Here is a 142264-nt window from a genome sequence, read left to right as displayed (position 1 = left end):
TATTCTATTCTATTCTATTCTATTCTATTCTATTCTATTCTATTCTATTCTATTCTATTCTATTCTATTCTATTCTATTCTATTCTATTCCATTCCATTCCATTCTATCCCATCCCATCCCATCCTGATTCTATTCTATTGTATTCTATTCTATTCTATCCTATCCTTTGCCTTTCCGTTTCTATTCTATTATTCTATTCTATTCTATTCTATTCTATTCTATTCTATTCTATTCTATTCTATTCTATTCTATTCTATTCTATTCTATTCTATTCTATTCTATTCTATTCTATTCTATTCTATTCTATTCCATTCCATTCCATTCCATTCCATTCCATCCCATCCCATCCCATCCCATCCCATCCCATCCCATCCCATCCCATCCCATCCCATCCCACCCCACATTCTGTTCTATTTTCTACTTCTGCTGACTGCTGGCTGCCTGCAGTTTGGCAGTTCGATTCTCATTGGCTCAAGGTTGACTCAGCATTCTATTCTATTCTATTCTATTCTATTCTATTCTATTCTATTCTATTCTATTCTATTCTATTCTATTCTATTCTATTCTATTCTATTCTATTCTATTCCATTCCATTCCATTCCATTCCATTCCATTCCATCCCATCCTATTCTATCCCATCCCATCCCATCCCATCCCACATTCTGTTCTGTATTCTATTCTATTCTATTCTATTCTATTCTATTCTATTCTATTCTATTCTATTCTATTCTATTCTATTCTATTCTATTCTATTCTATTCTATTCTATTCTATTCTATTCTATTCTATTCTATTTCTATTCTATTCTATTCTATTCCATTCCATTCCATTCTATCCCATCCCATTCCATTCTATCCCATCCCATCCCATCCTGATTCTATTCTATTCTATTCTATTCTATCCTATCCTTTGCCTTTCCGTTTCTATTCTATTATTCTATTCTATTCTATTCTATTCTATTCTATTCTATTCTATTCTATTCTATTCTATTCTATTCTATTCTATTCTATTCTATTCTATTCTATTCTATTCTATTCTATTCTATTCTATTCCATTCCATTCCATCCCATCCCATCCCATCCCATCCCATCCCATCCCATCCCATCCCACCCCACATTCTGTTCTATTTTCTACTTCTGCTGACTGCTGGCTGCCTGCAGTTTGGCAGTTCGATTCTCATTGGCTCAAGGTTGACTCAGCATTCTATTCTATTCTATTCTATTCTATTCTATTCTATTCTATTCTATTCTATTCTATTCTATTCTATTCTATTCTATTCTATTCTATTCTATTCTATTCTATTCTATTCTATTCTATTCCATTCCATTCCATTCCATTCCATTCCATTCCATTCCATCCCATCCCATCCCATCCCATCCTATTCTATCCCATCCCATCCCACATTCTGTTCTGTCCTATATTCTATTCTATTCTATTCTATTCTATTCTATTCTATTCTATTCTATTCTATTCTATTCTATTCTATTCTATTCTATTCTATTCTATTCTATTCTATTCTATTCTATTCTATTCTAGCCCTGATGGCGCAATGGTTAGAGTGCAGTATTTCAGACTAATTTTGCCGATTGCCAGCAATTTGATCCTGGCTGGCTCAATGTTTACTCAGCCTTCCATCCTTCTGAGGTCAATAAAATGAGGATCCAGACTGTTGGGGGCAACATGCTGACTCTGTAAACCACTTAGAGAGGGCTGTAAAGCACCATTGAGCAGTATATAAGTCTAAGTACTATTGCTATTGCTATCCCTTTATCCCCCCACCACTACATTTTATGGAGGCTGCCATCAAAGTGAAGCAGGGCTGAAGCACTGTGATGGTAGATCTGGCAATACCGCTGGCCATTTTCATACTACTTCCTGTTTTTATAATACTGCTACAGGGGCTTCAGCTGGTTTAAATATCTATCATTGAGCTGGGTTTTTTTAACCTTAGGTCGTAAAATACGTTGAATGCTTCACGGGGCCCGACATCATGGCTGTGCACACCATGCTGATCAATAAACCTCCAGATACAGGTAAGACTCATTAATTAAATAAACACTTAAAAAGAGCTGACAGGCCTTCTTCTGCTTGCTTATATGAATTGCAGCTTTTTCTGCTTGGAGTCTGGAGGAAAAAAAATCTGTATTTTTCCTTTTTGACATGAATGGCCAGAAGAAGTGCTGATTCCAAAGTAGATAAATAATTCTCTCTCTCTCTCTCTCTCTCTCTTTTGCAAGAGAGAAATATGTATTTATTAAACTTAAATGCCGCCCATCTCACCAAGAAGAGTCTCGCAACCAAGCGAAAGCTGCACGATAAAACAACCTGAAAATAATAAATATTAACATTAAAATTGACTTTAAATACCCAAAGCTAGCAAGGAAGGGAGTAGGAAATATTTATAGATAGTCCTCGACTTACAATTACCATTGAAGTGTTAATACCATTTTACAATGCCCTGGTAAGACCACAGTTGGAATCCTGCGTCCAGTTTTGGTCACCATGATATAAAAAAGATGTTGAGACTCTAGAAAGGGTGCAGAGAAGAGCAACAAAGATGATTAGGGGACTGGAGGCTAAAACATAGGAAGAACCATTGCTGGAATTGGCTATGTCTTGTTTAACGAAGAGAAGGTCGAGGGGGGACAGGATAGCAGTCTTCCAATATCTCAGGGGCTGCCCCAAAGAAGAGGGAGTCAAGCTATTCTCCAAAGCGCCCGAAGGCAGGACAAGAAGCAATGGATGGAAACTAATCAAGGGGAGAAGCAATCTAGAACTAAGGAGAAACTTCCTGACAGAACAATTAACCAATGCAACAACCTGCCTCCAGAAGCGATGAATGCTCCAACACTGGAAATTTTTAAAAAGAGATTGGACAACCATTTGTCTGAAATGGTATAGGGTTTCCTGCCTCAGCAGGGGGTTGGATTAGATGACCTCCAAAGTTCCTTCCAAATCTGTTCTAATTCCAATTCCAATTCTAATTTCTGTTGCTAAGCAAGGCAGTTGCTAAGTGAGATTTGTCCCATTTTACGACCTTTCTTTCCACAGTTGTTAAGTGAGCCATGGCAGTTGTTAAGTTAGTGACACAGTTGTTAAGTGAATCTGGCTTCTCCATTGACTTTGCTTGTCAGAAGGTCACAAATGGGGATGACGTGACCCAGAGACACTACGACTGCCGTAAGTACATGTGAGTTGCTGAGTGCTGAAATATGGACCACATGACCGTGGGGGGATGCTGCCACGGATGTAAGTGTGAAAACCAGTCCTAAGTCCCTGTTTTCAGTGCCGTTGTCACTTTGACCCGTCACTAAATGAATGGTTGCAAGTCCAGGGCCACCTGGACTGGGCCTCAGTTGCCTTGTTAGCATATAGTGTTAATCCCTGAGACGTCCTTGGTGCAATCTGAGTTTGGTGATTTCCTTGCAGATGTTTTGTTACCCCAAAGAGGTAACATCATCAGTGCTCTAGATGTCTCACACTGATGATGTTCCCTAGTTGGGTAATGAAACGTCTGCAAGGAAACCACCAAGCTCAGAGAGCACCAAGGACTCCACAATCCTCCTTCTCCTCCTCCTCTTCCTCCCCTTTTTCTCCTTCCCGTCCTCCTCCTCCTCCTCCCCCCAAACCCCACTCCCTTCTGGCACTGATGATGTTCCCTAGTTGGGTAATGAAACGTCTGCAAGAAAACAACCCAGCTGAGAGAGCACCAAGGACCCCTCATGTCAACCCTGAGCTACCACTATTTTTTCTTTATTAGCGCTAAACCTTATTTCTGAAACAAAGGGACTTCTATTTTTTTCCAGGCAAGAAAACCTCTCGTCATCCTTTGCATCAGGATCTCTATTATTTCTCCTTCCGTCCTGCCGACCGAATTGTTTGTGCCTGGACCGCAATGGAAAGGGTGGATCAGAGAAACGGATGCTTGGTTGTGTTGCCAGGGTCTCACAAGGGCTGTCTGAAGGAGCACAAGTATCCGGATTGGGAGGTAACAGATGGAGAGGCATCCACATGTCCAAAGGACGATGTCAGGGTTCCGACTAATGAAACACTTCAAAGAATCTTCAGGCATTATTTATTCTAAAAAGTCTATAATAATGAGAACAAAGCATCCGGCACGCATGGATGGATGCCAAAATCTGAATTCCCCTCCCTTCAGCACCTAATATCAGGCACAGTTCCCTCCTCCAAATTTGCCGCCATAAATCACATTCTCCAATCAGTTTGTGAAGCAAAGCTTTACTTCCGTTCTGTTTTTTTATCTTATTAAAACAACCGGGTTAGTATCCTCCTCCCCCCAGCTTCATCTGATTCTAACAGCAAAACAATTTAAAGGAATAGGCTGCCTCTTATATTGTCAAAGCAAAAAACATCCAATGTTTGCAGCGTTGACAGACGGAGATGATTGGCACCAAAAAGTTGGGGTACAGGTAGTCCTCGACTTACGAGCAATCATTTAGTGATCCGCCCTGAAAAAGAGGGACTTAACAACCTAGATCTGATGCCCCGCCCCCTGCGGTCATGTGACTGCACTCCAGATGCTTGGCTGCATTTGCACTCGTTTGCCGTGTCCTGTGGTCACATGGCCAGCTTTTACAACGGTTTTGCCAGAAAGCAAATTCCAGGTTTCAGCAAAACTGCGTTCATCGTGAATGGTGGCTTCACAGTTACAACTGTGGTGTTTGCTTAATGACCCACTGCAAAAAAAAAAAGTGAATGACTCATCTTATGACCATAATGAGCAGGCTTCATTACAGTTGTAACTCAAGGACTAATACAGGGGAATCCTCGACAGTTGAGCCCCAAATTTTTGTGGTTAATTGAGACATTTGTTAAGTGAGTTTTTGCCCCATTTTACGACCTTTCTTGCCATAGTTGTTAAGTGAATCACTGCAGTTGTGAAGTGGGTAACCTGGTTGTTAAATGAATCTGGCTCCCCCGTTGAGGAGGGGATCACATGACCTCAAAACTGCAATCGTCATAAATAGGAATCAGTTGCCAAGTGTCTGAATTTTGATCATGTGACCACGGAGATGGCTGCAACGGTCATAAGTGTGAAAAACGGTCATAAGTCACTTTTTTCAGTGCCATTGTAACTTTGAACGGTCACTAAATGAACTGTTGTAAGTCAAGGACCACCTGTACAGTACTATATATTTCTCAACTTGGTAATTTTAAGGTGTCTGGACTTCAACTCCCAGAATTCATGCTATCTGGGAGAATCCTGGGACTTGAAGTTCTCTTATCTCGAAGTTGCCAAGGTTGAGAAACAGTGACCTATGTGGCCAAGAAGTTTTCTATCTTCATTCTCAAAAACGCAGTGTTCAGTTGTGTGAATTCAAACAAAATTCAGGGGAAGTGAGTTGGAAGTGTGGGCTGGGAGGGAGATACTTGAAGTATCCCGTTAGGGCGGAAACACAGCTTAGGAGATTACCTCAGAGAACAATTTTAGGGTGTTCCTTGAAGACAAGGAGAAGGTGGGCTAGTGTGAGACACCTGTGGGAGGACTAAGATTATTCAGGCTGTCTTGGTAGAAGACACATGAAGTCCTTATATATAGAAAAAAGAGAGGCAGAAACTGGAGGTGGAGTTAAAAAAGGGATCAACTTAGAATTCTTACGTAGCCATAGGTGGACCAAGTTCAGTTCCCCTTGAATCCCATTGACCTTCATCTAATTCTTAGCAGGTGCCCAGCATTAGTTGAGAAGATTCCTGTGCATAGGCTTTTAGCAATAAATCAATTTAATTGGACCTTCAGATATGGACCTGGTCTTTCAAGCTTAACATTAGTTGAGAAGATTCCTGTGCATAGGCTTTTAGCAATAAATCAATTTAATTGGACCTTCAGGTGTGGACCTGGTCTTTCAAGCTTAACATTATCCTCCTTATTTGGTGTTGGTGAGACCAAACTCGGGATACTATGTAAAGTTGGTAACAGGGACTTGAGAACATGTTATTATGAGCACAGCCTGAAGGCCTTAGCAAGTTCAGTCTGGACAAAGGAAGGCTGAGTCCAGACATGATATCTGGAGGTCTTCCTCTACAAGGATTTCAGAGGTACCCGGGGTGGAGATAGTCCTCAGGTTACACAACCGTGAAATAGATTTGGCCAGTTATGGATCAAAGATGTCGAGTGTCTTACCTTGTATCAGATCTAGATATAAACAAGTACAGGATCCTTACTCCACCTGGCCATTGTTGGAAAGAGACTCCTGGTCAATGGATAGACATCTAAAAGAACTCAGTTATTGGTTTTTGAATTTGGCCTCTGAGGGTTCCTTGGTGCTCTCTGAGCTGGATTGTTTTCTTGCAGACATTTCATTAACCAACGTAGGTAACTTCATCGGGGCTAGTGATGAAGCATCTGCAAGAAAACAACCAAGCTCATCAAGGAACCCACAGTCGTCTTCCTCCTCCTCTTCCTCCCCCTCCTCCCTCCTCTTCCTCCCTCTTCCTCCTCCCCCTTCTCTTCCTCCTCCTCCCTTCTAGCACTGATGATGTTACCTAATTTGGGTAATGCAACATCTGCAGGAAAACAACCAAGCTCAGAGAGCACCAAGGACCCCTTATTTCAACCCTGATCTACAAATATTCTCCTTAATTTGGCCTGTTTGTGTCTCTCAGGAGTTAGAAGGTAAATTCTAGGGGTTTTTTTTCGCAGGGTGGTGTAAACAAGATGTACCATGGGATACATGATTATGACAAGAGTCTTCGCAGAGTCTACCTCCCCATGGAGAAAGGAGACACGGTGTTTTTCCACCCCTTGTTGATTCACGGTTCTGGAAGAAATAGGACGGAAGGGTTTCGAAAGGTAATGCAGGTCATAGCCTGGGTGTCCTCTGAGGTCTTTCCTGCCTCGTTCAAATCAAGGACATTCTGTACGTTAGTGGCCAAAATGGTGGAAACCTTTTGGGGAAAGTGTACAGTAGAAATGCCACCTTTGGTTAAGTTTCCACCAATTTTCCTTCTAATTTCTTTATAACTGTAGCCTCGTTCGCTTAATAATACTATTTTACATCGCTTTCTGGGCAACCAGTCAATTCTTTGCACCATTACTTTAATTTTATTACGTTTTACAAGCTCACTGAATGAAAGAACATACAACCCCCCCCCCCCACCGACTTGATAGCGATCACATAACACACCGACAAATGTCCTCCTCTCAGCTTCAATAGGTGACATCGATAACCGAATCCTGCTGTGATCTGATTGGCTCATTGCCGAAACAAGATGACACCCGATTGGCTGTCTAAACGCTCATGCTCATTGGCTGCAATCAGATGAAGGAAAGCTACCTGATCTCAGCCTAAGCAAGTTGTGCTTCCTTTTTCTGGCTATTTGGCTATCACTTTTCATAGCATACAGATCACTGAACAAACTTGGTTGCATTACATTCTTGATTAAATTATCTTTCCATTGATATGCAATTTTATGGTACTACTCCAAAAAAAAAAAGTGGTGTCATTAGCCATCAAACCAGAAAAATACACTTTTCCCAAAAGGTTTCCACAATTTTGGCCACTGCTGTATGTTAACTGAAACATTTGGTCCTCTTTCTTAATGGTTTTGGTTAATAAGGCTTGGAACGTGGCCAATTAGGACTTTAAATAGTTTAAATAAAAATCGTATAACTTCTCTCTGTCTCTCTCCTTCCTTCTCCCTCTCCCTCCTCTCTACCCCGCTCCTTCCTCCCTCCCTCCCTCTCCTTCTCTCCCACCTCCCTCCCTCTTTCCCTTTTCCCCTCTCCTTCTCTTCCCCTCTTTCTCCCTCTCCCTCCCACTCCCCCTCTCCCCTTCCTCTCCCTCTTCTTCTCTCCCTCTTCCCCTCTCCTCCTCTTCCACTCCCTTTCTCCCTCACCCTCCCACTCCCTCTCTCTCTCCTCTCCCCCTCTCCTCCTCTCTCTCCCTCCGTCCCTCTCCCTCTCTCCCTGCTCTTTCTCCCCCTCCTTCCCTCCCTCTCCCCCTCTCCTTCCCTCCCTCCCTCTTCTTCTCTCCCACCTCCCTCCCTCGTTCCCTTTTCCCCTCTCCCTCCCTTCCTCTCCCTCTCTTCTCTCCCTCTCTCCCTCTCTTCCTCTTCCCCTCTCCTTCTCTTCCACTCTCTTTTTCCGTCTCACTCCCACTCCCTTTCTCCTCTCCCCCTCTCCTTCCCTCCCTCTCCCCCTCTCCCCTCTCCTTCCCTCCCTCCCTCTTTTTCTCTCCCACCTCCCTCCCTTTTCCTTTTCCCCTCTCCTTCTCTCCCCCTCCCTCCCTCTCCCTCTCCCTCCCTCCCTTCCTCTCCCTCTTTCTCTCTCTCCCTGCCACTCCCTCTCTCTCCTCCTCTCTCCCCGTCCCTCTCCCTCTCTCCCCTTCCCTCCCTCCCTTCCTCTCCCTCTCTTCTTCTCTCTCCCTCTCTCCCCCTCCATCCCTCTCCCTCTCTTCCCCTCTCCTTCCCTCCCTGCCTCCCTCTTCCTCTCTCCCACCTCCCTCCTTCCCTCTTCCCCTCTCCTTCTCTTCCCCTCTTTCTCCCTCTCCCTGCCACTCCCTATCTCTCTCCTCCTCTCTCCCCTTCCATCCCTCTCCCTCCCTCTCTTCTCTCTCCCTCTCTCTTCCCCTCTTTCTCTTCCCCTCTTTCTCTCTCTCCCTCCCACTCCCTCTCTCTCTCCTCTCCCCCTCTCCTCCTCTCCCCCTCCGCCCCTCTCCCTCTCCCCCTCCCTCCCTCCCTCCCTCTCCTCTCTTCGTCTCTCTCTCCCTCTGTCTCCCTCTCTCTTTTAATGCAGGCTATTTCTTGTCATTATGCTAGTAGTGATTGCTACTATATCGACATCAAAGGGACCATCCAGGAAAATATAGACAAGGAATATGAAGAGATTGCAAGGAAGAGGTACGGTATAGCTGGTTCATCGGTGACTCTGAAAGTAAGTACATTCCCTTTTTTTTTTAAGACCACGTTCAAAAGTGTTTGGCCCTGGGTTTTTCTCCTAAGCTAAGGCGTTCTGAATAAAAATTCAGAAGTATGTAAAGAATGCCGATTCAGTCGAAGCAGTTTATATCAGCATATCATTGGATGCTCAGATTGCCTGGTTTTTGGTACTTCTTCTCTGAGGCTGGTCCATAATAAGATTCACCTTGAGTAGCACCCTCAAAACAGCCAGTGCTGTGACTGGAATAAATCATGAACAGATGAAATATTTCCTATAACTATGCCCGAATTTGGAGGCTAGTAGTATAGTTAATCCTCAACTTATGACCACAGTCGGGGTCAGAATTTCCGTTGCTAAACAAGGTAATTGTTATGTGAGTTGCGCCCTATTTTATGACCTTTTTGGTCACCGTTGGTAAGCAAACCACCGCTATTGTTAAGCAATATAGGTATAGGGTTTCCTGCCTGAGCAGAGGGTTGGACTAGATGACCTCCAAGGTCCCTTCCAACTTTTATTATTGTTATTGTTATTACTATTACTACTACTACTACTACTATTATTATTATTATTATTATTATTATTATTATTATTATTATTATTATTATTATTATTATTATTATTATTATCCAGGTCGTAAGTGTGAAAAACAGTCGTAAGTCACTTTTTTTCAGTGCCGTTGTAACTTTGAACAGTCACTAAAGGAACTGTTGTAAGTCGAGGACTATCTGTATTAGGTTCGGAACTTGGAGAATCTTGTTTTTTTTAAATGAATGTTTTAAAATGTTTTAGGGTCCGCCAACTCAACCTGCTTACACCTCAATGTGTGAACCGGGAAGACGCTTCTCATTATTTCTGTTCTGTTTTTCAGTATACTTCTATGCTGCGCAGTCGACTTGTTAAAGGAAAGAGAAACAATCTTTAAATGCTGTTACAGATCCCTTCCCAAACCACCCAAGAAAACTGGGAGAATTCAGCATTTATTTCTTCTTACTTTTTGGAAAGGCTGTTCAGTTAGTAATAATCTCGATGCGCTTTTCAAGGCAGTTTGTGTTGGGAAATTGATTAAAGGCTGCAGTGCTAGGCACATAAATGTTAGTGCAATGAACACGGTGAAATTTGTTTTTGAGTAAAAAAAAACCAGAATACATGTTTTACTTACACAAACCCTTTATTGATTAGATTATAAGAATTTAAACCGTTGTCCTGGTCTTGTTTAATAATAATAAACTCTTAGCTGAGCTCAGATGGACTTTTAACTATATGTGCATAGAATTATATTCTCAATTTAATAACGGTAACTGTTGTATTTAAGTAATTTAAGTCAAACTATTTTTGCAGTATTTGGAAAAAGCTCATTTTTCAGTGATTTTAGATTTTTCTTTGTAGGAACATCTTCCTTATTTTAATAGCAAACATTTATTATAATAGATTTACACCAGAGTGCAGACTTTTAGATTAGTGACTTAGTTTTTCCAGTTTTCAAGAGTTGGAACGAGCTGTTTTATTTGAGAAGAATATTATGGACTGGAAAAGGTAAAAGAAGAGTCAAAACAATTGGAAAAACAGCTAGAAGGTGACATGAAAAATGGTTTGTATTCTTTGGGGTCTCTGTGTGTTGAGTCAGGATGGCGTTGTTCATAGGAAGTACAGAAGATGGCGCATTTGTGTTGTGGTGTTGAAGAGGTGTAGGCTTTTGCAGGCTTGGGGTCTCTGTGGTGAGTCAGGACGGCGTTGTTCGTAGAAGGTACAGGAGATGGCGCTGCATCGTTGCAAACATTATGCTTTAGCACATATTGGCTGGTGCGTTCCATCGGATCTTCCACTTCTATTGGGATGAAACAATCTACATCGGTGCCTTCCTTTGCTGCTTGTTCGAAGACCCTTAGGCTTGCTAGGGCAACTGCTTCTTCCCTTTCAACTTGCAGAACCTTTAGTTTGGATTCTGCCTCAGCTTCCTTTCTGGCAAAGGAAACTTGCACTTTCTTTGCCTCTACAAGTGCTCGGGCCTCTACTAGCTTGTCATGTATCGTTGAAGCCCTGGAGCGAGAGGATCTAGCAGAACGTACTGTCACTTTAGTTGATGTGGATCTATGAGATCTGGTCTCCTGCAGTTCAGCAATACGGATTTCTGCCTTATTCTTTGCATCTTGCACTAGGAGATCTCTTTGCTGGTTTAGTTCATCAATGTTGGTTAGTTCTGCTGAGGAATCATCTACATTAGAGTCATTCAAAAAACCTGTGTATTTTGCAGACAGCCACTGGTAACTTTCATATGCTGCAGATAGACGACCTATAGAGCCTCTTAATTCAACAGGATTATCCTTAAGGCTCAGTAAAACTGACATGCAGTATGCAGTTCTGTCCCATAGTTCTGACAGATTACTGGAAAATTCATCTCTAGTTGCCTCATAATTTTCTCTGAGTTTCTGGGTTGGTTTTATTCTACGCTTGGGTTTTACAGCAGGATCTTTGCACAAATCAGAGTTGTCTGGTCGAACCAGCTCTTCTGAATCAATGGGACACTCCGCCATGGCTAGGATAGATACAGAAAACTTCCTAGGTATTTTTAACTAATTCGGTGAACTTCGCTCTTTGACCATCAGGGGATGCCTTTTGCGTGGTTAGACTTCAGGGAAGTTCACCCTTTTGCCACTAGGGGGGACTCTACATGTGCCTGGGGATAAGCCTTATATTTGCTGTGCAGCCACTGGGGTGCTGCTTGTGTAAGTGGGTACTTCAACGAAGTTCACCCTTTGACCACTAGAAGCAAGCCTGTTATTTGCAGATCAGCCACTGGGGAGTGTGCTGTGCTGCATGAGCAAATACAAGCCTGTTATTGCCCCTAGCCTTCACTTGGACACAAGGTCAGCCAAATTGTTTCTTCTTAGGACCACAAGTTGTAAGCCAGTCTGGAACTCTTAAGGAACTGCCTGTCCATGTTAAGAGTGTCAACCATAGGCTGTAAACTGTGCCATTAACGAAGGTTAATTTGCTCCTTGTTCCTTTGTTTATTGCTAGCGGAACTGGTTAGGATTGCTTTGCTTTAGGCCTTCAGTTGCAGGTAACTTAACTGTAGGCTTGCTGAATAATCTCCCTTCTGGAGAGTCAAAACATATATTTTAGGATTGTTAGCTAAATCACTTGTTTTTTCCATATAAAGATGCTTTCATGGCTTGTCATAAGTGTGAATCAATACCTTCCTCTGTCTATACAGCTCCACATGCAGTTTAAATTGCAGACAGTATAAACGTTTCAGTTTGGCCACCAGGGGTCGCTGCCTGCCTTAACATAAATCCAAGCTTGCTGTTTACCTTTTGCATTCCAAGGATAGGGCCTCTTTCACTTAGCAGTAAACGAGGGACTTGGTTACCAAGGCAATTAATTGTTTTATGGCCCTTTTATGGCTGATCTCAGAAGTCTGTTAAACAAAGGGAGTTTAGCAAACTGACAAACTTTTTTCCTTTTCTGAGTAAAATTCAGCTCTAAACACAAATTGGGTTTGCAACACAGGATATCTCTGACCTTCCCAGGCCAATTTGGGGAAAAGGCAGTTTCCCTTTGGAGAAGACAGGGAAATTTTTGGTCCTGCATTTAATTTCAAAAAGGCTTGAAGATTACAAACAGTCTCTCTTGGCAATTAGGAACATTTGTAAACATTCAAAGCAGATCTCTCTGAGTGAGCAGAAACTCATTTGCATTTCAAAGCCTCTCCAAATCACTTTAAGACGCTATGCTTGCTTGCAGATAACATGCACATATATGGATTGCCTTTTAACTAAGCTTGCTTGCTGATAACATGCACATATATGGATTGCCTTTTAACTAAGCTTGCTTGCAGATAACATGCACATATATGGATTGCAGACAGAAGGAATTTAATTGTCTTTTGACTATTCTGGATCAAGCTGCTGTATTGTGATTGATCCCTTTGTTAAGACCCCTGTGCTGGTTTGTGTAAACAGATGTTATCACTGTTAACAGCTTTCTTCCAGATAGCAGAATTCATGAAATACCTTGATCATCCAGAAATACCTTTATTTGCATGCAGATGAGATTACAGCAGACAAGGCTTAGACAGATGATATAATTCAAGGTCAAAAGACAGTTATGACTCCCAGTGTTTGCACGCGTATCTGCCGGTAATGGAGGAGCACGTGTGTCTGCTGGTTATGGAGTAGGAGAGTCCCCAGGGAGAAAGAAGGAGGAAGTCCATCCCAGAAAGGGGAAGGGCGTAAGGCACATGGTCAAGAAGAGGAAATATGTCATAGGGAAGGAGGGGTTAGCTGACCCAGATAAGATAGCATATTTTCCCAAACAACCACATGGTGGCAGCATAGTTTGGTTTTATAAAAGCGAAAATTTATATTAAAATACCTGGATGGCTTTCAACAATGGAAGCATTTGCTTATCCAAATTTGATTAATTATGAGAAAGTTGTATAAAGATATAAAGATATTTTGGACAATGAAGGGAAATTGAAATATAGACAAAACTTAGAAGAGCAGGGTATTGATTTATCATGGTGGCATATTTGCAAATTCAAACGAGATATGAAAAAGATGTTCAGACAATGGGATTTTACAAAGAACAGACAGAATTTGACCAGATGTTGCTGAAAACAGATGAAAAACTGATTTAAAAAACTTTACAAATATTTGTTAAGCTTAAAGATGGAAGAGGAACAAGTGAAAGAAACAATGATAATATGGGCAAAGAACTTTGGATATAATATAGAATTAGAAAATTGGCAAAGCTTATGGGAAGGAAACTCTAAAATAACAAAAGCGGCAACCTATAAAGAAAACTTATACAAAATGTTTTATAGATGGCATTTAACACTGGTGAGATTAGCAAAAATGTTTAAAAATATGTCTATTAAGTGTTGGAAATGTAAACAAAAACCAGGTACTTTACTATCATATTGTCAATGCTGCTGACATCAGATGTTTTTTCATTGACAACAGATGAAGATGCAGCTATTTTCTTCTTTTTGCTTTTAAAGTTAGATGATGCTGGGGGGAGGATTGTGCAGGAGAGTAGCTAGACATAATAACACTGAACCTAGTGTGAGAACCAAGGTTATTGAAATAAGAGATTATAAAGAATTGGGCTGGAGAACTGGAATGGAAGCCCACACTTTAAACTAATTGGGGAATGTGATTTATGACTGTTAACTGGAGGAGGGAATTGTGCTTTGATACTATGTGCTCAGCAGAGGGGAATTCAGTTTTTGGCTTTGATTATGTTAGTGCCGATGCTATGCTACTCAAATAAAGATTCTTTAAGGTAATCTGAGGGAACACCTGCTGCTGGCATCAAGTTCCCTTCGTCCTGTGCGCTTCCACAGTGAGGGCCTTCTCAGGGTGCCGCCAGCAAAGGATTGCCGGCGGGCAACATCCAGGGGGAGGGCCTTCTCTGTGGGCGTGCGTGCCCTTTGGAACCATTTACCCGTAGAGCTCAGGAGTGCCCCTGATTTTCGTTCATTCCGCCGGGAACTGAAGACCTGGCTCTTTGAGCTTTCTGGCCAGGACTGAGAATTTTTAATTTTTAACTTATTGTAATTGGGTTTTTAATCAGAGTTATAGGGGTTTTAGGTTTTTAATCAAGGATAATTTAATCTATTTTAATTGTTATTAACTTTTTGTATTGTTTTAATTGCCTTGTGAAGCACCCTGGGTCCTATGGGAGAAGGGTGGTATATAAATTCAATAAATAATAATAATAATAATCAATGCCTCGAAGTTCTTTGAAGAGTTTCATCTGTCGGAACCATGACATATATCTGGTGGACATGCCCTAAAGCTAAACGATTTTGGTCAAAAATACATATATGGTTAGAGAAAATGATTAAAAAACATATAGATTTTAAGCCAGAGTTGTTTCTGTTAGGCATAGCAGTAGGAAACTATGAGAAAGAATGTATATACTTAATTTTACGTTTATTAACCTCAGCAAAAATAGTATTTGCTCAATATTGGAAAAATGAAAACCCACGGGGAAAATTTTATCAATGGCTAGAAAAATGAGTTAGACAGAAAGGAATTACCGTATATACTTGAGTATAAGCCGAATTTTTCAGCCCACTTTTTGGGCTGAAAAATTCCACTTCGGCTTATACTCCAGTCAACAAAAAAACCTTACCGAGGACTTGTGCGCGGCCGAGGCTTTGGTGCTTCCGGGATCGCGCGCACCTCTCCCAAGCCACCGCCGTCCGAGACCTGCCGAAGTTTGGGGAGGTTTGGGGAGGTGCGCGCGCACCTCCCCAAACCTCCCCAAACGTCGCCGGGTCTCCGTTCCTCCGCGCCCTGCCTGCCTGCTTCTTTCTGCTGTGGAAAGAAGCAGGCAGGCAGGGCGCGGAGGAACAGAGACCCGGCGACGTTTGGGGAGGTTTGGGGAGGCGCCCAAACCTCCCCAAACGTCGCCGGGTCTCCGTTCCTCCGCGCCCTGCCTGCCTGCTTCTTTCCGCTGCGGAAAGAAGCAGGCAGGCAGGGCGCAGAGGTCCGGAGACCTGCCGACGTTTGGGGAGGTTTGGGGAGGTGCGCGCGCACCTCCCCAAACCTCCCCAAACTTCGGCAGGTCTCCGGACGGCGGCGGCTTGGGAGAGGTGCGCGCGATCCTGGAAGCACCGAAGCAAGTCCTCGGTAAGCTCCGGGCGGTCACTTGCTTCGCGTCTCCTGAGGGAAGGGGGGGCGACTGGAGCGGGCCTGTTTCCTCGCCTGCTGGGCGCCGCGATTTGCCCGGGGAACGCACGGGCCCCGAATGGCAGCGTGGAGCGAGGAAGCTGACAGCCAGGGCTTCCCCGAGAGCCGCGGCCACACAGGGTATTCCTGTGTATTCAGGCTTGCAAAATGGCGGATCGAGCCTCTGCTGGCGGCAGAGGCTTGCAGAACGGCGGATCGGCTTATACTCGAGTCAACAACTTTTTCCAGTTTTTGGGGGTGAAATTGGGGGGTCTCGGCTTATACTCGAGTCGGCTTATACTCAAGTATATACGGTAAATATGTATTAGTAAGAAGAAAGAAAAGAAGAAGAGAATTATGGACTAATGATTTCTTTGTCAGTGGGCAAATGTATAAAATGAGCAGGGGATCAAATACTTTTTTCCCCCTCACTGTATCTCCATGCAATTTGGTTTTAGACATTTCAATGGCACCTTTTGGGTGCCAGCTTAAGATCTTTAGGCACAGCTGAGCTCAGGATTCAGCCTGAGTTCTTGACTTACCTTTGTTGCAACTAAAGAGAATTAGGAGAAGAAATTCATACAATTGACGGTCAAGGTGTTGTGAAGGTTGGAAGTATGAGGATTGATCGTAAGGTATTTTTTTCTGTTCTTTTGTAACTTAGACCGGTCACTAAATGAATACCCATACTCTGGGCTAATCGAGGTGTTTAGTCAGCACTGCTATCGGGGTCCACAAGGTGGAGTTCCAAATGTCTACACCAGGGTTAGGCAACCTTGGCTCTTTTATGACTCATGGACTTCAACTCCCAGAATTCCTGAGCCAGCATGGCTCAGCTTGGAAACCTCTCCCTTTCCCCTCAGCATGGCTGGCTCAGGAATTCTGGGAGTTGAAGTCCATGAGTCATAAAGCAGCCTAGGCCTAGGCCAGGGGTAGGAAACCTTGGCTCTTTTATGACTCATGGACTTCAACTCCCAGAATTCCTGAGCCAGCATGGCTCAGCTTGGAAACCTCTCCCTTTCCCCTCAGCATGGCTGGCTCAGGAATTCTGGGAGTTGAAGTCCACGAGTCATGAAAGAGCCAAGGTTGCTTACTCCCTGACTGTATAATAATAGATAATTCAGAAGAATTATTCACGAGATGTCTGTTCCTTTTTCTGGAAGAAAACGAGCCGTAGGCATCGCAGGAGGAGAGCCAGATTAGTTTATGTAGGCAAAAAAAATATATCAGGGCTCGGATAGCATTTTTTGCAGCGAATAAATGTTATTAGCCCACACTGCAATGGTTAACATGAATAAGATCTGGAAATGCAGACATATTGATATAAATACAAGAAGCAGGCTAATTAGGGCAACAATCTTCTTTATAATGATGTACAGGTGTGAGAGTTGGGCACTAAGAATGGCAGATAGAAGAAGAATTGATGCCTTTGCGTAAATTATTGAGTACACCATGGACATCCAGAGCAACTAACTTAGAAGTGTTACGGTATATCAAATAAAACCAGACACATCACTTGAAGCTAAAATCATAAGACTACATCTGATTTACTTTGGCCGTGTTGTGACGTTCAAATTCATTGGAGGTCCATGAGGCTAGGAAGGGTCAGTGGTACAAGAAGAAGGAGCAAGCAAAGAACACGCTGACTTGATAACATCAAAAGTGACACAAAGTGGAACATCCAACAATTGAAAGAAGTTGTAGCTTGACAGGATAGCATGGAGAGCACTTGCTTGTAAAGTCGCTAAGAATTGGACACGACTAAATAGCAGTATTCCAGTATTTGAGGGGCTGCCACAAAGAAGAGGGAGTCAAGCTATTCTCCAAAGTGCCAGAAGGCAAAACAAGAAGCAACGGATGGAAAATAATCAAAGGAGAGAAGCAACCTGGAATTCAGGAGAAATTTCCTGACAACCATTGAACTTAACGCATCATGTGTACAGATTAAAAACATCTCCGTATATTTGAAATTAAAATTCCTTAGCCAACCTGAGATGCGGATTTGGTACTCCACAGTTTTGTACAATTGGGCAGCTTCCAGCACAAATTTTTATCCTCCATCATAAATTGGGTTCTAAACAGCTTCACAGGGAGGAAACTGGTTTGATGATGGGCTTGACACCTAAGGAGTAAGTTAGAACTGGATTTGTGCTACCTTCTCGCAGGCATGGTGTGTATGACATGACACCTGCTAAAGTAAATATCTGGAGAGACGTTACAGGTGGTCCTTGACTTATAGCCATTCATTTAGTGACCATCTGAACTTAGAACGGCATTGAAAAAAAGTGACTTACACCCAGTTCTTGCACTTAACAACTGTTGCAGCATCCCCACAGTCACACGATCAAAATTTGAGTGCTTGGCAACCAGCGTGTTTTTATGATGGTTACACGGTCCTGGGGTCACATGATTGCCACTTATGACCTTTCCAGTGATCTTCTGGCAAGCAAATTTAATGGGGGAAGCTGGATTTGCTTAACGACCGTATGATTCACTTAACAACCACAGTGATTGGCTTAGCAGCTGGGGCAGTAATGGTCATAAAATGGGATGTGATTGATTTAACAACTGCTTCACAATGGAAATTCTGGTCCTGATAGTGCTCGTAACTCAAGAACTACTTGTATCAAATTCTGCCCCACACTTTACTCTTTGGGGCACAATATCCTTTCTTAACATGAATGTATAATGGATTAGATAATCCATTATAATCTATGATCAACTAGGTCAGACATCCCCAATCTGTGGACCGCGGGACAGGCTGGCACACATGCACACACACACCCACTTGTCTTAGCGCTGTAGCCACAGGGCACAAAATCAAGCCACTGCCATGCCTCGGGGCACAAAAATGGGATGCCGCTGCACCATGAGGTGCAAAAATGGGCCACCACTGTGCCTCGGGGTGTGAAAACGGGATGCTGCTGTGCCGCGCAAAAACGGGCCACCGCTACATTGCAGGGCATGGAAACAGGCTGCGCCGTGCAAGAATGGAGCAGGGCTAGTATCACGTGGGCATTAGTCCCGCCTTATTTGCATCATGCGCGTGCTCACATCCCTGTGCGCACGTGCTCGAACGTGCATGTGTAAAATGCTTCCCCCTCACTTTTCCTCCGGTCCACCAGCCGAGAAAGGTTGGTGACCTCTGAACTAGGTCAACCTTTGACAGAACGGGAATGCGATGTGAGATGGTCAGAATGAACATTACATGTTAGGCTTACCATATATTTGTAACCCCAATGCTGGATGGTCCCATGATCATCTAAGACAAGTACACATCATAAACAGAATAAATAATTGTAGTGGCACACTACTTTCAATAATAAGTCAATATTGACTTACCTAAAGAGAAACAGAATCACCATAGGTGGCAGCGGGAGTCATCTTCGACTTCCTGCTGGCTTCCCCATTGATCTTCCTCGGGGGAAGCTGGCAGGGAATGTTGGAAATTGTGGTCACGTGACCCTGCAGATACTGCAATAGACGCAGCTTGGCAAATAAAACAGGTCTGAACATTGTGGAAATTTCAGTTCCACAGGAGTAACGAGTCCTGGATTACTTACACATTCTTTAATTTAGCTGGAAGGGATCTTGGAGGTCTTCTAGTCCAACCCCCTGCTCAAGCAGGAGTCCCTACACCATTCCAGATAAATGGCTGACCAGTCTCTTCTTAAATGCCTCCGGTGATGAAGCCCCCACGACTTCTGAAGGCAAGCCATTCCATTGGTTGATGGCTCTCACAGTCAGGAAGTTTCTCCTTAATTCCAGGTTGCTTCTCTCCTTGATTGGTTGAAATTTGGAATCTTGGTTCAAAAATTGTTGCAACATAATGTACCATTTTTGGCTAAGTTGAAGTTACAAACAGATAAATGCAGTGAGAGTTTTAATAGTATATAAACTATTAAGAAACAAATCTTAAACAAGTTTGTTTGGGTTTGTTTTTTTTGGAGAACACAGGAACTTTATTCAGTCTGATCGCATAATGCTGAGCTTAAAGCACTGTAGAATTTCTTTTTCAGCAACATATCTCCACATTTGCTACAGGAAAGATTTAACAATATACTTTTAAAACCTGTTTGTGTCCCTGTAACTCTAGGGAGGTGAAGACAATACCTCATGGTACTTTTTATTATACCACAATACGGGGGCTAAAGTGATTCTCTTTTTATAAATTAACCCACAGAATCAGATCTCTCTTACCGGATTCTGCTGCTTGCCAGCAGAGATGTAGTTATTATTCCCAAGGTGGCTAGATTTTATGCTACAGCTTATAAGATTAGCTAAATCGTAAAAAAATGATTGCAATCTGTACTTTGGCTATATTGATTGATCTGGGTAAATGGTTTACATTTAGAGCATGAGAGTTGCATTTGTTTCGCATTTATTTGCAATGTTTAAATTATCTTTACTTCTTGGATGATGGATATTTAAGTAGTATATGCCCTTAAACTGGATTTAGTTATTCATTTTAAGACTATAGAATAAGAATAAGAAGAATAGAATAGAATAGAATAGAATAGAATAGAATAGAATAGAATAGAATAGAATAGAATAGAATAGAATAGAATAGAATAGGATATTGGAATGAATAGAATAGAATAGAATGGAATAGAATGGAATAGAATAGATATTGGAATGAATAGAATAGAATAGAATAGAATAGAATAGAATAGAATAGAATAGAATAGAATAGAATAGAATAGAATAGAATAGAATAGAATAGAATAGAATAGGACAGGACAGAATAGAATTTATTGGCCAAGTGTAACTGGATACACAAGGAATTTGACTCCGGTACAGAAATTTGCAGATGGGGATTGTAGCCAAGAAATTAAAAGATGCTTGCTCCTGGGGAGGGAAGCTATGGCAAATCTAGACAGCACACTAAAAAGCAGAGACATCACCCTGCCAACAAAAGTGCGTATAGTCAAGGCTATGGTCTTCCCAGTTGCAATGTACGACTGTGAAAGTTGGACCATAAGAAAGGCTGAGCGCCAGAGAATTGAGGCCTTTGAACTCTGGTGCTGGAGAAGACTCCTGCGAGTCCCTTGGACTGCAAGGCGATCAAACCGGTCAGTCCTAGAGGAGATCAACCCTGACTGCTCTTTAGAAGGCCAGATCCTGAAGCTGAAACTCAAATCCTTTGGCCACCTAATGAGAAGGAAGGACTCACTGGAGAAGAGCCTCATGCTGGGAAAGGTGGAGGGCAAGAGAAGAAGGGGACGACAGAGAACGAGGTGGCTGGATGGAGTCCCTGAAGCAGGAGGCGTGAGCTTAAATGGACTCCAGAAGATGGTAGAGGACAGGAAGGCCTGGAGGAACGTTGTCCATGGGGTTGCGATGGGCCGGACATGACTTCGCAGCTAACAACAACAACAAGAGAAATTCTCAGTGTACAAACAAGCAACAAGTGATAAATCATGTTGATGAAAAGACAAATCATCATAAAACCTAAGATGCAGCACTCTTCTAAAAGTCCCTTCTAACAACGCGTATTCTCCACTCTGGGAAACTTTGCACCTTGGAAACCCGAGTCAACTTCGTGGCCGCGCCTCCCTTTGCTCCGAATTCACTTCGCTTTGTTTGTTCCTTTCCAGCCGGGCGATCGCGCTGGGAAGGGCGCAGCGGCGGCGGGTCTTTGCCGAGCGCCCGGCCTCTAGGGCCGGCCCTGGCCGCCGACGCCCCCTCCCGGAGCGGCTGGGCTGGCCGCCTGCCTTCTCCGCCCCCTTCCCCACTGCATCCTACCCCCGACCAGCGGCCTTCAAAAGTCGAAGCGGCGGAGCTGAGCGGCAGAAGACGCGTCATGGAGAGCCTAGCGAAGCAACCCAGCGCGCCCCTCCGGCTGGGGATTTTGCGCCGGCACCTGGTTCCCCACGCCGGATTCGTATCCTTCGCTTGCCCACCTGGGCCTCTTGGTCGCCTTTCCGGGTACTTTGCACCTTCCGGACCTCGGGACTGGCAAACCCCACGATCTGGAGCTGGCAGCGTCGAGACGAAAGCTCAACCGGTTGGATGGGTTCAGGGGCAGGCAAGCTTGGCTCTTTTATGACTCGTGGACTTCAACTCCCAGAATTCCTGAGCCAGCACGGCTCAGCTTGGAAACCTCTCCCTTTCCCCTCAGCCTGGCTGGCTCAGGAATTCTGGGAGTTGAAGTCCACCAGTCATAAAGCGGCCTAGGCCAGAGGTAGGCAACCTTGGCTCTTTTATGACTCGTGGACTTCAACTCCCAGAACTCCAGAGCCAGCACGGCTCAGCTTGGAAACCTCTCCCTTTCCCCTCAGCCTGGCTGGCTCAGGAATTCTGGGAGTTGAAGTCCACCAGTCATAAAGCGGCCTAGGCCAGAGGTAGGCAACCTTGGCTCTTTTATGACTCGTGGACTTCAACTCCCAGAACTCCTGAGCCAGCTATGGCTCAGCTCGGAAACCTCTTCTTTTCCCCTCAGCATGGCTGGCTCAGGAATTCTGGGAGTTGAAGTCCACGAGTCATAAAAGAGCCAAGGTTGCCTACCCCTGTGACTTAGCTTGTTATTTTCTTGCAGACGTTTCATTACCCAAACTCGGGAACATCATCAAGTGTTAGAAGGTATTTGGGGAGGGGGCGGAGAGGAGGAGGAGGAGGAGGACAGTGGGGTCCTTGGTGCTCTCTGAGCTTGGTGTTTTTCTTGCAGACCTTTCAGTACCCAACTGGGTAACATCATCAGTGGTAGAAGGGAGAGGGATGTGTGGAGAAGAGGGGGAGGATGGTGGGGTCCTTTGTGCTTTCTGAGTTTGAGGGTTTTCTTGCAGACATTTCATGACCCAAACTAGTTAACGTCATCAGTGTTAGGAGAGGTATGTGTTCCTTTCTAGCACTGATGATGTTACCCAGTTTTGTAATGAAACGTCTGCAAGAAAACAACCAAGCTCAGAGAGCACCAAGCACCCCTCATTTCAACCCCTGAGCTACAAGTATTCTCCTTTATTGGAGGAAGATTTTCTGACCCCCTTCCTGGTGAGGGACCCCAAAGTCCATCGGTCTGGGCTTCTTTTGGGGTCAAACAGTGGAAGACGATTAGGCATCATCCCGGCACAGGGTTGATCTACTTAGATTGTTGCCCCTGGCGGCTGGCTGGGTCTCAGCCTGGAGAGGCATCAAGCCAACTTCTTCTGGGTTGGCCAAAGTGTGTGTGTGGGGGGGTCCCTATCTGGGCACCCCAATTCTGAAGTTTAGACTGAGGAGAGAGCAGCTTCCAGGGCAAGGAGGTGGGGACCAAGGCCTTCTATGCTATGGGTGAGAAACTTTTAAGAGTTGGGAGGAGGTCTGAAGTATGTTTAATTAAAACTAAGCTCCCAAACTAATTCAGGCTAATGTGTATTAAACGCCCTCGGTTGTTGACTTTCTTCCTTTGATCTTTCCATTTTATATTTTCTCATGTTAGGAAGGAAATATTCACTTGAGCAGCAAAAAAAAAAAAGGACCGTTTTCACCACCTTCTTTATCCATCAGCTTTTAAATTTCAAACTGGTCCCAGCTATAAGATAATTTGGGAAGGGGGAAACCATTTAAATGGGAAGATGCCATATTGTATTTAATTTCCTTCTCCTTTATGAGAGCAGCTTCTATGATTATAAATGCCTTGTGAATGTATTTCCCATGGGGTTTTCCACCAAAGCAGTCTCTTTTAAAATTTTCTTAAATTTGACGCCAAGACACCATTTCCTACTTCAGCCCAGAATGCTCCTGCGACATGCCTAACGCAGTTCAGGTAAGTAGAACTTTACTCGGATGAAAACACAGATTTAAAGGTTGCTTAACTTGGGGTGCTTCATGTATTTAAGGTAAAGGTAAAGGTTCCCCCGCACATGCGTGCTAGTCGTTTCCGACTCTAGGGGCCGGTGCTCATCTCCGTTTCATAGCCGAAGAGCCAGCGTTTGTCCGAGGACGTCTCCGTGGTCATGTGGCCGGCATGACTAGACGCCAAAGGCGCACGGAACGCTGTTACCTTCCCACCATAGTGGTCCCTATTTTTCTACTTGCATTTTTACGTGCTTTCGAACTGCTAGGTGGGCAGAAGCTGGGACGAGTAACAGGCGCTCACTCTGTTACGCGGCACTCGGGATTCGACCCGCCAAACTGCCGACCTTCTGATCGACAAGCTCAGCGTCCTAACCCACTGAGCCACCGCGTCCCTCGCTTCATGTATTTAGTGATATGTTTATGTGTACTTCAGTAGCTTTGATTTTGGTTTGTAAAGTTAATTATTTACCTTAAACGCATCTTTTTGTTTGGTAAGTACATTGGGGTTGATCCAGCTTCATTTTTTTTTTGAATACTGTATGTCTCATTGTCAGAGAATAAGGTGCCACTTAACGTCCCGGTAACATTTGCAGTAGTGGCCAAAATTGTGGAAACCTTTTGGGAAAAGTGTATTTTTGAGGTTTAATGGCTAATAACACCACTCTTTTTTTTTTGGAGTAGTACCATAAAATTATACATCAAGGGAAAGATAATTTAATCAAGAATGTAATGCAACAAAGTTTGTTCAATTATCTGTATTCTATGAAAAGGTAAAGGTTCCCCCGCACATGCGTGCTAGTCGTTTCCAACTCTAGGGGCCGGTGCTCATCTCCGTTTCAAAGCCGAAGAGCCAGCGCTTGTCCGAGGACGTCTCCGTGGTCATGTGGCCGGCATGACTAGACGCCAAAGGCGCACGGAACGCTGTTACCTTCCCACCGTAGTGGTCCCTATTTTTCTACTTGCATTTTTACGTGCTTTCGAACTGCTAGGTTGGCAGAAGCTGGGACGAGTAACAGGCGCTCACTCTGCTACGTGGCACTCGGGATTCGACCCACCAAACTGCCGATCCTCTGATCGACAAGCTCAGCGTCCTAACCCACTGAGTCACCGCATCCCTTATTCTATGAAAAGTTATACCCAAATAACCAGAAAAAGGAAACACAACTTGCTTAGGTTGATATCAGGTAGTTTTCCTTCATCCAATTGCAGCCAATGAGCATGTTTAGAGAGCCAGTCGGGTGTCATCTTGTTTTGGCAATGAGCCAATCAGATGACTAGGATTCAGTTATCGATGTCACGTATTGAAGCTGAGACATCTGTCAGTGTGTTGTATGATCGCTATCAAGTTGGTTGTTGTTTTTTTGTGTTCTTTCATTTAGTGAGCTTGTAAAACATAATAAATTAAAGTAATGGTGCAAAGAATTGACTGGTCGCCCAGAAAGTGATGTAAAATAGTATTATTAGGTGAACAAGGCTACAGTTATAAAGAAATTAGAAGAAAAATTGGTGGAAACTTAACCAAAGGTGGCCTTTCTACTGTACACTTATGACTGTTGCAGCATCCCCAGGGTCACATGATTTGCATTCGGATGCTTGACAACTGACTCACATTTATGATGGTGGCAGTGTCCCAGGATCACATGATCTCCTTTTGCGACCTTCTGACAAGCAAAGTCGGTGGGGAAGCTGGATTTACTTAACCAATTTAACCCCTGCAGTGATTCACTTAACAGCTGTGGCAAGAAAATGGGGCAAAACGTATTTAACAAATTTCTCACTTAGCAACATAAAATCTGGGCTCAATTTTGGTCATAAGTCAAGGACTACCTGTAGTGGCTCTCCCTCTATCACAGGGGTCTTCAAACGTGGCCCTTTTATGACTTGTAGACTTGTGACACACTGGCTGAGGAATTCTGGGAGTTGAAGTCCACAAGTCATAAAAGGGCCAAGTTTGAAGACCCCCGCTCTATCATTTCCTTTGTCCTCTTTAGGACCTCAGTTTTATGTTTCAGCATCTTGATCTAAAGATCTTGTTTTAGGATTTAATGTGTCTTAGTTTTCAAGACTTTTGGGGGGATTGTATTGTGTGGTTCTGTAAAGTATCCCAAGGCTGCAAGTTTTAATTCCCCATCAATTAAAAAAAATGTATTTCATGTTTCCACAGGTATACCTTGGATAATAGCATCCTAACTCTAGAGCAAAGACGTTTTTATGAGGACAATGGATATCTTCTCATCAAAAATCTGGTGGCTGATGAAGATATTGACCACTTCAGGTATCCTTAACCCACCTGGCTGAAATCATTCAACCCAGCACCTTGAATTGCTCTAAGACAGGGGATCTCCAAACTTGCAACTTGAAAACCTGTGCAACTCCCAGAATTCTTGGAGTTGTGGACTACCACTCCCAGAATTCCCTAGTTAGCATGGCTAGCTGAGGAATTCTGGGAGTTGAAGTCCACAAGTCTTAAAAGTTACCAAATATGCTCTAAGAGGTCAGTTGGAAACCATCAGTACTGGGAATTGTTCTTAATTAAATAAGTCACTGCAGTCTGAGTATCTGTAACTCCAGAGGGTAGTTGTTAACTGGCTCATCTGGAGTTTTGCAAAAAGGATGATTTGCTTTTTGTAATTCCTACAGGGAAGTTTTAATGGTATCACTGTGTGGTTTTTATTATTATTATAATTGTGGCATGAGAACTTTCAGTGGCAAGCCGAATAAATAAGTAAACAAGGAGATACTTTTTTTTATAATAGTGTTATTGATTTTTTACAATCCTTAGTGCTTGGTGTACAGCGTGTTGTCTTGGTTCATAAAATTTTTTGGGAAAAACATACAATCAATACTAGTTAATTAACAGTCAATAATAATTAATTTTCATATTTCCATAATTAGTATATCAATTAATAATATATTTTCTTGATCTTCTTTTCTCCCAATAGTATTCTCCTTCTTCAACATTAAACCAATATTTTTGATATTTGACATTTTCAATATATAAATGATTAAATATAAACATTTTCTTCCATATTTATACCAACAATAATAGTGTCCACATGCGACATTTTTTCTTATGTTATTTTTGTAACGATCATCTTATTGATTCAACATATATCTTATTTTCATAAATCTTGTTTAAGCTCAATTTCTCCTTAACGTTCAAACAATTCTTATCAGTCATAATTTTCTCAGTAATTAACATCTAAATATCCAAATTTTCCATTTAAGTACATCATCCCAATATTTTCATATTTCACATGTTATGAAAATGCTATACTACTTATCTAGTAGGGTGGGTCCCCTGGCAGGACGAAATCAGCTGCAGGGTGCGGAGCTTCGCAATCCCACGGCCATGCGCAACGGCGCATAAACTGGAAGGCTTCTGCAAGGAGATAAGTTTAGGTTGCAGGTTGTAATCTATAGAGAACCCTTGGCTTAGATCATGTGAATTTTCAAAACTGGATCTCGTAGAACATAGAATCAGAGGGCTGGGAAGGAACCTCAAAGGTCTTCTAGCCCAAGGCAGGAGACCTTACTGTATATATACCATCCTGCTCAAAAGGTTTTCCAATCTATTTTTGAAAATCTCCATTGATGGAGCAACCACAGCTCCAAGAGAGAAGCTGTTCTATTGACGGCTTGTTCTCACTGCCAGAAAATTTGTCCTTCTAGGCTGGATCTTGCTTTAGCAAGCTTCCACTCACTGCCACAAAGAAGAAGGACTCCATCTATTTTCCAAAGCACCTGAAGGCAGAAGCAACGTATGCAAACTAATCAAGGAGAGAACCCAACCTAGAACTAAGGAGAAACTTCCTGACAATTAGAACAATTAACCAGTGGAACAACCTGCCTCCAGAAGTTGTATGTGCCACATCCCTGGAGGTTTTTAAGAAGAGACTGGACAGCCATTTGTCTGAAATGGTATAGGGTCTCCTGCCTGAGCAGGGGGTTGGACTGGATGACCACCAAGGTCCCTTCCAGAATAACTCTGTTTTTCTGCTTCTTGTCCTGTCCTCAGCTGCTGTGGAGAATAAGTCAATCCCCCTTTTTCTGTGATAGCCCCTCAAATAGTGGAGGACAGTTATCAGGTCACCCCTAGCCCTTTTCTTTGATAGCTAAGGTAAAGGTAAAGGTTCCCCCGCACATGCGTGCTAATCGTTTCCGACTCTAGGGGCTGGTGCTCATCTCCGTTTCAAAGCCGAAGAGCCAGCATTTGTCCGAGGACATCTCCATGCTCATGTGGCCGGCATGACTAGACGCCAAAGGCGCACGGAACGCTGTTACCTTCCCACTGTAGTGGTCCCTATTTTCCTACTTGCATTTTTATGTGCTTTCGAACTGCTAGGTTGGCAGAAGCTGGGACGAGTAACAGGCGCTCACTCTGTTATGCGGCACTCGGGATTCAACCCGCCAAACTGCCGACCTTCTGATCGACAAGCTCAGTGTCCTAACCCACTGAGCCACCGCGTCCCTTTGATAGCTAGACCTACCTCAACCATTCATCGTGCAATTTAGCCCCCAGTACCTCTGGAATAATTCCTTTGTGGTTCCCAATTTAAAGTCTTATGCAGAATAAATGCAAAAGTAGATGCGTTTATAGGAGTTCTTGATGCCAATTAAAAATGCTTTCCATTTTCTTCTTTAACCCTGTCTTCAGAGAGGAATTTGTAAAGATATGCAGAAAGGAAGTGGAGGTACCCGGAATAACCATAATGAAAGATATCACAATGGCCAAGTCTGCTGCTGATGAGAATACAGTTTCGAAATTGCAGGATTTTATGTGGAACGAAGAACTCTTCAGATATTGTACCTTACCTCAGGTGAAAACAGGAATTTTCTGAAATCATAAGCGTTTGCATAAACATATTTCCTTTCCATAAGAAGGTCTGCGGAAAAAAAAGTCTTTTAAGTTATCGTTTTAACTACAATGAACTTTGCATAAGATCTACATTCTAAAACCCAGAATCAGGCTGCTGCAGTGTTTTTCACCCCCTCCACCAAAAAAATAATAATCTAAAAATGGGATTTTGGCATAAAAGACTGATTTCACCCAAGATTATCTGTATGTCCAAAATTATTGTTGTTGTTTTTTGCAAAACTAATGTCCTTCTTCCCTGACTTCACAAAAATAGATAATGAAGAGCTAACTTTGGTTGGCTTAAAATATATAATGTTTCAGCTGCTTTTTGAAACTCATCTATTTGTTAAATGCAGGGAGTCCTCAACTTATGACCACAATTTATGTTGTAAAGTGAGAAATTTGTTCAGTGAGTTTTGCCCCCTTTTAGTGCTTTCCTTGCCATGCTGGTTAAGTAGATCACTGCAGTTCTTCAGTTAGCAAAACGGTTGTGTTTTTTTTATTGAAAAGTTTTACAATTTTTAAATACAATGAACTCCCCCCTCCCACTCCCCTCTCCCCAACCCTCCCCTCCCCTCCCCCCTCCCCGACTTCCCAGAGCTGAATACAGGGTATAATAATACAAACATAAACTAAAATATGCTAACAACAAAAATAAAACATTAAGTTCTATCGGGCTTTAACTCTCCAGAATCATAATATTAATAAAGTAACAAATAACTAATCATACATCATAAAAATCCACTACTTATTCAAATGCTAAATGAAACTTTTTAGTCCCATATTTATTCTGAATATATTCAATCCATCTTCTCCATTCCACAATATATCTCTGTTGCGATTGGTCTTTCAAATATGCCGAAATCTTTGCCATTTCCGCCAAGTTGGAAACTTTCAAAGTCCACTCTTCTATAGTCGGCAATTCCTCCTTCAGTTAGCAAAACGGTTGTTGTGTTGTTAATCGGGCTTCCCCCATTGCCCTTGTTGGTCAGAAGGTCGCAAAAGGGGATTGCGTGACCCCAGGATACTGCATTATAAATATGAACCAGTTGTCAAGTATCCGAATGTAAATCATGTGACCTTGGGGATGCTGCAACGGTCGTAAGTGTGAAAAATGGTCAAGTCACTTTTTTTTCAGTGCCGTTGTAACTTTGAATGGTCCCTAAACAAACTGTTGTAAGTCAAGGCTTACCTGTATACCTGTCCCAGATTGAGCACTTAGGAAAGAAAAACCCTCAACTCCATTTGTAGCGCAAGATATACTTTTACTAAAGTCAAGTGTTTACAGCGTAAGCAAAGCCAGATCCGAGAATTCCCGCGTAAACCCAGATTTTTTTCCCCCTTCTCACAGGCCCTTCCCTCTTGGTCATCTTGTTAGTGTCCAGTGAGGTTCAAATTAGTTCTAAAGTTTGGCCCCTTTTTGATGGGCATTCTGTTCCCATGCCATTGTCCTTGGGCCATTCAACTGTTGTCTCTGGTTCCTGTCATCCCCCCCCCACCTCCCTATATCCCTGAGCCCTGGTGGTGCAGTGGTTAGAATGCAGTACTGCAGGCTACTTCTGCTGACTGCTGGCTGCCTGCAGTTTGGCAGTTCGATTCTCATTGGCTCAAGGTTGACTCAGCCTTCTATTCTATTCTATTCTATTCTATTCTATTCTATTCTATTCTATTCTATTCTATTCTATTCCATCCCATCCCATCCCATCCCATCCCATCCCATCCCATCCCATCCCATCCCATCCCATCCTGATTCTATTCTATTCTATTCTATTCTATTCTATTCTATTCTATTCTATTCTATTCTATTCTATTCTATTCTATTCTATTCTATTCTATTCTATTCTATTCTATTCTATTCTATTCTATTCTATTCTATTCTAGCCCTGATGGCGCAATGGTTAGAGTGCAGTATTGCAGACTAATTCTGCCGATTGCCAGCAATTTGATCCTGACTGGCTCAAGGTTGACTCAGCCTTCCATCCTTCTGAGGTCAATAAAATGAGGATCCAGATTGTTGGGGGCAACATGCTGACTCTGTAAACCACTTAGAGAGGGCTGTAAAGCACCATTGAGCAGTATATACTGTAAGTACTATTGCTATTGCTATCCCTTTATCCCCCCACCACCACATTTTATGGAGGCTGCCATCAAAGTGAAGCAGGGCTGAAGCACTGTGATGGTAGATCTGGCAATACCGCTGGCTATTTTCATACTACTACCTGTTTTTATAATACAGCTACAGGGGCTTCAGCCAGTTTAAATATCTATCATTGAGCTGGGTTTTTTTAACCTTAGGTCGTAAAATACGTTGAATGCTTCACGGGGCCCGACATCATGGCTATGCACACCATGCTGATCAATAAACCTCCAGATACAGGTAAGACTCATTAATTAAATAAACGCTTAAAAAGAGCTGACAGGCCTTCTTCTGTTTGCTTATATGAATTGCAGCTTTTTCTGCTTGGAGTCTGGAGGAAAAAAATCTGTATTTTTCCTTTTTGACGTGAATGGCCAGAAGAAGTGCTGATTCCAAAGTAGATAAATAATTCTCTCTCTCTCTCTCTCTTTTTTTTGCAAGAGAAAAATATGTATTTATTAAACTTAATCATTTTAACTGTTCTTAATTTTTGTAATTGTATTATTGTTATTTTAAAAACCTTGTGAACCGCCCTGAGTCCTACGGGAGAAGGGTGGTATATAAGTCTAATAAAGATAAAGATAGAACAACGTGAAAATAATAAATATTAACATTAAAATTGAGTTTAAATGCCCAAAGCTAGCAAGGAAGGGAGTAGGAAATATTTATAGATAGTCCTCGACTTACAATTACCATTGAAGTGTTAATACCATTTTACAATGCCCTGGTAAGACCACACTTGGAATCCTGCGTCCAGTTTTGGTCACCACGATATAAAAAAGATGTTGAGACTCTAGAAAGGGTGCAGAGAAGAGCAACAAAGATGATTAGGGGACTGGAGGCTAAAACATAGGAAGAACCATTGCTGGAATTGGCTATGTCTTGTTTAACAAAGAGAAGGTCGAGGGGGGACATGATAGCAGTCTTTCAATATCTCAGGGGTTGCCACAAAGAAAACAGGGTGAGCCTCCTCTCCAAAACACAACAAGGCAGGACAAGAAGCAATGGATGGAAACTAATCAAGGGGAGAAGCAATCTAGAACTAAGGAGAAACTTCCTGACAGAACAATTAACCAATGCAACAACCTGCCTCCAGAAGCGATGAATGCTCCAACACTGGAAATTTTTAAAAAGAGATTGGACAACCATTTGTCTGAAATGGTATAGGGTTTCCTGCCTGAGCAGGGGGTTGGACTAGAAGACCTCCAAAGTTCCTTCCAAATCTGTTCTAATTCCAATTCCAATTCTAATTTCTGTTGCTAAGCAAGGCAGTTGCTAAGTGAGATTTGTCCCATTTTACGACCTTTCTTTCCACAGTTGTTAAGTGAGCCATGGCAGTTGTTAAGTTAGTGACACAGTTGTTAAGTGAATCTGGCTTCTCCATTGACTTTGCTTGTCAGGTCACAAATGGGGATGACGTGACCCAGAGACATTACGACTGCCGTAAGTACATGTGAGTTGCTGAGTGCTGAAATATGGATCACATGACCGTGGGGGGATGCTGCCACGGATGTAAGTGTGAAAACCAGTCCTAAGTCCCTGTTTTCAGTGCCGTTGTCACTTTGACCCGTCACTAAATGAATGGTTGCAAGTCCAGGGCCACCTGGACTGGGCCTCAGTTGCCTTGTTAGCATATAGTCTTAATCCCTGAGACGTCCTTGGTGCAATCTGAGTTTGGTGATTTCCTTGCAGATGTTTCGTTACCCAAAAGAGGTAACATCATCAATGCTCTAGATGTCTCACACTGATGATGTTCCCTAGTTGGGTAATGAAACGTCTGCAAGGAAACCACCAAGCTCAGAGAGCACCAAGGACCCCATAGTCCTCCTCTTCCTCCTCCTCCTCCTCCTCACCTTTTCCTCTTTCCCCTCCTCCTCCTTCCCCCAAACCCCACTCCCTTCTGGCACTGTTCCCTAGTTGTGTAATGAAACGTCTGCAAGGAAACCACCAAGCTCAGAGAGCACCAAGGACTCCACAATCCTCCTTCTCCTCCTCCTCTTCCTCCCCTTTTTCTCCTTCCCGTCCTCCTCCTCCTCCTCCTCCCCACAAACCCCACTCCCTTCTGGCACTGATGATGTTCCCTAGTTGGGTAATGAAACGTCTGCAAGGAAACCACCAAGCTCAGAGAGCACCAAGGACTCCACAATCCTCCTTCTCCTCCTCCTCTTCCTCCCCTTTTTCTCCTTCCCGTCCTCCTCCTCCTCCTCCTTCCCCCAAACCCCACTCCCTTCTTGCATTGATGTTGTTGCCTAGTTATGTAATGAAACATCTGCAAGGAAACCACCAAGCTCAGAGAGCACCAAGGACTCCACAATCCTCCTTCTCCTCCTCCTCTTCCTCCCCTTTTTCTCCTTCCCGTCCTCCTCCTCCTCCTCCTCCCCACAAACCCCACTCCCTTCTGGCAGTGATGATGTTCCCTAGTTGGGTAATGAAACGTCTGCAAGAAAACAACCCAGCTGAGAGTGCACCAAGGACCCCTCATGTCAACCCTGAGCTACCAATATTTTTTCTTTATTAGCGCTAAACCTTATTTCTGAAACAAAGGGACTTCTATTTTTTTTTCCAGGCAAGAAAACCTCTCGTCATCCTTTGCATCAGGATCTCCATTATTTCACCTTCCGTCCTGCCGACCAAATCGTTTGTGCCTGGACCGCAATGGAAAGGGTGGATCAGAGAAATGGATGCTTGGTTGTGTTGCCGGGGTCTCACAAGGGCTGTCTGAAGGAGCACAAGTATCCGGATTGGGAGGTAACAGACGGAGAGGCATCCACGTGTCCAAAGGACGATGTCAGGGTTCCGACTAATGAAACACGTCAAAGAATCTTCAGGCATTATTTATTCTAAAAAGTCTATAATAATGAGAACAAAGCATCCGGCACGCATGGATGGATGCCAAAATCTGAATTCCCCTCCCTTCAGCACCTAATATCAGGCACAGTTCCCTCCTCCAAATTTGCCGCCATAAATCACATTCTCCAATCAGTTTGTGAAGCAAAGCTTTGCTTCCGTTCTGTATTTCTTATCTTATTAAAACAACCGGGTTAGTATCCTCCTCCCCCCAGCTTCATCTGATTCTAACAGCAAAACAATTTAAAGGAATAGGCTGCCTCTTATATTGTCAAAGCAAAAAACATCCAATGTTTGCAGCGTTGACAGACGGAGATGATTGGCACCAAAAGGTTGGGGTACAGGTAGTCCTCGACTTACGAGCAATCACTTAGTGATCCGCCCTGAAAAAGAGGGACTTAACAACCTAGATCTGATGCCCCGCCCCCTGCAGTCACGTGACTGCACTCCAGATTCTTGGCTGCATTTGCACTCCTTTGCCGTGTCCTGAGGTCACATGGCCAGCTTTTACGACGGTTTTGCCAGAAAGCAAATTCCAGGTTTCAGCAAAACTGCGTTCATCGTGAATGGTGGCTTCACAGTTACAACTGTGGTGTTTGCTTAATGACCCACTGTCTTACCTTGTATCAGATCTAGATATAAACAACGACAGGATCCTTACTCCACCTAGCCATTGTTGGAAAGAGACTCCTGGTCAATGGATGGACATCTAAAAGAACTCAGTTATTGGTTTTTGAATTTGGCCTCTGAGGGGTCCTTGGTGCTCTCTGAGCTGGATTGTTTTCTTGCAGACATTTCATTAACCAACGTAGGTAACTTCATCGGGGCTAGTGATGAAGCATCTGCAAGAAAACAAGCTCATCAAGGAACCCACAGTCGTCTTCCTCCTCCTCTTCCTCCCCCTCCTCCCTCCTCTTCCTCCCCCTCTTCCCCTCCTCCTCTTCCTCCCCCTCCTTCTCTTCCTCCTCCTCCCCCTCCTCCTCCCTCTCCTCTTCCTCCCCCTCTTCCCCTCCTCCTCCCTCCTCTTCCTCCCCCTCCTCCTCCCTCTTCCTCCTCCTCCTCCTCTTCCTCCTCCCCCCTTCTAGCACTGATGATGTTGCCTAATTTGGGTAATGCAACATCTGCAGGAAAAAAACCAAGCTCAGAGAGCACCAAGGACCCCTCATTTCAACCCTGATCTACAAATATTCTCCTTAATTTGGCCTGTTTGTGTCTCTCAGGAGTTAGAAGGTAAATTCTAGGGGTTTTTTGTTGTTTTTTTTGCAGGGTGGTGTAAACAAGATGTACCATGGGATACATGATTACGACAAGAGTCTTCGTAGAGTCCACCTCCCCATGGAGAAAGGAGACACGGTGTTTTTCCACCCCTTGTTGATTCACGGTTCTGGAAGAAATAGGACGGAAGGATTTCGAAAGGTAATGCAGGTCATAGCCTGGGTGTCCAGGTGCTCTGAGATCTTTCCTGCCTCGTTCAAATCAAGGACATTCTGTACGTTAGTGGCCAAAATGGTGGAAACCTTTTTTGGGAAAGTGTACAGTAGAAAGGCCTCCATTGGTTAAGTTTCCACCAATTTTCCTTCTAATTTCTTTATAACTGTAGCCTTGTTCACATAATAATACTATTTGACATCACTTTCTGGGCAACCAGTCAACTCTTTGCACCATTACTTTAATTTTATTACATTTTACAAGCTCACTGAATGAAAGAACACAAAAAAAAAACCAACCGATTTGATAGCGATCACATAACACACCGACAAATGTCCTCCTCTCAGCTTCAGTAGGTGACATCGATAACCGAATCCTGCTGTGATCTGATTGGCTCATTGCCGAAACAAGATGACACCCGATTGGCTGTCTAAACGCTCATGCTCGTTGGCTGCAATCAGATGAAGGAAAGCTACCTGATCTCAGCCTAAGCAAGTTGTGCTTCCTTTTTCTGGCTATTTGGCTATCACTTTTCATAGCATACAGATCACTGAACAAACTTGGTTGGATTACATTCTTGATTAAATTATCCCTCCATTGATATGCAATTTTATGGTACTACTCCAAAAAAAAAAAGTGGTGTCATTAGCCATCAAAGCACAAAAATACACTTTTCCCAAAAGGTTTCCACAATTTTGGCCACTGCTGTATGTTAACTGAAACATTTGGTCCTCTTTCTTAATGGTTTTGGTTAATAAGGCTTGGAACATGGCCAATTAGGACTTTAAATAGTTTAAATAAAAATCGTATAACTTCTCTCTGTCTCTCTCCTTCCTTCTCCCTCCCTCCGTCTCTCTCCCTCTGTCCCCCTCTCCTTCCCTCCCTCCCTCTTCTTCTCTCCCACCTCCCTCCCTCTTTCCCTTTTCCTCTCTCCTTCTCTTTCCCTCTCTTTCCCCCTCTCCCTCCCTCTCCCCCTCTCCCTCCTCCTCTCTCCTTCCCTTCCTCTCCCTCTCTTCTCTCTCTCTCCCCCTCCCCCTCTCCTTCTCTTCCACTCCCTTTCTCCCTCACCTTCCCACTCCCTCTCTCTCTCCTTCCCTCCCTCTCCCCCTCTCTTTCCCTCCCTCCCTCTTCTTCTCTCCCACCTCCCTCCCTCTTTCCCTTTTCCCCTCCTTCTCTTTCCCTCTCTTTCTCCCTCTCCCTCCCACTCCCCCTCTCTCTCCTCTCTCCCCCTCTCTCCCTCCCTTCCTCTCCCTCCCTTCCTCTCCCTCTCTTCTCTCTCTCTCCCCCTCTCTCTCCCTCTTCCCCTCTCCTTCTCTTCCACTCCCTTTCTCCCTCACCCTCCCACTTCCTCTCTCTCTCCTCTCCCCCTCTCTCCTCCTCTCTCCCCCTCCGTCCCTCTCCCTCTCTCCCCCTCTCTCCCTGCTCTTTCTCCCCCTCTCCTTCCCTCCCTCTCCCCCTCTCCTTCCCTCCCTCCCTCTTCTTCTCTCCCACCTCCCTCTCTCTTTCCCTTTTCCTCTCTCCTTCTCTTTCCCTCTCTTTCTCCCTCTCCCTCCCACTCCCCCTCTCTCTCCTCTCTCCCCCTCTCTCCCTCCCTTCCTCTCCCTCCCTTCCTCTCCCTCTCTTCTCTCTTTCTCCCCCTCTCTCTCCCCCTCTCCTTCTCTTCCACTCCCTTTCTCCCTCACCCTCCCACTCCCTCTCTCTCCTCTCCCCCTCTCTCTTCCTCTCTCCCCCTCTGTCCCTCTCCCTCTCTCCCCCTCTCTCCCTGCTCTTTCTCCCCCTCTCCTTCCCTCCCTCTCCCCCTCTCCTTCCCTCCCTCCCTCTTCTTCTCTCCCACCTCCCTCCCTCTTTCCCTTTTCCTCTCCTTCTCTTTCCCTCTCTTTCCCCCTCTCCCTCCCTCTCCCCCTCTCTCTCCTCCTCTCTCTCCCGCTCTCCCTCCCCCTCTCTCCTTCCTTTCCTCTCCCTCTCTTCTCTCTCTCTCCCCCTCTCTCTCCCTCTTCCCCTCTCCTTCTCTTCCACTCCCTTTCTCCCTCACCCTCCCACTCCCTCTCTCTCCTCCTCACTCCCCCTCCGTCCCTCTCCCTCTCTCCCCCCCCTCTCCCTGCTATTTCTCCCCCTCTCCTTCCCTCCCTCCCTCTTCTTCTCTCCCACCTCCCTCCCTCTCTTTCCTTCTTCCCCTCTCCTTCTCTTCCCCTCTCTTTCTCCCTCTACCTCCCACTCCCTCCCTCTCTCCTCCTCTGTCCCCCTCCGTCCCTCTTCCTCTCTCCCGCTCTCCCTCCCTTCCTCTCCCTCTCCTCTTCTCTCTCTCCCTCTTCTCCTCTCCTTCTCTTCCACTCCCTTTCTCCCTCTCCCTCCCACTCCCTCTCTCTCCTCCTCACTCCCCCTCCGTCCCTCTCCCTTTCTCCCCCTCTCCCTCCTCTTTCTCCCCCTCTTCTTCCCTCCCTCTCCCCCTCTCCTTCCCTCCCTCCCTCTTCTTCTCTCCCACCTCCCTTCCTCTCTTTTCCTCTTCCCCTCTCTTTCTCCCTCTCCCTCCCACTCCCCCTCTCTCTCCTCCTCTCTCCCCCTCTGTCGCTCTCCCTCTCTCCCCCTCCGTCCCTCCCTTCCTCTCCCTCTCTTCTTCTCTCTCTCCCTCTCCTCCCTCCCTCTCCCTCTGTCTCCCTCTCTCTTTTAATGCAGGCTATTTCTTGTCATTATGCTAGTAGTGATTGCTACTATATCGACATCAAAGGGACCATCCAGGAAAATATAGAGAAGGAAGTTGAAGAGATTGCAAGGAAGAGGTACGGTATAGCTGGTTCATCGGTGACTCTGAAAGTAAGTATTTATTTATTTTTTTAAGAGCATGTTCGAAAGTGTTTGGCCCCGGGCTTTTCTCCTAAGCTAAGGCGTTCTGAATAAAAATTCAGAAGTGTGTAAAGAATGCCGTTTTAGTCGAAGCAGTTTATATCAGCATATCATTGGATGCTCAGATTGCCTGGTTTTTGGTACTTCTTCTCTGAGGCTGGTCCATAATAAGATTCACCTTGAGTAGCACCCTCAAAACAGCCAGTGCTGTGACTGGAATAAATCATGAACAGATGAAATATTTCCTATAACTATGCCCGAATTTGGAGGCTAGTAGTATAGTTAATCCTCAACTTATGACCACAGTCGGGGTCAGAATTTCCGTTGCTAAACAAGGTAATTGTTATGTGAGTTGCGCCCTATTTTATGACCTTTTTGGTCACCGTTGGTAAGCAAACCACCGCTATTGTTAAGCAATATAGGTATAGAGTTTCCTGCCTGAGCAGGGGGTTGGACTAGATGATCTCCAAGGTCCCTTCCAACTATTATTATTATTATTATTATTATTATTATTATTATTATTATTATTATTATTATTATTATTTTATTATTATTATTATTTTATTATTTTATTATTATTTTATTATTATTATTATTATATTATTATTATTATTATTATTATTATTATTATTATTATTATTATTATTATTATTATTATTATTATTATTATTATCATCATCATCATCATTATCCAGGTCGTAAGTGTGAAAAACAGTCGTAAGTCACTTTTTTTCAGTGCCACTGTAACTTTGAACAGTCACTAAAGGAACTGTTGTAAGTCGAGGACTATCTGTATTAGGTTCGGAACTTGGAGAATCTTGTTTTTTTTAAATGAATGTTTTAAAATGTTTTAGGGTCCGCCAACTCAACCTGCTTACACCTCAATGTGTGAACCGGGAAGACGCTTCTCATTATTTCTGTTCTGTTTTTCAGGATACTTCTATGCTGCGCGGTCGACTTGTTAAAGGAAAGAGAAACAATCTTTAAATGCTGTTACAGATCCCTTCCCAAACCACCCAAGAAAACTGGGAGAATTCAGCATTTATTTCTTCTTCCTTTTTGGAAAGGCTGTTCAGTTAGTAATAATCTCGATGCGCTTTTCAAGGCAGTTTGTGTTGGGAAATTGATTAAAGGCTGCAGTGCTAGGCACATAAATGTTAGTGCAATGAACACGGTGAAATTTGTTTTTGAGTAAAAAAAACCCAGAATACATGTTTTACTTACACAAACCCTTTATTGATTAGATTCTAAGAATTTAAACTGTTGTCCTGGTCTTGTTTAATAATAATAAACTCTTAGCTGAGCTCAGATGGACTTTTAACTATATGTGCATAGAATTATATTCTCAATTTAATAACGGTAACTGTTGTATTTAAGTAATTTAAGTCAAACTATTTTTGCAGTATTTGGAAAAAGCTCATTTTTCAGTGATTTTAGATTTTTCTTTGTAGGAACATCTTCCTTATTTTAATAGCAAACATTTATTATAATAGATTTACACCAGAGTGCAGACTTTTAGATTAGTGACTTAGTTTTTCCAGTTTTCAAGAGTTGGAACGAGCTGTTTTATTTGAGAAGAATATTATGGACTGGAAAAGGTAAAAGAAGAGTCAAAACAATTGATTGGAAGCAGATTTCCAGTATCTGCATGGGAATTATTATTATTTTTTACATTAGAATTAAAACAGCTAGAAGGTGACATGAAAAATGGTTTGGTTTTATAAAAGCGAAAATTTGTATTAAAATACCTGGATGGCTTTCAACAATGGAAGCATTTGCTTATCCAAATTTGATTAATTATGGGAAAGTTGTGACCTATAAAGGTATTTTGGACAATGAAGGGAAATTGAAATATAGACAAAACTTGGAAGAGCAGGGTATTGATTTATCATGGTGGCATATTTGCAAATTCAAACGAGATATGAAAAAGATGTTCAGACAATGGGATTTTACAAAGAACAGACAGAATTTGACCAGATGTTGCTGAAAACAGATGAAAAACTGATTTAAAAAACTTTACAAATATTTGTTAAGCTTAAAGATGGAAGAGGAACAAGGGAAAGAAACAATGATAATATGGACAAAGAACTTTGGATATAATATAGAATTAGAACATTGGCAAAGCTTATGGGAAGGAAACTCTAAAATAACAAAAGCGGCAACCTATAAAGAAAACTTATACAAAATGTTTTATAGATGGCATTTAACACTGGTGAGATTAGCGAAAATGTTTAAAAATATGTCTATTAAGTGTTGGAAATGTAAACAGAAACCAGGTACTTTACTATCATATTGTCAATGCTGCTGACATCAGATGTTTTTTTCATTGACAACAGATGGAGATGCAGCCATTTTCTTTTTGCTTTTAAAGTTAGATGATGCTGGGGGGAGGATTGTGCAGGAGAGTCTAGCTAGACATAATAACACTGAACCTAGTGTGAGAACCAAGGTTATTGAAATAAGAGATTATAAAGAATTGGGCTGGAGAACTGGAATGGAAGCCCACACTTTAAACTAATTGGGGAATGTGATTTATGACTGTTAACTGGAGGAGGGAATTGTGCTTTGATACTATGTGCTCAGGGGAGGGGAATTCAGGTTTTGGCTTCGATTACGTTAGTGCCGATGCTATGCTACTCAAATAAAGATTCTTTAAGGTAAACAATGCCTCGAAGTTCTTTGAAGAGTTTCATCTGTCGGAACCATGACACATACTTGGTGGACATGCCCTAAAGCTAAAAGATTTTGGTCAAAAATACATATATGGTTAGACAAAATGATTTAAAGAACATATAGATTTTAAGCCAGAGTTGTTTTTGTTAGGCATAGCAGTAGGAAACTATGAGAAAGAATGTATATACTTAATTTTACGTTTATTAACCTCAGCAAAAATAGTATTTTGCTCAATATTGGAAAAATGAAAACCCACGGGGAAAATTTTATCAATGGCTAGAAAAATGAGTTAGACAGAAAGGAATTAAATATGTGTTAGTAAGAAGAAGAAAGAAAAGAAGAAGAGAATTATGGACTAATGATTTCTTTGTCAGTGGGCAAATGTATAAAATCAGCAGGGGATCAAATACTTTTTTCCCCTTACTGTATCTCCATGCAATTTGGTTTTAGACATTTCAATGGCACCTTTTGGGTGCCAGCTTAAGATCTTTAGGCACAGCTGAGCTCGGGATTCAGCCTGAGTTCTTGACTTACCTTTGTTGCAACTAAAGAAAATTAGGGGAAGAAATTCATGCAATTGACGGTCAAGATGTTGTGAAGGTTAGAAGTATGAGGATTGATCGTAAGGTATTTTTCCTGCTCTTTCGTAACTTAGACCGGTCACTAAATGAATACTCATACTCTGGGCTAATCGAGGTGTTTAGTCAGCACTGCTATCGGGGTCCACAAGGTGGAGTTCCAAATGTCTACACCAGGGGTAGGCAACCTTGGCTCTTTTATGACTCGTGGACTTCAACTCCCAGAATTCCTGAGCCAGCATGGCTCAGCTTGGAAACCTCTCCCTTTCCCCTCAGCGTGGCTGGCTCAGGAATTCTGGGAGTTGAAGTCCACAAGTCATAAAGCGGCCTAGGCCTAGGCCAGGGGTAGGCAACCTTGGCTCTTTTATGACTCGTGGACTTCAACTCCCAGAATTCCTCAGCCTGCATGGCTCAGCTTGGAAACCTCTCCCTTTCCCCTCCGCCTGGCTGGCTCAGGAATTCTGGGAGTTGAAGTCCACGAGTCATAAAAGAGCCAAGGTTGCTTACCCCCTGACTATAATAATAGATAATTCAGAAGAATTATTTACGACATGTCTGTTTCTATTTCTGGAAGAAAACTACTGAGCCGTAGGTATCGCAGGAGGAGAGCCAGATTAGTTTATGTAGGCAAAAAAAAAATATATCAGGGTTCGGATTGCATTTTTTGCAGCGAATAAATGTTATTAGCCCACACTGCAATGGTTAACATGAATAAGATCTGGAAATGCAGACATGCAGACATATTGATATAAATACAGCCTAGTTAGGGCAACAATCTTCCTTATAATGATGTACAGGTGTGAGAGTTGGGCAGTAAGAATGGCGGAGAGAAGAAGAATTGGTGCCTTTGTGTAAATTATTGAGTACACCATGGACATCCAGAGCAACTAACTTAGAAGTGTTATATCAAATAAAACCAGACACGTCACTCGAAGCTAAAATCATAAGACTACATCTGATTTACTTTGGCCGTGTTGTGACATGCAAATTCATTGGGAGAAGTCCACGAGGCTAGGAAGGGTCAGTGGTACAAGAAGAAGGAGCAAGCAAAGAACACGCTGACTTGATAACATCAAAGGTGACACAAAGTGGAACATCCAACAATTGAAAGAAGTTGTGCGTGACAGGAGAGCACTTGCTTGTAAAGTCAGCAAGAATTGGACACGACTAAATAGCAGTATTCCAGTATTTGAGGGGCTGCCACAAAGAAGAGGGAGTCAAGCTATTCCCCAAAGCGCCAGAAGGCAAAACAAGAAGCAACGGATGGAAACTAATCAAAGGAGAGAAGCAACCTGGAATTAAGGAGAAATTTCCTGACAAGCAGGACAGGAGGTTGTGGGTGCTTCATTCCTGGAGGTTTTTAAGAAGAGATTGGATGGCCACCTGTCTGAAATGGTGGAGGGTTCTCTGCTTGAGCAGGGGGTTGGACTAGAAGACCTCCGAGGTCCCCCCCAGCTCTGTTCCGAATTGAATGAAAGAGTTCGAACAACAGCACAAATGTTGTTAAAAGGAATTAGCTTTTGTGAGTTGAAGAAAAAGGGACTTCCAGGTGATTGTAAGTCACTTTCAGTGAGTGCAAAACAGCCAGTCTTCCCCCCACCCCGAAGAAACACCTGGGACACTTTGTCATAGTAGCACAAAAAGAACAAAGGTTTATATATACAGTATAAACCACAAACTTGCCATTTGCTGGCTCTAGTAATTCCTTACTCAGGAGCACAGCGGCTGCTTGTTTGCTGTCCTATCTCTGCATTCCATCATTTGCCACCTGGGCACAGAAGAGCTTTGAACCTTTGCAGTGGTTTTAACACAGCCCCACTGCATCCAAACTGAAATCCTTTTTTTCCCCCACCTTATTTCTTCTTGGAACACTTCTCCCTGGCTATGGGGCCATCTGGAAAGGGAGCACAGGCAGTCCTGACCACAACGGAGCTCAGAATTGTTGTTGTTGAGTGAGACATTTGCTAAGTGAGTTTTGCCCCGTTTTACGACCTTTCTTGCCAGCGTTCTTAAGTGAATCACTGCAGGGGGTAAGTGAAAACAACCGAGTGGCTTCCCCGTTTGACTTTGCCTGTCAGAAAGTCACAAAAAGGGGATGACGTGACCGTCATAAATATGAACCAGTTGCCAAGCATCTGAATTTCGATCGCGCGATCGTGGGGATGCTGCAAAGGTCGTCACTGTGAAAAAAGGGTTGTACATCGCTTTTTTTCCGGTCCTGTCGTAACTGAACGGTCACTAAGCGAGGACTACCTGTTTTGGTCAAAAAAGTTAAAATGGCAGCAGTCCCTATTCCATTGAAGCCTTGTTTCTTTTACCAAGTCTGTCATGTTGACACAGCACAGACATTAAAGCAGCTGCTCTGCATATCTCATGCGCTGAAGGCAATAAAAACGAATAGTGACATCTATTTTTGGGACCAAACTGTTCTCCAAGTTTGGATCTTCAGTTCCCAGGAACTGTAGGACTGGTGGGCTTCCCCGTGCAATTTTTTGAGCTTAGAAACATGATTTGAAAAATAGAAGAGGGGTCACCTAACGTTGGATTTTCTCCCCGCCCCCCCCCCGACCTTAGAAATTTCAATCTGCTAAATGGGACGGTGGTCAAGAAAAGAAGGAAGCAGAAAACTATTTATCCCCTCACATCTGGGCTGCAAAACTCAGAAAAACCACTAGACCTAAAAGTGGTTTCTATTATGCCATACATCAGGGGTCTTCAAACTTGGCCCTTTTATGACTTGTGGACTTCAACTCCCAGAATTCCTCAGCCAGCAAAGCTCATAAAAGGGCCAGGTCATAAAAGGGCCAAGTTTGAAGATATATATATTTTTCAATATTAGAATATTTTTAAATACTTTCACGCTTAAAAAAACAAGGAAGAAAAGGGGGGTTCTCTTTTGAATCTACGATTGAAAGCACTGTATGTGGGAAAGAAAAAGTTGTGTTACCATGTCCGATTTTTGACTGTGAAACATAGACCACGCTCCATCCCTGGAGGTTTTCAAGAAGAGATCGGACAGCCATTTGGGTGTCCAATAGGGTCTCCTGCTTATGCAGGGGGTTGGACTAGAAGACCTCCAAGGTCCCTCCCAACTCTGTTATTCTGTTCATTCTGTCATCTGTCTTAATCCCTTCTTGTCTCCTTGTGGCTTGTAGGCTTGCCAGTTTGAAAGTTACTTCTGCATTTCCCAGGGGCAAGGTATTCAGGAAATCTACCTACTCTATCTCCTTACTTTTTGGCTCGGATAAGCAGGGAAAAATTGGAAGAGGTGATGAAAACCTAGCTGGGTTTTCAAGGCTGGGTAGCTAGCGGCTGCCCCAAAGAAGAAAAATGATACCACATTAGCTAATAATAAGATCTCTGATGCAGAAAGAACGTCCCGGGATAATTGGCTTGCCATTCATTGAGCAGCTCTGAATGAAGAGTTGCATTTCCCTAAACAAATATTGCTTCTCTTGGACTTGAACGTGGCAACAAGCTGTTGGCACGATCCATCTAAGGAGGCTTCAGCAGGTTTTGTGCAGAAGTCTCGCCTCTTCATTACCCCTGTCGCAGACCCATCTCTCCACCTCTCTGGGGGTGCGATCCTTTCCAATTCTTATTCCAGCTTTGAGACCTCACGCCGAACAACCCCGAATATTTGCACAATACAAATGAAGTGTGTTGACACTTCATGCCTTCTTGCTCCTGACCGGCGTGATCAGGAGGTGCCATTAACGGTGCCAACTTTTCCCAGCCTCCTATTTTAAAGGGAAGATCTCCAATTTCTGTGCTCAGTCTTGCTCCCAAAGTCGCAGTGACATTCCTTATCGTGTGGCTGAGAAACAGCGAGAAATGAACTGGAGACACATATTGTTTCTCTCCTGCTTTACGGCTCTTCTGCTCCTGATTGGTACGTACGATCGGCAACCAGACGTAAGAAGGGAAAAACAACTTGTGTTTTATTCAAGCTTAGGCAACTTTCTGTGTTATTGCAATAAGCTTATAGAATTTGGATTCCATCAGATTGCAATTGCTAAATTATATATACATATAAATTATAAATAGGTAGGTAGGTAGGTAGGTAGACAGACAGACAGACAGACAGACAGATAGATAGATAGATAGATAGATAATTGTATATCTTATTTCCATTTTTTAATTGTGTTTTTCCTTATAGTGTTAAGGCTTTAAAGGGCTTGGGGATATTCCATTTCTTGTTGATTATTATTGCAATAAGCTTATAGAATTTGGATTCCATCAGATTGCAATTGCTAAATTATATATACATATAAATTATAATATAGATATATAAATAGAGATAGATAGATAGATAGATAGATAGATAGATAGATAGATAGATAGATGATAGATAGATAGATAGATAATTGTATATCTGACTTCCATTTTTTAATTGTGTTTTTCCTTATAGTGTTAAGGCTGTGAAGAGCTTGGGGATATTCCATTTCTTGTTGACTATCTTCCAGTGGACAAACTTTGAAATTAGTTGGGCTCTGCCTATTCTGCCTTGAAATGTTTCAAATGCCCCAGTGATAGGACACAACAAAAAGCAAGTTCCTTGTTTTTTTAATCAGACGAGATTGGACAACCATTTGTCTGAAATGGGGTGGGGTTTCCTGCCTGAGCGATGACTAGAGCAGGGCTTTTCAACCTTTTCACCCATTGTACCACTTTTAGGATATGGCAACATCCGAGGACCACCAGTCGCCTAGCAAGGTGTCAAAAACTTGACCACAAAAAAAAGGAAAAGGAAAAAAGTGATGAAGTACAGGTAGTCCTTGACTTACAACAGTTCGCTTAGTGACTGTTCAAAGTTACAATGGCACTGAAAAAAGTGCCCCCCAGGCCACAGCCGAGCAAGACACATGCCTGCCCACCTGGCAGCGCTCTTCCTCCTGTCCGATGTTTTCATTGTTGTGAGCATTTCTGTTGAGGATTGGCAGCGGGGGTGGGAGGGGGGTGTTTGGTTTTTATTCCCCCTCCCCATCTGCTGGGTGGTTGCAGCAGGTTTTGGTCACTTCACGTGACCCTGGGATGCTGTGACCGTCATAAATATGAATCAGTTGCCAAGCGTCTGAATGTAAATCACAAGACCCTGGAGATGCTGCAACATTCCAGCTGATCGGCACTTCTTCTGGGCTCAGCAGAAGCACCGGGATCAGCGCCGAGCTCCAGCTGGAGCCTGGCGCTGATCCTGGTGCTTCCGCTGAGCCCTGACAGCCCCAAAGAAGCACAGATCCTGGCGCTTCCGCTGAGCCCTGACAGCCCTGCAGCTCCAGCTGTCTCTCGCTCAGGCTTGTGCGGTGCTGCCACCGGTTCAGCTCATTCCCCTCCCCCGCTACCACTTTTCTAAGATGGTCACGTACCACCTGCCAGGTGCCAATGTACCACAGGTGGTACCCGTACCACTGGTTGAAAAGCCCTGGACTTGATGACCTCCGAGGTTCCTTTCATCTCTGTTTTTGTTTTTGTTAATTCTGTTAGCATTTATGATCTTGAGGAATACTATTTCTTTTAAAGTTCAAGATCCAGGACTTGCTCCAATCTGATAAAGCTACAGAAGATGAGGGAGCATATATAGTTTAGGAAAAGCTTGGAAGAGGTCACAATTTTGAAAATGAATCTGGGATACTTTCAAGATCCTACTTCTAAAGGGGAAGCTTTGTAGTTCAGGGTTGACACGAGGGCGTCCTTGATGCTCTCTGAACTTGCTTGTTTTTCTTGCAGATGTTTCATTTACCCAAACTAGGAAACCTCATCAGTGCTCGTCCCTGAATATATCAAGCAAAATCCTAATTAGCACTGATGAGGTTACCCAGTTTGGGTAAAGAAACGTCTGCAAGAAAAACAAGCAAGTTGAGAGACTACCAAGGACCCCTCAGATCCCACTCCTTTTCACAGCGTCAAACCATGGTTCACGTTCCGTTCTTTTTCATTAACCTAGTTCTAGATGGCAGGCGTAACCTCGTGAAGGCAACAACGGGAGGCTCCAGTGAAGGAAGTAAGTGAAGAGAGACCCCAATGTGAATTCTCTGGGGGTGGGGGACGTGAAGGAAAAGAGAAAAAAGATAGGAGCCAAAAAAAGAGGAATAATTTAAACTATTATTATTATTATTATTATTATTATTATTATTATTATTATTATTATTATTATTATTATTATTATTATTATTATTATTATTATTATTATTATTATTATTATTATTATTATTATTATTATTATTATTATACTCCTTTAGCTTTAGGTCCAGTTTTGCTTTTGTTACCGCTGGGTCAGATTCGCTTGTTCCTCTGGTTCCAGATCTGAAGAAAAAGCTCTTTGTGCAGAAATTGGATGCTTCAAAGTTTTTAAAGAAGCAAGAGAAAAGATCTGCACGCTCCAGGGAGGAACGTGACGGTGAGACGCTCTGTGGGATGTTAATGGGAAAAAAATGGCTGGATGCTTTTTTTTTGGTTTGTTTTTATTATTTTTTTTCAAATCTCCGGCACGTTGTCAAACTGTACAGTAGATTCTGAAAATTGGACAGTGATGCTGAGGTTCTTCCAGAGTTAAATCGACCCCTCGTTTGACTAACTTGGATATTAGGGTAAACCTTGGATACGTGGATGGTAGTTACAGCACTTCTTTCGGCGTGTATTTCTCAACTTGAACCAGTTCGTTTAGTGACTTTTCAAAGTTACAATGGCACTGGGAAAAAAAGTGACTTAGGACCTTTTTTCACACTTACGACCATTGCAGCAACCCCCAAGGTCACATGATCAAAACTGAGACACTCGGCAGCTGACTCATATTTATGACCGTTGCTGTGCCCCAGGTTCATGTGATCTCCTTTTGCAACCTTCTGACAAGCAAATTTCAACGGGGAAGCCAGATTCACTTAATGTTAGTAGCTTTAAAACGGCACTGATTCACTTAATAGTTGTGGCAAGGAAAGTCGTAAAGTCGCAAAGCTCACATAACTCCTGCCTGGCTTAGCGACGGAAATTTGGGGCCCTATTGTGATCGTAAGTTCGAGGCATACCGGTATCTGTATGCCAAAGGACCAGGCTGAAAGAACAGCCTCTCCAACACGGCAAGTTTCAGAAAACGAAAGACGGTTAACCAGTTTCCCATGGGTTGGTTTCCTGCAGGATCGCATCCATCCCTTTCACAAGCAAAGTACTTAAAATACTTTGGATTTTCTTTCTGGGAATAGCAGCAGCAGCAGCCCTGAAGAGGGTACACAAGCACACAACTTAAGGGCTGGGAATCAAAGCCATACTAAGTCTGAGACCAGTGGTTATAGAAAGCAAATAGGTGGATGGATGGATGGATGGATGGATGGATGGATGGATGGATGGATGGACGGATAGACAGACAGACAGACAGACAAATAAATATCTAGTTCACTCAAAAAAAAGTAGCTGGTTTTTGAACTAGAAACTTTTAATACTTAAGATATTTTCTTTCTTTCTTCGCTTTTCTTTCTTTCTCTTTTTCTATCTCTTTCTCTCTCTCTCTTTTCTTTCTCTCTCTTTTCTTTCTCTCTCTTTTCTTTTCTTTCTTTCTTTCTTTCTTTCTTCCTTTCTTTCTTCTCTTTTTCATCTCTTCCTCTCTGTCTTTCTTTCTTTCTTTCTTTCTTTCTTTCTTTCTTTCTTTCTTTCTTTCTTTCTTTCTTTCTTTCTTTCTTTCTTTCTTTCTTTCTTTCTTTCTTTCTCTTTCTTTCTCTTTATCACTTTCTTTCTTTCTCTTTATCTCTTTTTTTCTTTCTCTTTCTTTCTCTTTCATCTTTCTCTCTCTCTCTTTCTTTTTCTGAAGGTTCCTTGCACTGAGGTATTTCATCTATCAGGGTTTTTTTTTCAAAGATGTGGGAAGCATTTATTAGGCTTGCATTAGCCAATACGTACAATTTTCAGTCCTAAAAGCATTTTGATCCTTGCGCACAGCCCAGAAACTAAAGGCAAGCGGTTAATGGACAAAGAACGAGAGACATTTCTTGGGTCCCACCAACTAACATTAAATCCCTTTTCCAACAGAGAGGACCCACTACAGGAGACGGGAGCATGAGAATGACAGCACCGCTGAAGATGGTAAGAACAGATGCAGAATGAGTCACAAAGTTACACATCTGGAGATGTTTTGGATCTTGCATCTAGAACTGCAAGATTTTGAGAAGCACCATGAATTTACTGGCAGTCCTTCAATTACGAGCCTTTGACTAAAACTATTAGAAGTTATGATGATGGTGCTGAAAAAACGAGACTTATGACCCCCGTTTTATGACCGTCGTAGTGTCACCTGCAACCCGGATGTACTTATGATGGTTGCAGCCTCCTGGAAGGGTTACCTGATCATCATTCGTGACCTTCCCAGGGGGTTTCTGACCAGCAAAAATCAATGGAGGAAGCAGGATTCACTTAATGACTGCATGATTCACTTTACAAACATGGCAAAAAGAAATCATAAAATTGGGCGTGAACTCATTTAACAACCATACTCTCTTAGCAAAAGAAGTTCAGGTCCCACGTCTGTAAAGGAGATTAATTACATTTCATTCACCTTCTAATCAAGGGGTCCCAGTGGACCAGTACTGGGCTGCGGCATGCCAGCAACCGGTCCACACAAACAAGGAAAGCCCCATCCATGGGAGGCACACAAAATCACATATCCTCCAGTCCGTGGAAAAACCTCTCTCCACGTAACCGGTCCCTGGTGCCCAAAAGGTTGGAATTGTTGTTGTTGTTAGCTGCGAAGTCATGTCCGACCCATCGCGACCCCATGGACAATGTTCCTCCAGGCCTTTCTGTCCTCTACCATCTTCTGGAGTCCATTTAGGCTCACACCTACTGCTTCAGTGACTCCATCCAGCCACCTCATTCTCTGTCGTCCCCTTCTTCTCTTGCCCTCAACCTTTCCCAGCATTAGGCTCTTCTCCAGTGAGTCCTTCCTTCTCATTAGGTGGCCAAAGTATTTGAGTTTCAACTTCAGGATCTGGCCTTCTAAAGAGCAGTCAGGGTTGATCTCCTCTAGGACTGACCAGTTTGATCGCCTTGCAGTCCAAGGGACTCGCAGGAGTCTTCTCCAGCACCGTAGTTCAAAGACCTCAATTCTTTGGCGCTCAGCCTTTCTTATGGTCCAACTTTCACAGCCATACATTGCAAAACCCCATGGACAGTACCAAAAGGTTGGAGACCTCTGTTCTAATCCATTCCTTGGGGTTTCCACCTATGTTAGACTGCAGTTTTCAGGGACTGCATTGGCTGGGGATGATGGGAATCAACTGATGAGAAGTGTAACTTAGATGCCTCACAAATGCAGGTAGTCCTCAACGTACGACCACAGTTGAGCTCAACATTTTTGTTGCTAAGTGAAAAATTTGTTAAGGGAATTTTGCCCCATGTTAATACCTTTCTTGTCACAGTTGCTAAATGAACCACTGCAGGTGTTAAATTAGTGGTATGGTTGTTAAGTGAACCACTGCAGGTATTAAATTAGTAACATGGTTGTTAAGTGAATCACTGCCGGTGTCAAGCTAGCAACATGGTTGTAAAGTGAATCTGGCTTCCCCCATTGACTTGGCTTGTGAGAAAGTCGCAAAAGGGGGATCACGTGAGCCTGGGATGCTGTGATTGTCATAAATATGAACCAGTTGCCAATCCTTTGAATTTTGATCACGTGACCGCGGGGACGCGGCAACGATTGCAAGTGTGAAAAATGGTCCTAAGACACTTTTTTCCAGTGTTGTTGTAACTTTGAACGGTCACTTCAAATGAACTGTTGTAAATGGAGGAAGCAGGGACGCAGTGGCTCAGTGCATTAGGACGCTGAGCTTGTCGATCAGATGGTCGGCAGTTTGGCGGGTCGAATCCCGAGTGCCGCGTAACAGAGTGAGCGCCTGTTACTCGTCCCAGCTTCTGCCAACCTAGCAGTTCGAAAGCACCTAAAAATGCAAGTAGAAAAATAGGGACCACTCCGGTGGGAAGGTAACAGCGTTCCGTGTGCCTTTGGTGTCTAGTCATGCCGGCCACATGACCACGGAGACGTCCTCAGACAAGCGCTGGCTCTTCGGCTTTGAAACGGAGATGAGCACCGCCCCCTAGAGTTGGAAACGACTAGCGCGCATGTGCGGGGGAACCTTTACCTTTACCTTTAAATGGAGGAAGTCTAAATTCTAAGCCGGGGTGATGGGAGGACGGGAACAAAAGGCTTTCGTGAAATCGAAGTGACGCTGAGAACGGATTCTTTCCTTTCCCTTTTGGCTACACTTTTAAAAGTCTCCATTTCAGAGTTGAGTTCTCTTTCTAGTTTTGAATAGTTCTTAAAATGTGAGCTGCAAGACCCGGCTATGAGAGTTACAAAAACCTCTTTCTTCTCTCAGGTTGCGAATCATCCACCTGTGAAAAGAACACAAGTGAGCCTTGAATTCTGTAAAATTTTTTAAAAAGGGTTCTGACTGTACGAGCCGGCTGGCATCTTGAGACACCTATTAAATAAAGGCTTATTATGACGATACCGCTTTTCATTTAGCCCTCCCAAAGTGGAAGCATCGGTCTTAAATGAGATAAAATTCAACAAGTTATTTCCCCCTGCCGGCCCTCTCTAGCGTTTTCCCACAAGTTAGCTTGTTGGATCCATTGAGTCTTTAATAATAATAATAATAATAATAATAATAATAATAATAATAATAATAATAATAATAATAATAATAAGTTGGAAGGGACCTAGAACTAAGGAGAAATTTCCTGATAGAACAATTAACCAGTGGAACAACCTGCCTCCAGAAGTTGTGAATGCTTCAACACTGGAGGTTTTTAAGAAGAGACTGGACAGCCATTTGTCTGAAATGGTATAGGGTTTCCTGCCTGAGCAGGGGGTTGGACTAGATGACCTCCAAGGGCCCTTCCAACTACTTCTTCTTCTTCTTCTTCTTCTTCTTCTTCTTCTTCTTCTTCTTCTTCTTCTTCTTCTTCTTCTTCTTCTTCTTCTATTATTATTATTATTATTATTATTATTATTATTATTATTATTATTATTATTATTATTATTATTACCCCTGATCTAGACAGACCTGGAAATTTCACACAACCACTTCTGAAATATTGCCATGAAAAGAAAACAAACTGTGAAGTCAGGTGGTGTTGAACTCCACCAGAATATGAGCTTATTGCATGCTTTTCTTCAAACCTGGCAGTAAAACCAATATTTTAATATTTCCATTTAAAGCTTGTTTCAAAAGAGTCCTGTTCATCCACTTTGATCAAAGCTTTACACTTCCCTGTTTCAAATCCATCACCTTCTTGCAATTGCGTTCTACTCTAATTATGTAACGGCAAATATCTGATTCAATTCAAACTACGAGATATTTTTTAAGGAGAGGTTTGCAAAAATGTTTGTGTCCAGACTGAACTTGGCCTGAAACTTATTGATTCACCGCTCCTGGAATACCGCCTCCAGTTTTGGCCACTACATTATAAAAAAAGATGTTGAGACTTTGAAAAAAAAAGTGCAGAGAAGAGCAACTAAGATGATTAAAGAGCCGTGGTGGCCTAGTGGTGAGAAGGCAGCATTGCAGGCTGACTCACTGCTCTCTGCCAGCAGTTCGATCCTGACTGGCTCAAGATTGACTCAGCCTTCCATCCTTCCGAGGTCGGTAAAATGAGCACCCAGATTGTTGGGGGCAAATATCCTGACCCTGTGAACCACTTAGACAGGGTTTTAAGGAATATTGCTATTTCTAAAGGCCTGGAGATTAAAACATATGAAGAAAGGTTGCAGGAATTGGGAACGGTTAGTCTAAAGAAAAGGACTGGGGGTGACATGATAGCAGTATTCCAGTATTTGAGGGGCTGCCACAAAGACGTGGGGGTCAACTTGTTTCCCAAAGCACCTGAAGGCAGGACAAGAAGCAATGGATGGAAACCAATCAAGGAGAGAAGCAACCTAGAACTAAGGGGAAATTTCCTGACAGTGAGAACAATTAACCAGTGGAACTGCTTGCCTCCAGAAGTTGTGGATGCTCCAACACTGGAAGTTTTTAAGAAGAGACTGGACAGCCATTTGTCTGAAAGGGTATAGGGTTTCCTGCCTGAGCAGGGGGTTGGACTAGAAGACCTCCAAGGTCCCTTTCAGCTCTACTCTGATTCTGAAACTTTGGAAAGGCAAAGCAGCTCTATTTTGAGCTTAAAATGGGATCACCCAAATAGGTTCTTTCAAACCTGAAAAAAAATGCAAATTCAAAATATTTTAATTGAAACATATATTCTAATTGCAACCTATTAATCGCTGTTTTTGCATAACAGAGGAGGTAGAAAGAGGGGGGCTGTCAACTGGGTATTCGTACTGATATTTACAACTGAACATTTATTTTTTTCCATTCCACAGAATATGACGAAGGTTATGAAAGGGATGAGTATGAATACTACGATTATGATTAGCACGCGGGAGAATTGCCGGCAGAGAGGAACAGAAATCTATTGAAATTGACAAACCACCTGCAAGGCTAGAATTATTTGCTGTTCTTCTAATGCATCGCCGTTAATGATCCTTCTCATATTATCACTGACTTTCTTATAATTGCCTCTTGCTTTCTAGCACAAATAGGTAGACAACCCTATCAAGTCTTACTTCCAGGCAGGACCAACTCTTTAAGAGAGGAGTGTGTGTGTGTGTCTTTGTGTGTATGTGTGTGTGTGTGTGTTTACCTGTTTACCTATCAACATGCATATTAGGTTGTGCAATACTAGAGATGCCAAAAAAAATGCTTCCACTGAAAGCATCACGAACACACCATTTATCTACAGCTCTTGAAAGCAGCTGCATCTTTGCCCAGTGTGTGGAACTGCCCTCTGTCTTTACTGGATAAAGAAGTGGCTCAAAGGGCAGCTGTTTCCATCTGGTTCAAAGTACCTTTCCCAAATTAGGTCTAAAGTTCTGCAGAGTGCTAATATGCATGTTTCCATTAACAGAAAATTCATAAGCATTATGCTAAAACAGTCGCTAGTATTTCGATAGGGGTGCTTGAAAACAGTCATTTCTCAGATCTACCTCTGAAAAATGTCTAGGTAGAAGATATTGTTCAGCCTGTAACAATTTATCTGTTTATTAAATGTATTCTAGCTTCTGGCATTCTCTTTCTACAGTTGTCATATTGAAAAATATCAACATTTTGAAAATGCCTAACGTTGGTGTACTTTTGTAGCTGACACTGTGTGGCCAAAATCAGATGAATGTTTTGAAAATTAAAATGGTAGTTTAAGACATCTCTAGATTCATGCTGTCCGGGTCATTTGCTTTACATAGTGAAAAGGAAATGACGAGGGCTCCAAAATCTTCCTCCTTTCCTTTCCTTTCCTTTCCTTTCCTTTCCTTTCCTTTCCTTTCCTTTCCTTTCCTTTCCTTTCTCCTCTTCTCCCCTCCTTCCCTCATAGGCAGGACTAGAGATGGGAAGGCCTGAGAGAAAAAAAAACCTGAAAAAAATGGGAAAAAACTTTTTCCCCATTTTCCCCCAAACAGTTCGGACTCACAGCATGCCCTTTCTGCTGGATCTGCTAGGATGGGATGTGATTTGGCATGTTCCTCAATTTCCTGGCCTTGAAGGATTTTGTAGATCATCACCAGCACCTTGAATTGAATCTGGAAGCAAACTAGTAGACCAGCATCTTGCGGTGGAGAGGTTAATATAGAGGTGACCAGGTCATAAAGGACTGAGCTTAGGGTCTCTTGGTCCAGGAATGGGCATAAGTGGCACACTTGAAGTAGCCATACCTGCCACTTGTTCTTTGAGCAGGAGTCATGAATCTTGAAGGTCCCCAGATTGCACACTGGGTCTGGGGCAGTGCCACCCAATCTGGTAAGTTCCCAGTTTCTGGTGGCCCCAACACCCAGAGTTCCTCAGTCTTGTCAGGACTGTTTGTTGGTTGGAAGCTGACCAAAGAGAGAAGCAACCTGGAATTAAGGAGAAACTTCCTGACAGTGAGGACAATCAGCCAGTGGAACAGCCTGCCTCCAGAAATTGTGGGGGGCTCCATTGCTGGGGATTTTAAAGAAGAGACTGGACAATCACCTGTCTGAGATGCTGTAGGTTCTCCTGCTAGAGTAAGGGGATGGACTAGAAGACCTCCAAGGTTCTATTCTATTCTATTCTATTCTATTCTATTCTATTCTATTCTATTCTATTCTATTCTATTCTATTCTATTCTATTCTATTCTATTCTATTCTATTCTATTCTATTCTATTCTATTCTATTCTATTCTATTCTATTCCATTCCATTCCATTCCAGGGCTTTTCAACCTTTTCACCCATTGTACCACTGTTAGGATATGGCAACATCTGAATACCACCAGTCGCCTAGCAAGGTGTCAAAAACTTGAACAAAAAAAAAACAACCAAGGAAAAAAATGAAGTACAGGTAGTCCTTGACTTACAACAGTTCGCTTAGTGACTGTTCGAAGTTACAATGGCACTGAAAAAAGTGTCCCCCCCAAGCCACAGCCAAGCAAGACACCTGCCTGCCTGCCCGGTGGCACTCTTCCTCCTGTCCGAGGTTTTCATTGTTGTGAGCATTTCTTTTGAGGATTGGCAGCGGGGGTGGTGGTGGGGGTTGTTTGGTTTTTATTCCCCCCCTTGCTGGGTGGTTGCAGCAGGTTTCACTTCACATGATCCTGGGACACTGTGACCGTCATAAATATGAATCAGTTGCCAAGCATCTGAATGTAAATCACAAGACCCTGGAGATGCTGCAACATTTCAGCTGATCGGCGCTTCTTCTAGGCTCAGCAGAAACGCCAGGATCAGCGTCGAGCTCCAGCTGGAGTCTGGCGCTGATCCTGGCGCTTCCACTGAGCCCTGAAGAAGCACTGATCCTGGCGCTTCCGCTGAACCCTGACAGCCCTGCAGCTCCAGCCATCTCTTGCTCAGGCTTGTGCGGTGCTGCCACCTGTTCAGCTCATTCCCCTCCCCCGCTACCACTTTTCTAGGATGGTGCCAATGTACCTGCCAGGTGCCAATGTACCACAGGTGGTACCCGTACCACTGGTTAAAAAGCACTGTTCTATTCTATTCTATTCTATTCTATTCTATTCTATTCTATTCTAATTCTATTCAACATTCTATTCTATTATATTGCCACACATCCTCCAAGAAATGAGACAGGATGTCAACAGCATTGATCTCTAAGCAGAGACACAAAGCTGGGTTATCATCAGCTTATTGTTGACTTCTCAACCCTTGGCTATAGACCAATCTATGACTTTTCCTAGTGGTTTCATCTAGATGTTAAAGAGGAACGGAGGAAGCATCCATCCTATGGCATCCCATAGGGTTGGGCTGAGGGCAGGACCTCTCTGTCTTGGATACTGAAATGGGCTGTGAAGAAGCACTCACACAATACGATTCTGCTGAGTCACCACCCTTGCAGTCGGTCCAGAAGACTATGGTTGATGGTATTGAAGCCCATCATGAGATCAAGTTGAGCAAGTCCGTTTAATATTAGCTTTGCCTTTGTGGGAAAGGCAAAACCCTCCTCATTAACAACTCTGGAATTCCAAAAATATATTTCTAAAGATTGAGCGCTACAGGTAATGAATGGGGCAAAGTGAGTTTTGATGTGGATAAACGATCCAGCCTTTTAAACTTTTGTACATTTATTGCTGTGCCACGCCATACATTTTCTCCAAGAACAACAGGTTAAAAATGTTATCTCTGCAGCCCATTTAGACATTCCAGTAGACATATGCTAAGATCTGCTGATTATTGGCAATTTTCTTTATTGGAAGTGAAGGGAACAAATTAATTGGTGAAATACAGATGGGAAAAAAGACACGCACTGTTCAAATTATCAGTGCAAACTATGCCTCAATGGAATTAGGTCTCAATATATATGAAACGCTGGCAAAGTTTCAGTACCAACTCTTACAAGTCACCCCTTTTTGTTTAGGGAAACTCACAATTTCCTGATATGTGTTATAAGAAACATTCAGGGCGAGGTTGAAAAAGCAAAGATGGAGCTTCAGCTTTGTAGTCAAAGCCTTGCCCACATTTTACCATTTTGACTTTTTTGCCCATCCCATGGATAAGTCTGTAAACATTATTTCCAGGAAAGCTCTTTCTTAAAAGTTTTATTGCTATTCAGAACTCTCTATGCCAGGGGTCTTCAAACTTGGCCCTTTTATGACTTGACTTCAACTCCCAGAATTCCTCAGCCAGCGTGCCAGGCTGAGGAATTCTGGAAGTTGAAGTCCACAAGTCATAACAGGGCCAAGTTTGAAGACCCTTGCTCTATGGGCTCACTTGGGGTTTGAAGTTTCAGCTTTTTAAACTTTGTTAAAATACAACATTCAGCTGCCCTTTCTAGTATCTAGTACAGCTGATAGTAGCAGTGGAGGCTGGGAGTTGTAGTTAGCAGCTTCTGAAAAATCATCAACAAACAGACGTTAAGTTACTGGATTAAAACAAGATTTAAAAAGTGAAGCTTGTAAAACACAGGCTATCTTGGTTTATTAAAATCACAAGGATCTTCTTTCAACCACTTGGGTACAAATGTTAATTTTGCTAAGGTAAAATCTAATAGTCGCCCACGTGTGCTGTTAATCCAGCATTAAAGCAAGGAGGATTTTCAGAACATCCCATTTCCATGATGGGAGGATGAAACCTTAATTCAAGGGTCTTCAAACTTATCCCTTTTATGACTTGTGGACTTCAACTCCCAGAATTCCTCAGCCAGGCATGCTGGCTGAGGAATTCTGGGAGTTGAAGTCCACAAGTCATAAAAGGGCCAAGTTTTAAGACTTTTAGATCAGGGTTGTCCAACCTTGACAACTTTAAACCTTGTGGACGTCAACTACCAGAATTCCCCAGCCAGCCATGAATTCTGGATGTTGAAGTTCACAAGTCTTAAAATTGCTAAGGCTGTACACACCCAGTTTAGACAAAGACGTATTCTCACAGACACAACTCAATCTCAGAAAACAGAATTCAATATTTTTCAGCCTCATCTCGAACTGCCAAAATCTTAGAGAGAATGTTCCAAAGAAATGGACTTCACGGTTCCTTTCTAAACAGCCGTAGAACCGCCGAGAACACATTTCTTCCCAAATCCAATGAACGGTGAGGGTTAGGCACATCCGTTCCAGGTTGCTTCGACATAAAACATAAAAGTTACTTGGATTAGGCTGTCGTTTTTAGAACAAAAATAGCTGTGAGGCAATGCTTTCAAAGAAGGCAGCTCTGAGGTTTTCCAGATGGGAAATTCAATAGCCAAAGGCAGGAATGCGCCATTATTTCATGCTGTTGAGAAATTGGGCGTGTTCTTCTCCTCTTGGCAAAAGAGTTTCTGCCCCGATTTTGGGACCTTTCTTCTCCTAGAAAAGGAAATGTCCCATTAGCTGTGATTGCTGCCCATCCAAAATAAGCTTCAACCCATCACAATCCTTCCCACCAAAATAAGCTTCAATCCACCAGGCCATGATTAACTGTAGATACAGTGATGCTACCACACAGGTCCTCTCAGGAAAAGCTAGCGTCTAACAATAATCCCACCCAAATGCAATTCTAATTTTTTCCCCTCATCAAATCTCTCTCACGTCACTTCCTTGCAGTTTTCAGGCCATGCTGTAAACTTCAGATTTTATGGTTTGGATTTTTCTGAGAGCAAAAAATAATTTTCAGGGCAAAAGTCTTCCTGTAGAAGAGAACATGTGTAGCTCAGAGCTGAACTGTGGGGTCCTTGGTGCTCTCTGAGCTTGGTGGTTTTCTTGCAGATGTTTCATTACCAAACTAGGTAACATCATCAGTGCTAGAAGGGAGAGGGGTGTGTGAAGAGGAGGAGGAGGAGGAGAATTGGGAAGGGGATTGGTGCTCTCTGAGCTGAGTGGTTTTCTTGCAGATGTTTCATTACCAAACTAGGTAACATCATCAGTGCTAGAAGGGAGAGGGGTGTGTGAAGAGGAGGAGGAGGAGGAGGAGAATTGGGAAGGGGATTGGTGCTCTCTGAGCTTGGTGGTTTTCTTGCAGACGTTTCATTACCCAACTAAGTAACATCATCAATGCTAGAAAGGACCCAACCTCACCTGTTGTACCACTGATGATGTTACCTAGTTGGGTAATGAAACGTTTGCAAGAAAACCACCCAGCTCAGAGAAGAGCACCAAGGACCCCACAAACCACTTCCTTTGTAATCCAATTTGGGTAGCAAACTTTTAGCGGAGACTTACCTTGAGCATTCCATCACGTTCCCATTTAAAGAGGCCACAATTACTGAAATAGGAAGGCAGAGAAATCAAGATTCATTTAGTCTCTTAATATTAGGACAAAGCCAAGTTTGTTCATAGAAAGTCTGGTGCTGAAAATGATGTCCTGATTCCCCCCCCCCCGCTCCCCCATTGTGCTTATTTTAAGAGCCTGGCTAAGATGCGCCCCAATCTTCCATCCAGAATAGCCTCTTCCTTGATGGAAAATATCCCGTCAAGAATAAGCTGTTTTGCAAGGGTTGCAAACAAAGAACGACCACGTCACCTACCCGCAGTGTTTTTTGGGCAGCTTATCAAGAGAAATGGCTCTGTTCCCACAGGGACACTTGAAAAATCTCTTCACCCCATTGTGATAGTGGTAATCGTGACGTTCCGCCACACACGAATCCAGCAGTTTGAAATAGGTATAGTTGCACTTCCAGGTGAAAAGAGAAAAAGAGACACAGACTTTCAATCTATATCTATATCTATATCTATATCTATATCTATCTATCTAGCTTTGTCGTTGTCTGTCTGTCTGTCTATCTATCTCCTCTCTCCTATCTATCTATCTATCTATCTATCTATCTATCTATCTATCTATCTATCTATCTATCTATCTATCTATCTATCTTAATTGTGGCAAGATTATTGTATGCACAAAGTTAGAATACAGAAATACCTACAATAGAGGATTGGATTAGAAAATTGATGGGGGTTGCAGAAAGAGCAAAGCTGACCAGTTTGTTCAGGGAAAAAAAATAATAAAGACTTTTCTAGAAGACCGGAACGCCTTGGTTGAAAAACAAAAAGAAAAGATTTATGGGTCTGAGGATTAGCAAGGGTCAGAGAAGAAGAGGAAAGAATGAAAGGATAATTTAACAGAAGAAAAGTGGAAGTCATATTCCTCCCTCCCTTTCCTCTTTCCCCTTCCTTCCTTCCTTCCTTCCTTCCTTCCTTCCTTCCTTCCTTCCTTCCTTCCTTCCTTCTTTCCTTCCTTCCTTCCCTCCCTCTTTCCTTTCCTTTTCCACTTGGCTTACCGTTTTGCATGTTGCCACACGACATTTTACTTCTCGGATGTTCCTCATCTTCTCTTCCATTTGTTCTTTTTTCACCAAGGGCTCAAAGTACCGTTCCTGCATCTCAGCCTCAAACTGTGATATGGCAGTGAGAAAGAAAGTTTTAATTTTGCCATATAAAATAACTGGTATAAATAACATGAGTTATGCTGAAGACAATCTTTTTTCCTTCCCCATTTCACTGATGCTGTGTAGGGTACAAAAATTAACACAACACAACATCTAAACCATGACACAATTAAAACAGGAAACTCCCCAAACAAAATGCCACACGACCAGCATCAGACTTCACCTAACATCCTAGCTCAAATGCCTTAGGGGAACAGTTATTTTTATTATTGTTATAAACAATGTTGCTATAGAACCTGAATAAGGAGGTATATTTAGAATACCATAAGTAATGATAAGTAAATTCTTCACCTAAACATTTCAGATGCCCATAGTAGGAAACCTTGACTAGCAAAGGTTTCAAATTTCAGGATTGGTTGCAGGTAAAAAGTAATTGGAAAGTTACTTTTGCTTCGGCATTACCGCATTGTCCAGGCAGTTGCTAAACAAGGACCTGCATTTTAACCCTATGTGCAAATACAAACCTATGTGCAAATTTCCTTGAGCTATGCCAGGTTTGAAACAACTGGAAACCCCAGTCTATCAAAAAGAAATCTGGGAAAATGTATAGCTTAACATACTTAATTACTTTAGTGTCCCCCCCACCTGTTGATATGTTAGATTCTCATTTCCTACTTTACCTGCAGCCCAGTGCTTAAGGATAGCTTTAACCAGTACCTCAAGTTCTACTATAAAATTAATTCATACTGGATCAACAGGGTTTTTTATTTTTTAAAAAACTATAGTTGTACGCTTCTAAATTGCCCAATAGAGTTAATCCTCGTTTAGCGGCAACTATTCCACTTATGGTGTTGATGAAAAAAGTACCTTTAGGACCAAATATCCCAAATTTAAAAAGTGCCTTTAAGGCCATTTGCAATTTTTGCAAGTCTGTAAAACGAAGGAAAACTGATGCAAGATCATAAACCCAGTCACGATTTTGGCTCAGCAGCTGCTTTGCTTCCCAAGTTCCTTGATGGATTCTTGGCTGCTCAAAACAATTTGATGTAGGACAGGCTCACCTCCTTAAGGACGGCGGTGTGTTTCGATCGAGCATTCAGGATCTCTTGAAACTCCTCCGATTCCAGGTACTTGAGCTGCTGGCGCCGTTTCTTTTCAACCGGCTCTAGCGCTCCGCCGTCTATGGCCACAGAATAGAACGGAATAACTTTATTGCCACTTTAAATGTACACTAATCGGCATACACTAAAATGAAATTTTTGGTGCCTTCAGCTCTCATAGTGGTGGCATGCAAACAAATGAATAAATAAGTACGGGGTAGTCGTCGACTTACAACAGTTCACTTAGCGACTGTTCGAAGCCCCAACGGGACTGAAAAAAAGTGACTTATGGCCATTTTTCACACTGATGACTGTTGCAGCCTCCCCAGGGTCACGTGATCAACATTCAGAGACTTGGCCACTGGTTCAGATTTATGACGGTCACAGTGTCCCAGGGTATGTGTGTGTGTGTGACGCGATCCCCTTTTGTGACCTTCGGACAAGCAAAGTCAACGGGGAATGCCAGTTTCACTTAACAACCGTGTTACCAACTTAACAATGGCAGGGATTCATTTGACCCTCTGTCTCAAGAAAAGGTCGTTAAATGGGGCAAAATCGACTTCACCCATGTCTTGTTTAGCCACACAAAAGTTGGGCTCAGCTGCGGTCGTAAAGTCTGCAAATAGACCGACAAATTAATTGTTGGATAACCATCATTGACTCCAGTGTTTTTCACACCTTCTGAACTGGTGATATTTTTCTCCACTCTTTCCGAAATCCCCGGGACATCGAGATCTGACCGTTTCCGTTTGACGCTGTTGGGATCTTCTTTGGAAAGGATCTGCCCTTTTGCACGCAGTTTCCTTATCGCGGCAATCTAAAGGGAGGCATTAGAAGCATAATCAACAATTTTAATTAAGTCCTGTAAGAACAGCCAGCACGACAAAAGGAAGTTACATCGTGTACAGTGATGAACACAGCACGTTCGCAAACTGTAATTTTTTAAAAAGTTACACATGTCCAATCTTCACAGATTTTTCCGACAAACTCAATCTGAGAGATCATAGGTTATAATAAAAGCAATTTAAATCACCCAAACTGTGCCACCTATGTTACATTTTCCTTCTCTGAACAAAAAAAGAAAAAAGAAGAAAAAAGGTTTGTGGCCTTCAGGATCCCATTCTCCATCCATGGTCCAAGTAGGAATTTGGGAGGGGGGGAATTTAGAAGGAACCCCAATTAATAAGTAACTCAAATGAAAAAGCAAGCTAACCCATTGTTTGCAGAAGCGGCAGAAAGTTTATTAAATGGCTAAAAAATATTAGCAGGCAGTGCTGGGAATTAAGATATTAAAAGGACTACCTACGAATAAATTCATCCATTACCGCAGTGATTAAAACTAAGGAAAGAACATAAATATTGATTTTTTTAGACTATTTATATATATATAGTAAAGGTAAAGGTAAAGGTTCCCCCGCACATGCGTGCTAGTCGTTTCCGACTCTAGGGGCCGGTGCTCATCTCCGTTTCAAAGCCGAAGAGCCAGCGCTTGTCCGAGGACGTCTCCGTGGTCATGTGGCCGGCATGACTAGACGCCAAAGGCGCACGGAACGCTGTTACCTTCCCACCGTAGTGGTCCCTATTTTTCTACTTGCATTTTTACGTGCTTTCGAACTGCTAGGTTGGCAGAAGCTGGGACGAGTAACAGGCGCTCACTCTGTTACGCGGCACTCGGGAAAATTTCATTTTATATCCTGCCTTTCAGAGACATCACCCTGCCAAGAAAAGTGCGTATAGTCAAGGCTATGGTCTTCCCAGTTGCAATGTATGGCTGTGAAAGTTGGACCATAAGAAAGGCTGAGCACCAAAGAATTGAGGCCTTTGAACTATGGTGCTGGAGAAGACTCCTGCGAGTCCCTTGGACTGCAAGGCGATCAAACCGGTCAGTCCTAGAGGAGATCAACCCTGACTGCTCTTTAGAAGGCCAGATCCTGAAGCTAAAACTCAAATATTTTGGCCACCTAATGGGAAGGAAGGACTCACTGGAGAAGAGCCTAATGCTGGGAAAGGTTGAGGGCAAGAGAAGAAGGGGACGACAGAGAATGAGGTGGCTGGATGGAGTCACTGAAGCAGGAGGCGTGAGCTTAAAGGGACTCCAGAAGATGATAGAGGACAGGAAGGCCTGGAGGAACGTTGTCCATGGGGTCGTGATGGGTTGGACACAACTTTGCAATTAACAACAACAACAATCCTGCCTTTTGTGTTCGAGTCGGGGTTTCTGTTACCTTTTTGGCTTCCACCACGCCACTCAGTTTGTGGGCTGGAGGGGGGCAATCATCAAAGAAGAGAACGTCGTCCCCTTCAGAGAAGCCCGAACCAAGTCTGGGGGTCTGGGGGCTGGATAGTTGTCCAGCTTTAGGAAACTCGGCCCCTGGAGTTGGGGACTGTACCACAGCCTGCCCCACACAGGAGGGTGATGCTGGGGTCCTTTTAGGAGCAGAGTCCTGAAGAAACCTGGACCGCAAAGATGAAAAACAGAATTATCATTTTGGGTGAAGGAGGTAAACAACAGGAAGAATCTGTTCCCATGTCTGTTTTTTAGCATCTCTCGGGAAATGATGGAGGTTTGTTCATGACTGTTTCCAAGGGGATAATATCCCGGATCAGGCCCTATAAATTTCCCAGGAGGATTAATGCGCAAGATAATGACGCCTTTCACCAAATTGAATCTGAGACAAAGCTGCTTCAATTAATTTCTTATTCTCTGCATCTTTTCTAATTATTTTAACAAAATGAAAATACGGCAGCCAGCCAGCCTTTTTAAAAAATTAACAGAGTTCTCTATATAGGGAGTTCTCAATTACGACTGCTTAGCGACTGTTCAACGTTATGATGGACCTACCGGGGGAAAGAGGGGAGCTACTTACGACCCAGATTCAAAGATCTGACGGTCCCCTCCTCTGTGGTCACATGACCAAACGTTGGCCACTCAGCAACCATGCTGCATTTCTGCCTATTTGGAGCACCCCAGACTGCATTTTAATGCCAGTTTTGCAGAAAACCAGCATTTATGTACTATTGCATTGCTTAATGACGATGGCGTTCACTTAACAACTGCTGCAAAAAAAGATTGTAAAACTGGGTGTGTTGTATGTGTGACCCATTTTATGATCGTCACGACTTACGACCATGATAGCAGGATCCATTGTGGTCATAAGATGAGAACTACCTGTAAAGATTTTTTTAAAAAACAACAACAACAAGTTTGATACAAGATTCTGGTACATTTTCCATATATGTAATTTTGTAAGCAAGTCCACATAATAAATGCTTCTGGTTTGCATGGACTCGTCCCAGTTTTCTGAGCTGAGAATGGCGGATGCCACCAGCCTCTGTTACAAAATGCATATTGTATTTTTTCCCCCTACGTAGCTAAGGCAGCCCTGAAGCATTTAAACTCAAAGAAAGTAGATCAATATCCAAGATTTGCCTGGGTTCGTCAGGAAGATCACCTCAAGGAATGGCAAAAATGGGAGAACTAAAAATCCATTTAAGAAGTTCATTAGAAATTAAAAACCAGCAGATCTTCCTCAAAAAAACAACAACCAACAACATAAAAGAGGAAAATGTGGAAATTGATGGGAGGGCTGGCCCTGAGGAAATTACTTTCATCTGAACTAGCCAGAGAGGAAGCAAGCATTTTAAATTTATGTAAGAATCATTTATTTAAACCCTGTGAAAACAATAGCCGAGGACAGCAGGAGCCTTGTTCAGTAACACCGTAGCTGTGTGTATATAAAGCCTGTAAAAGAACATTCTGGTATGTTCTGGAATATTGTGTTCTTTTTCTGGAATGTGCCACAACTTCTCGTTCTGGAAAACACAATGGCCCCTGGAATGCTGACACAGATCATTCTGGCAGAAAAACAAAATGTTTTATTATCATGCCAGGGAGAGTTCCATATCCCTCTTGTCTAGAGGTAATTATTGCTCCATCTGAGATTGGTGTTATCTCCAAAAAAGAGGTTGGGATAGACTCTAGGGGTAGGCAACCTTGGCTCTTTTATGACTTGTGGACTTCAACTCCCAGAATTCCTAAGCCTGCCACGCTGAGGGAAAAGGGAGAGGCTTCCAAGCTGAGCCATGCTGGCTCAGGAATTCTGGGAGTTGAAGTCCACGAGTCATAAAAGAGCCAAGGTTGCCTACCCCGGCCTAGGCCTAGGCTGCTTTATGACTTGTGGACTTCAACTTCCAGAATTCCTGAGCCAGCCATGCTGAGGGGAAAGGGAGAGGTTTCCAAGCTGAGCCATGCTGGCTCAGGAATTCTGGGAGTTGAAGTCCACGAGTCATAAAAGAGCCAAGGTTACCTACCCCTGGTCCGATAGTCCTTCCTAAAATCTCCAAAAGTTGCTGATTATCAAAACTGCCCAGACTTCTCCAGTTTGATCTCTTCCTATGGCTACCCACCCAATACGCCCCAAACCACTGCAGTTGTTAAGGGAATCATTAAGTCGGTAAGTGAATCTAGCTTTCTCCACTGACTTGGCTTGTCAGAAGCCGCTGGGAAGGTTACAAATGGTGATCATGTGACTCCGAGACGCTGCAACTGTCATAAATACACGCCAGTTGCCAAGTGCTGCAAGGGTCGTAAAGTCATTTTTTTTTCAGTGCAGTCGTAACGTTGAACGGTCACTAAACAAACGGTTGTAAGTCAAGGACTACCTGGATAGTCTAAAAAAAAAAAAAGGACCACCTAGCCATGAACAAAACCAAAAGGTGTTCTTACCTCCTTTGTATTTCATTAGATCTTCGCTTCCGGGCCTCCAACATTTGCCGTTTCTGTAGCTTCAGCAGAGCTGAAGGAGAGATGGAGTGGACAGCTGGGTTTGGCTTTCCTGTAGATCCTGAAAAAGGAAGAAGAAAGAAGCAGTAAGCCAAGTGTGGAAAAAAGAAGAAAAGAAAAGAAGGAAGAAAGGGTGAAGGAAGGAAGGAAGGAAGGAGGGAGGGAGGGGGAAGGAAGGGGAAAGGAAAGAAAGGAAGAGGGGAGAGGGGAAGGAAGGAAGGGGAAAGAAAGGAAGGAAAAAGGGAAGGAGGGAGGGGGAAGGAAGGGGAAAGGAAAGGAAAGGAAGAGGGGAAGGAAGGAAGGGGAAAGGAAGGAAGGAAGGAGGGAGGGGGAAGGGGAAAGGAAAGGAAGAAAGGAAGAGGGAAAGGAAGTAAAAAGGGAGGGAGGGAGGGGGAAGGAAGGGGAAAGAAAGGAAGGAAAAAGGGAGGGAGGGAGGGGGAAGGAAGGGGAAAGGAAAGGAAAGGAAAGGAAAGGAAAGGAAGAGGGGAAGGAAGGGGAAAGGAAGGAAGGAAGAAGGGAGGGAGGGGGAAGGGGAAAGGAAAGGAAAGGAAGAAAGGAAGGAAAGAAGGGAGGAAAGGAAAGGAAAGAAAGGAAGAGGGAAAGGAAGTAAAAAGGGAGGGAGGGGGAAGGGGAAAGGAAGGGAGGAAAAAGGGAGGGAGGGAGGGAGGGGGAAGGAAGGGGAAAGGAAAGGGAGAGGGGAGAGGGGAAGGAAGGAAGGGGAAAGGAAGGGAGGAAAAAGGGAGGGAGGGAGGGGAAAGGAAGGGGAAAGGAAAGGAAGGAAGAGAGGAGAGGGGAAGGAAGGGGAAAGAAAGGAAGGAAGAAGGGAGGGAGGGAGGGAGGGGGAAGGGGAAAGGAAAGGAAGAGGAAGGAAGGAAAGGAAAGGAAAGGAAAGATGAAGATGTGACATTCCAAAGGTGTTTTTTTCAAAACGCAACTAGACTTTCTTGGTTTTCGCTTGACGACGTTTCACTTCTCATCCAAGAAGCTTTTTCACTTCACTTCACTTCGGTTGAACTGAAGAAGCTCCTTGGGTGAGAAGCGAAACGCCTTCAAGGAAAAACCAAGAAAGTCCAGTCGCCTTTTGAAAACAGCCCCTTTGGGACGACCACGACCTGGAGAGACTGAGAACCTCCATCGTCCCATGAAGATGTGACAGCTCTTCTCAACCAAACAAGCCAACATTTATCCCCCGTTCCTTTCTAACGTACCTAATGCCCCGCCTCGGTCGAAGTGTTTACTGAGGTTCCGGGCTCCAGACGAGGGCAGGGCCAACAGTTCCTTGAATTCTTCTGAACAGGGTGGCTTCGGCAGGCCTGAAACGGAACCACAAAATGAGGTCTTCTGAGCTGCAGAGCGTGCTTGGCTTTTGAGGGGAAGAAGACCAGAATTGCCTTCGGGGAAGCAAAAAGGGTGGAACCAGAATGAAAAACAGGTTTCCACTCGGCTTAAATCCATAAACGTGAACAAGGACGATATGGTGATATTTATAACAGGCGGCGCTCGACGTACGACCCACCGTGGAGCCCCAAATTTAGGTCGCTTAAGTGAGACATTTGTTAAGTGAGTTTTCCCCCATTTTGCAACCTGCTTTGCCGCCGTTGTTAAGTGAACCATTGCGGTTATTCTGTAACAACGGTTGTTAAGTAAAACTGGCTTCCCCATTGACTTTGGTTGTCAAGTCCCCAAAGGGGATGACGTGACCCTGGGACGCTGTGACCGTCGTAAATATGAGTCGGTTGCCAAGTGTCTTCACTTTGATCGCATGACCAGGGGAATTCTACAACGGTCGTATGAAAAATGGGTGATAGGTCATTTTTAGTGCTGTTGTAACTTGGAATCGTCACTAAGTGAACCGTTGCAAGTCAAGGGCTGCCTCTACTTAAATCTATACACATGAATATCATTGCACGGTGATGTGTATTTACTACTGTATAAAAACTATGATTATGATTAAACACATCACCATGATTTATTACTGCTGGGCCTTTAATAATAATAATAATAATAATAATAATAATAATAATAATAATAATAATAATAATAATAATAATAATAATAATAATAATAATAATAATAATAATAATAATAACATTCCTGTCTGGCAAAAGGGGAAAAATGCTTTTCGCTGTAAGAATTGTGTTTGGCTTTATCCTCCGTTGCTAAAGAGGCATGTCTCATTGGGTTTTCCAGTCTTTATTTTATGGGTAATTTTAACCTGCCCTTTAAAATAATAATATTAATATTATTATTATTAATAATAATAATAATAATAATAATAATAATAATAATAATGATGATGATGATGATGATGATGATGGAAGGGACCTTGAAGGTTATCTAGTTGAACCCCCTGCTCAGGCAGGAAACCCTATACCATTTCAGGCAAATGGCTGTCCCGTCTCTTCTTAAAAACTTCTAGTGTTGGAGCATTCACCACTTCTGGAGGCAGGTTGTTTCACTGGTTAATTGTTCTTAACAGTCAGGAAGTTTCTCCTCAGTTCTAGGTTGCTTCTCTCCTTGATCAGTTTCCATCCGTTGCTTCTTGTCCTGCCTTCAGGTGCTTTGGAGAACAGCTTGACTCCCTCTTCTTTGTGGCAACCCCTGAGATACTGGAACACTGCTATCAGGTCATCCCTAGCCCTTCTCTTCATTAAACTAGACCAGGGGTCAGCAACCTGAAACAGTGAAAGAGCCACTCAGAACCGGTTCCCTCACAAAAGGAAAAACTGGGAGCCGCAAAAAATGTGTGCGCATGTGCATACATGCGCGCATGCGCAGAACAGAGTTTGACTGAAGAGTGGAGCCAAGGTGAGATATGCACCTACCCTGCATATTTGGATTGATTGGTTGAACTTTTTTAGTCCCACTTTTTTTTTGGAGTACACATAGCAGAGGACTGGGAGCCGCATGAGACGGCTGAAAGAGCCGCATGCGGCTCCGGAGCCGCGGGTTGCAGACCTGTGAACTAGACATACCCAATTCCAGCAACCATTGCTTATATGTTTTAGCCTCCAGTCCCCTAATCATCTTGGTTATATTTCAATTCCATTTTTTCCTTTTGAGCGCTCTCCAGGGGATACAAAAACCCCCCCACCACAACTAAAAAAAAAACAATCAACAAAATATTACAATGTTCCAAAGGTGCTTTTTCAGGAGGCAACTGGACTACCTGGTTTTTCTTTGAAGACCTTTCGCTTCTCATCCAAGAAGCTTCTTCAGTTCTCCCTTCAGCTCTCTTCTCTCAGAACTGAAGAAGCTTCTTGGATAAGAAGCGAAACGCCTTCAAAGAAAAACAAGGAAGTCCAGCTCCCTCTTGAAAAAAAAACAAACATCTTTGGGACAACCATGAGCTGGATGACTGAGAATCTCCATAAAAATACTACAATGTCGGGAATATTTTCTGGACTCTCTGGGTAGTAAAATTTTGTGGCGTGAGGAGATGTGGCCTAGGACTTCAAACTTAGTGACTGAAGTTCCAACAGTACTGGAAAAAGTGACTTTAATTAGAGTTTTTCACATTTACGACCGTTGCAGGATCCCCATGGTCACATGATCAAAACTCAGACGCTTGGCAACTGACTCCTACTTGTGACGGTTGCAGTATCACGATCAACTTTTGCAACCTTCGGACAAAGTCAAGGGGGAAGGCAAAGTCAATTCACTTCACAACCGCGTTACTAACTTAACTGTGGTGATTCGCCTAACGACGGGGGCGAGAAAAGAATGTAAAACGAGGCGAGCTCACTTAACTCCTGCCTGGCTTAGCAACAGAAATTTGGGGCCTCAATTGTGCCGTAAGTCGAGGAATACTTGTATGCCAAAGAACCAGGGTGAAAGAACAGGCCTCTCCAACATGGCAAGCTTCAGAAAAGGGTTACCCAGTTTTCCATGGGTTTCCTGCAGGATTGCATCCACTCCTTTTACAACCAAATTTGTCAAAGTCGTCTGGATTTTCTTTCTGGGAACGGCAGCAGCAGCCCTGAAGAGGGTACACAAGAACACAACTTAGGTGGCCGGAAATCAAAGCCATACTAAGCTTTGTGTGCCTAAATCATGACAATTCATTCTGGAGGGAAAAAGTTCTAGACTGGTTTCCATCCAGCTCATCTAATAGCAATAGCACTTAAGACTTATATACCGCTTCGTAGTGCTTTACACCCCTCTCTAAGCGGTTTACAGAGTCAGCGTCTTGCTCCCAAAAATCTGGATCCTCGTTTTATGGACCTCGGAAGGATGGAAGGCTGGGTCAACCTGGAGCCTCGTGAGGTTCGAACTGCCGAAAACCAGCAGTCAGTTGAACCTGCAGTACTGCATTAAAACCACTGCACCATCATGGCTCTTCTTTATGGACCGGCACCAGGCCATGGCATGCCAGAAACAAGTCCGCGCAAACAAGCAAAGTCCCGTCCGTGGGATGCAGGCAGCACGCAAAACCACACCCCCTCCGGACCGTGGAAAAAAACCCTCTCTCCACAGAATCGGCCCCTGGTGCCCAAAAGGTCGGGGGCCACTGCTTTAGATATTGGAACACTGCTATCCTGTCACCCCTAGTCCTTCTTTTCATGTCTAGTTTAATGGAAAGAAGGACTAGGGTGGGGTGGCATAGCAGTATTCCAGTCCATTTATTTTTCCAAAGCACCGGAAGGCAGGACAAGACACAACGGATGGAAACTAACCAAGGAGAGAAGCAATCTGGAATTAAGGAGAAATTTCCTGACGGTGAGGACAGTTAAGCAGTGGAACCGCTTGCCTTCAGGAGCTGTGAATGCTCCAACACTGGAAGTTTTTAAGAAGAGACTGGACAGCCATTTGTCTGAAATGGTATAGGGTAGGGGTAGGCAACCTTGGCCCTTTTGTGACTTGTGTTGCAGCATTCACAGCTTCTGGAGGCAGGTTGTTCCACTGGTTAATTGTTCTAACTGTCAGGGAATTTCTCCTTAGTTCTAGGTTGCTTCTCTCCTTGATCAGTTTCCATCTGTTGCTTCTTGTCCTGCCTTCAGGCGCTTTGGAGAAGAGCTTGACTCCCTCTTCCTTGGGGCAGCCCCTGAGATATTGGTACATGGCTATCATGTCCCCTCTCGTCCTTCTCTTCATTAGACTAGACCAGGGGTAGGCAACCTTGGCTCTTTTATGACTCATGGACTTCAACTCCCAGAATTCCTGAGCCAGCCACGCTGAGGGAAAAGGGAGAGGTTTTCAAGCTGAGCCATGCGGGCTGAGGAATTTTGGGAGTTGAAGTCCACGAGTCATAAAAGAGCCAAGGTTGCCTACCCCTGGCCTAGGCCGCTTTATGACTTGTGGACTTCAACTCCCAGAATTTCTGAGCCAGCCACGCTGAGGGGGAAAGGGAGAGGTTTCCAAGCGGAGCCGTGCTGACTCAGTAATTTTGGGAGTCGGAAGTCCACAAGTCATAAAAGAGCCAAGGTTGCCTACCCCTGGGTTAGGGCAGGGGTGTCAAATTCACAATGTCACGGGACTTTTGTCGCGACTTTTGTTCCATTGTCGGCAATGGGGCGGGTGCGGTTTTGGCATGATGCATTTGGCCCGTGGGCCGGCAGTTGGACACTCCTGGCATAGGATCTCCTACCTGAGCAGAGGTCTGGACTAGAAGACCTCGGGGCTCCCTTCCAACTCTGCTAAATCTAATTAAACCAAAATCTGGGTAAGCAACCCCGGGGCTCAGATCGGCCACAAAAGCACCTAGACGCATTTCCTTACACGGAAGCAGCGTAAGCCGCGGAGGAAACGCCTCCGTAGTAAAAGCCGTCTTGGCAAAGCTTCTCTTTCAAGCTGAAAATCCTCTTTGCGGTCCGCTTCGGTGCCCGGGTGGTGGAGAAAGTGGACTGCAGGTCTGCTCGCTTAGAACTCAGTTTCCGATACTCGGATTGTATATGATACTGACAATATTCGCACTCGCTCTGAAACACAAAGGAGGCCGTGAAACTGACTCACTGACCAAAGGAGAGAGTGGACAAGCTGCCGTTGCAGGGATCCCCAACAGGGGATGAACAACAAGTTTTGAAGTGGGCAGAGGAAATGCGTGTATTTAGTATTTGTTTTCTATTTTCTATTTATTTTATTTATTTGCAGCTAGTCCTTGACTTACGACGGTTTATTTAGTGACCGTTCAAAGTTACAACGGTGCTGAAAAACAGGCCGTTGTCCACACTTACCACCGCTGCAGTGTCCCCGGGGGTCATGCGATTCCCTTTTGTGACCTTCTGACTAGCCAACTCAATGGGGGAAGCCAGATTCTCACTTAACAACTGCAGTGATTCACTTAACAACCGGGGCAAGAAAGGTCGTAAAATGGGAGGAAAAAGTCACTTAATAAATGTCTCACTTAAGAGATATAAATTTTGGGCTCAATTGTGGTCACAGGTTGAGGACCATCTGTAGAGGATGAACACAAGATTTAAGGTGGGCAGAGGAAATGTATTTATTTAGTATTTATTGATGTCCTGCTTTTACAGATAGTCCTCGATTTACAACAATTCGCTCAGTGACCATTCAAAGTTACAAGGGCGCTGAATACAGCGACTTACAACCGTTTTTCACACTTACGACCAATGCAGCATCCCTGTGCTCACGTGATCAAAATTCAAACACCTAGCCACAGACTCACATTTATGACGGTCACAGCGTCCCTGGGGTCACGTGATCCCCTTTTGCGACCGCCTGACAAGCAAAGTCAATGGGGGAAGCCAGATTCACTCAACAACCGTGTGTTTAATTTATTTATTTTTATAAATGAGAGAGAACTCGGTTCTCGGCCACCTGTTGTGGGGAACTTTTGCTTTCCAGTGCTTTTCATTACCCTCAATTGTGATTTACAGGTAATAGCTACCTGTACAAAAAAAAAAACACACACACCTGATTAACCATCAGAGTACAAGGCTCTCCGTTTTTTTTTTTCGCTTTACAAGTTCCCAGGTCCATGGCTTCCCCTAAAATCAGGATCTTTTGAGGGTGATCGACAGACAGACACACCTAGGAAACAACACGGCAGTTTTCAGCTCCCAGGAAGCTGAACAATTTTTTTTCTGGATGATGCTAAAAATGCCACCCTATCCTTTCCGACTGCAGCCTTCTGTCCCATTACGTAGAGCTAAATGGCACCGGATTTAACAGGGAGGATTTCTAAATTGAAATGTGGAAGATTACAGGGGGAGTTGTTTTATACAGTCTTTCTTTGTTTTACCTAGGCTAGCGATGGCGAACCTTTTAGAGACCAAGCGCCCAAAAAACGGCCCCACCCTTGCCCTGGTCCCTGCTCCTCCCCCCCCGTCCTATCCATTCTGGCCCCGCCCACCCTGCCCCTGGTCCCACCCACTCCGCCCCCGCCTGCCCTTCCCCCCCCCGCTCACCCGTAGGGCCACTTACTGCCTCCACGGCCAGCTGCAGATCGCCCAGGCAACCACGTCCTCTGCCCGCGCCCTGCAGCATCAACTGCGCGTGCCCGGGCGTGAGGGCAGATTCTTGTCCCCGCTGCCCAGCTGCCATGTCCTTGGCTGCGATGCTCCGCGCGGGCTGTTCCCGGGTGCGACTGTCCTCCCGGGGGGGGGGGGTGTGGGGTGTTAGGGAGGAGGGGGCCGCAGGGGGGGATGCGGGACTGAGGTGACGGCGCGCGTGCCCACAGAGAGGGCTCTGAGTGCCCGCTCTGGCATGCGTGCCGTAGGTTCGCCACCACTGATCATAGGCCTTCCCTGTGGGAAAAAACAACATTATTGCCCCAACCTTATCCATACCTCCTCTGATCCTTCCTTGGGCTTCATGTGATTAGCGTTGAGGAGGCCTACAGCCATGCCTTTATCCGTCTTCCAGTGTTCTTTGTGAACGTCCCCAAACAGGAAGAGTGAGACAGACTTGCTGAAGTCCCGCAGGTCATTCAGGTGCCAGATGCTGAACGTTTTACCCTGGAAGAGAGGCAGAGGGTGAGAAGAAGCATTACGTTGATATGCAATAATTGGTTTAAGTGGTTAATTGGTGAAAATGTAGCATGGCAGGCTAACGCAATGCCCACTGCCAGGAGTTCGATCCTGACCGGCTCAAGGTTGACTCAACCTTCCATCCTTCCAAGGTCGGTGAAATGCGGACCCAGATTGTGGGGGCAATATGATGATTCTTGTAAACTGCTCAGAGAGTGGTATATAAATCTAAGTGCTATTGCTATTCCTTTCCTTCTGGCGCAGTGGTGAGAATGCAGCATGGCAGGCTAACGCAATGCCCACTGCCAGGAGTTTGATCCTGACCGGCTCAAGGTTGACTCAGCCTTCCATCCTTCCCAAGTTGGTGAAATGAGGACCCAGATTGTTGGGGGCAAATATGCTGACTCTATAAACCCCTCAGAGAGGGCTGTGAAGCACTATGAAGTAGTATATAAGTCTAAATGCTATTGATATTCCTTTCCTTTCGGCGGTGGTGAGAATGCAGGATTGCAGGCTAACTCATTGCCCACTGCCGGGAGTTCGATCCTGACCGGCTCAATGTTGACTCAACCTTCCACCCTTCCGAGGTCGGTGAAATGAGGACTCAAGACTGTTGGGGGGGGGGCAATATCCTGACCCTGTGAACCACTTAGAGAGGGCTGTAAAAGCACTATGAAGCGCTATATAAGTCTAAGTGCTATTGCTAAGTTATAGATACTAATATTTTCCTTTGGTTCATTGCTAAACCCTGGACACTTCACCCCCTATATATGGATAGAAGACTATACATGAGACTGTACAGGCAGTCCTCGACTTACGACAGTTCATTTAGCGACCAAAGTGACAACAGTGTTGAAAAAAGGGACTGACGACCGTTTTTCACACTTACAACCATTGCATTATCCCCGTGGTCACATGATCAAAATGCAGACACTTGGCTGGTTCATATTTAATGACAGTTGCAGTGTCCCGGGAGGTCACGTGATCCCCTTTTGCGACCTTCCAACAAGCAAAGTCTATGCAGGAAGTCGGATTCACTTAACAACCCGGGTTGACTAACTTCCCAAATGCAGCGATTCACTTAACAACCGGGGGGCAGGAAAAGGTCGCAAAATGGGGCAAAACTCCCTTAGCCAACGTCTCAGCCACGGAAATATTTTGGCTCAACTGTGGCACTGCTGGCATTTCCAAACCAACGCAGAATTGCCCAGTCTCTTTAAGCAAAATGGAAGATGGATGTCTTTCGTTCTGGCGACTTCTCTTGAGTATAACACAAGATCGAAAGCAGGCCAGGGGTAAACAGAAAGATCATTTAAAAAAAAAATATTTATTTTGCCCAAATGCCTTTTCAAAGAACACTCCTGTTTACAGGGCCTTTTATAGCACCTCAGTTAACAGTCGAAGAAAAACCCGAAAGGTGAGAAATTTATAGGAATGTGTCGCTTGGATCTCTCGCCAGCCGCCAAGATTTCACTCCCTGCGAAAGGCCAACAAGAGCCGGGCAAAAACAAACAAGAACTTACATTGCTGGAACTTTGAGGAGTCATTTTCCTTATTATGATGCCAAAGGTCACCCAGTCAATTTCTTCAAGATTGGCAGAGCGGAGTTTGTCTTGCAGCTGGGAGAGTCTAATCAGCTGGCGCCCTGTCATTTTTCTTTCCATCTCAGCCGAAGAGACGCGGGGTTTTCTGCAAGGAAATCAGAAATCCCCCTATCACAGGTGGAACCCCTTAACCCAGAAGTCCCCCAACTTTTGGGCACCAGGGGCTGGTTCCGTGGAAAGGTTTTTGTATGGACCGGAGGGGGGCTGGTTTCATGATCCCTACACCCCACAGATGAGGCTTTGTTTGCGCGGCCCGATTTCTGGCATGCTGCGGCCCGGTGGCGGTCTGCGGCCCGGGAGTTGGGGACCCCTGCCTTAACCATCCATTGCTCGACACAACCAGGAGGCTGCGTGACATTTCCAACCAAGAAACAATAAAAAGGCATTTCAAACATTTATCAAAAATGCTGATACTAGTCAACAGTATCCTGACAGTTAGAACAATTAACCAGTGGAACAACCTGCCTCCAGAAGCGGTGAACGCTCCAACACTGGAGGTTTTTAAGAAGAAACTGGACAGCCATTTGTCCGAAATGGTATAAGGTTTCCTGCCTGAGCAGGGAGTTGGACTAGATGACCTCCAAGGTCCCTTCCAACTTTAATAATAGTAAATAATAATAATAATAATAATAATAATAATAATAATAATAATAATAATAATAATAATAATAATAATAATAAGAAGAAGAAGAAGAAGAAGAAGTTGGAAGGGACCTTGGAGGTCATCTAGTCCAACCCCCCTGCTCAGGCAGGAAGCCCTATACCATTTCAGACAAACGGCTGTCCAGTCTCTTCTTAAAAACTTCCAGTGCTGGAGCATTCACAGCTTCTGGTGGCAGGATGTCCCACTGGTTAATTCTTCTGATTGTCAGGAAGTTTCTCCTTAGTTCTAGGTTGCTTCTCTCCTTGACTAGTTTCCATCCGTTGCTTCTTGTCCTGCCTTCAGGGGCTTTGGAGAATAGCTTGACTCCCTCTTCTTTGTGGCAATTCCTGAGATACTGGCTTCAACTGGTGCAGAATTCAGCCGTGCGAGTTTTGATGGGAGCTTCCTGATACTCCCGTGTAACACCTCTTCTCCGTGAGCTGCATTGGCTTCCGGTTGCCCTTCGGGTGAGATTCAAGGTGCTGGTAATGACCTATAAAGCCCTAAATGGCTTGGGTCCGGATTATCTAAGGGAACACCTGCTGCTGGCATCATCTTCCCATCGTCCTGTGCACCCCCACAGGGAGGGCCTTCTCAGGGTACCGCCGGTTAATGAATGCCGGCGGGTTATTCCCAGGGGAAGGGCGTTCTCTGTGGGTGCACCTGCCCTAGGGAACCAACTACCCACAGAACTTAGGACTGCCCCCGACCTTCGCTCATTTCGCCGGGACCTGAAAACTTGGCTCTTTGAGCTGTTTGGTCCAGACTGTGGGGTTGTTAATTTAACTGGGTTTTAGATTTACTCTTGGGGCTTGAATTTAATTTAATTGTTTTAATTGATTTTAATTTTTGTATTTCATGGTTTTAACTGCCCTGTAAACCGCCCTGAGTCCTACGGGAATAGGGCGGTATACAAATTCAATAAAATAAATAAATAAATACTAGAACATGGCTCTGATTTTGCCCCTAGTCCTTCTTTTCATTGAACTAGACATACCCAATTCCAGCAACTGTTCTTCATATGTTTTAGCCTCCAGTCCCCTAATCATCTTTGTTGTTTTGCTCTGCACTCTTTCTAGAGCAGGCATGTCAAACTGCCAGCCCACGGGCTGGATGCGTCATGCCAAAACCGCACCCACAATGCCTGCAAAGGGGAAAAAGTCGCGATATGTCATGCGACGTCATGTGACATCGTGAGTTTGACATACCTGTTCTAGAGTCTCAACATCTATATAGTTTATATAAGCAAGAAAATAGCCTATAGTCTTGTCCACGGCTCTTTTATGACTGGTGGACTTCAACTCCCAGAATTTCTGGGAGTTGAAGTCTACAAGTCATAAAAGAGCTAAGGTTCCCTACCCCTGGTCTTGTCTATCAAATTCAGTATCTTAAGCACTTTTGCTTCTTTTTAAAAAGCACAGACAGTTCCTTAAGACTGAAAATGTGCTTTGAAGAATCTTAGCAAGGTTTCAGGGTACTTCCAAGTCACAACAACACTGGAAAATGTGACTGACTTAAGACTATTTTTCGCACAGGACAGTTGCAGGATCCCCAGGGTCACGTGATCAAAAATCAGGCCCTTGGCAACTGACTCGTTTTTATGACAGTTGCAGTGTCCCAGGTCACATGATCCCCTTTTGCGGCCTTCTGACAAGCAAAGTCAACAGGGAAAGCCATATTCACTTAACAACCAGGTTACTAACTTAACAACTGCAGTGATTCACTTAACAAGTATGGCAAGAAAGCTCTTAAAAATGGGGCGGAATTCACTCAACAAATGTCTTGCTTAGCAACAGAACCTTTGGGCTTAATTGTGGCCATAAGTCGAGGACTACATGTAATACATCCGGAATAAAATTACACCCTTGGCGTTGATGGTAGAATGGTTCTTAGCAAGGTATGTATATAATTCCCCTTGTGGTCCATTTTTAAAAAGCTAATTAAGTTACTCCAGATAGCTTGCTAACCTTAATTTCAGCCCAGAGTAGATTTCCATGGAAACATCTTGATTTTTGCCCTCAGAACTTTTTGTTACTGGAATTTTCTTACTGGAATCCATAGCGGGTCTGTTTCCAGCCACCGATTTAAGTGGCTGAGAGAGTAGACTTGACATAGCTTTTGAAGTGTGGTTCTTATTCACTATAAGGAGCAGAAGACAAAGAATACACCATTATCTCAAAGAAAACTGAAAAAAACACCAACATAGAGCGAAAAATGGAAGTTTTTTTCTCAAACTCCTCTGTTTAACAATAAGTGGCTAATTTTTCCCAGAGGAATTAAATTGCAAATCAGCCACCATCAATTCTGCCTGCAGGTGTATTTTTCCCCCTGGAAAATAATATTTTTTTAAAAAAGGTGCCAACAGCCCCCAAACACAGATAAATAACTTTCCCCACATGAATAAGTCGTTCTGATTTACATTGCTCTTTTCAGCAACTGAGAGCCCGCTGGAAAAATTGTGCCATCATAGTGTCCTTCTCCAAGGTCCCATTTCTTAAATTCCAGAAGTGGAATTATGCAAATCGGCACAAGCCCTATTTGCATTTAACTATATCAGTGCAAAACTCCCAAGCTGTGAAGCCACTGCCTTAAGAAACATCTCTTCACTGTTTGAAAGGTATGAAAGAAGCAGGTTTTATAGCAAAACAACAGAGGCAGGAGGGACCTTGGAGGTCTTCTAGTCCAATCCCCTGCTCAGGCAGGAAACTCTATACCAGGGTTAGGCAAACCTTGGCTCTTTTATGACTCGTGGACTTCAACTCCCAGAATTCCTGAGCCAGCCACACTGAGGGAAAAGGGAGAGGTTTCCAAACTGAGCCATGCTGCCTCAGGAATTCTGGGAGTTGAAGTTCACGAGTCATAAAAGAGCCAAGGTTGCCTACCCCTGTGCTAGGCCTAGGCTGCTTTATGACTTGTGGACTTCAACTCCCAGAATTCCTGAGCCAGCCACACTGAGGGAAAAGGGAGAGGTTTCCAAGCTGAGCCATGCTGGCTCAGGAATTCTGGGAGTTGAAGTTCACGAGTCATAAAAAAGCCAAGGTTGCCTACCCCTGCTCTATACCATTTCAGACAGATGAAATTCTAATCTAATCTTCTGAATGTACAATACTGCCTCTGTTATTTTAGCTGCACTATAATTAGTGACGTTACTGGGCATTCATGATATTTGGTGGGCTTGGATTTTGGATTGTAGACCATTCTCTGCTGCTTCTACTGCCATGGTCATCACAATAAGTCATTTTAGGATAACCTAAGATACTTCTATTTCAATCAGAATACAGCTGGAAGGGACCTTGGAAGTCTTCTAGTCCAGCCCCGTCAAGCAGGAGACCCTATACTATTTCAAACAAGTGGATATCCAGTCTCTTCTTGAAAGCCTCCACTGATGGAGCACCTACAATTTCTGAAGGCAAGCGGTTCCACTGATTAATTGTTCTCACTGTCAGGAAGTTTCTCCTTAGTTCTAGGTTGCTTCTCTCCTTGATTAGTTTCCATCTGTCACTTCTTGTCTTGTCCTCTGGTGCTTTGAAGAAAAGGTTGACCCCCTCTTCTTTGTGGCAGCCCCTCAAATACTGGAACACTGCTATCATGTCCCCCCTAGTCCTTCTTTTCATTAAACTAGATATACTCTTCACACTCTGCCAGAAATCAAGTAGAAGGAATGGCTAATATACCTGCAATCGTAGATCTGGGTTTCTGGGACTGGCTTTTTGGCAGCGGTAAAGGTGGGCTGTTCCCCTTAGCTGAAAAAGATGGGCACTTTTGAACTTTTGAAGGAGTCTTTTCCTTAATGACGGCAGCGGTTGATTTACCTTGATCAAGAAATCAAAGAATTTATCAAAGACGTGTTTTCAGCTAGAATATATCAGAAACAGCCTCAATGCATTTACAGTGGCACCTCAGTACTCATTGCTAATTGGTTCTGGGAATTGTGGTGATTTTTGGTACCAAAAACGATGAATACAAAACAAATTCCTCCCATAAGGAATAATGTAGTTATAATTGCAGTTGTGTGACTGTGGGATGCTGCAAACAGACGTAAAGGCAGGCCGGTTGCCAAGCACCCAAAACGTGATTATCTGGCTACTTGTACTGAATTTGAAATTTTTACATGATGTTAAAATATTGTCGCATTTTTAATATTTGATTAAACATTGGGATTTGTATAATTTTAGCAAATTGCCCAGGCTTACAAGAAATGTCCATAGGATGAAATGCACAATAACATATTGGAGAGCAGGGTTGTCAAAAAGGAAAAAGGCAATTACCAGATGTTTTCTTGCAGGGATTAGAATCGGCTGGTTTTCCAATCGCTGTCTTTTGTAACTGCTCCTGCAGTTTTTTCATCTGCTCTTGCAATTTTCTCAACTCGTCTATGAGGCGACAAGAATAAGAAAGATAAATATCATTGGAAGCCTAAGCTTAGGTTAATTAAAAATTAGGAGAAAAAAAAGCCTCCATGAACCACTATTTAAGGCACTGCTTTATACGTTGCTGTCAGCGAGAGCTAGGAATATCTGGCTGCAGTTTTAATTCCATGTCTTTAAATCATTAGAGATTTTTGAGGCAACAAGCCTCGGGATAGATAACTTTTAACTAGGGGGTCTTCAAACTTGGTCCTTTTATGACTTTTGGACTTCAACTCCCAGAATTCCTCAGCCAGGCTCATTGGCTGAGGAATTCTGGGAGTTGAAGTCCCCAAGTCATAAAAGGGCCAAGTTTGAAGACCCCTGTCTTAAAGCCTCCCGGCTGAGGAATTCTGGGAGTTGAAGTCCACAAGTCATAAAAGGGCCAAGTTTGAAGACCCCTGTCTTAAAGCATCCCGGCTGAGGAATTCTGGGAGTTGAAGTCCACAAGTCATAAAAGGGCCAAGTTTGAAGACCCCCTGCCTTTAACCATCAGAAATGTAGGAAGGTTTCAAGAGACCTTGAAGATCTTCCTTGGAAGGTTCTATCACTCGATCAGGAGCCACAGGATGGGACATCTTCTGAATGTTTTCCTCTTTCTTCTCTTCCTCCAACAGGTCAGTCACGTCCCCAAAGATCTCAGCCACATTTTCCTGGTTACCAGTGGACCCCTCCTCTTCTGCTTCCAGCTCCTCTGTGTAGGACTCATCGTCTTCCGCCTCAAAGAGTAAATCGTACTCATCTTGATGCTCAGCTGCTCTTTCCTTCTTTGCAGAATCTTCTTGGGCTTCATTCTCCTCTAAGAGAGACGCTAACAGGTCTAAGTCATCATCCCCTGGAAGAAAAAATGGGCAATGGCCAAGTTAGCAATGATCCAACAGAGCAGCTGTCAAGGTCCTGGCTAAGTATCCCAACAAAGCAAATACACCAGAGCCGTTTGGATCTCTAATGCAAAACTTTATTGGGTACAGCCTACCGGCACTAAAGAGTTCAAAGCCAGCTCTGGCAATATGGCTGGAAAAAGATTATTAAAAGAGTAAAAACTTCCTTCTTCTTCCCTGTCTGACAGTTCAGGTCACATTGTCGATTAACTCTCAGGCAGTTGTTATGAGAAGGACGTCTCTCTCCGCCACAACATCTCTTTGGTGACCTTGGTTCCCATCTGGATAGAATCCACCTGGGCATTCCAAACCTTTCCCCCCCACCCTCACAACTATAGGCAAGGTAGAAGCAGCATGGCAGTCCTAATGCAAGCAAACTTCATAGCTTGACAGCAGCCCTTACAAACACTTCCGCCTTCAACTATTAAAACCAAGTGAAATACGAATATAATTCAATATACAATGACATCCCTGAGAGGAAAGAAAGTTTTCTGTTTTCCTGTTCAAAAGCAGTGCCAATTTGCTTCTTAAATATCAGCTGGTCAATGACAATTCAATTTAAAGCTGTCCTGGAACGATTAGCTCCCTGTAATAAACATGTTCACACATATGAGTCAATTGTAAATCAGTACAGGCAGTCCTAGACTTACAACAGTTTGTTTAGTGACCGTTCGAAGTTACAACGGCACTGAAAAAAGGGACTTATGATCGTTTTTCACATTTACGACCTTTCCAGCATCCCCGTGGTCACGTGATCCAAATTCAGACGCTTGGCAATTTGATTCATATTTATGACGGTCGCAGTGTCCCAGGGTCACGTGATCCCCTTTGGCGACCTTCTGACAAGCAAAGTCAATGGGGGAAAGCCAGATTCACTTAACAACCATGTTACTAACTTGAAAACCGCAGCGATTCACTTAACAACTGTGGCAAATGTTTCATTCAGCAACAGAAATTTTGTGCTCAATTGTGGTTGTAAGTGGAGGACTATCTGTATGCATGCATCTATACATACTTGGCTGAAAGCTACACTTCAAGATAGACAGGGCTGGGCCAATATGTATAAATAAATATGAGCAGCATTATTTCCTCGGTTTTCACAGTAGGCCTATGGCTTCAGGAAAACACACATCTGAAGTCCTTGGTGCTTTCTGAGCTTGATGGTTTTCTTGCAGACGTTTCATTACTAAACTAGGTAAGGTCATCAGTGCCCACATCGAAACTCAGGAGACTTTTCAAGAGTAATGAAAAGTACGTAGCTAAAACTTGTACTCTTGTAAATTGATAAATTATGAGCAATTTCAGGTACAATGGGTAACTAAGACTCTCCTCATCCTGCAGAATCCCGTACAATGCTGAATGGGATATAATACATTTCAAAACCACAAGAATTCTCTACTCACCATCCATTCTTTCAGTAAGACCAGGAAAGACTTAGAAGAATTCTTATTTTCTGGGAACATAGAAGCAATAGGAAACACTAATAAAAATAACTTTTTACTTACATATAACCATGTATAAAACTCTTGTTTGGGTGTATTGAGGTGGGAGAGGTGCTGGAGGAGAGTTTTAAGTCCAAACAGCTGGGGGTCATTTTATTTTTAAAATGAAACCTTTATGTTAAAGTGCAATATATAAATAACTCATGGCACTTAAAATTGCCACTGAGTTTTTTGATGATATGATCCTGAAGGATTTCAGGCCAGGCCAAATGGGGCACAGAAGCCCCATGCAACTGACAAGACATACATTAATGTTTTTATATTTATGCCTTTGTATACCACTGCAAGCTGTCCAGAGTCACTTCGGATAGTGACATGGGTGGCGTATAAATTTAATAAACAAATTCTTGATGTATACTTAAATGCAGAGAGAATGAGAAGAGCGAAGGGAAAATGCAGAAATCCTGGTTGCTGCACAAGAAACAAGCTCTTCCAAAACTCCTTGGCAACATGGGGGCAAGCTGGAGTTTATTCTCAATTTTCATTTTATCTCATGATCCTCGTCATTGTTTAAAACCAACCACCATCTCAAAGAAGCCTGCATGTTGTTCTCATGTGGTTCCTTTAATCAAGCCCAACTAGTTGGGTTCACACAACATACTAACTCAATAGTTCTCAATCTCAGTAACCTTAAGATGGGGGGGACTTCCAGAATTCCCCAGCCAGTTGTGCTGGTTGGGGAATTCTGGGAGTTGAAGCCCCCCCATCTTAATTTTGCTGAGGTTGAGAAACATTGTATATAAATAAGCCAAAATAACATCTCGATCCACCCTTTGGTTCCAGAACGCCAGGCTTGCTGGAACATGAATCCCAATAATGGATTTTTTTAAAAAAAAATATTTACCATTTTTTCCATTCTTTGCACAATCAGAGCACTTACTCCCACTCCAGGGAGAGAAACTCAATTGAGTTTTGCTCTCTTCCCAGTTTGTTTTAGGGAAGAGGCTGAAAATGCACCCCCTTCCAAGGGAAGTTTGCAAAAAGCATACTTTGCAATTGCAACTCCGCTTTCCGGGTGAAGCTGGATCAGCTGCCTAGAATTTGCCCGGATGTTTGGAAATCCCTGCAATCCATTGCTTTTCCTCCCCTCCTTTGGACTGGAGACCTCCACCGGAGCCCTCCAAGCTCTCTTTGACCAATGCGTTGGCTGCAATTCCTTTTTTTGCAGCCTGTTTCTCGCTCTTTTGGCGAAATTGCAACTTTCTTACCTGGGTTGCAGCTTTTTCTTCCGTCCAAGAAGAAACACCGCTGAAAACCCGCCAAAAGTTCCAGTTTTGACCCGCCCCCGACGCGTCTGCACGCAGTTCCGGGCACTTAACCAGAGACTTCTTTGATAGTATCTCTATGGAACTCCATTGGAGGAGTAAAAAGATCTTGCCCGAGGCGGCTCCGACATTCACAACTACGCATGCGTAACGGGCCGTGATTGGCTCGCTGAGGCCCATTGAGCCAAAGAGATAAGAAAATTAGAGTCGCTCCTGTGAGCCGCATGCGCAGTTGCTAAAATGTAGAGGTTTTAAAGCGGGATTCATTAATTTTGTAGTTCCCGAGTGCAGTTAGCAGGGCAGAGGCTTGGTTCAGACACGTGAAGGCTTGGAAATTGCATCCACACATACTTGACCTCTAGTAACCCGATTCCCCCAACCCTACCAGTAGCTTAGTGAATTGTGCAAGCTATTGACAGTTCACCCGAGTTAATTGGATTAATGCAAGATGCAGGTTAAGTATGTTGTGTGAATGTAGCTGATGTATCCTTCTCCAATAAAGATTTAAAATGCATTTACGGTATTCTTAGTGTATGTATATGAACTTTTCTGCAAAAGTCATGCTTCTTAAATTAAGGAAAATAGTTTTATTGGTGACACAGGCAGTTAAGTCTGCACTGTATAAGGAGACAGGTTGTTGCTGAAGAAGCAATTAATTCTGCATATCTCCAGGCTGGATCAAAACTATGGAAGCTCACTCAGCCCAACCTGCTTCATAGGATTATTTTTTCTGGAGCGTTGCTGGTTTGAAAACCCATCTTTCCTTGAGATGTGGCTGCAAATTCTCTGGCAGAGTGGGGGATTCCTATTATTCTTCCTATTGATAGCTTTTTTCTGTATGAGTCTGAATCTGATGAGACAGTCTTGTGGGAAGTCAACCCCCACCCTCACCATGAGGAAATATTTTGGGGAATATTAAAAAGGCAGAATATTATATTTCCCAAAGGATCTTAAAGGCAGAAAAACAGGCCTAATTTTTCTTAATAGCCCCAAACACAAAATAAGCAGGTCAACTCTGTAGAAATACAGATTTGATAATCCTATTCAGAAAGACTGGGCCACCTATTCATAAGCAAAATGCCTCCAGCCATAGCCACAGAGGTTTGAGTTGATGGAATTAGAAAAAAAACCAACTCCAAGGAACATGACCTTTAGGAGGATTAACCCACCACCATTAGAATACCAAAGGGACACACTGAACCCCAGATCAAAGTTCATTGCATAGGAACAGGATGAGCCTCAAATACAGGGGTCTTCAAACTTGGTCCTTTTATGACTTGTGGACGTCAACTCCCATAATTCCTCAGCCAGAGCTGAGTCATAAAAGGGCCAGTTTTGAAGACCCCTGCTCAAATACAATGCCACAGGAACAGGAACAACTCCAAACACAAAAGCCCAAGAAGGTATAAAATCCCACCATTCCCAGCTCTTTGCTCAGCCACTCCAGACACACATGCTGTGTCATTGGAGTTTCTGGCAGCTAAATAAGCTGAACCTTCTTTCCTAAGCAGTCTCTATTTTGTTTATTCCCGGCTTGGACTTGACCCTGATATAGATTTTTCTTTCAACAGTCTATTTTAACCCATGTTTCTGTTGTCCAAATATTGTAAACCAGGGATCTTCAAACTTGGCAACACTTATGGACTTCAGGGCTGGCTTGAGGAATTCTGGGAGTTGAGGTTCACAAATCTTAAAGTTGCCAAGTTTGAAGACCCTTGTAAACCATTTAAATCCGTATACCACTTAGCAATAGCAATGGTGCTCTACAATCACTAGGAGGGTCTTGACTGCTGGTTGACTGCTTGCCAAGTAGAGATGACAGAAACAGGTAAAACCAAACCATTTACATTTAGGAATTCTTGCTCATTAAGATGATAAATTTTCCCCTGGTACCGAGTTGTTTAGGAATGATAATGATAAAATAAACACTTCAGTTTAGATCAGGGGTCTTCCAACCTGGCCCTTTTATGACTTGTGGACTTCAACTCCCAGAATTCCTCAGCCAGGCATGCTGGCTGAGGAATTCTGGGAGTTGAAGTCCACAAGTCATAAAAGGGCCAAGTTTGAAGACCCCTGGTTTAGATTCAAGTTCAGTTGAATCTTGAACTATGTTACTATGACTATTGAAGAATTGTAGGCACAATGTTGTCTTTTATGATTGGTTTCCAATAACGTCAACTTTTATGGTTGGTTCCTAGTGATGTATGCTGTTAAAAATTATGTAAAAAGGGGTTCTCTCCAAGCAGGGTGTGCCCATGTTGTAAGTTGCTTCCGGACAAACTTTTATTTGCAAATAAAAGTTTTAATCCTTTCCACCTATCTGATATGGTTATTGGGCCTGCATGATAGATAAACAAACAGGAGCTTTCTGGGACAAGACATCAGATTAAGAAATCTCTAAGTGTTTAAAAGATCTTTTCCAGTTGCACCCAAAGAAAACACTTGAAAACACTGTTTTAAAAAGCTATTCAGGTCCTCTAGGTTCTTTAGTAAACTTTAAAACAAAATATTTCAGAATATGGCTTTATTTTTTTCTTTCATTAATACAATTCATTTATCACTCGTGCCATTAAGTCTTTTATTTTTTCAAGTATAACATCCAGATGATTCTTTAAAAAGAAATTTCAAACATAGGGATCAAAAGAGGGCTACATAGTATTATTGGGCAGTTGATCAATTTAATCTTCATTTAGCTAAAACAAGGCCACTCACCCACTGTAAAAACTATGGTCAGTGACCCCCACGTATATTTTTCTTCAATGGTTGCCTAGCTTTGTTGTAAACTTTACATTAGTAAGGTGCTTGTGGAACAGTAAGTGGTACAAATGAAGCTTGAACATAAACATTTAAAACATGTATCAAATTATACCACTAGTGACTCCCGCACTATTGAATCAGTCAAATAATTTGTGTTTTAATTTGTTTGATGCACATTGAAATAATCACTAAAGAGGAATCAAAAGCACAAATAAAAAATCAGCATGGATTATTGCTCTTGCTTTTTTTTCATTTACAGCTATGCCACATTAACAACAACAGCTTTCAACAATTACATACATCCAAGAGTGAATGTTTTACTTGTTTGTTAATGGCCTTCATTGTGTATTTCTTGTGACTAAAGGTACCTGACTCTTTCATCCATCTGTGTACCACACGGAGAGCCACACATAAAAAAAAGAGGGTGAGAAGTTTAAATTCTTCAAAGTCCTGCTCTCATTTCACCATGAGTTTAGTAGATGCAGTTGACTATAAAACGAATCATTCCGATCAAAACAGCTACAGAAAGGCTTCAACCTCAAAATGTTCTGCACCCTTTTAAAATATGTGATAAATATAAATATGCAACTTTGAAGCTGCCTGTAAGACTTCAAAATGAGCAGATGCTCCTACTAAATGGCTGCATTAAATAATCCCTACCTTTTTGTCTTTAAAACGTGTCGGTTCCTAGTGATTATGTAACTGACACATCTATCTTCAGCTAGTTGGAAACTGATCACAATGATGTATGTTACAGTTTTTGTAAGGTAAATTTTGAATGCGTAACTAAACCCTAAGCCTCCCTATCGAATCCGGCTTAGGAAGAAGCCATTAAGGTTCCAAATGCTTTCTAACCAAGGTGAAAATGGAGCCATTTTCTTACAAAGTGCAGATTTTGTTTCTGAGCATTTCTGAAAACATTGTTTAGATGATACAGTCCATAACATGAATCTGAAGTGTATCTATATCTGGAAGAATTATTCCACATTTTGGACAAGAATGTATAGGAATATCCCTTGACTGCTGTTGGTGATTCTGGTCTTCTGCTCCTGCAGGTATAGATTTATTTATTTTTTTAAAAAAGAAATATATGTATATTTAATATACATTGAATAATAGACGTATATGCATATAAAACAAATTGTAAAGGAATGAGAATAGCTCTAAACTAAGATAGCTGATCTAGTCAAATGGGCCATCAAAATTTAAGATTATCAAAATTTCAAGGTTTTAGATCCAGACAGAACCAAATTCAGGTAGTCCTCGACTTACGACCACAACTGAGCCCCAAATTTCTGTTGCTAAGTGGGACATTTATTAAGTGAGTTTTGCCCCATTTTACGACCTTTCTTGCCACAGTTGTGAAGTAAATCACTGCAGTTGTTCAGTTAGCAACACAGTTGTTAAGTGAATCTGGCTTCCCCCATTGATTGTGTTTGTGAGAAGATCGCGAAAGGGGATCACATGATCCTGGGTTACACGAATATGAGTCAGTTGTCAAGTGTTTGAATTCTGATCACGTGACCCTGGGGATGCTGCTGTGGTCGTGTGAAAAAACGGTCATAAGTAGTGGTGGGATTCAGCCGGTTCGCACCGGTTCGCACCGGTTCGGTAGAACCGGTAGCTACATTTTGTTGCATTCGGAGAACCGGCTGGCTTCCAGAAGTCTGTTCTTGGCCTCGGAGGCCTAGAATGGCCCACCGGAAGTGCGTGGATGCCACTTCCGGAAGTCCATTCTAGGCCTCGGAGGAGGGCTCCCAGGCCTAGAACGGCCCACCAAAAGTGCGTGGATGCCACTTCCGGAAGTCCATTCTAGGCCTCGGAGGAGGGCTCCCAGGCCTAGAACGGCCCACCAAAAGTGCGTGGATGCCACTTCCGGAAGTCCATTCTAGGCCTCGGAGGAGGGCTCCCAGGCCTAGAACGGCCCACCAAAAGTGCGTGGATGCCACTTCCGGAAGTCCATTCTAGGCCTCGGAGGAGGGCTCCCAGGCCTAGAACGGCCCACCAAAAGTGCGTGGATGCCACTTCCGGAAGTCCATTCTAGGCCTCGGAGGAGGGCTCCCAGGCCTAGAACGGCCCACCAAAAGTGCGTGGATGCCACTTCCGGAAGTCCGTTCTAGGCCTCGGAGGAGGGCTCCCAGGCCTAGAACGGCCCACCAAAAGTGCGTGGATGCCACTTCCGGAAGTCCGTTCTAGGCCTCGGAGGAGGGCTCCCAGGCCTAGAACGGCCCACCAAAAGTGCGTGGATGCCACTTGCGGAAGTCCGTTCTAGGCCTCGGAGGAGGGCTCCCAGGCCTAGAACGGCCCACCAAAAGTGCATGGATGCCACTTGCGGAAGTCCATTCTAGGCCTCAGAGGAGGGCTCCCAGGGCTAGAACGGCCCCCCAAAAGTGCGTGGATGCCACTTGCGGAAGTCCATTCTAGGCCTCGGAGGAGGGCTCCAAGGCGTAGAACGGCCCACCAAAAGTGCGTGGATGCCACTTCCGGAAGTCCATTCTAGGCCTCAGCGGTCCAGGCCTGCATCAAATAAGAGAACCAGTTGTTCAGGTATTTGAATTCCACCACGGGTCATAAGTCACTTTTTTCAGTGCCATTGTAACTTCGAACGATCACTAAATAAACTGTAGTAAGTCGAGAACTACTTGTATTCAATTCAATTCAATTTTCCTTTATCTTTTCTCCAGTTCTATCATCCCCTTTCAGACTGCTAAACCACCCAGCTCAGAGGCCTCCATGGACCCCACAGTTCAACCTTGAGCTACAAATCTTCCTTTTCTATGGTCAAACCGCTTCTGCTTGCCAAACAGAACCCCGGTCAGTATTTGTGGCCTAAACAAAGACTCCATTCTAATAGGTATCCAAATTTTGTCCTACCTTGCTGTGCAAAACCAGGTGAATTACCTTGATCTGATGGCAGCCTGGTTCTGTGACGGGTTTGCATTTCTGCCAAGGAGCACCTGAGGGGAAGGAGAGTGCATGTTAATTCTCCATTTCCACGAGAGGAATTTTTTACTATTATTATTTATTAAAAAGAGTTCCTTGGTTGCTGATCTCAGGGCCTGATGCTGGGTGGACTAATTTACAATTTAGAACAAGAACTCAATAGATCAAATAACAACAGTGGCAAGCAATATAATGTCAAGCTGCTAAAATCCGACTCAAAGCCGCCCTATGATCTAGGAACCAAACCAATCCAAACTACGCTGAATACTGTGGCCGACACCTGGGGGCAACTTTTAAGGCAGGGATCTCCAAATGTGACAACTTTTAAGACTTGCGGACTCCAATTCCCAGAATTTCACAGCCAGTTGAAATCCACAAGTCTTAAAAGTTGCCCAGTTTGGAGACCCCCAGTTTTAAGGCTTTTTTTTTTTATTTAAAAAGTTTTACAATACATTTTGACTTTAATCCCCCCCTCCCCCACCCCTCTCCCCCACTCCCTCCTCCCCGCCCCCCCGACTTCCCAGAGCTAAATACAGGGCATAAAATCAAAAAACAAACATAAACACCCCTATGTTATCAACAATAAACTATAAATTCTGTATTGTATATGTAAACATTCTTCAATGGAAGTGTACATATGTTAACAAGTATAAATATTAGGGCATCGTCAAGGTATTTAAGTAAAGCCGCTTGACAGGAATACACGCGGGAACTTTGACAGCTGTCAAAGTTCCCCGCACTGCGCAGGCGCCTCCACTGACAGCTCGCGGCTGTCAAACTCCGGACCGTGAAGAAGCCTGAGCTGTCAAAGCGTCCACCACACTGCGCAGGCGCAACCACTGACAGCTCGCGGCTGTCAAAACACCACACCACGCGGAAGCCGGAGCTGTCAGAAGAAGACGACGCTGATTGGTCCCCGTCTGACACGGCGCCAAAACAAACACTGCTGATTGGTCCTCGCGACCAGCTGTCGGCTATAAAAGCCGAACAAGTCATTCAATGTTGTCTTGCTCTAAATAAACTTGTTGTTTAACTAGCCTGTCGTCCCGAGCGGTCCTTCGGCTACTTCACTGGCGACGAAGGTGGGATCGCTCCGGAGCTGAAGTCACGGCCGAGGAAGAGAGTTCCCGGCAAGAGCTGACACGGAAGTTTTAACTTCCATCGGAGCAACCCAGGACCGGACGACATGGCAAACTTCGGCCGTGTGAGGGAGTTTGATACCCGCCATCCCGAGAGATGGCAATCACACCTCGGCCAAGTTGAAGGATTTCTCCTCGTCAGTAAAATTACTGACGACCGAGCAAAGGCCGCCGCCCTGCTGTACATCAGCGGGCCCCCGGTGTACGACGCAGCCGTCGGGCTGTTCAGCCCAGTGCCCATCACGGACGTCTCCTACGCGGACCTGGTGGACCAGCTGAACAAGTACTACATGCCGGCTCGCTCGGAACTGTACTGGCGGGTGCAATTCGCACAAAAGAAACAACGGCAGGACGAGCCCGCCAACGAGTTCATCGCCGGGGTCAGACACGCCGCGCGGAACTGCTGCTTCCCCGACCTGGAAGACCGCATCAGGGACCAGGTGGTGATCGGTCTGAGGGACGAGAAGCTACAAAAAAAACTGACGTCCAAACCTGACATGAATCTGGCTGAGCTGACCAGGGAGATCATGGCATATGAACACAGCCACAAAAAGAAGCCGACGAACACGACCCCAGAGACCCCGGCGACCGTCTACCAGGAAAGCGCAACCTTCAGCGACAGCGGAGAGTCGGTAGATTTCACCGATGGAGAAGCCCTACAGCGCAGGATGGAGCACCGACAGCCGAGGAGGGGAAAAACGTCGGACCGCCGAGGAGTCAGGGACCCTCCACCGCCACCCCCGCGTTACGTGCAACGAGCCGCCTGTGCCAGCTGCGGGGGCAACCATGCCCGTGGAAGCTGCCGCTTTAGGAACGCAAAATGCCACAACTGCGGGAAGACTGGCCACATCAAGCCGGTGTGCCGCAGCAAGGGCCGGGACAACGTCAATGAGGTGGAGGCAAACCCCCCAGGTAGGCCAGCTGCCCAGGCCAACAGGGAAACCCCACCAGGCAACCGGGTTGAGACAATCGATAGGGTAAACTGCATAAGTTCCAAGGTTAAGGTCTGGGTCAGAATTCAGGGGGTGCCTTGCCACATGGAGGTGGATTCAGGGTCAGCGGTCTCCTTAATTTCGCTAACTACCTATCAGGAGATCTGTCAGAAAGGCCGAAGACAAATTCCCCTGAAACAAACTCAGGTTCACCTTGCAGACTTCCAGAAAACCCCTATTCCGTTGGAAGGGAAAGCCAAGGTCCTTGTACAGTATAAGGGGTTCAAAGGCACCCTGGAGGTTTTAGTTACGCCAGGGAACCGTACCAACTTGATAGGGCTTAACTGGTTCACTCCACTAGGCATCGCCTTATCAGGGGTTAATACCATTCAAACACCCAGCCTGGAAGCCGTTTGCGAAAAGTACGCCGACGTTTTCGAGGGCACTTTAGGGAAATATACAGGTCCCCCCATTTCCCTGCAATTAAATCCAGCAATCCAACCAATTAAAATAAGAGCTAGGAGGGTACCCTTTGCCCTCAAAGAAAAAATTGAAAACGAGCTTGACCGACTCGTGAGTCTAGGGGTGCTGGAGCCAACAGATGGGGGAACCTGGGAGACCCCTATTGTCACCCCAATCAAACCTAATGGCGAAGTGAGAGTATGCGCTGACTATAAGGCGACAGTCAACCTAGCCCTCAGCCCCCATGCTTACCCGGTGCCAGCGGTAAGGGACGTATTTGCTTCCATCCGCTCTGGCACCATTTTCGCCAAGCTTGACCTCTCGCAGGCGTATTTACAGCTGCCTGTCACAGACGACACCGCGGAAGCGCAAACTATTGTCACCCACCGCGGTGCTTTTAAAGTTAAGAGGCTTCAGTTCGGCATATCTGCAGCCCCGGGTATCTTCCAGGGTATCATGGAAAAGACCCTGAAAGGAATACCCGGGGTCTGCCCCTATTTCGACGATGTTCTCATCGCCGGAGAAAATGAAGCTAGTTTAGCTGACAGGCTGTCAGCTGTGCTGAGCCGGCTCAGAGAAGCCGGTCTCAAACTTAAGCGGGAAAAGTGCTCCATTGGAGTCACTTCTACAGAATTCCTAGGGTATAAAATCGATAGCCAGGGCATCCACCCCACCTCTGAGAAACTAAGGGCTATTCAAACCGCACCCAGCCCTAGGAATAAGCAAGAGCTTCAATCCTTTTTGGGACTGTTAAACTTTTACCATGCTTTCATTCCCCACAAAGCCACTATTGCAGAGCCTCTCCATAGGCTCCTCGACAAGGGTACAACTTGGTCCTGGACCAAGGAACATGAAAATAGTTTCCAATCGTTAAAAAAGATTATCTGTCAAAGCTCAACCATCACCCTTTTCAGAGAAGACACCCCAATATGCATCGCTTGCGATGCCTCTCCCTACGGAATTGGGGCAGTCTTAAGTCACCTATTCAAGGACGGCACACAAAGACCCATAGCCTTCTATTCTCGCACTCTGACCAAAGCTGAAAGAAACTATGCACAAATTGACAGGGAAGCCCTAGCGATAGTAGCAGGGGTCAAAAAATTTCATGATTATCTGTATGGAAGACCATTTACGATATTTACAGATCACAAACCCCTGCTAGGCATATTTACTTGGAATAAAATAACACCACAAATTCTCTCTCCGAGAATCTTAAGATGGTCAACGTTCTTAGCAGCCTATTCTTATCAACTAATACATAAACCAGGTAAGGAATTGGGACATGCTGACTGTCTCAGCAGACTGCCCATACAAACCAGGGACTCAGATCCAGCCCCAGCCAGCCAAATTTTAGCAATCTCTCAACTTCCTGAATGCCCCCTGACTGCAAACATAATAGCTAATAATTCAGCAAAAGATAAAATACTTGCCAGAGTCCTCAAATGGGCCACAACTGGGTGGCCAGCTCAAAACCCACAACCCAAATTCCAACCTTATTATAATAGGAAAAACGAGATTTCAACACATAGAGGATGCCTGCTATGGGGAAATAGGGTCATCATACCAGAGGAAAACATAGACCAAACATTACACATTTTACATGAAGGGCACCCTGGAATTGTAAAAATGAAAGCAATGGCTAGAAGTTACGTGTGGTGGCCTAGCATAGATAAACACATTGAAAAGTATGTGGGCGGGTGTTATACCTGTCAGGAGACCAGGAAGGAACCCCCCCAGGCCCCGATCCATAAATGGGAGACTACAAGGAACCCCTGGTCACGTATACATATAGATTTTGCAGGGCCTATCCAGGGCCAAAGTTTCTTAATAGCAGTGGACAGCTATTCCAAGTGGCTGGAAGTCACGCCCCTTAGGAAAACAACCTCCGCAGCCACTATTCAAGCCTTACGGAAAATATTCGCAACTCACGGCCTACCTGACACCATAGTTTCCGACAATGGACCTCAATTCACCTCTCGTGAATTTCAGATCTTCGCTACGAGGAATTGTATTAGGCTGGTCACGTCGGCGCCGTTCCACCCATCGTCAAACGGGATGGCTGAAATTATGGTACGATCCACAAAAGAAGCATTAAAAAAATTCGTTAAAGGGAACTGGCAGAGGCGCATCAGCCAGTTCCTCTTAGCACAACACACAACGCCATGCTCCACAACCGGCAAATCACCAGCGGAATTAAGATGGGGAAGGAGGCTAATAACACGTCTCGACAGACTGCACCCCGACACATACCCAGAAGAACCACAACACCCCCACCCCGGCCGCACACTTAACCCTGGTCAACTAATATGGGCAAGATCATACACAGATAAAAACAAGTGGGTCCAAGGGACTGTAATAAAACAAACAGGGCCCATCTCATACCTTATAGCTACACAGGCACAGGGCAACATACGCCGCCATATTGACCAGCTCAGACCCAGACAACCGCCACACGATGCTGAGCAACCAACCAGTGCCGACGTACATCCCCCACCGGAAATGCTGCCTATCCCAAACCAGGAAGTTGAACATCAAAATGAAGAACTAGACCCAGACCACCCACCGCCCCTTCGCCGATCAACCAGGAATCGGAAACCACCCACCTATCTAAAAGACTATCAATGGGCTGGTTCAAACATCCAAGAGGAAAGAAACGCACCAGGGGAGGGGTAAGGGGTGTATTGTATATGTAAACATTCTTCAATGGAAGTGTACATATGTTAACAAGTATAAATATTAGGGCATCGTCAAGGTATTTAAGTAAAGCCGCTTGACAGGAATACACGCGGGAACTTTGACAGCTGTCAAAGTTCCCCGCACTGCGCAGGCGCCTCCACTGACAGCTCGCGGCTGTCAAACTCCGGACCGTGAAGAAGCCTGAGCTGTCAAAGCGTCCACCACACTGCGCAGGCGCAACCACTGACAGCTCGCGGCTGTCAAAACACCACACCACGCGGAAGCCGGAGCTGTCAGAAGAAGACGACGCTGATTGGTCCCCGTCTGACACGGCGCCAAAACAAACACTGCTGATTGGTCCTCGCGACCAGCTGTCGGCTATAAAAGCCGAACAAGTCATTCAATGTTGTCTTGCTCTAAATAAACTTGTTGTTTAACTAGCCTGTCGTCCCGAGCGGTCCTTCGGCTACTTCAAATTCTATCTCTCTCTAGCTCATATAAAATGAGTACAAACAATATTAATATTACAAATAAAGTAGAAAAAAAAAGAGGAAAACAGAAAAAGATCTTTACTCAAAATATTTTTTTTTTTTTTTTTTTTTACTGAGCATGCCCAAGATGGCGGACGTGCTCGGCTAAGCTCCGTTTGGAGCTCCAGCAATGTGGCGACCCTGGGAGCCTCACAGGAACATTTTTTCTGTGAAGGACTTGGATGGGGAACGAGGACGAGGTGAGCCTCTGTACTGCTGACCTTTGGCCCCGCGAGCCCTGAACTCTCCGAGGTTTTTCCATCTGAGCCCGGAAGAGTTTTTAGAGGCCTTAGAGGACGCGGAGGAGCTGAGCAGCGCTCCGTGCTGCATGATCAGCTGTTCGTCGGACCAGCTGTTTGTCGGGAGGCTTGCGGACTTGGCGAACTCTAATGGAGGCTGCCGGAGTGCCTGGAAGACCCAGATATTCTGCGGAGCTCTACTCTACGCGGCGCCGACCAGCTGACTGTTGGGGCCGGGAGTTTTTTGAGAGTTTTGAGAGCTTGATTAAGAACTTGTTGGAGCCGGGCGGAGGATTTTGGAGGCCTGCGTTACGCCGACCAGCTGACTGTCGGCCCTGATGGAGTTTGCGGATCCTGGAGGCGTTCTCGAAGCCTGTGGAGCCCGGGACAACTTTTTAGAGCTTGGCGGTGTTCCGGAGCGATCTTCAGCTGCTTGGGGGAGCCGCGTGTTGACTGATTAACTATGAATCGCGGCTTGGAGCAGCGTTGGCGTGGAAGTATTGAAGTGGTCGAGATATTGCCTGGTTGGTGTCTGAGATGGCTGGCGACGGAGAGAGTGGATTACTGCGGCCTTTCTGGTATGGCGACCTGGCCTGGTGGGGGAATGCGGACGCTGATGCCTCGGACGTTAATGAGACACAATTTAACCCCTGCGCCGCCAGAACTGACTAGACCATGTTTTGTGGTTCTGTTGAACTACCATGGTCTCGGTTTCCCTTCCCGGCTGACTATCATCTGGTCTTCCTACAATATGAAATTGAACTGTGTAACCGGAGCTCTCCCACCATTCTATGTCTCTACAGGCTTATCAGCCCTGATGTATTTCGCTGACTTTTTTTTTTTTTTTTGCTCTAATTCCCTCCTCTCTCCTCCCCTTATAATTTTCGAAGGTCCGGGTTACAACCACTGTGGGAGAGTGGTTGAGATCTTACATCTGCTGCCCCCAGAGGTGAGAGCTCTGGGTGGTATTGCTTCCCCCCGGTCGTATGTACCAGGCTGCTCCCCGGCCCCGACCGCCGTGAGAGGGCGGGATTCGATCTGTTCGGGGTTTCCCAGCTCTAGTGGCAGTGGAGCTGGGCTGGCACTCTGGTCACTTGCCTTCGACTTATGTTGAGATCCTCCCATATCGATCTGGTCTGCCTTGCTGCCTTTTTTTGTCGGACTTGTTTAATAATCATGCGTCTGACTTATCCTAGCACAGTTTTGCTCGCCCTCAGGCCCCCCCCCCCGTCCTGGGAGCGACCCGCCTTACTCTTTACACCTCCTCTTGATGAAGGGCCCGATTGTTGGGACCCTGAGAGATGGCTGGGCATGGGTAGGGGCCTCCGATATAAATCAACTAAGAGGCCCCTGGTTAATTTTTTGGCTAAATTTTTTAGGAGGTTAGGGAGGGGGGTGGGATCTTCTTTTGGTTGTCCGGATATGGGGGGTAGTCCAACAACCGTTGTTCAGGCCAGGTCCGGGATTGATCGCGGGGGGGAGGAGCAGGGGTCGGTTGCCTCCGGGGCTCCAGGGCAAGTCGTGGGATTACCTATTCCCACGACGTTAGGGAATGGCAGCAGGTGTAGGAACAGAGGGCCGTATCAATCTCAGGGAAGGCCTCTCTGCTGCTTGCAAGCGGTGAGGCACTCCGACCCTCTTGTTCCGCCCCGAGGTCCCGGGAGTGAGGATGTGCAGCCTCCTGAGCTCCGGCTGGTGTATCTGAATGCCAGGTCTGTCGCTAACAAAGCTCCTCTCGTCCGTGATTTGGTCGAGTGTGAGCGGGCGGACCTGGCTTGCATCACGGAGACTTGGTTGGGCCCAGAGGGCGGTATTCCTCTGGTTGATCTTTGCCCACCAGGTTTCCGGGTGCTACACCGGCCTCGGGCTCAGGGTAGGGGTGGGGGAGTGGCTGTTGTTATGAGGGAGACCTTGTGCCCGCGGGAGGCCACCGTTCCTCAGATAGTCGGGTGTGAGTCTCTCTTTTTGAGATGCGGCCCTGGTGCGCAGTTGGGCTTACTGCTGGTGTACCTTTCGCCTAGTCACGCAGCAGCAGCCCTGCCCGAGCTTCTTGATGTCCTCTCTGGGTTGGTGATTGAGTTCCCGAAACTTATAGTTTTGGGGGACTTCAATCTACCATCTCTGGGAGGATCATCTGAGTTGGCTCGGGAGTTCATGGCTTCCATGACGGCCATGGACCTGACGCAAGTAATTTCAGGACCGACTCATGAGGGAGGCCACACCCTTGACCTAGTTTTCTTATCTGGACGGTGGTTAGATGATCTTGGTGGGGGCTCTCCAATTATTATGCCCCTGTCATGGACCGATCATCATCTCCTGCGGCTGGTCTTCCGTTTTGCTACCCCCCGCCGTGGGTGTGTGGAACCAGTTAGATGGTACCGCCCCAGACGCTTAATGGATCCCGAGAGGTTCCAGGCAGCACTGGGGTCCCCACCTGCCTCCCCCACTCACAGCTCAGCAGATGCCTTAGTGGAAGCCTGGGAAAGGGCGGCCACTGAGGCTCTTGACCGAGTTGTACCCTTGCGGCCCCTGACCCGATGCAGATCCCGTCAAGCTCCATGGTTCTCCGCGGAGCTCCGGGAGATGAAGCGTCGGAGACGGGGCCTAGAGAGCGGCTGGAGGTCCAGCCGATCCGAATCCGACCGATTGCGACTAAGAACCTACATTAGGTCTTATCTCGCTGCGATGAGGGTGGCGAGGTCTAATCACTTCGCTACCCTTATCGCGTCCGCAGATAATCGCCCGGCCGCTCTGTTTAGGGTGACTCGCTCCCTCCTTAATCAGGAGGGGAGGGAGGAACCCTTGCAGGGTCGTGCCGAGGAGTTTAACAATTATCTGTCGGACAAAATCGCTCGGATTCGGACCGGTCTGGACTCTGACTGGGCAGAGTCTGGCGATCAGGACACAGGCGGTCTTGTCGATATCACCTGGGAGGAGTTTGATTCTGTGACTCCGGAGGAAGTGGACAGGATTATGGGGAGACTGAGCTCCACCACATGTTTATTGGACCCGTGCCCTTCCTGGCTGGTTTATGCAGCCCGGGAGAGGACACGCAGCTGGTTCCAAGCAGTTATATCAGCTTCTTTGAGTGAGGGTAGCTTCCCTGCCGTCTTGAAAGAGGCGGTGGTGAGGCCTCTCCTCAAGAAGCCTGCCTTGGACCCAGCTGTATTGAACAACTTTCGTCCGGTCTCCAACCTTCGCTTTCTTGCGAAGGTTGTTGAGAGTGTGGTGGCACATCAGCTCCCTTTGGTCCTGGATGAAGCGGATTATCTAGACCCGTACCAATCGGGTTTCAGGCCCGGGCACAGCACGGAGACGGCATTGGTCGCGCTGGTGAATGATCTCTGGAGGGCTCGGGACAGGGGTCATTCCTCTGTTCTAGTCCTATTAGACCTCTCAGCGGCTTTCGATACCATCGACCATGGTATCCTGCTGCAGCGTCTCAGGGGATTGGGAGTGGGAGGCACGGTCTTACAGTGGTTCTCCTCCTATCTCCAGGGACGCTCGCAGTTGGTGTTGACAGGAGGGCAGAGGTCGACCGCGAGGTCTCTCGTTTGTGGAGTTCCTCAGGGGTCGGTCCTCTCGCCTCTCCTGTTCAACATCTACATGAAACCGCTGGGTGAGATCATTCGTGGCTTTGGAGTTGGGTATCATCAGTATGCTGATGATACCCAGCTTTTTCTTTTGACCCCAAACCACCCCAGTGATGCCCTCAACGTGATGTCCCGTTGCCTGGAGGCGGTTCGGGTCTGGATGGGGAGGAACAGACTTCAACTCAACCCCGACAAGACCGAGTGGCTTTGCATACCTTCATCCCGGGTTTATTCGGATATTCCATCTCTTTCTATGGGGGGTGAATTATTACCCCCCGTAGATAGGGCTCGCAACTTGGGAGTCCTCCTAGATTCACGGCTCACCTTGGAAGATCACATGGTGGCTGTGACTAGGGGGGCTTTCGCCCAGGTTCGCCTGGTGCGCCAGTTGCGGCCCTATCTAAGCCGGGATGATTTATGCACGGTCACTCATGCGCTCGTGACCTCTCGTCTGGACTACTGCAACGCTCTCTACATGGGGCTTCCCTTGAGGACCACCCGGAGGCTCCAACTGGTACAGAATGCAGCCGCGAGAGTTGTGTTGGGAGTCTCCCGATGCTCCCACGTTACACCTCTGCTCCGTGAGCTGCATTGGTTGCCAGTTGTCTTCCGGGTGAGATTCAAGGTACTAGTAATGGTGTTTAAAGCCCTACATGGCAGGGGTCCGGAGTACCTTAGGGAACACCTGCTGCCGGCATCAACTTCCCTCCGCCCTGTGCGTTCCCACAGAGAGGGCCTCCTCAGGGTGCCACCGGTCAGAGAATGTAGATTGGTGGCCCCCAGGGGGAGATCTTTCTCTGTGGGCGCCCCAGAATTATGGAACCAACTACCAGTTGAGCTCCGGACGGCGCCCGATCTCCGCTCCTTCCGCCGCGACCTAAAAACATACTTGTTCGAACAAGCCGGCCTGGCCTGAGGGGGGATTGGGGGGGGTTATTATTATTTTATTGGGGTTATTTATTATGTATTAATTGTTCTTTTAACGGGCATATATTTAATTACTTTTAACTTTTGTAATTTTGTATTTTACTCTTGCCCTGTACACTGCCCTGAGTCCTTCGGGAGAAGGGCGGTATAGAAATATTAATAAATTAAATTAAATTAAAATTAATCCCAGTCCTTATTCATATTAATTTCAAAAAAAAAAAAAGGAAAAAAAACTTTCACCTGCTATTTGCATTCTCCCACCTTTCTCTAATTTCCAAACAAATTCTCAGTTACGCACCAAAAGCGCTTATCTCTGTTAATCTTAATAATCTCCAACCAAACTAAACTATAATCAAAAATAGTTCTTGCATGTATCACGCCAAATGTCTCACAGTTCCAAATCATCCTTAAGTTCAAATAAAAGTTCAGATAAAAAGAGTATATATAAAAAAAAAATTTAGGCAATCTCTAAGACAACTTGTTGTTAATTAGGAGCTTACATACCCACTCTTAGTTCAACACATACTTTAAGTCCATAACCCTAATATACTTTTCTAGCAAGCAAATAACATCAATCTTAAATTGTGTAAAATATTAAAAAAAAGAAAAAAAACTTTCTTTCTCCTCTATAATAATTTTACTCCATTGACATTCTAATCTAAAAATTTAATCAGCAATCTTAACGCCCCAAAACTTTTGGAGCACCTCTGTCATGACCCCCAAAACTTCTTTAGACCGCTCTCCTCCTACATCTTCACTGTAAGCACACTTTGAAGATTCCATAACTTTCTGCTGGTCTTGCTCTCGCTCTCGTCTCGCTCTTCTCAGGGCGGCACGCGTCATCTTCTGGCCTCCTGCAGCAACCGATGAAACTGTAGCTTGATCCCCTCCAACACCATTGTCCTCTGTCTGTCTATCTGCAACATCTTGAAACTTTCCCACACCGTATCCTTTTGCAGCTTCCAAAAATGATAGGGGGGTTGCTTTTAACACATTACTATAAAAATCACGTGCCTGAGCCACAGTAACCAAACGATGTCTTTTACCTTCGTGCGTCGCCACCAACCCAACTGGAATCTCCCATCTGAACTTAATATCACGTTTCTTAAGTTCCTGTACTAGAAATGCAAAATCTTTCCTTCTCCTTAGGATCTTCGGAGGGATCTCTTTTAAAACCAAAACTTCTTGCTCAGCCACTACCAAATTAGTATCATAAGCAGCTTGAATGACTTCATCTCTAATTACTCTCTTTGTAAAATAGACCACCACATCTCTGGGTAACTTCCTCTGTCTTGCAATCCATGAATTTACACGAAAAACTTTGTCCATATTTCCCTCAATTTCAGATGCTGACTGGCCCAGTACCCCTTCCAGAGCCTCAGAAATCAGCTGCTTTAAATCTTCTTTACCATTCTCCTTTAAACCCCTAATTCTAATAGCATACTGCATCTGATTATACTGAACAAGGCTCAATTCTTCGTCCATTTTATCCCTTATATTTTCATTTTCTAATACCTTTGCTTCTAATATAGAGTTCTTTTGACTGAGATCCTCCACTTTTATATCCAGCTGTAGCACACATTCAGCTACGGATTCAACCGTAGACAAGATGTCCGCCCTCATTGCTCTCAGCTTCTCTTCCATCTTCTTCTCCAATTTCTCCATTTTCTCCTCCAATTTCTCCTCCAGCTTTTTCAACTTTTCATCCATCATATCAGACATCAGTTGTGCATGCTTTCCAAGAGCATCTTGTAAATCCTTAAGCGTCAATACCGGGGGAGATGCAGGAGGAAGCAAAGCTTGCAGTGAGGTCTCTTGCACCAGGGAAGACCCCGCATTCCGAAGAGCTTTAGAAGTTTTAGCCACCATCTTCCCCCACTTTCACTTATTACGCACTTTCACTTTAAAGCTATAAAATCCATTGAGCTAGAGAGTAAAAATAAAGAGTCCACTTCACCTTGACCTCCTGTACCGCTCTGCCTGCATCTTGATAATCAAAAGTATTTCCTTTTGGCAGGGGTGGTTGCTAACGCCTGGCTCTGCTCCAAGAATCCCAGAGCAGAGGCGCTGCGCAGCTCGGAACAACCCAGGCTTCGGGGGGGCTCATCCTTCAGCCGCCCAAGCTCTCAGCTCAGGCAGCCCCGGAGAGCTCAACCCCTACCTGGGGCCTCACCCCCTCCTCTTCTCCCGAGGAGGGGGCTTCAAATCCATCTAAACAGCTGATCGGCGCTGTTTACGATGGAAAAACACAGCTGCGGAGCGGGCAGCCCGAAAACGGCTGTCTTTCGACGTCGCGTCGCCACCGGAAGTCCCCCAGTTTTAAGGCTTTATCAAAGGTCATCTGGACCTCGGGGGGGGGGGATGGCTTTCTGTGGGTCACGCACAGTGACAGAGAGCATGTTCCTGGATCCTGTTAGATGACACCATTTCATAGAAGGGATCTGGAACATACCTGCTCTTCTAGAATGGTCAGAAACGATTGGAGATAAGCAGTCAAGGAACTAACCCCAAACCCTCTGCCAGCAAGGAGATTATGGGAGGTGACCAGCACTTTGAATTAAACCCAGAAGCTGACTGGGAATAAACATAACATACAAAGCAGTGGCATTAACAAGGATATCATGTGGTGGAACCAAAATTGCCCATGTCATTGCCTTCTGGATCTGCTGAAGCTTCCAAACTGTCTTCAAGGGCAGCCACAAGTAGAGTGCATTACAGTAGTCAACTGAACAAGGTGACAAGAGCCTTGATGGAGAAGGGCTTTCTTTGAGTCTTTCTTTGCTAGATACAGAAAGAAGTCCTTCTTTGGTCCCTCACCTGCCAAGATCTCCACGTTCTTCTTTGTCAGCCAAGAAGTACGCCAACTGTGTGGCTAATTGCTCTTTTTCCTCATGGATCTTCTCCCGCGCGGCTCTTTCCGCATGGAAATCAGAGCAGTAGACCTCCATCTGCTCAGGAAAACAATGATCTCACTTCAAACAGCCCCAATATTTTTATTCTGAAGTCTAATCTTCACCCTTTACTCATTTAACTACGATGGCAGCATCTGGTTGACCTAGTTTCGAGCCTGGAAGCTAAATAGGTCCAGCCCTGGTGAGGAACGGATGGAAGGCCACTAGGAAATCTAACCCTGACTGGGAAATTGAAAAACACACACACACCCCAAAATGAGATATTTCAAACCACTCCCAGGCGAAAAAAAAGCTAGGTGGACGCATCCACAAAGTCATCAGGAGTAGAGATGAAATGAAGAAGCTCTCGCCAACCTTTTCAGGTGACAGGATCTGACTGGACTTTGCAACTAAGCAGGGCCAGATGCAGTCATGGTCAGGATGGAAGACCACCAGAGAATCTCAAGCTACAGACTAGACCTGGGAAGTTAAACCCTGTTCAGCCATACCTGAGCTCGCAGGACAGCCACAGTCTCAAGCTCTTCTTCTTGCTTCGTAAGAGTCTGCTTCATTTTGTCGATCTGCAACTGCTTGGCAGCCAGTGCCTTTTCGGCAAGATCCAGTTTGTGAATTAATTCGTCTAACGTTGCCTGGTCTATCCTTTGCACCTGCAGTGGGTTGAATCAGGGATATCGCCTGCTGAATTCCAGGGGCCTAGTCACCAAGCCAGCCTTTTTTTTAAAAAAAAGTAAAAAATGGCTAGGCAGGATTGGACCTGCTTCCTGCTTGGATGAGAGACTACCAGGAAATGTAACGTAGGCTTGGAAGTTGAAAAACATCCCCTATGGGAGGTGGTGGTGGTGGAGGAGGAGGCAGAGGAGGAGAAGGAAAAGATAAGAGGAGGAGATAGAAAGAGGAGGAGAAGAGAAGGAGGAGGAGAAGGTGGAGGAAGGAGGCAGCAGAGAAGTAGACAGAAGATAGGAGGAGGAGGAGGTGGAGGAGGAGGCAGAGGAAGAGAAGGAAGAGATAAGAGGAGGAGGAGATAGAAGACAGAGGAGAAGAGAAGAAGGAGGAGATAGAAGGAGGAGGAGAAGGTGGAGGAAGGAGGCAGCAGAGAAGTAGACAGAAGATAGGAGGAGGAGGAGGAGGAGGAGGCGGAGGAGGAGAAGGAAGAGATAAGAGGAGGAGGAGATAGAAGACAGAGGAGGAGAAGAGAAGAAGGAGGAGGAGGAGAAGGTGGAGGAAGGAGGCAGCAGAGAAGTAGACAGTAGATAGGAGGTGGAGGAGGGAGGAGGAGGCAGAGGAGGAGAAGGAAGAGATAAGAGGAGGAGATAGAAGACAGAGGAGGAGAAGAGAAGGAGGAGATAGAAGGAGGAGGTGGAGGAAGGAGGCAGCAGAGAAGTAGACAGAAGATAGGAGGAGGAGGAGGTGGAGGAGGAGGCAGAGGAAGAGAAGGAAGAGATAAGAGGAGGAGATAGAAGACAGAGGAGGAGAAGAGAAGGAGGAGATAGAAGGAGGAGGTGGAGGAAGGAGGCAGCAGAGAAGTAGACAGAAGATAGGAGGAGGAGGAGGAGGCGGAGGAGGAGAAGGAAGAGATAAGAGGAGGAGGAGATAGAAGACAGAGGAGAAGAGAAGAAGGAGGAGGAGGAGAAGGTGGAGGAAGGAGGCAGCAGAGAAGTAGACAGTAGATAGGAGGTGGAGGAGGGAGGAGGAGGCAGAGGAGGAGAAGGAAGAGATAAGAGGAGGAGTTAGAAGACAGAGGAGGAGAAGAGAAGGAGGAGATAGAAGGAGGAGGTGGAGGAAGGAGGCAGCAGAGAAGTAGACAGAAGATAGGAGGAGGAGGAGGTGGAGGAGGAGGCAGAGGAAGAGAAGGAAGAGATAAGAGGAGGAGGAGATAGAAGACAGAGGAGAAGAGAAGAAGGAGGAGATAGAAAGAGGAGGAGAAGGTGGAGGAAGGAGGCAGCAGAGAAGTAGACAGAAGATAGGAGGAGGAGGAGGAGGAGGCGGAGGAGGAGAAGGAAGAGATAAGAGGAGGAGGAGATAGAAGACAGAGGAGGAGAAGAGAAGAAGGAGGAGGAGGAGAAGGTGGAGGAAGGAGGCAGCAGAGAAGTAGACAGTAGATAGGAGGTGGAGGAGGGAGGAGGAGGCAGAGGAGGAGAAGGAAGAGATAAGAGGAGGAGATAGAAGACAGAGGAGGAGAAGAGAAGGAGGAGATAGAAGGAGGAGGTGGAGGAAGGAGGCAGCAGAGAAGTAGACAGAAGATAGGAGGAGGAGGAGGAGGCGGAGGAGGAGAAGGAAGAGATAAGAGGAGGAGATAGAAGACAGAGGAGGAGAAGAGAAGGAGGAGATAGAAGGAGGAGGTGGAGGAAGGAGGCAGCAGAGAAGTAGACAGAAGATAGGAGGAGGAGGAGGTGGAGGAGGAGGCAGAGGAAGAGAAGGAAGAGATAAGAGGAGGAGGAGATAGAAGACAGAGGAGAAGAGAAGAAGGAGGAGATAGAAGGAGGCAGCAGAGAAGTAGACAGAAGATAGGAGGAGGAGGAGGAGGCGGAGGAGGAGAAGGAAGAGATAAGAGGAGGAGGAGATAGAAGACAGAGGAGGAGAAGAGAAGAAGGAGGAGGAGGAGAAGGTGGAGGAAGGAGGCAGCAGAGAAGTAGACAGTAGATAGGAGGTGGAGGAGGGAGGAGGAGGCATAGGAGGAGAAGGAAGAGATAAGAGGAGGAGATAGAAGACAGAGGAGGAGAAGAGAAGGAGGAGATAGAAGGAGGAGGTGGAGGAAGGAGGCAGCAGAGAAGTAGACAGAAGATAGGAGGAGGAGGAGGTGGAGGAGGAGGCAGAGGAAGAGAAGGAAGAGATAAGAGGAGGAGGAGATAGAAGACAGAGGAGAAGAGAAGAAGGAGGAGATAGAAGGAGGAGGAGAAGGTGGAGGAAGGAGGCAGCAGAGAAGTAGACAGAAGATAGGAGGAGGAGGAGGAGGAGGCGGAGGAGGAGAAGGAAGAGATAAGAGGAGGAGGAGATAGAAGACAGAGGAGGAGAAGAGAAGAAGGAGGAGGAGGAGAAGGTGGAGGAAGGAGGCAGCAGAGAAGTAGACAGTAGATAGGAGGTGGAGGAGGGAGGAGGAGGCAGAGGAGGAGAAGGAAGAGATAAGAGGAGGAGATAGAAGACAGAGGAGGAGAAGAGAAGGAGGAGATAGAAGGAGGAGGTGGAGGAAGGAGGCAGCAGAGAAGTAGACAGAAGATAGGAGGAGGAGGAGGAGGAGGAGGCGGAGGAGGAGAAGGAAGAGATAAGAGGAGGAGATAGAAGACAGAGGAGGAGAAGAGAAGGAGGAGATAGAAGGAGGAGGTGGAGGAAGGAGGCAGCAGAGAAGTAGACAGAAGATAGGAGGAGGAGGAGGTGGAGGAGGAGGCAGAGGAAGAGAAGGAAGAGATAAGAGGAGGAGGAGATAGAGGAGAAGAGAAGAAGGAGGAGATAGAAGGAGGAGGAGAAGGTGGAGGAAGGAGGCAGCAGAGAAGTAGACAGAAGATAGGAGGAGGAGGAGGAGGAGGCGGAGGAGGAGAAGGAAGAGATAAGAGGAGGAGGAGATAGAAGACAGAGGAGGAGAAGAGAAGAAGGAGGAGGAGGAGAAGGTGGAGGAAGGAGGCAGCAGAGAAGTAGACAGTAGATAGGAGGTGGAGGAGGGAGGAGGAGGCAGAGGAGGAGAAGGAAGAGATAAGAGGAGGAGATAGAAGACAGAGGAGGAGAAGAGAAGGAGGAGATAGAAGGAGGAGGTGGAGGAAGGAGGCAGCAGAGAAGTAGACAGAAGATAGGAGGAGGAGGAGGTGGAGGAGGAGGCAGAGGAAGAGAAGGAAGAGATAAGAGGAGGAGATAGAAGACAGAGGAGGAGAAGAGAAGAAGGAGGAGATAGAAGGAGGAGGAGGAGGTGGAGGCAGAGGAGGGGAAGGAAGAGATAAGAGGAGGAGATAGAAGACAGAGGAGAAGAGAAGGAGGAGGAGGAGGAGATCCAGTGTAGGTTTAAGGAGTAGCTATCCAAGATGGCTTCCCATCCTTACCCCAATCCTGCTGTTCTCAGCGGGGTCAATAGTCACAGGAATTTCACAGCTGGGCAAAGTCATGTTCTAATATCTGCCTGGGAGGCAAGAGGGAAAGCAACTCTATTCTTCCACAAGCCCCCTCCATCGCTTTCTGCCACGGTTCTGCTCTAGAGCAAAGCTCACCTCTTTTCCTTTTAATTCTTCCACGGTTTGCAAAGCCTCCGTCAGTTCCTTTGCAAGCTTGCCGTACGCATCCTGGAGGCTGCTGAATTTGGCTCTAGAGGAGGACGAGGAAAACAAAACAGACAGAAAGTTCAGCACCCACAGAGGCTGTCCCCCACTTTCCCCCTTACTAGAACGCCACAATGAGAGCAGCAAAGGAACCGATATCTGCAAATCACACAAGATCCTGGACGGATTTGCACTTGTGTGCGCCCCCCCAAAAATGAAATCTCTCTCTCTCTCTCTCTCTCTCTCTCCCTCTCCGCGGTGGCTCAGTGGGTTAAGACGCTGAGCTTGTCGATCAGAAGATCGGCAGTTTGGCGGGTCGAATCCCAAGTGCCGCGTAACAGAGCGAGCCGCCTGTTACTCATCCCAGCTTCTGCCCACCTAGCAGTTCGAAAGCACGTAAAAATGCAAGTAGAAAAATAGGGACCACTACGGTGGGAAGCTAAGAGCGTTCCATGCGCCTTTGGCGTCTAGTCATGCCAGCCACATGACCACGGAGACGTCCTCGGACAAGCGCTGGCTCTTCGGCTTTGAAACGGAGATGAGATATATATATATAAAAGAGCTTTTAAACTGTAAAATTCAGCCTGCCAAAGCCAAATCCGCAGTGCAGCTTCTGCCAGCTTTTCATCTGGAAACTCTGCTTGGCAGTATACGTAGAGGTAAGGCAGCGATGGCGAACCTTTTAGAGACCAAGCGTCCAAAAAACGGCCCCACCCTTGCCCTGGTCCCTGCTCCGCCCCCCCATCCTACCAGCTCTGGCCCCGCCTGCCCTGCCCCTGCTCCGCCCCTGGCCCCACCCACTCTGCCCCCACCATTCCGCCCCAGCCCACCTGCAGGGCCACTCACTGCCTCCATGGACAGCTGATCGCCCAGGCAACCCAGCAGCGCCATGGTGGCCATGCCCTCTCCCCGCAGCATCAACTGCATGTGACGGGGCGCGAGGGCAGATTCTTGTCCCTGCTGCCCAGCTGCCATGTCATCGGCTGCGCTGCTCCGCGCGGGCCATGCCCGGGTGTGACTATCCTCTGGGGGGGGGGCTTTTGGGGATGTAGGGGCCGGGGGGGAATGCGGGACTGGGGCGACGGCGTGCACGTGTCCACAGAGAGGGCTCTGAGTGCCAGCTCTGGCATGCATGCCATACATTCGCCACCACTGTGATAAGGAAATAAGAAATAACATGTTTGCTATCACTATCCCAAAGGTGTTTTTTTTTCCTTCCCCAAAAGGCAACTGGACTTTCTTACTATTTTTCCTTGAAACATGTTTGGCTTCCCATCCAAGACGCTTCTTCAGGAAGAAGAAAGGAAGAAGGAAGAAGGAAGAGGGAAGAAGGGAGAAGGGAGAAGGGAGAAGGGAGAAGAAGAAGAAGAAAAAGAAGAAGAAGAAGAAGAAGAAGAAGAAGAAGAAGAAGAAGAAGAAGAAGAAGAAGAAGAAGAAGAAGAAGAAGAAGAAGAAGAAGAAGAAGAAGATCATCCAGTTTGCCTTTTGGAAAAAGCACCTTTGGGACAATCGTGACCTGGATGACTGAGAACCTCCGTAGATGATTGTTGTCACTTTTACACGTGGGGATCCCATCCCCAAGACTCTATTCCTGGGGCTACACTCACTTCTCGTCGTTGGTTTTAGCCTGCTCCAGCTTGATTTCCGACTGCATGCTCTCCACCTGCAGCTCCAGCTTCTTAATGGTGTACAGCAACTGCTGCTTCTCATCCAGGTCGCCAACTCTGGCAGGGTGTTCCCTTTCAAGAATCTGACACCTGGGCGATGGGAGACATCGCAAGGGAAGAAACACGGCTAAAAATCGGAAGGAACCAACCAGCAGCATCTTTTCAGATTAAAAAGCCCTGGTGGCGCAGTGGTTAGAAGACAGGATTGCAGGCTGACTCCTGCTCGCTGCCAGCAGTTCGATCCTGACCGGCTGAAGGTTGACTTCAGCCTTCCATCCTTCCGAGGTTGGTAAAATGAGGACCCAGATTGTTAGGGGGGGGCAACGTGCTGACTTGGTAAACTGCTTAAAGAGGGCTGCACCGCAAAGCGGTATATAAGTCTAAGTGCTATTTCTATTGCTATTGTTCTCCCCCCCCCCTTCCTTCCTTCCCATCTATCCAGCCATCCATTCATGGGACGCAGCGGTTAGAAGGTGGTAATTGCAGGCTGACTCTGCATTCCATTGCCGGCAGTTCGATCCTGACCAGGCCAAGATCAACTCAGCCTTCCATCCTTCCGAGGTCAGTAAAATGAGGACCCAGATTGTTATGGGCAACAGGCTGACTTTGTAAACCACTTAGAGAGGGCTGCAAAGCACCGTGAAGCGGTATATAAGTCTAAGTGCTATTGTTCTCCCTTTTCCCCTTCCTTCCTTCCTTCCTTCCTTCCTTCCTTCCTTCCTTCCTTCCTTCCTTCCCCATCCATCCATCATACACAGTGGTTAAAATGCAGTATTGCAGGCTAATCCAGCTAATTCTGCCCACTGCCAGCAGTTCGATCCTGAGCAGCTGAAGGATGACTCAGCCTTCCATCCTTCCAAGGTCAGTAAAATGAGGATCCAGATTGCTGGGGGGATGTAAGGGGGGCAATAGGCTGACTCTGTAAACCTATGCTGTAAAGCGCTACAAAGTGGTATATAAATCTAAGTGCCATTTCTACTGCTATTGCTGAATAAAGGCTGTTAAAAAGCATCAGCTTTTGTGAAACCACAGCTAACTTCACAAGTTTGTGTTATTGAAGTCTCACTTATTTTCGCCATGTCGTGAGTGGGGGGGAATTCTCTGGAGAAAGCAATTGTGTTTGGAAGAGTTAGCGGTAACAGGAAACCAGGTTGCCAAAGAACACGGTGGCTGGATGGACACCATGGAAGCCGACACCAGCCACAGCGTAGAACAACTCAAAGAAGCACTGCAAACTTGGAAGATGTGGAGAGAGCTGGCCGAGGGAATCGCTGAGAGTTGGACATGACTGAATGGATAACATTATCATCATCATCATGCCATTTCAGAACATGTGTTGGTCTGCTAATCAGACTATGTTTGGGCTTACTACTGTACTTGGGGCAGAACGTTTTTGAAAAGGGAAGAAAGATTGGAGGCAAGCGGATTTGGGCAGACTCAGGATTGCCAAAAGGTGTATGGGTCTCCTTAATTTTCAGAACAAGAACTTCAGGAGAAAAATGCCTTCTGGGCATCAGATCGGTTAGATAAGTAGTAGGAAGGCACTGTGCATGCAGGCATAGGCAATGTTGGAATGCAAGAGCCAACCGACAGTGCAATGAAATGCTAAAAGCAGCATGGTTTCGAAGGACCTTGGACAGGTCGTTTTCAACTTACAACCATTCATTTAGTGATCGTTCGAAAATGGCATCGGCACTGGAAGAAAGCCGGATTTGTTTAATGACCACGTTGAGTCACTTAACACTGCTGCGCGCTGCTGAACAGCCGTGACGAAAATTGTTGTTGTAGTAGTTGTAATAATAGTAATAATAATAACAATGTTATTGTCACTTTGAATGTACACCAATCGGCATACATCAATTGTTGGGGGCAATTAAGCTGACTTTGTAATAATGCCGCTTGGGGTGTGTGTGAAAGCCCTAATAAGCAGGCATATACATAGAATGAAGGCTACTGCTAAGTTTGTAAAGCCGCCCTGAGACTTCGGAGAAGGGCGGGATATAAATGGAATTAAAATAAAAATAAAAAATAAAATGAAATTTCGTTGCATACAAAATTTCAAAGGGTCACCACCTCCGATAAATTGGATGCAATGGACTTAATAACCACCAGACTTAACCATGGAAATTTTGCTCTCAACTTAGTCATAGCAGAATAACAGAGTTGGAAGGGGCCTTGAAGGTCCTCTAGTCCAACCCCCTGCTCAAGCAGGAGACCCTTTACCATTCCAGACAAATGGTTGACCAATCTCTTCTTAAAGACCTCCAGTAATGGAACACCCACAACTTCTGGAGGCAAGCGGTTCCACTGGTTAATTGTTCTAACAGTCAGGAAGTTTCTCCTTAGTTCTAGGTTGATTCTCTCCTTGATTAGTTTCCATCCGTTGCTTCTTGTTCTGCCTTCTGGTGCTTTGGAGAATAGCTTGACTCCCTCTTCTTTGGGGCAGCCCCTGAGATACTGGAGCACTGCTATCATGTCACCCCTAGTCCTTCTTTTCATTAAACTAGACATTCCCAATTCCAGCAGCCGTTCCTTATATGTTTTACCCTCCAGTCCCCTGATCATCTTGGTTGCTCTTCTCTGCACTCTTTCTAGAGTCCCAACATCTTTTTTACATCGTGGTGACCAAAACTGGATGCAGTATTCCAAGGGTGGCCTTACCAAGGCCTTGTAAAGTGGTATTAATTGAACGAAGGAGTTGAGTTGGGACTCAAAAAGAGGTCTGGCAATATCCAATGCTTACCTTTCATGCAGCTTTTTCTGAATTACTTCTGCTTCTTTTAACTTGGCGTGGGTCTCCTGGAGCTCTCTGAAGAGGGCAGATACTTGTAGGTTTAGCATTTCCACTTCACTGCCCACCTAAAAGAAAGAATTCAACAACTGGAAAACCCTATTGTGTCTTGCTGAAAACATGACAAGGTGCAAAAAGAACGTTGCTCACAGCATCAAGGAGTCAAACAGGTAGCCCGATTCTAGATGAATCACCCACTCAGAATAATAATAATAATAATAATAATAATAATAATAATAATAATAATAATAATAATAATAATAATAATAATAATAATAATAATAATAATAGAGTCTTGTTTGTGCCCTTGAGGCACACGACAGGAATAACACATGCACTGCTGCTACAAAACCAGCATGTATTCCTCGCTGATCCTGCAAAACACACCACCGTTTTGTCACTTGAGGGAGAGCCTCTGTTTGAAGTAGGGGTTTCTTGCAACTAAGTTTAAAATTCACACTATTTTTCAGTTGTGCGTGGGAGGGGACATGACGGGCCTAAAAATATTTAGAATTGCTTAAAAAATGGATTTGTCTAAAATCTCTCTTGGGATCAAGAGACGCTCCCGTTTTGCAACAGGGTTAGGAAATTAAGAATGACAGCCAGTTTGTGATGGGCACAATCTCATTCTGAGCGCTGGGAACATCTGCCAATGTCCCATCCAGGATCCTTATGGAAGGGCCCTTGGTGCTCTCTGAACAGGGTGGCTTTCTTGCGGACATTTCAGGACTCAACTAGGTAACGTTATCACTGCTAAAAGGAAGTAGGGTTTGTTCTCAATTTCTATTCTAGTGGGTTGCCCTGTCAGTGTGGGTGGGATGTTCTTGGTGGTTTCTTGATTGCGCTTATAGATGACTAAGCTGTGCCCGAGAGAGGGGGTTAAGCGCATCATCAGTCTGGCATCCCTTCGTGCCCACAAGAGATCTAAGTCCAGGCCACCTTGAATTCCATTGGCTCTTATCTACTGCCAATTTGCTTGGATCGCTAGTAGTTCAGATTCTTGTAAAGAGCTTAAGCTTGCAATAAATCTTTGTACACATGTGAACTCTCTGGATTTGCTGTTTACAGTTAGCTTGTTTGGCAGTTCCTTGATTAGGATACTGTTCGCTTGATTGCTGGTCTGATTGCTTTGATGTTAATCTCTGCTCATCTGGATGTTGATTGCTGGTGGGGAGGCACTGTGGTCTTTTTACTATTTGATTGTCTCTTTTGAATGGTATGTAGATGTTGTTTATCTCTGTGTGTTTGTTGATGGCCGATTTCAACCCTGAGCTACAGATATTCTCCTCTATTAGTCTCATTGCTGTTAAGAGCAAGATTAGGAAATTCAACTCTGTTTGCTCTAAAGGCAGTTCCTCACCACTAGCCATTCCTTTCATGGAGGCCTCTGGGTCTAACAAATATGGGAGGTATCAGATCTCCTCATTTTCTGCATTCTAGGAATTCTGTAGATTCAAACAACTATCCATCTTTTCACAGGGCCCTCTGGGACCGATTTGGACACAGAATGACTTGCTGGTCGGAAATATCTCTGCAATTAACGTGACCCGGTACTGGGCTAGATCTATATAAATCTATGTGTTTTATTAAATATTCAATGAACAATTTCCCCTTTTCTAGTTCTTATTTGTTGGCTGAGTGAGTTGTCCAAGCTAGCATCATAGCAAAATTTATAACCTGCAAAGATGTCCATGCCATCTCCCCTTGCTTTCCTTGTTTGCTGTCTATACACTGACAAAACTTGGCCATCTGAACACGGGAAGTCCCATCTGCTCTCTGCCTACTGAGCCCGAGCCAGACCCTCTGCTCTCTGCCTACTGAGTCTCACCGAAGAAGGCAAGCAGCATCACGCAGCGTCTCCTAATGCAACATTCTGAGATACACAACGCGTAAGACTTTATGTGAAAGTGGAGTCGGGCACAAGCGATGGAAAGAAGTTCGTTTAAGTAACTTTCTGAGTTTTCGAGGAACGAAATGACAAAATTCCTACGGGGTTTGGCGTACGGAGTGTGAATAAACGAGTAGCGGAGCCTTTGGTGCTCTCCTGAGCTTGGCTGGTTTCTTGCAGACTTTTTTTTTTAATCCCATTTATATCCCGTCCTTCTCCGAAGACTCAGGGCGGCTTACAATCTAAGAAGCACAAATCAATGTGCTTAGCAGTAGCCTTCATTCTATGTATATGCCTGCTTATTAGGGCTTTCATACACACCCCCCCCAAGCGGCATTATTACAAAGTCAGCTTAATTGCCCCCAACAATCTGGGTCCTCATTTTACCTACCTCGGAAGGATGGAAGGCTGCGTCAACCTTGAGCCTGGTGGGACTCGAACCTGCACTAATTGCAGGCAGCTGGTGTTACTTAAGGAGGCATTAGCCCACTGCTCCACCAAGGCTCTTTTTATTATACAATAGATAACATCTTGATAAGGTAATTAGGTAACATCTTCAAAATGTTATCTAGTTGGGGAATGAAATGTTTGCACGAAAACTACCAAGCTCATAGAGCGCCACAGGCCTCCTCCTCCTCCTCCCTTCTGGCACTGATGATGTTACCTAGCTGGGTAATGAAACACCTGCAAGAAAACAAGCAAACTCAGAAGGCACCAAGGCCCCCACAGAATTCCTCCTCCTCTTCCTCCCTTCTGGCACTGATATTATTACCTAGTTGGGTAATGAAACACCTGCAAGTAAACAACCAACTCAGAGGGCATCAAGGCCCCCACAGACCTGCTCGTCCCCTTGCAAACCTCCCTCCCTTCCCTTCTAGCACTGATGATGTTACCTAGGTGGGTAACGAAATGTCTGCAGGGAAACCACCAAGCTCAGAGAGCACCAAAGACCCCTCAGTTCAACCCTGAGCTACAAATATTTTCTTCCACTGGTAAATGAGTCGTACTTACACTTTCGCTTCTCTCTTCTTTCTTTTTGGCTTCTTGTTCTGTCTGAGTGCCTTTCTCGTCTGTCTTCTTTTTCAGACTCAACAGCCTGTGGAAAGCAAGGGTTCCGGTAAAACAGCGATCTAGAACCTGTTATCAAAGGACGCGTGGCTTAATATCTTAAAAAAAAAAGATTTGAAGGATGTGCAAATAGATGTTCAAGCTTGTATGTTTGGGACCTGCTTTGCAAGGGGAAGAAGCTGTCTTGGTGCAACAGTTTTGTCAGCGTTCAACTAGGCCAGGGGTAGGCAACCTTGGCTCTTTTATGACTCGTGGACTTCAACTCCCAGAATTCCTGAGCCAACACGGCTCAGCTTGGAAACCTCTCCCTTTCCCCTCAGCGTGGCTGGCTCAGGAATTCTGGGAGTTGAAGTCCACAAGTCATAAAGCGGCCTAGGCTTAGGCCAGGGGTAGGCAACCTTGGCTCTTTACTTCAACTCCCAGAATTCCTGAGCCAGCACGGCTCAACTTGGAAACCTCTCCCTTTCCCCTCAGCGTGGCTGACTCAGGAATTCTGGGAGTTGAAGTCCACGAGTCATAAAAGAGCCAAGGTTGCCTACCCCTGAACTAGGGAAGGATAATATATGAGGGTGGAAGTTCGTCTTCCGAGCTTGTGGGTTGGTTTCCGAACGTTTCATTGCCAGTCTAGGTAACATCTTCAGCGGAGTTTAGGGGCCGTCAGTGTTGGTGTTCTTCTGCTTATAAGGGCTTCAGGTGTGGGTGTGTCGAGTGCTGGGTCACGTGTGAGTCATCATGAGAGTCTTTGATGGGTCTTGTGATGGGGAGGTTACATCGGGTCAGGGTCATTGGGAGGTGAACTGCTGGTGGGAGAGGGGCTTGTGTAGGCTGGTTGGGGGTCAGTGCCATCTCTGGTTGGTTGTGCGGTTGATACGGATTCCGAGGGCTTCATAGGCTGGTTGTAGGTTGATGTGCCTGAGGATGAAATTGCTTGTGGAGCACCAGGCTTCCTTGAACTCACCAGCGTGGCGGGTGGTAACCGCGTGGCCGATGATTTCTGTGTTGCTGCAATCGAACTGGTGCTGTTTGGTGTCGGCGTGGGTAGAGATTAAGGATTTGGGATTGTGGCGTTTGACGGCCAGCTGATCTTCAGGGATCCCGGTTTTTAATTGACGTGACGTTCACAAGCCTCTCACTGATGGCTCACACCTGACCCACCACAAGACCCTCACTCAACACACCCACACCGGAAGCCCTTATAAAGAGAAGAACACCGACATCTCCTAAAGTCCGCTGAAGGTGTTACCTAGCTTGGTGATGAAACGTTCGGAAACCAACCCACCAGCCCGGAGGATGAACCTCTGCCCTCATCTGACACCCGAGCTACAGATATTCACCACCATTGCAAAGGATAATATATGGGGTGTTGTTGTTTTTTTCCAATTCACTTTTTTCCAATATGTTTGCTTAGTTTCGTTTCATCTCTATTTCTGTTTTGGATTTTGGATTTTAACCTTTTGAATAAAATAAAATAAAGTAAAATAAAATAAAATAATAAAAATGATGATTAGGGGACTGGAGGCTAAAACATATCAGGAACGGTTGCTGGAATTGGGTATGTCTATTTTAATGAAGAGAAGGACGAGAGGGGACATGATAGCAATGTTCCAGTATCTCAGGGGCTGCCACAAAGAAGAGGGAGTCAAGCTATTCTCCAAAGCACCAGAAGGCAGGACAAGAAGCAACGGATGGAAACTAATCAAGGAGAGAAGCAACCTAAAACTAAGGAGAAACTTCCTGACAGAACAATTAACCAGTGGAACAACCTGCCTCCAGAAGCTGTGAATGTTCTAACACTGGAAGTTTTTAAGAAGAGACTGGAGAGCCATTTGTCTGAAATGGTATAGGGTTTCCTGCCTGAGCAGGGGGTTGGACTAGATGACCTCCAAGGTCCCTTCCAACATCATCATCATCATCATCATCATCATCATCATCATCATTATTATTATTATTATTATTATTATTATTATTATTATTATATAAAATAAAATAAAATAAAATAAAATGATTGGCAGGATGAGCTGTTTAACGCAAGGTGCAGCTTAAATTGCAGGCAGCCATATCATGAATGACTTATATTGTCATATAAGTTCTTAAAAACACACTTAAAAGCTTTTCAGAAGCTCAGGAGTCGGTGCTCCACACTGACATGACCTGAGCACTTTATCACCTTTTTTACAAAGATTTTATCCACGTCTAAAAACTGGACTACCTGAGACAGTATACGTCCATTAAGCCAAGGCCCTTCCAGCCACTGAAAATGGCTCAACTGGCTCCTACTCTACAGGAAAGGCTGCAACAACCATCCACAACACTTCCCGGGGAGATGCACAATGGGCTGGCTGACCATTGGCGGAATTCCACCTACTTCCTCCAAGCTTAAGAAGCTTCTTTGCGTTGCCTTCTTTCCATCTGTCCCACCCAAGCTGGCTGGCTCTCCTTCCTTCTGTTCTTACGCAAGTACGAAGGGTGAAATGAAGCTCAAGGCAACTCCATTTTTTTCGGCGCTGACAGGTGAGAGAACACCAAATCAGACTTTTTTTGGGGGGGGCAGGGCGGGCGGGGTAAGGATGCTGAGATGGAGATACTACAGAGCTACACACGGAAGCAAGAGAACGATTACTGGGAAAGCACAAAATTGGAAGCTGGCTAGCCATGATGTTTGATACAATGAGAAAAATACGCACTGTTGACACTTATCCTTCAGTTCTTGCATCTTATTTTCCAGGGTTTCCCTCTTCTGAGTCTCACTCCTAAGAGAGTGCAGAAGCTGGCTGACGGTTAATTCTTCTTTTTCCAAGTATTTCTTGGCTTCGTCCATAGATTTAGTCCGGCTTTAACAAGACAGAAAAGACACGTTGGGGTGAAATCATGGAAGACTGCCTTATTCTAGGGTCAAGGAAGACACAGGCCGAAATCCTGATTCAGTTATTTATTTATTTTATTTTAATCCCATTTATATCCCGCCCTTCTCCGAAGACTCAAGGCGGCTTACAATTTAAGCACAAACCAATGTGCAGCTTCATTAACTGAATTCGGATTTCAATCAAAGTCCGCCCATCAGGCATACCACACCAGGATGGATCAACCCCACCAGAAGGCTAAGACCATTTTTACAATGAATAGTAACAAATAGTTAACAGAATCTTGCGAGTTGCTTGCAACTGTAGCTCCCTCCACTTCTTATACTCATGGGAAATAAGGAGGCGTCTGTCTTCAGCCTCTTCCAGATGTTGTTTTTTTTTCAACGGCACTAGCACTTATAGACTGCTTCACGGTGCTTTTACAGCCCTCTCTAAGCAGTTTACAGAGTCATCATCTTGTCCCCCCAGCAATCTGGGTCCTCACTTTACTGACCTGGGAAGGACAGAAGGCTGAGTCAACCTTGAGCAGGTCAGGATCGAACTGCTGGCAGTGGGCAGAGTTTAGCCTGTGATATTGCACTCTAACTCCTGTGCCAATCAACTAGACTAGACTAGACTAGACTAGACTCGACACGGAATAGAATAGAATAGAACAGAACAGATTTTAGACTTATATACTGATTTATAGTGCTCTACACAGCCCTCTCTAAGTGGTTTACAGAGTGAGCATATCCTTTCCCAACAATTTGGGTTCTCATTTTACTGACCACAGAAGGCTGAGTCAACCTGAAGCCCCATCAGGATCGAACTGTTGGCAATTGGCCGAGTCAGCCTTGACTTACGAACCACAATTGAGTCCCAAATTTTTGTTGCTAAGTGAGACATTTGTTAAGTGAATCAGTGCAGTTGTTAAGTCAGTAACATGGCTGTTAAGTGAATCTGGTTTCCCCACTGATTTTGCCTGTCAGAAGGTCGCAAAAGGGGATCGTGTGGACCCCCTCCCCGGACACTGCAATGGTCATAAATGCGAGTCAGTTGGCAAGTGTCTGAATTCTGATCACGTGTCCGTGGGGGGATGCTGCAACGGTCATAAATGTGGAAAAAGGATGACAAGTCACTGCTTTCAGTGCTGTTGTAGCTTCGAACAGTCACTAAGTGACCTGTTTCGTATTTATGACGGTTGCAGTGTCCTGGGGTCATGCGATCCCCTTTTGCGACTTTCTAACAAGCAAAGTCAAGGGGGAAGCCAGATTCCTTTAACTAACGCGCTACTAACTTAACAATTGCAGTGATCCACAGCGGCAGGAAAAGTTGCAAAAAAAAAAAGAGAGGCAAAGCTGACTTTACCAACGTCTCGCTTAGCAACATAAATTTTGGGCTCCATTACGGTCGTAAGTCGAGGACTACCTCTATATCTAAAATATTCTGGTTTTCAGCAGCTCTCCTAAGCAGCTGTTGATTGACCTGGAAGAAAAAAGTACAGGGCAGTTGCAGATGCTCAAAGAATCCCGAAAAAAATCTACTCACACGTAGAGAGCCGCGTTCCCGTTTATTCGTTTGACATCCACCTCCTGATGTTCTCTCAGGGTCCCTTCCGCTTCTCCTTCCTGCAGAAAATGACAGACGGCTTTGTCGCATCCATCAGCTGGCTTTTCATCTCCGAACACACACACACTCAGGTTGTCAAAAGAACAATGAACGAACACTCTCCAAACCCAGCACTTGCGGGTCGACAATTTTAAGGCCTTCCTTCTTTCACCCTTGCCTCTACTCGCCCACTTTTACAAATCCGTTCCGGAGATTAAGTAAACTAGGGTTGCAACCTCCGAGTCGACAGGCAGTCCTCGCGTTACGGCCCCAACGGAGCCCCACAATTTATGTTGCCGAGCGAGACATTTGTTAAGTGAGTCTTTGCCCCGTTAAGTAAATCGCTACAATTGTTAAGTCAGTCAGACGGTTAAGTGAAATCTTGGCTTCCCCACTGAGTTGGCACGTGTGGAGGCCGCAAGAAGGGATCTTGGTGTCCCCGGGACACAGCAACAGTCATAAATATGAGTCAGTTGCCCATGCGTCCTAATTTTGATCATGTGATCAAAGGGATGCCATGACGGTCGTTAAGTCTGAAAAACAATCCTAAGTCCCTTTTTTCAGTGCTGTAGTAACTTCGGTCGCTAAATGAACTGTTGGAAGTCGAGGACTGCCGGTAGACAAGATGAAGGAAATCCCACCCAGTAACAGAAGGGCTCTTGGAGAGGATGAGTGGCGGCTTACGTGCATCCTGATCTCCACAAAGGAGTCCTCGGTTGCGGCCGCGTTGAGCTTCAGCTGCAGCTCGGAAATGATGGCCACCAGATCCGCCTTTTCGGCCTGCAGCTTCGCCACCTGGGCCCTCAGTTGCTCGACTTCTTGGGCTGCCTCCTTCCTGGGAATGGGGCTCTCCTAGGAGGAGAAACCTAGGGGTGAGTCCCCTTCAAGAGCAGCCAAGACCTTGCCGGACAGCGAAGCCAAACACAGAACCGTCCTAAGCCTGACTTAATAGAGGCCACCCTCAATTTACAACCACACTGGAGCCCAAAATTTCTCTCGCTGAGCGAGACAGTTGTTAAATTTTGCTCCATTTTATGACCTTCCCTGCCACCCTGGCTAAGTGAATCAAGCAGTTGTTAAGTCAGTAACACGGTTGTTAAGTGAATCTGGCTTCCCCCATTGACTTTGGCTGGTTAGAAGGATGCAAAAGGGGATCGCGCAACCCCGGGACACCGCGACCGTTGTAACTACTGATCACGTGACCATTGGGATGCTGCCAAGGTTGTGTGAATAACGGTGATAAGTCACTTTTTTTTCGTGTCGTTGTAACTTTGGTCACTAAATGTAAGTCAAGGACTGGCTGAAGGAACGCTAAAGGCCACGATGCGTAACTGCATTCTTGACGTTGAGCTTGATCCTGAATAGTTTTTGGAAAACACCTTTCCAGTATAAGCAATCGAGTGGCGGACTCCACACCACGGGGATATTCAACCACAGCTAGTCCTCGACTTACAACGGTTCATTTAGTGACCGTTCAAAGATGCAAAAAGTGACTTATGAGCATTTTTCACACAATCTTTCATGGTCACGTGATCTTCTTTTTACAACCTTCTGATAAGCAAAGTCAATGGGGAAGCCAGATTCACTGAACAACCGTGTTACTTGACCTTAACAATTGCAGTGATTCACTTAACAGTGGTAAGAAAGGTTGTAAAATGGACTAAAACTCATTTAACAACTGTCTCAGAAATGTGCAATCATGTGACCACAGGACTGTGTGTGTGTGTGCGCTCACGCGTGCGCGCTTGTGCATGCACTACTGTCAAAACTCTGGAAATGGGTTATAAATACCATCTTGTGGGGTCTGTTGTAACTTCCAATGGTTGCTAAGCGTCATCAGCCGAGAAGTACTATCTATATGTACAAATATGTCTCACTAAATTTAATTAGTCAGTCTCTTCAGCGATCCTATGACAAATGGATTTTTGTCATCTGTGTGATGCCTATTCTTTCATAAGGCAATACATACAGGTAGTCCTCGACTTACAACAGTTCATTTAGTGACCATTCAAAGTTACAACAAGCACTGAAAACAGTGACATTATGACCGTTTTTCACACTTACGACCTTTGTAGCATCCCTATGATCACGTAATCAAAATTCAGATGCTTGCTCATACTTATGACCGTTGCAGCATCCCCGTAGTCAATGTGATTTATATGCAGATGCTTGGCAACTGACTCATATTTATGACGGATTCACGCGACCTTCTGACAAGCAAAGTCAATGGAGAAGCCGGATTCCCTTAACTGTCTGACTAACTTATCAACCGCAGGGATTCACTTAGCAACAGTCATAAAATGGGGCAAAATGCCCTTAATGAATTCTCACTTAACAATATAAACTTTGGGCTCGATTGTGGTCGTAAGTCGAGGACTACCTGCAAGCAGTTCTTCTAGCTCCCTCAGTTTGGGGAGCCCTTCCTCTTCCTTCTCCGCCCCAGACAAGTCAAAAATCTTGTTTTTTCACTTGCCTGGATGTTCCTTTCTTCTTTCTCTCCCAGGCTTTGGAGTTTCTGGTGGAGACTTTCATTCTCCAGACACTTGACTGCCAAACACTGCCGGGCATCTTTGAATTTCGATTCGTAAAATTCCCGCTCTTCTTTCAACTTCTCCTTCCAAGCGGACAGTTCCTCGAAGCGGTCCTTCATGGCCTGGTTCCGCTGCCTCATGGCTTCTGGTTGGCCCCAAGAAATACCCAGTTAGGTGTCAGCATAAACCGTGCCCTAAAACACGGGGCGTGGGTTCAAGGAAATCCTTTGGGGAAATGGGGAAGGCACTGACCATCTACCCCAATATTGCCAGAAATTTATTTATTTTATTTTAATTCCATTTATATCCCGCCCTTCTCCGAAGACTCAGGGCGGCTTACAAACTTAGCAGTAGCCTTCATTCTATGTATATGCCTGCTTATTAGGGCTTTCACACACACACCCCAGTGGCATTATTACAAAGTCAGCTTATTGCCCCCAACAATCTGGGTCCTCATTTTACCTACCTCGGAAGGATGGAAGGCTGAGTCAACCTTGAGCCTGGTGGGATGCGAACCTGCACTAATTGCAGGCAGCTGGTGTTACTTAAGGAGGCATTAGCCCACTGCTCCACCAAGGCATTAGCCCACTGCTCCACCAAGAAATGCCTTGAGGAGAGCATTAACCATCTACCAACGCTGCAGTCTACTGACAGGGTTTGGCGTGGTGAGAAAAAGGAAGGAAAGCATGGATCCTACAAGATGAGATCAGCGTGACTCTCTCATCCAGACTTTGCCAGAAATCATTCCTTAAGTTCTCCGGGGCTCATCAACTAAAGTTCTCAAGAAGAATCAGGTGGGGAATAATGTTTTTGAAGTTGGACTCTGGTATATCTGAAATCTCTGATGTTCCCATATCTGAAGGGATGTCACAGAGAAGAGGGAGTCAACCTATTCTCCAAAACACTAGAAGGCAAGACGAGAAGCAACGGATGGAAACTAGTCAAGGAGAGAAGCAACCTAGAACTAAGGAGGAATTTCCTGACAGCGAAAGCAGTTTAACAGTGGAAAGGCTTGCCTCCAGAAGTTGTGGGTGCTCCATCACTGGAGGCTTTCAAGAAGAGACTGGACAGCCATTTGTCTGGAATGGTCTAGGGCAGGGTTAGGCAACCTCGGCTCTTTTATGACTCATGGACTTCAACTCCCAGAATTCCTGAGTCAGCATAGCTGACTGACTCATAGCATAGCTGACTCAGGAATTCTGGGAGTTGAAGTCCATGAGTCATAAAAGAGCCGAGGTTGCCTAACCCTGGTCTAGGGTCTCCTGCTGGAGCAGGACGTTGGACTAGAAGACCTCCAAGGTCTCTTCCAACTCCGTTACTCTATTATATCAATTAATATGTATTAAAAAAGACATGTCTTGATATAATCTGAAAGGGCGTTGAGCAGCAATTTCATCCCACGGTGTGACGGGACAGGACCTTCCATCAAGATGATAGAAATGGTGGGCAGAGCAAGGAAACCAGTGGGAGCTGCAGAGAGTAAGGGCTACTCCTCCCTCCATCATCAACTGAGTATCTTCTTCTAAAGAGAGAGAGAAAAAAACCCCAACAGCCAGGAGGAGCCTTATGATCACATGCTGGACCTATTGAGGAGAAGGGACAAATAGATGGGGATGTTGCGCAGGTAACATAATAAGAGAGTTGGAAGGGACCTTAGAGGTCTTCTAGTCCAATTCTCTTTTCAGGAGACCCTATATACCATTTCAGACAAGTGGCAAGTTGTTCCACTAATTAATTATAAGAGCCTTGGTGGAGCAGTGGGCTAATGCCTCCTTAAGTAACACCAGCTGCCTGCAATTAGTGCAGGTTCGAGTCCCACCAGGCTCAAGGTTGACTCAGCCTTCCATCCTTCCCAGGTAGGTAAAATGAGGACCCAGATTGTTGGGGGCAATTAAGCTGACTTTGTAATAATGCCGCTTGGGGTGTGTGTGAAAGCCCTAATAAGCAGGCATATACATAGAATGAAGGCTACTGCTAAGCTTGTAAGCCGCCCTGAGTCTTCGGAGAAGGGCGGGGTATAAATGGAATTTTAAAAAAAAATTGTTCTCAACTGTCGGGACATTTCTCCTTCTTTCTAGATTGCTTCTCTCCTTCATTAGTTTCCATCCATTCCTCATCTAACGTAATGGGGAAGAAAAAAATTCATGCACTCAAAGAAATCCATCTTTCATTTTATGCATGAATAAAATAATGAAAAAAACAACTCCCAAATGCAGATATGCAAAAACCATTATGCATATTCTAAAATCTGGCCTGGAATTATCAGAAATATGCAAAACATAGATGGATAGGCAACAGCATGGATAACAAAAGAAGTCTTATTTTGTTCTCATAGTTTGCTTGATTTGCTAATAAACAATTTTCTCTCTAGTCCCGCCTAACTGTTGCAAGTCTTGTGGACACATCCCTTCTACTGGATGGATTACATTAAACGGAATTAGAATTAAATAAAATACAATTGAATTGATTAGAAAACAATTACCGTATATACTTGAGTATAAGCCGAATTTTTCAGCCCACTTTTTGGGCTGAAAAATTCCACTTCGGCTTATACTCCAGTCAACAAAAAAACTTACCGAGGACTTGTGCGCGGCCGAGGCTTTGGTGCTTCCGGGATCGCGTGCACCTCTCCCAAGCCACCGCCGTCCGAGACCTGCCAAAGTTTGGGGAGGTTTGGGGAGGTGCGCGCGCACCTCCCCAAACCTCCCCAAACGTCGGCAGGGCTCCGTTCCTCCTGCCGACGTTTGGGGAGGTTTGGGCGCCTCCCCAAACCTCCCCAGGTCTTCGTTCCTCCGCGCAGACCTGCCGACGTTTGGGGAGGTTTGGGCGCCTCCCCAAAACTCCCCAAACGTCGGCAGGGCTCCGTTCCTCCTGCCGACGTTTGGGGAGGTTTGGGCACCTCCCCAAACCTCCCCAGGTCTCCGTTCCTCCGCGCAGACCTGCCGACGTTTGGGGAGGTTTGGGCGCCTCCCCAAACCTCCCCAAACGTCGGCAGGGCTCCGTTCCTCCTGCCGACGTTTGGGGAGGTTTGGGCACCTCCCCAAACCTCCCCAGGTCTCCGTTCCTCCGCGCAGAAACGTCGGCAGGTCTGCGCGGAGGAACGGAGACCTGGGGAGGTTTGGGGAGGTGCCCAAACCTCCCCAAACGTCGGCAGGAGGAACGGAGCCCTGCCGACGTTTGGGGAGGTTTGGGGAGGCGCCCAAACCTCCCCAAACGTCGGCAGGTCTGCACGGAGGAACGGAGACCTGGGGAGGTTTGGGGAGGTGCCCAAACCTCCCCAAAGGTCGGCAGGAGGAACGGAGCCCTGCCGACGTTTGGGGAGGTTTGGGGAGGCGCCCAAACCTCCCCAAACGTCGGCAGGTCTGCGCGGAGGAACGGAGACCTGGGGAGGTTTGGGGAGGTGCCCAAACCTCCCCAAATGTCGGCAGGAGGAACGGAGCCCTGCCGACGTTTGGGGAGGTTTGGGGAGGCGCCCAAACCTCCCCAAACGTCGGCAGGTCTGCGCGGAGGAAGGGAGACCTGGGGAGGTTTGGGGAGGCGCCCAAACCTCCCCAAACGTCGGCAGGAGGAACGGAGACCTGCCGACGTTTGGGGAGGTTTGGGGAGGTGCGCGCGCACCTCCCCAAACCTCCCCAAACTTCGGCAGGTCTCCGGACGGCGGCGGCTTGGGAGAGGTGCGCGCGATCCTGGAAGCACCGAAGCCTCGGCCGCGCGCAAGTCCTCGGTAAGCTCCGGGCGGTCACTTGCTTCGCGTCTCCTGAGGGAAGGGGGTCGACTGGAGCGGGCGTGTTTCCTCGCCTGCTGGGCGCCGCGATTTGCCCGGGGAACGCGCGGGCCCCGAATGGCAGCGTGGAGCGAGGAAGCGGACAGCCAGGGCTTCCCCGAGAGCCTCGGCCACACAGGGTATTCCTGTGTATTCAGGCTTGCAAAATGGCGGATCGAGCCTCTGCTGGCGGCAGAGGCTTGCAGAACGGCGGATCGGCTTATACTCGAGTCAACAACTTTTCCCAGTTTTGGGGGGTGAAATTGGGGGTCTCGGCTTATACTCGAGTCGGCTTATACTCAAGTATATACGGTAAACAGAACTTAATGAATTGTCTATTTGCCTATACCCCCAAAGATCAGAGGACCTGAACTCACATATGTCCAGGGTATCTTAAGCCTATGTGTATGTTAGTAATTCTTACTACAGGGTGAAAAGACCCAGAGGCAGCACCCTCTGTGGAACAGAGATTTGAAAAGGAACTATTGGCCATGTTTGATATTTAATGTTCACCTTTAAGCTCGTTGTTCTCCGTTATGAGTTCTTTCATTTGCTGAACCATCTCATCCACACTGGAGGTGCTAAGAGTGGGTGGCATCAGACTGGGGTGTCCATTTTCCACTTCCGTCTTCTGTGGCTGCCCATTTACCACAGGGATGTTTAAAGGCTTCTTGGACATTGCTCCTGTAGCTTCAATTTAAAAAAAGATGGAGAGAAAGAAAAGGGAAAAAAAATCAAATTCAAAATCAAAAATAAAACATCTTAATACAAGACGGTGAGCAATGCTTTTCAAACTTGGCAATTTTAAAACTTGTGGACTACAGCTCCCAGAATTCTCCACTGAGAAAATTCCCTACTGGGATTTTTTTTTTAAAGCAGGGTTAAAACTGGATAGTCTAGACCAGGGGTAGACAACCTTGACTCGTGGAGTTCAACTCTCATAATTACTGAGCCAACATGGCTCAGCTTGGAAACCTCTCCCTTTTCCCTCAGCATGGCTGGCTCAGGAATTCTGGGAGTTGAAGTCCACAAGTCATAAAGTGGCCTAGGCCTAGCACAGGGGTAGGCAACCTTGGCTCTTTTATGACTCGTGGACTTTAACTCCCAGAATTCCTGAGCCAGCATAGGTGGCTCAGAAATTCTGGGAGTTGAAGTCCATGAGTCATAAAAGAGCCAGTTTGAAGACCCCTGGTCTAGAGCAGTTTCTCAAACTTGGCAATTTTAAGAATTCTCCACCAGGGAATTCTGGGTGTTGAAGTTTACATGTCTTAAAATCGCCAACTTTGAATAACTGATCTAGACTATCCAATTTTAACCCTTCCTCCTTTTTTTTTTTAAAAAAATATTGCTTTTTGAATGCTTTCTGCAACTTCCCATTTAACTGAAGTTACAGAATTTTCCATAAAAGTTCTAACTATAGTTTAATCTGCTAAGCTTCTGAGGTCACCAAAATTATACAAATTATGTGCAGCTATTTCCAAAACAGCAAATCACTAAATATAACCAGATCTCTCTCTGATATTCAGATGAGTTGAATAAACTATAGATAGCAATACATTTTGTAATAACAGTCATTGATTATAGTTTGCATCCACATTAAGCAACAATATTGGTTTGTAAACTCTTTCTCTGGATTTTCCTCTGGTTTTGATCTGGTAATAGCCTCGTAGAATGAAAAAGGAATTTTTAATAAGATTAAATAACTCATTAATGACTTCTGATAGTAAAAATGCTAATAAATCTATAAGGTTTTTATATTCAATGGGATTTGTACTGCAGGAACTTTCCCTGATTTTATAGATCTGTAAATTTCTTGTTGCTAGCTATAGTTAGGGCAAACTGATTTTATGTATTACACCTGAGAATTTTCTTTCCCAAAATCTATTATTAAGTTTGCAGTTCAATCTGATTTATATGCAGTATTTGAGCATGAAAAATAAAAATAAAAACCTGCTCAGTAATAGACTGTGTCTCTGTAAATAATAATAATAATAATAATAATAATAATAATAATAATAATAATAATAATAATAATAATAATAATAATAATAATAATATGATGGCAAAGGCAAGCAAGGGTAGTACCAATAGTAATAGGCACCTTGGGTGCAATCCCAAAACAACTGGAGCAGCACTTGAACACCATCATTGGCATTGACAAATTCGCCATTAGTCAATTGCAAATGGTGGCCTTAGTAGAAACTGCTTCCATCCTGTGACGAGATCTGTAATACCATAAAACATCCCACATCTGCCTATCCCAGGTCCTTGGTAAGGACTTGATAGGTAGACAAAAATGCCAAACCCAGTCTGAATATCTGGCTGACTGTGCGATGATCAATAATAATAACAATAACAATAACAATCATCATCATCATCATCATCTAAAAAAATAAAGTTGGAAGGGACTTGGAGGTCATTAACCTCCTGCTCAGGCAGGAATGACAATGTATAACAATGTAGGACTGCTTTTGGCCTGAATTCCAGAGATAAGATTCAGATGTTTTAATTGCTTCAGTCAGGAGCCTAGATTTCCAGTTTTCATACCAAGCTGACAATATTTTTTTTCTGTGCATTAAAAAAAAGTACTAGCTGTGTGGCTCAGTGGGTTAGGACACTGAGCTTGTTGATCAGAAGGTCGGCAGTTTGGCGGGTCGAATCCCGAGTGCCTGAGAGACTGTTACTCATCCCAGCTTCTGCCAACCTAGCAGTTCGAAAGCACGTAAAAATGCAAGTAGAAAAATAGGGACCACTACGGTGGGAAGGTAACAGCGTTCCGTGCACCTTTGGCATCTAGTCATGCCGGCCACATGACCACGGAGACGTCCTCAGACAAGCGCTGGCTCTTTGGCTTTGAAACGGAGATGAGCACCGGCCCCTAGAGTCGGAAACGACTAGCACGCATGTGTGGGGGAACCTTTACCTTTTACCTTACTAGCAGTGTTCATAATATAATTCCTCCATTTTCCCCTTAGTTTTACATACATGCTTTATAAGTGTCCTCCACAAAATTTCTGACATAAAACAGCATCTGCTATTTAACTGTCTTTTCCAAATGTGTAGAACTAAAATTTACAGGTTTCTTTTTAACTGTAGCAAACATACGCCTTACAAGAGTCCCAACAGTTAAAAGCTTAATGGAGTTTGTGTTAAAAACAGGTTTTGTTAATGTATTTCACAGAATTATTTATTTTATTTATCAAGTTTATTGGCATGTGTGTATCTTTTTAATGAAGTATTCCAACACCATCTAAAATTAGTGTGGTTAGTTTTAAACCTCCATACAAAATACTGGAACATGTTTTTTATTATTTCTTTTTTTTCCAGCCTAAGATAAAATATCTATTAGCTTCTAGAATATATGCTTTGAATATATCCCAATTTTGTAAATAAGATTTTTTTTAAAAAAGGGGTGTTTCTGTTCAACCAGAAATTCTTAACATTAAATAAATTCTGCTGCAATCATTAATTATAATTCAACTTAAAAAGCTTAGAAAAACACCTATTTCAGGATTATTCTTTGTGGAAACCAAGAAATTAATTAGCTATATTGATAATCAAAATCATTAAATGCCCTTTGTGATCAAAACATGTTATAACATATGGATAGCAACAAGAAACTAAATGTTTTCCTGTTTCACTGTCACTATAACTAGCCATTATCAAAACACTCATATTCCATGTTCATTATAGTAAGCCTATTAAAGGAATTAATGCCTCTAAGCCTTTTAGAGTTTCTATTAATATGCAGTACACTTTGTAGTTTCCTAAAAAAAGCTTTTCATTTGGTAAAACATGATTCCAGGAGCAAAATTAAAACAGACTATATAGTGTCTTTAACTCATATTTCCCCTCTCATTCTAAAGGGCCTTAATATTCCCTCAAATTATTTTCAGAGGCCTGAAATAGTAACTTTTCTTCAAGATAAAATCTCCAATAATATGAGCCTTCTATGCTATTTCCAACAACAGAAAAACAACATATTCAGGAAGAGCAGCTACTTACATAGGAATATGAATCTAAATTAAAAAAAAGTATCAAAAACTCAAATGTGTAACCAAATTAGTAATAAACAACTCAACTATTTTGCTAACTGCAAACAAAAGGAAAATAACATTCAGTGTAACTGCTGATGGAAACTCAAGACGCCATCCTATTTTTGAGGAAAGCTGGATAAGAAATGTTGTGCTCATTATTAAAAACAAGTTTCTCAGTAGACTAAAACGTTGGGTATTTTTCTCTTTCCCAGCATTTCGGTGTATTAGCAAAGTTTTCGTGCAGATTTACAGTTTTGTCCGGGACTGACCACCCTTTTAAAGTCTTCACCTTTCTCTACGCAGCAGTGTTTTTCAAACTTGGCAACTTTTAAGAGGGCTTGGACTTCAACTCCCAGAATCCCCCAGCAGCACGATGATAGGGGAAATCTAGGAATTAAAAGCCCACACCTCTTAAAAGTTGCCAAGTCTGAAAAACACCGATCTGTTCAGTCTGGCTGAAGAACTGCAATAATCTAATGAGATTATCCAAGAATTTCATTGCATTAGGGATCGCTCTATTCTTGAGCCTAATCTCCAGGCCTCTCGAACTGCAAACTGGAAAGTCAGATAAGCAGAATGACGGCTTGAAAACATTTCCCCAGGGACCTACCTCTTCCTCCTTACAGGAAAGTCGGTGATTTTTTTTCACAATTTGGGGTGCTCCAGCTCTGAGCGGTCATGCTGGCAAACCGGTGAGACCAGTATTTAAATGCCTGGGTTGGGTGGGGTGAAATAGCCATTTCTCCCAAAGCAATAAAAATCCATTTTTTTCCTGCCTCTGATAAAAGCTGCTCTCACATAAGGAAGGGCCCTAAAGCCATGCTCCAACTGTTGCCTCCAGAAGTTGTGGGTGCTCCATCACTGGAGGCTTTTAAGAGGAGACTGGACAGCCATTTGCCTGGAATGGTCTAGGACAGGGGTCTTCAAACTTGGCCCTTTTATGACTTGTGGACTTCAACTCCCAGAATTCCTGTCTGGCTGAGGAATTGTGGGAGTTGAAGTCCACAAGTCATAAAAGGGCCAAGTTTGAAGACCCCTGGCTAGGTCTCCTGCCTGAGCAGTGGGTAGAAGACCTTCAAGGTCCCTTCCAACTGTGTTATTCGGTTAAGTGGCTACTGATCTCTATCTTGCAGCAGGGCCAGGAAAGGCCACTGCTGTGTCTGAATCTAGGGTAGTCCTCGACTTACGACCACAAGTGAGCCCAAACGTTCTGTTATTAAGTGAGATGTCTGTTAAGTGAGTTTTGCCCCATTTTACGGCTTCTTTCGCCACAGTTGTTAAGTGAATCACTGCCGTTGACCAGCTAGGAATCTGGTTGTTAAGCAAATCCGGCTTCCCCCATTGACTTTGCTGCTCAGAAGGTCGCAAAAGGGGAATCACGTTAGCCTGAGACACAGCAAAGGTCATAAACACAAACCGGCTGCCAAGGGTCTGAATTTCGATCACACGACGGGGACACTGCAAAGGTCGTAGCTGTGAACAACGGTCGTTAAGTCATATTTTTAGTACCGTTGTAACTTTGTAAAAAGTAAAGGTAAAGGTTCCCCCGCACATGCGTGCTAGTCGTTTCCGACTCTAGGGGCCGGTGCCCATCTCCGTTTCAAAGCCGAATAGCCAGCGCTTGTCCGAGGACGTCTCCGTGGTCATGTGGCCGGCATGACTAGACGCCAAAGGCGCACGGAACGCTGTTACCTTCCCACCGGAGTGGTCCCTATTTTTCTACTTGTATTTTTACGTGCTTTCGAACTGCTAGGTTGGCAGAAGCTGGGACGAGTAACAGGCGCTCACTCTGCTACGCAGTACTCAGGATAACTTTGACCAGTCACTAAAAGAACTGATGTAAGTCGAGGACTACCTGTACCGTCTAACTCAGGGGTGGGGGAACCTCGGCTCTTTTACGACTGGTGGACCTCAACTCCCAGAATTCCTGAGCCAGCATGGCTGGCTCAGGAATTCTGGGAGTTGAAGTCCACGAGCCAGAAAAGAGCCAAGGTCCCCCACCCCTGGTCTAACTTGGACCAATCCAACCTCGCCCAATCTTGTGGGCCAACCCATTCCACACGTCAATCCTGTTGTAAGTCGAGGACTAGCTGTCCTCCAAGAACCAGCCAAGAGCGCAGCCCCTCGCTTGGATCCGGGGCGAGCCTTTTCCCGACCTCTGGGCTCTCCAAAGCCCCCTTTGCAAAGGTCGCTGCTGCAAGAAGCCGGGCCCAGGTCACTCACCGTCAAGCACCCCCTCCAGAGGCGGAGAAGGAAGCAAAACACGGCCTAACGGGCCATTCAGACGTGCAGGCGTGTTCCGGACCGGGGTCTCACAGCCCCCCCCCGCGCCCCCCCCCGGGCAGCGGCTCCGAGCAGGGATCCGGCCGGGCCAGCGGCTGCTTGGCCAAGCGCGGTGGCTGCGTCAAAAGCGCGCAGGAAGGCGCCGAGGGCTCGCGGCGGCCGGGCTTTGGAGTCCTCGGCCCGCTTGGATGATGGCTCCGGTCAGCTGACGGAAGGAAGAGCCTCCGCCCCGGCTTTTCCGGGGAGTTGACGGGCGTCGCGGCCGCGGCTCCGGCGGCTGGGGCAAGAAGCGGGGACGCGCGTCGAGCACGCGCCAGGCGCTGCCGCCGCCGCCGCCCGACCTTTCCTTTCTCTTTCCTTTTCTCTTTCTTTTTTCCCCCGCTCTCTTTCTCTCTTTCTTTCTTTGCCTTTCCTTTCCCTTTCTGTCTTTCCCTTGTTTCTTTTTCCTTTTTCCTTTCCTTTCTTTATCTTTCCCTCTTTCCCTTTCTTTTTCCCCTCTTTCTTTCCTTTCCCCTTTCTATTTTTCTCTTTTCCTTCTTTCTTTCTTTGCCTTTCCTTTCCCTTTCTTCCCCCCCTCTTTCTCTCCTTCTTTCTTTTCTTTTCCTTTCCCTTTCTGTCTTTCCCTTGTTTCTTTTTCCTTTCCTTTCTTTATCTTTCCCTCTTTCTCTTTCCTTTTCCCTTTCTTTCCCCCCCCTTTCTCTCTTTCTCCTTTCCTTTCCCCTTTCTATTTTTCTCTTTTCCTTCTTTCTTTCTTTGCCTTTCCTTTCCCTTTCTGTCTTTCCCTTGTTCCTTTTCCCTTTTCCCTTTCCTTTCTCTCTTTCTCTTTCCCTCTTTCTTTTCCCTCTTTCTCTTTCTCTTTTCCTTTCCCCTTTTTCTTCCTTTTCCTTTCCTTTTCCCTCTTTCCCCTTTCTTTCTCTTTCTTTCCCTTTCTTTCCCTTTGCCCTCTTTCTCTCTCTTCCTTTCCGTTTCCCTTTTCCCTTTTATCTCTTTCCCTTTCCCCTTTTTCCTTTCCTTTTCCCCTCTATCTCTTTTGCTTTCTCGTGTTTTTCCCCTTTCCTCTTTTTCTCTTTTTTTCCTTGCCTTTTCCTGTTCCCTTTTCCCCTTTATCTCTTTCCCTTTCTTTCTCTTTCCCTTTCCCTTCTTTCTCTTTCCCTTGTCTTTCCTTCCTCTTCCCTCTTTCCCTTTCTCTCTTTTTCTTTCCTTTCTCTCTTTCTCTTTCACGCCCGGAGCCGGAGACACCTGGTGTCTTCAGCCAGGTTGCACGCCAACGTCCACAAGCTGCATCCAAATCCAAGCAATGGGCGGAGGGAGAAGGGTGTGTGTGTGTCACAAAGGCGCCAATTGCCAGGAAGGCCAGCTTCCCAGGTGCCCATGCAGCGCCCGCCCGCGGGTCCTATTTGGATCAAGAGGTAAAAAAAACAAAACCTAAAACCCTCTCCTGGATATTATTTATTTATTTATTTTATTTTATTAAATTTATATGCCGCCCTTCTCCCTAAGGCAGGGGTGTCAAACTCAATTTCACTGAGGGCCGCATCAGCATTGCGGTTGCCCTCAGGGGGCCTCGGTGGGTGTGGCCTGGGTGGGCGTGGCCTACTGGGTGGGCGTGGCTAGAGTGTGTATGGCCTACTGGGTGGGCGTGGCCAGCTCTACATCGTTCGCATCAAGGGTGCCTATGGGGGCCTGGGCAGGAGTGGGACAGATCTGAGGGTCTCTGGCAGAAGGAGGGTCTCTGGGCCAGGGCCAAGGCAGTGGGGGCTGTTCCCTCACTGTTTCCAGGATGGCTTCGCGGGCCACGTGAAACCACTTCGCACGCCGCATCCGGCCCCCGGGCCTTGTGTTTGACATGTCTGCCCTAAGGACTCAGGGCGGCACACAACAATAAAAATTAAAAACATAAAATAAATTTTTTTAAAAGAATTAAACAATAAATACAATAATTCTATGACAATTTAAAAACCAGTAAAAAGCTAAGTAAAACCGTAGTCAGTCCAGGCCCGCTTGTTGGAACAACCAGGTCTTCAGGTCACAGTGGAAGGACCGAAGGTCAGGGGCCGTCCGCAGCTCCGGAGGCAACTCATTCCAGAGGGTCGGTGCGCTCACAGAGAAGGCTCTCTCCCTGGGGGTCGCCGGCCGGCATTGCCTGGCCGACGGCACCCTGAGGAGGCCGACTCTGTGGGAGCGAACCAGGTGATGGGATGTTGACAATGGCAGCAGGTGGTCTCGCAAGTACCCCAGGCCTAAGCCATATAGGGCTTTAAAGGTTATTATCAGCACCTTGAATCGCACTCGGTGGGCAACCGGAAGCCAATGCAGCTCGCGCAGGAGTGGTGTAACATGGGAGTACCAAGATACTCCCATAAGCACCCGCGCGGCCGCATTCTGCACCAGTTGAAGCCTCCGGGTGCTCTTCAAGGGCAGCCCCATGTAAAGAGCATTGCAGTAATCCAAATGAGAAGTGATGAGGGTGTGGGTAAGCGTGCATAGGGCATCTCGGTCCAAAAAGGGGCGCAACTGGCACACTAGGCGAACCTGTGCAAAGGCCCCCCTGGTCAGATAATAGACCAAGGAGCCCAGCGGTGTAAAAGGGGCTGGGTGCTCACCTGACTCCGAAGGAAATTGGTTCACTCTTTGCCTGACGGGACTGCTTTGTGGAATCTGTTGGCCCACAAGATCCCACAAGGTTGGAGTTCTCTGAAGTTAGACAATGGTAGCATTCTAGCTAGTGGGGTCCAGGAAAATGGCCTTCTCTGCCATTGCACCTGCCCTCTGGAACAGAAGTCCCCAACCTTTTGACCATGAGGGACTGGTTTTGTGGAGAGAGATTTTTCCGCGGACCAGAGGGGCCATGTTTTTGTGTGCTGCTTGCATCCTGTGGATGGGGCTTTCCTTGTTTGTGCAGGCCAGTTGCTGGCTTGCTGCGGCCTGGTACTGGTCCACGGACCAGGGGTTGGGGACCCCTGCTCTGGAACATCCCTCCCATGTGGAGTTGATCAAATGATCCTTGGGTAGCCAATTAGCTCCATGACTAAGTCCATTCTGTTACATCATTTCGTTGTTGCTGTTTCTAGCCTGTGATCTCCTAAATTGGAAAGTGAGATTAAATAAACCAGTGGAATATGCAGATATTCTTAAAGACCTCCTACCTTCCTTTTGTTCTTTCCCCCCAATAATTATGGGAATAACCACTTTTAAGACTTCCGTATATGTTGCCAAGGAAAACAGACTGAAACTGGTTGCAAGGCCTAACTGAATTCTTCCTAACTTGGACAACTTCCAGAGGTGAATATTCTCATTCCAGAATTTTCACCTGTCATGATCAACCTCAATCTTAGAAGTTGAATATTGAAGAGGATCCCAGTTGGGAAGGACTTCGGAGAAATTTTGTAGCAGATCAAGTTTAATCTTTACTGATCGAAGAAACAAGGATTAATTTCTAGAAAAAAAACTGCGCATCTGCAATTTGCCTTTGCTCTTTACTTTTGAACTAGCAATAAAACAGAAAGATTTATCAATATTATTAGGCTCAATCAAGCTTAATGTTGCATTTAAGTCACGATCTCTTTGTTCCAAGTAAAGCATATTTTTTTGCAGTATTGGTTTTCTGTTCTTTGTTGATTTTTCTGCAGAAACCCGGGCTTGCTGAATCTTAAAAAAAAATGTGGATTTTTTAGCTGAGCTTTGTACATTATCCTGTTCTGAGATCTGTTCATGGAACCAATGAGATGGTTCACTATAGTTTACGGCAGGGGATCCCCCTATTTTTCCAAGCCAAGGGTCCTGCTTGTTATTTGGGGGTGATAAGCGATTGTACTCCCCAAAATAGAGGGTGGGCTGATAGGGCAGGACAAATCACGGAGGATAGTCATATTAATTGCTTTCGAATGAAAACGTGTATTATTTCATTCAAATGCAGCTAATATTATTATTCCATCATCCTTCATTTCACGGTTTTTGAATATAATATTTAAATGTCAGTTCATTAGCAATATTTGAAGGTCTTTATTAGTAGGTTTTGGAAGCCGTCAAATCTCAGCTTGTCAATTTTAAGGAAGTCCAGCCGATTGGGACTTCTTACAAAAACACAATTCAGCAAACCATGGCTTATAGTCTCTGGTGAAGCTAACCCAAGATGCAAGTGTTCAAGACAGTTGTCCTCTGTTTTGCCTTACCCCTCTGTTTTCCTCCATTTTTTTCCCTTCTGTTTTTCCTTGTATTTGTTTCCAACCTCCCGGCCGGTTAAGACCAATGCTTCTGAAGATTGCAACCTAATTTAAGGCCTTCCAGAATTTTAAACAATTCCCCACAAGCACATTTCCCCTCTCCTGTGCCCTCTCTTCAGGGCTCCTAACCAGCAGGAAAGCTATTGCAGGAATACAGAGAGAGCAAAAAACCCTTCATTTGCAGCCAAGGTAAATGCTTGAGTCTTGAGGCTGGCGTTTCAGATTTGCTGATTTCAGTGATATTTCCAACAGCAGGTGACTTAAAGCACCCGAAAGACTTGCCACTTTGAAAGTTAAGAAGATTAACCTCAGGAGGAGATTAAAGCTCTGAACGGTGGAGAGTTTAGCAGAGTTACACAATAAACGTCAGCCCGTTGCACGAGGAAGTGTTGCAACACATCCACCTTTGAAAAGCAGCTGTCGCTTTTTTTTTGGTATAAATTTTATTAGTTTTTATAGGGTTAGAAATGAGGTAGGATCGGAATTGGGATTTGGGTTAGGGTTAGGGTTAGGATTAAGGGTTGGGGTTAGGATTTTTCCAAATCACATTCTCAATATTTAGCAAAGAGCATGATGTCTGGGTTCAGGTGTTTAACAAAAAAATGATTGTTGTTGTTAGTTGCGAAGTCGTGTCCGACCCATCGCGACCCTATGGACAACATTCCTCCAGGCCTTCCTGTCCTCTACCATCTTCTGGAGTCCCTTTAGGCTCAGGCCTACTGCTTCAGTGACTCCATCCAGCCACCTCATTCTCTGTCGTCCCCTTCTTCTCTTGCCCTCAATCTTTCCCAGCATTGGGCTCTTCTCCAGTGAGTCCTTCCTTCTCATTAGGTGGCCAAAGGATTTGAACTTCAGGATCTGGCCTTCTAAAGAGCAGTCAGGGTTGATCTCCTCTAGGCCTGACCAGTTTGATCGCCTTGCAGTCCAAGGGACTCGCAGGAGTCTTCTCCAGCACCATAGTTCAAAGGCTTCAATTCTTTGGCGCTCAACCTTTTTTATGGTCCAACTTTCACTGCCATACATTGTAACTGGGAAGACCATAGCCTTGACTATACGCACTTTTGTTGACAGGGTGATGTCTCTGCTTTTTAGTGTGCTGTCTAGATTTGCCATGGCTTTCCTCCCCAGGAGCAAGCGTCTTTTAATTTCTTGGCTACAGTCCCCATTTGCAGTGATCTTGGAGCCCAGGAAAATAAAATCTGTCACTACCTCCACTAGATAATAGTTAACTAGATAATAGTTAAATTATCATAAACAATATGTTAATTAATCGCTCAGTAGTCGGTCTTCTTGCTAATATATATTCAAAGTTACATATCACATTCCTTTCTCTAACTCATGTTTCTAGCCATTGATAGAAATGATCCCATGTTCTAAAATACGCTGAGTTTTCTTTCTCCTTTATCTTTAAAGTCAATCTGTCCATTTCTGCGCACTCTAAAATTTTCTTAATTAGTACTTCTTCAGTTGGTAAATTTTCATTTTTCCAATGTTGGGCAAATACAATTCTTGCTGCAGTTAGAACGTGTAGAATTAAATATATACAGGCTTTCTCATAATTTGCTCCTATTAGTGCTAACAAAAATAATTCTGGCTTAAAGTCTATTTGTTTCTTTAGTCATTTTCTCCAAACATAAAAGGAGCTGCCTTGAAGCTACTCACGCAACTAGTTGTCACAAAGTCCAAATGAGGGATTATAACAAATCTACCTCCAGACTTTTGACCTTGAAACGCTATTTAAAACCCATTTGGTATTGGCTTCAGCTTTTTATGGCTGCAGGTCAGTCCTTGAATGATGACCCACAATTTAGGCCAGAATTTCCATTGCTAAGCAAGGCACCTGACTGTACCACTTGTTTTGCCACGGGTGTTAAGCGAATCACTGCAGTCATTAAGTGAATCAGGAGGTCATTAAATGTACCCAGCTTCCCCCACTGACTTTGCTTGATGGGAAGGTCGTAAAGGGCGATCACGTAACCTCAGGACACTACCGTCGTAATTACACCCTGGTTGCCCAGCAACTGAATTCTGATCACGTGACCGTGGGGATGCTTCAACAGTCATAAGAACTGGTCGTAAGTCACTTTTTTCAGTGCCACTGCAACCTTGAATGGTCACTAGCTGTACTTTAGATTTCCACAAAAATTAGGATGTTATTAGATTGTAGTGTTCCAGTTAAGGACACTTATTTGTAGCTCAGGGTTGAAATCAGGGGTCCTTGGTGCTCTCTGAGCTTGGTGGTTTTCTTGCAGACGTTTCATGACCCAACTAGGGAACATCATCAGTGCTAGAAGTGGGGAGGAGGAGGTGGAGGCAGAGGCAAAGGAGGAGAAGGAGAACTGTGGGGTCCTGGGTGCTCCCTGAGCTTGGTGGTTTTCTTGCAGACATTTCTTGACCCAACTAGGGAACATCATCAGTGCTAGAAGGTGAGGGAGGAGGAGGAGGAGGACTGTGGGATCCTTGGTGCTCCCTGAGCTTGGTTGTTTTTTTGCAGACATTTCTTGACCCAACTAGGGAACATCATCAGTGCTAGAAGTGGGGAGGAGGAGAGGGAGGAAGAGGCAGAGGAGGAGGAGGAGGAGAACTGTGGGGTCCTTGGTGCTCTCTGAGCTTGGTTGTTTTCTTGCAGACATTTCTTGACCCAACTAGGGAACATCATCAGTGCTAGAAGGTGAGGGAGGAGGAGGAGGAGGAAGAGGAGGACTGTGGGATCCTTGGTGCTCCCTGAGCTTGGTTGTTTTCTTGCAGACATTTCTTGACCCAACTAGGCAACATCATCAGTGCTAGAAGGTGAGGGAGGAGGAGGAGGAGGAAGAGGAGGACTGTGGGTTCCTTGGTGCTCTCTGAGCTTGCTTGTTTTCTTTCAGACATTTCTTGACCCAACTAGGGAACATCATCAGTGCTAGAAGTGGGGAGGAGGAGAGGGAGGAAGAGGCAGAGGAGGAGGAGAACTGTGGGGTCCTTGGTGCTCTCTGAGCTTGGTTGTTTTCTTGCAGACATTTCTTGACCCAACTAGGGAACATCATCAGTGCTAGAAGGTGAGGGAGGAGGAGGAGGAGGAGGAGGAGGAGGAAGAGGAGGACTGTGGGTTCCTTGGTGCTATCTGAGCTTGCTTGTTTTCTTGCAGACGTTTCATGACCCAACTAGGGAACATCATGCTAGTCCCTAATAGGGGGTCATTTCTAGCACTGATGATGTTACCTAGTTTGAGTAATGAAACGTCTGCAAGAAAACAACCAAGCTCAGAGAGCACCAAGGACTTTCACATTCCAATGGCCAGGCTGCTGGGGATAATGGGAGTTGCCGTCCAACATGCTGGGAGCTTGGGAAGATGGCTGTGCATGCTTACTTGGACGTCAGTCTGGCTACTGTTCCTTAAATGATCCTATTGTTTTGTTTTCAAATGATAACCTTGATTCTGCGCCTAATAAAACCTAAGAAGAACAGAGATCCTTTCATAACTTCAAGTTCAGCCTGGGTGACTTTCAACTAAATGTACAGTTGAGCAAAAGGGGCTGTGGAAGACTACACCAGCTTTGCATGCTCAATTAAATATCTCAATGTCATTTTTCTGTGTTTCCAGAAGATGGCAGTAAATGCCTTTGAGTGATTGGCCAGGAAACCTTGATGGAAAATGGGAGAAAGCTGATACTGCACTATTGTTATTACGGCTGATTGCAGAGTCATCCAGATATTTAGATTGGATTTGGCATTTTTGGCCAGCTACTGAGTCCTTCCCAAGGACCTGGGACAGACAGATGTTGTTCTTTGATGGTATTAAAGATATCATCCCAGGATGTAAGCCCTTTCAAGTACAGCTGCCTTTTGCAATTGACTGATGGTGATTTTGTCAATACTGGTGGTGTTCAAATGATGCTCCAGATGTTTTGCGATTGGCACCCAAGGGCACCTATGACTATTGGTGTTACCTTGGCTTTCTCCTGCCACAGTCGTTCTACTTCTATTTGCAGGTTTTTGTATTTTGTTATCTTCTCCCGTTCTTTCTCTTCTCGTCTGCTTTCTCGAGTGATTGCAAGGTCCGCTATCCAGACATTTTTTGTGTGTGTGTGTGTGTCTTTCTTATCGACGATTGTTAAATCCAGGGTGTTATGTGGCAGGTGCCTGCCTGTCTGAATTCTAAACTCCCAGTGCAATTTAGCTTCTTCATTTTCTATGGCTTCCTCTATTTCAGACATGTCAAACACAAGGCCCGGGGGCCAGATCCGGCCCGCGAAGTGGTTTCATGCGGCCCACGAAGCCATCCTGGAAACAGTGAGGGAACGGCCCCCACTGCCTTGGCCCTGGCCCAGAGACCCTCCTTCTGCCAGAGACCCTCAGATCTGTCCCACTCCTGCCCAGGCCCCCATAGGCACCCTTGATGCGAATGATGTAGAGCTGGCCACGCCCACCCAGTAGGCCATACACACTCTAGCCACGCCCACCCAGTAGGCCACGCCCACCCAGGCCACACCCACCCAGCCCCCTGAGGGCAACCGCAATGCTGATGCGGCCCTCAATGAAATTGAGTTTGACACCCCTGCTCTATTTTGTGAGTCCCACCAGTTCTTGCTCGGAGACAAATGGTATTTCTTGCCGACCAATGCACCATTGTTGCTATTTTTGTCATGCTGTTGTTTGTAGTCAGTCTGGACGATCTTCTTGCAGCAGTTAATCAGGTGGTCCTCTGTTTCTTCAGCTTCCCTGCAGAGGTGGCACTTGCTGTCTGTTGCTGTCTTCTCAATTTTGGATTTGTAAGCACAAGGCAAATGGTCTTTTGCAGCCAGAATTAGCCCTTCCACCTCTTTTTTCAGCTTTCCTCTTATGTACTGGCCATGTAGTACTTTGTCTTCCCATGCCTCCATTCTGTTCTTCATTTGGTCTTCCTTGCCGGCCAGTTTGGTCTCTCCAGTATTCAGTAGGCTTTCCTGATATACTAGCTTCAGTGCATCTTCTTCTTCATTGTCCTTCAGATATTCTTCCAATGTCCTTTTTTCTTCTGTTGTTATTATTATTATTGACCATGGTTCTTTTTCAGATGCATTTCCCACACAGTGCATGACCCAATTTAGAGCTTCTAAACCAGTTTCCACTAAGAACATTGAATTTCTAAATCTACATGTGAGATATATATATATATATATATATATATATATATATATATATATATATATATATATATATATATATATATATATATATATATATATATATATATATATATATATATATATATATATCTGTGTGTGTACACACATACATATACACACACACACATACATACATACACACATATATACATATACACATACACACAAATCTATCTATCTATATCTATCTCTATATTTCTGTCTCTCTCTCTCTCTCTCTACACACACACACACACACACATGTTACCTTCCCACCGTAGTGGTCGCTATTTTTCTATTTGCATTTTTTACGTGCTTTCGAACTGCTAGGTTGGCAGAAGCTGGGACGAGTAACAGGCGCTCACTCTGTTACATGACACTCAGGATTTGACCTGCCAAACTGCTGACCATCTGATTGACAAGCTCAGCATCCTAACCCACTGAGCCATATATGGGACGCGGTGGCTCAGTGGGTTAGGACGCTGAGCTTGTCGATCAGATGGTCAGCAGTTTGGTGGGTCAAATCCCGAGTGCCGCATAACAGAGTGAGCGCCTGTTACTCATCCCAGCTTCTGCCAACCTAGCAGTTCGAAAGCACGTAAAAATGCAAGTAGAAAAATAGGGACCACTACGGTGGGAAGGTAACAGTGTTCTGTGCGCCTTTGGCATCTAGTCATGCCGGCCACATGACCACGGAGACGTCCTCGGACAAGCGCTGGCTCTTCGGCTTTGAAACGGAGATGAGCACTGGCCCCTAGAGTTGGAAACGACTAGCATGCATGTCTTTACATATACATACATACATATATACATATACATATACATATATATATATATATATGTATATGTATATCCTCATCCTTCAGAGATTTCATTGTTTTGATCTTGGTACAAAATAATTAGACAGC

At 44.9% G+C, this 142264-nt stretch overlaps 4 protein-coding genes and 1 long non-coding RNA gene across 12 annotated transcripts in view; 3 read left to right on the top strand and 2 right to left on the bottom strand.

The window, feature by feature from the left end:
• Positions 1 to 10665, top strand: part of LOC308670038 (phytanoyl-CoA dioxygenase, peroxisomal-like) — a 19045-nt gene extending 8380 nt beyond the window's left edge. Inside the window, exons 5-9 of one of the 3 annotated variants that reach the window (XR_014026915.1) lie at positions 1952 to 2033; positions 3807 to 3988; positions 6662 to 6811; positions 8782 to 8893; positions 9768 to 10665. Coding sequence is in view for 1 of the 3 variants with exons in the window: in XM_081331174.1 (XP_081187300.1) it covers positions 1952 to 2033; positions 3807 to 3988; positions 6662 to 6811; positions 8756 to 8893; positions 9768 to 9821 (606 nt within the window). In the remaining 2 variants the exon portion in view is untranslated. Of the gene's footprint in view, positions 1 to 1951; positions 2034 to 3806; positions 3989 to 6661; positions 6812 to 8755; positions 8894 to 9767 lie in introns of all 3 variants that reach the window. The other 2 variants (XR_014026916.1, XM_081331174.1) reach the window with 2 other exon arrangements.
• A 10054-nt stretch (positions 10666 to 20719) lies between these two features.
• Positions 20720 to 40131, top strand: LOC308670037 (phytanoyl-CoA dioxygenase, peroxisomal-like). 3 transcript variants are annotated; one of them, XR_014026913.1, is made up of 9 exons: positions 20720 to 21463; positions 23268 to 23323; positions 25520 to 25630; positions 28013 to 28175; positions 30509 to 30590; positions 32917 to 33098; positions 34464 to 34613; positions 37325 to 37436; positions 38400 to 40131. XR_014026913.1 is itself a non-coding variant. In XM_081331173.1 (9 exons), the coding sequence occupies exons 1-9, from the start codon at positions 21383 to 21385 to the stop codon at positions 38451 to 38453; spliced, it is 1017 nt and encodes a 338-aa protein (XP_081187299.1). In that variant the 5' UTR covers positions 20727 to 21382; the 3' UTR covers positions 38454 to 40131. The 3 variants fall into 3 exon arrangements, 1 of the variants encoding a protein (XP_081187299.1); XR_014026914.1 differs by having other exon boundaries at positions 37322 to 37436; XM_081331173.1 differs by having other exon boundaries at positions 20727 to 21463; positions 37299 to 37436.
• A 6529-nt stretch (positions 40132 to 46660) lies between these two features.
• On the top strand, positions 46661 to 53904 carry LOC308670339. The gene is made up of 4 exons (XR_014027000.1): positions 46661 to 46718; positions 46957 to 47114; positions 48734 to 48787; positions 53079 to 53904. It is a non-coding gene; the product is annotated as an uncharacterized lncRNA (long non-coding RNA).
• A 2426-nt stretch (positions 53905 to 56330) lies between these two features.
• MCM10 (minichromosome maintenance 10 replication initiation factor) lies at positions 56331 to 84195 on the bottom strand. The gene is made up of 20 exons (XM_081331607.1): positions 84127 to 84195; positions 82820 to 82869; positions 81056 to 81370; positions 80398 to 80502; positions 79804 to 79941; positions 78097 to 78268; positions 75406 to 75571; positions 73703 to 73870; positions 72828 to 72944; positions 71673 to 71872; positions 69833 to 69933; positions 67163 to 67267; positions 65898 to 66015; positions 63397 to 63625; positions 61850 to 61988; positions 61133 to 61251; positions 59964 to 60077; positions 59214 to 59359; positions 58909 to 58951; positions 56331 to 58056 (listed from the first exon to the last, which is right to left on the bottom strand). The coding sequence occupies exons 2-20, from the start codon at positions 82824 to 82826 to the stop codon at positions 57973 to 57975; spliced, it is 2586 nt and encodes an 861-aa protein (XP_081187733.1). The 5' UTR covers positions 82827 to 82869; positions 84127 to 84195; the 3' UTR covers positions 56331 to 57972.
• A 2495-nt stretch (positions 84196 to 86690) lies between these two features.
• OPTN (optineurin) lies at positions 86691 to 133315 on the bottom strand. 4 transcript variants are annotated; one of them, XM_081331604.1, is made up of 14 exons: positions 131948 to 133300; positions 126201 to 126371; positions 121867 to 122069; positions 120078 to 120245; positions 119334 to 119413; positions 117630 to 117776; positions 114889 to 114973; positions 111942 to 112057; positions 109139 to 109288; positions 107484 to 107577; positions 103782 to 103940; positions 103199 to 103329; positions 89815 to 89897; positions 86691 to 87989 (listed from the first exon to the last, which is right to left on the bottom strand). In XM_081331604.1, the coding sequence occupies exons 2-14, from the start codon at positions 126364 to 126366 to the stop codon at positions 87865 to 87867; spliced, it is 1707 nt and encodes a 568-aa protein (XP_081187730.1). In that variant the 5' UTR covers positions 126367 to 126371; positions 131948 to 133300; the 3' UTR covers positions 86691 to 87864. The 4 variants fall into 4 exon arrangements, with proteins under 4 accessions (XP_081187730.1, XP_081187729.1, XP_081187731.1 ...); XM_081331603.1 differs by having other exon boundaries at positions 126201 to 126377; positions 131948 to 133299; XM_081331605.1 differs by having other exon boundaries at positions 89842 to 89897; positions 126201 to 126377; positions 131948 to 132218.
• Between the last annotated feature and the right edge of the window lie 8949 nt (positions 133316 to 142264).

The sequence above is a fragment of the Vipera berus genome (assembly GCF_964194415.1).
Source record: "Vipera berus genome assembly, chromosome: 6".
In the NCBI taxonomy this organism is placed as follows: Eukaryota; Metazoa; Chordata; class Lepidosauria; order Squamata; family Viperidae; genus Vipera; species Vipera berus.
Note: the sequence above shows the minus strand (reverse complement) of the source record. Positions and strands in the feature narration are given on the sequence as shown.

Coding starts and splice junctions, on each gene's coding strand:
- LOC308670037 (XM_081331173.1), top strand. CDS start 21,383: ATGGAGAGCCTAGCGAAGCAACCCAGCGCGCCCCTCCGGCTGGGGATT. Junction 25,631..28,012: donor GAAGATATTGACCACTTCAG/GTATCCTTAACC, acceptor CCCTGTCTTCAG/AGAGGAATTTGTAAAGATAT. Junction 30,591..32,916: donor CAATAAACCTCCAGATACAG/GTAAGACTCATT, acceptor TTTTTTTTCCAG/GCAAGAAAACCTCTCGTCAT.
- MCM10 (XM_081331607.1), bottom strand. Junction 78,269..79,803: donor ACCCAGATCTACGATTGCAG/GTATATTAGCCA, acceptor TGCTCCTTATAG/TGAATAAGAACCACACTTCA. Junction 73,871..75,405: donor CTCCTCAAAGTTCCAGCAAT/GTAAGTTCTTGT, acceptor CCTCTCTTCCAG/GGTAAAACGTTCAGCATCTG.
- OPTN (XM_081331604.1), bottom strand. CDS start 126,366: ATGTCCAAGAAGCCTTTAAACATCCCTGTGGTAAATGGGCAGCCACAG. Junction 119,414..120,077: donor TTGTGGAGATCAGGATGCAC/GTAAGCCGCCAC, acceptor CATTTTCTGCAG/GAAGGAGAAGCGGAAGGGAC. Junction 117,777..119,333: donor GGGAACGCGGCTCTCTACGT/GTGAGTAGATTT, acceptor GTCTTGTTAAAG/CCGGACTAAATCTATGGACG.